We start from the raw sequence: 144,179 nt of genomic DNA, 5'->3' as shown, positions 1-144,179 counted from the left end.
TTGAAAATTAGGCACTCTTATTTAATTACGCATAATTATATTTCAAAAGAACGTTATTGACGTATCAATAAGAAATAAAATTGAACAAACTCCGTTCTCGTGTACGAAGACTTTTGTGGACGACTGCATTATTATTATCTGGTAAAAAATATAAAGCTCGTACCCAACACCGTTAAATCATTGTAAAGAACTTCAACCAGTGCGAAACGTTGCTCGAAATTAATATTAATAATGATTATTTATTTTATTCCCGGTCTGCCAGTGACAGACGCGAAAACAAGTGAACAAGCGTTTTCATCAAAAATCGCGAATGAATCGATGATTCGCCGAGACTCCTGAGAGTAATTAATTCCCGTGAATTACATCGATAAATAATACGTTCAAGTATAAAACAATAACCATTGTCCAGAGTAAATACATTAACGCGCGAAAATTGCCAGGCTTGAATTTCACAAACGACTGTTCGTTTGTTTGTCGCTCGAGCATCGATAGAAGCGTCGCGATAAAACCCGTGCGCGCTTCGCGACGGAAAGCAAATATCTAATTAAATTTTTCCACGACGCGCAGGCCCGCGAATTCACAAGCGGCACACGATAACATAAACAATGGAATTTCTTTCTAGACAGAAACATTAAGGGGGCAGGACGCGTCCGTTTAATATTATTTTAATGAAAGAAAATAATTATCCAAACAAGGAAATATATTCATAAGTGTATTAATTAAAACATTGGGGTCTAAACATTTTTTAAAAATGAAAAGCACACTCGTGAAAACTATGAAAAATTATGATTCGAATGAATGATATATTTATTTCTTTTTTTGCATCAGAGAAGACAACGAAAGAGGTAATTTCGCCTTTCTTTAGATTTTGATTATTTGAATTCTTTTTGAGAACTTCTTAAAAGGTTTCGATAAGGTTTTGTAATTGGTGACAGTGTATTAGAAATTTCAGAACATACGTAAGATAAGTTTATTAAGTATGACTATCCATGAACTGTTCTTGTTAAAAATCTAATCTGATCTTAAGATGAGAATATAAAATTTAAATATCACTTCATTTTTACCCATTGTTAATTAAAACTGGCGACATCGTTTGATCAAAATTCATTCTAATTAACGTTAAATGTCAATATTTATTCCTCTCGTCGATAACAAGTATGTAATAAATTAGTTTCTATGTTGTAGAGAACTTTCAGAAACTGTAAGTGTTGATAGTTTTAATTACCTAATAAACAGATTAAATTAAATTAATTGTTTATCTTGTACAGTTTAATTATTCCTGATTAAAAACTGTGATAGATTTTTTTGTGTAAACTCTGGATAAGTCCAAAAAGATTAAGAATTTTCTTTCAAACTGTGTCGTGAGTTAAAACAGGTTAATAACCACTGATTACGGTGTGTCAGACAATATTACTCATTTTAATCACTTATATGAATAATAAAACTTTATGTTTCAGTTTTATATCCTCATATCGCGTATGAGGTTAAGTTAAACTGCAGCTTCTGGCTTTTCCTCCCCATTGTACAAATTATCCTTTTAAAAAAATATATCTACATTATATCTATCTACATAATAAAAACGTTTAATAACAATAATATTAATAATAACAATATTAGATTTTGAAGAAAATCGGTTCATGAATAATGGTAGTTACCTCTCATAGTTTCTTAATTTTTTTATACAGTCAGTTATAGAAATTTTCATACACCCATCGAATTTTATATGTGTAATTTACACAAAAAAACGAAAAACACATTGTTACAAAATCATTTACTATTTTATAGCAACCCATAATAGCCTCTTATTTTTTTGTTATATTCACGTATTCCCAGAAGAAATTAAGAAAACATCAACATTTAGCTCTCAAAGAAGTCTACATACACTTGTCAAAATTACAAGAAAATCATAAAAAAAGGTATAGTTAATATTATATTAATGTCTCGAGGGTATTCCTTTGGCATTTGTAAAGGTTAATTTATTCTTAGTTAACAAACCTTACAAATTCTACGCAAAACGTATTAAACTTAATTGTAACATTTCTATTTCACGCTATGCATTCGCGTAAACTTCATTACCGCGAGCACAAAATAAGTTCGAATTAAACGCTATAACTCGTAAACCGAACATTATCCTCCAATCCTACTTATTCTATCTAAATGAGCATTATACGAACTATAATTGGGATAGTTTTTCGTTAATATCTACAGAATGTATACATCGCTATAACAAATAATAAGCATTCTTTTTCTAAGTCGAACAAATATTGTAGATATACTTGTATAAAATAAAAATAACCCGCAAAAGTTTTATATAACCTGAAAATGGTATTTGCATCCTTTCCTATAAAAAAATTTAGAGAAAAATTTACAAAAGGAATTAATGACGATCGTATATATTTACAAATGTGCAAAATTTGAAACAAATTTATAGTGTCAGGGGGGAGAGAAGTGATTTCGTAATTTTTGAACAAATCCCTTTGGAACGCGTGACTCGAAAATGCAATTCCACGTTAAACCAATGAATTAATGTAACAAACCTTAGCTCGGTTCAAGTGTGAGAAAATTTGGTGCCCAGTCGAAGAGGGTAGACATAGGATTTGGTGGTGGATGAACTTGTGAGAAAGGAATCGGTTGAGTCGCTTTCTAGTAAGCGAGAACGTGAGTTACCGCTAAAAGCTGTTCACTGTAACCGTCCATGTCGAGGACATTCCATATTCTAATAACTGCTCTCATAAAGCACGACACAAATAGATTAAAACCAAAATCTAGCGAGAAATTAGTGTTTCGTCTCAAGTTGAACATAATTATTCAATATATAATTTAACTTGATTTTTACTTTAGAAGATACAGAAACATTATATTCAACTGTTCCACCTAAACTCTGATTCTCTCTAAGATTTATTTCAAGTAAAAAAAAGTTAAAAAAAAAATGTTACAAATAATGAATATATATCAAAAAAACCAAAAAACTCAAAATTGTATCAAACCTTGAGACGAGGATACAAAACTTGAATTTAAAGTTTCGTTGAAATCCACCGATGTGAGACGGTTGTACATAATTGTGACAATAGGCATGCATAGTAAATATGTACATAGTACGTATGTATGTGTATAGACACACGTAAACCGTACTACAGACGTTGATACATGTTACGATGCTGGTTTTCGTACAAACGCTGGGTTTAAGTTTAGGGTAGGCTAACAGCCAGTCTACACACATTGAAACAAATGACAATTACGTAGGTAATGACTTTCATATGTCACGCAGTCTGTATTGCATTAGTTTCAATTTGCAATTTACGAACTTTGTAAGTAAATAGCATTGTAAATTGTAGTACCACGAATTCAGTATATATCGTCGGTTGAATGACCTACTACTACTACTTTTTTATGACTGCACCTTCTACCATTCCGTCCAACTTCTTTTCATCGTAAAATCTTTATTTGCAAAATTATTGTTTACATTTCTCGACGAGTCCGTCCTCGAATGTTTAGTAAATTTTTATCCGAATACTCGCTTAAATTCATCACCTGTGTCAATGTCTGCTCCTTCTCTGGGCCACGGAAACCCATCAGTGGTTTCGATGCCTGCATCGTATCATGTATCAACGTCTCGAGGAGCCTTAAGAGGTAACCATTAATTTCCATGGATCGATTTCGCTTAAAATTGAATCAGATCTTCAGATGGGAGCATAAAATTTAAATATACAGTTTCATTCGAATCTATTTAGCTGTCTAGCCGCAATCGTGTCGATGTTAAACACACGTGCATATATAAATTTTATGAATATGCACGTCAAGAAATCTTTTTCTAATGGTCAAAATATGAGGGTCGTTAAAACGTATTTTAACATTAAACCAAATTGTCTCCAATATTTTCCTCGTTATAATAATATCCTTCCTTGATATCGCAAGATTTGCAAGATCGATTTTTTAATCTGAAACTATTCAAAATGACCCCTCAAGTTTGTTTCTCGAGGAAACGTATTCAGGGAACGCAATTAGAAAATGATCGAGAATTTCGATATTCCGTCCGGTGTCGAATATTTCTTTCCCTAATTGGGAGAATGGACGCGAGAGAGAACGTACATAACTGTTACGAACTGTTCCTACCGGCTCGAATAAATAATTGGCTGTCGCCAATATTTGTACGCTCGGAAAATTGATCGATGATCGCGATTCGGACGTTTGGTTAATTTGAATCTACAATTAATTGAATTAATTGCTTCCGCGTAGAGAAGAATTGTTTGCCGACGTTCCGATGTCAGCCAGCAAGATGGTATTTGCTGGCCACTCGAAAGTGCACGACGCTTTTGGTACAAAGCCAAAGGAACTTTGCAAAGCAAGACATCCACCATTTCGATGCGCCACCGTATAATTTATCTACGGATGCAGCAGATTTATGTACGTTGCACTGTGCATTACGAAATATGAGCTTACATTGTGCACGCTTCCTGTATCATTTGACCCAAGTGCCAAAAAACTTTCCACTTTCCCTCTGAGCTATGCAATCAGTACTGGGGTATCATCCTTCTGTTTCCTCGAACTTTGGACGAGCATTAAGGGGTTAAATATTATCATAGCGACGTTAAATAATACTCGTGTCGATAATAAAAAGAAGAGAAATATTCAACTTGACGAAAAACAATTACAAAATATACAAGTAACGTTAAATCAGATAGGAACAATGTAAAATCCAGCGTAAAATCTTCGATGTTCATCGATCGTTTACAGGACGAGTTTAAAAGAAATTCTACTGTAATTATATTGAATTTTGCTCGTGGTCGATAAACGTTCGATGTACGGAAAAGGGACTTTTATCGAATGGGGGAAAAATTGTTCCATTTGTAAGATATAAAGAACGTTTGAAATTTGTGTTCCTTTTTATGGCAGCGCAGAGCCTTTTACAGAGTCCCATCAAAAAATTCTCAAGACGTTTGCGCGGTCCTCGATTCTCCGCGTTCTTTTTAATGCCACTTTTCTGCATACGAAACGATTCGAGGGAATTACCGAAGTGAAACTGTCAGACGACTGATCTCCCTAAGGGAACAGAGGGCAACGCGATGGTAATTGCGAGAGATCGTTGTTAAACGGTGCTCCAAGGGTTTCCGTGCATTCCTCGACGACCACAAGTATTACCGTCTCGACCGAATCTGAGCTCCGGGAAGCACGAGCAAAATTTACGCGCGCGCTGCTACGCGAACACCTACACGCGAGTCCAAATGCTAACCCAGACCTATCTCAGACTTAACAGGGACCAAATGTAGCCCTTAACGCAGATCTAACTCAAATCTAATCCAAATCTAACACAAATCTACCACGAGCCTATTCCAGACGGATCGTACAGACACTGAAACACTTTCAAGTGATAATAATATAGAGCTCAATACTTGATAATGCTTGATAATAATGTAGAGCTTAATATGTGATAATAATATAGAGCTCAATACTTGATAATACTTGATAATAATGTAGAGCTTAATATGTGATAATAATATAGAGCTCAATACTTGATAATAATGTAGAGCTTAATATGTGATAATAATATAGAGCTCAATACTTGATAATACTTGATAATAATGTAGAGCTTAATATGTGATAATAATATAGAGCTCAATACTTGATAATACTTGATAATAATGTAGAGCTTAATATGTGATAATAATATAGAGCTCAATACTTGATAATACTTGATAATAATGTAGAGCTTAATATGTGATAATAATATAGAGCTCAATACTTGATAATACTTGATAATAATACAGAGCTCAACGAGACAATATCCGTGGATATCAAATGATTGGAAAAACCATGGAAACAGAGTGTAATCGCCTTGAAGCGATTTATTACACGCAGTGAACAGTTGTGGGCACGCCCCTTGTTTAAATTAATATAAACCGTGGGATCTACTTACGCACGGGACTTAACGCTTTTAATTTTATCGTGGTACTCGTTGAAACAGTATAACACGAGAGCGACACTATGCTTGAAACGGGTCACGCCGCGATTTATTTATTTATTTATTTATTTATTTATTTATTTATTTATTCATTTATTTATAGATCAAACTTTGCGGTATGAACAAAAATACGGAAAAATTGTACAAAACCTTCGCACGGGGCCGACAGTCGCGTAACATTATTTCTAAAAGTTGTGGAGAGCGAAAAAGTTTAGAAATCTACAAAATCTATTAACGTTGCTAATATACATTTTATTAAGACTATTAAATTGGCCAGAAACTGTTCTATGTAATTCTAGTGGCAGTATGAAATGGTGTCTCGGTGAGGACCAAGATGTATTTAAAAAGAACTCAGATAAGATATGAGAGCAGGTGAAGAAATGATTTAAAACATTGATGGCAAAGAGTAAAAGACTTATATCTCGCCTAATTTCACACGGACTGCGACGTATTTCAATTTCATAAAAATTCTTTACCTAGACTACAAAGAGTGATCTTAATGATCGCGAGAAGAAATATCACGGTGATTTCGTTCGTTTAAACTGATCCAAACCAATTGAATCATTGACAAACGAAAGACTCGACAATCTTGGGCTTGAAGAAAAACAATAGTAAATATTACCAGAAGTACGATAATTTTTATTTGGAAACGAATGGGTGCAATGTGTACTCGAGAATTTATCACCGCAATGAGTCCGTTCTCTTTTTCAATAAGAGAAATCAGGCAGCGGTATAAATGAGCTACATTGTGAAACAAACAGCTGGAATTACACTCGAGGAAAATTTCAATTGAAATGCTTTCAGAAGGTACACTTAATTGTACAGTACCCTGTGTCGAAATCGCTGGCGTACTCTTATATCCGAGCTAGCAAAGAGTCTCGATCTACACAACCCAATACCGCCCTTTGTACAGTATCTGAACGACGCTAATTTTCGCAATTACCTCTCCAATTTGCAAAGAAGACGCGGACTGAATATTCCACGGAGGTAACACAGTTTCGTGCGATACCAGGCGCTGGCAAACAATACCCAGGCGACAGGAATTCCGAACTCTCAACGAGCATTGTTTCCCACTACTATATGAAACTAATTACTCAACTGCTAACGAATATAAGTTACACTTTAACAAAGCGATCTTGACGAGCTCGTTAGAGCATCGCGCACGGTTTGAAATTAACGATCGTCTCCGATTGCCCGCAGCTTCACGACTCGTTGTTCGATTATTAACGACCGCCGTATTGTTCGTAAACGTTTCGCAAAACACGAACGATTCGACAGCCGCGTATCGCCGCGGAGCCCTCTTTTCGTGCAGTCGGTCTCTCAAGTCGATGGCACACTTGTCAGAATCGAACGCCTTTCAACCGAATTGAACAGAATCGAATCGAAGGCGAAGCTTCGACCCGGAGAACCTATATCTCCCGTGAAGTGGAACTGATCAATTGTTTGCCCCGACTTTGACTGGTATCCCCAACTTTTAGGAAGAAAATGTGCTTTCTGTGTAGCGTCGCGACAGCATAACGTCACGGTGAGTTCGGTATCTATATGATCCGGTCTGTGATCGTTACGTGCCACTAGCACGGGGAGACATTGTGTGTCAAAGAGTTGGCACGTAGCTAACTTCGACCGAGGGTCGAAACCAAATGCAGGATCGGTAATTGGTCTTTCAATAAGATATAAGAGCTACAGAGCCAAAGGGACCGAAGGAGCCATTAGAGATCACAGCTTTTATCGAATATCATCCGACCACGTCAAAACACATTCGTATTAGCTCTTTCCAAATGACTTCATCGATTGTTCGATCGGTTCAGAGACTCGTCCAAGTCCAGGTTAGGAACCAAGACCCAAAATGGTCAAAGTTGGGATCGAACATAGCCCTATTAAAGCCTCTGTCTTCTACGATACAAATCTCAGTAATTCATATCGAATTGTCTCAAAATTTCTAATATAACATTACTGAGGGATATTCCATATTTGAAAGTGATACTCAAGACAAGAACCCATGAAGAATAAAGAATCTTAAATGTATGTAGTAAAGCTCTAAACTTAAGAGGACCAAAGTAACCTCTAGAGATCAGAGTTTCTATCGAACATCACCTGACCACATCAGAACACATTTGCATTAGCTCCCTTCGATTAACGTCACCTATTGACCAATCGATTCAGAGGTTCGTCTAGGTCCAGGTTAGGAACCAAGACCCAAGATGGTCAAAATTGGGATCGAATTCAACGATTGTCCATCGAATTGATGGGGTTGGTAAAAGGTAGCCCTATTAAAGCCTCTGTCTTCTACGATACAAATCTCAGTAATTCATATCGAATTGTCTCAAACATTGCAATATAACACTACTGAGGGAGATTCCATATTTGAAAGTGATACTCAAGACAAGAACCCGTGAAGAATAAAGAATCTTAAATGTAGGTAGTAGAGCTCTAAACTTAAGAGAACCAAAGTAACCTCTAGAGATCAGAGTTTCTATCGAACATCACCTGACCACATCAGAACACATTTGCATTAGCTCCCTTCGATTAACGTCACCTATTGACCAATCGATTCAGAGGTTCGTCTAGGTCCAGGTTAGGAACCAAGACCCAAGATGGTCAAAATTGGGATCGAATTCAACGATTGTCCATCGAATTGATGGGGTTGGTAAAAGGTAGCCCTATTAAAGCCTCTCTATCTTCTACGATACAAATCTCAGAAATTTATATCAGATTTTCTCAAACTTTTCAATATATTCCATATTTGAAAGTGATACTCAAGACAAGAACCCGTGAAGAATAAAGAATCTTAAATGTAGGTAGTAGAGCTCTAAACTTAAGAGGACCAAAGTAACCTCTAGAGATCAGAGTTTCTATCGAACATCACCTGACCACATCGGAACACATTTGCATTAGCTCCCTTCGATTGACGTCACCGATTGTCCAATCGATTCAGAGGTTCGTCTAGGTCCAGGTTAGGAACCAGGACCCAAGATGGTCAAAGTTGGGATCGGATTCAGCGATCGTCCAACCGATTGATGGGGTTGGCGAAAGATAGCCCGATAATTCAACCGGTTGGAGTTCGAATCGAGCGAATCGGAACGACAACGCGGGCATAGGCCTGCGTCTGACACCTGCAAGGCAAATTAATTCGCGACAGCTGTCTCGGTCGTCAGTCCGATTAAGTGCTGGGTGGAGCCGAGCGGTCGTGTAACAAATTAGCTCCGGGTCGCGTCGACTGGTTCGTACGTCGGTTATGCGCACGGAATAGCGTGGAGAAATCGTGATCGTCGAAAGCCGTGTTTTAGCGCGGAAGGTTAACCTGATCGCTCTCCGATAAGCGAACTCGCCGGTCGTGGGTTCATTATCGCGCGACAACGGGGTCAGATCGCCGCGATTCCTGTCCCCGGAACGACGCTACGATCCATCGACACAGTTTTGATAAAGCGCGCTAGAAATTTTTATAATCGTCGGGAACGGGCGCTATCTGAAACCGTTTGGTTTCACATGGTCGATAATGCGCGCTATGGACCCCGAAGCGAATCCTGACTGTTCACGGACGCAACATTTTGCTTTTCGTTGTCTCGCGATTTCTACGAAACATTTGTCGAGGTGAGAAAAAATTGTGAGTTCGTTCGTAGTCAAACGTGGTCTTTTCCCTGATCGCTTAAACCGTGATATTGTCAGAATTGAAAACGACATTTCTCTACATTTCAGGATAACGATATTTCACATTCTGAATAAGTTTGCAATATGGAGATAGAGATAATTGTACCGAGATACGTGTTATTAAATTAGTCCATGGTAGAGACCAAATTGCATTAAAATCAGTTTCGCTCGTACTTTGTTACGTCGAAGTGCTTTTACTCGGTTAAATTTCTAATTAGATTAGATTATATCAATCCAGATTAGACGTGCCCGGAGAATGAACGAGTCTCGTTACTATAATATGATCGTCGACGACAAGTTTATAATATTCGAATAAAAAGGAAACTAATTTAGGTCGAGCGTTATTAGATTAATCTATAATGCAACAGTACGAATTGCATTAGATGTTCGTTCAGGCTTTGCAACGAGTGTTTATGCCCAGTTAAATGCTAAACTGGATCGGGTCATGTTAATTTGCGTTAAATTAGGTAGCTTCGGTTAAATTGTTTCAGGTTAAGCGTCGTTAAATTAGCCCAGATTGGCTGGAGTGGACTGTGCCAGATCAGATCTTGCTAGGTTAGGTTTGATTAGACTCTTTCGGATTAAGAGAGGTCAGCTGGTGCAGATCGATTAAGTAATCGCGAATCGAAACACACAACCGCGTTCGATGAATCGATTTTCTCGCGAACTTGCTTAAAATGTTATATTTCGAAGAGGCGATCTTCCGATTCCACGTACCGTGGTGTTAACATTGGATATCGTTAATTTAAAAAGCAACGTAGAAAAAGTACAAACACATCGCCGCAGAGAGTATTGTCGAGCACGCGCGAAACAGAATGAAACGTAACAATATTTATTGTACGATGATAAATAGTACGAAGCGCGGAATTATATTCTGAACCGATTCGATGATTGATAATGAACAAACAGAGCGTTAACCTGTTTACACGAATCCTCGATGCGATTTTTACGCCAAAATCGGCTCGTAAAACGTAATAAAACCGTATCGTCGGGTTTGTTCTTTTACGCGGAAGCACCGCGCGGCGCAAGATTACTCCTGGAAATGCTCGCGAGAGTAAATAACACCGTACGATGGATTTATTATATTTCTCCGCGCGAAAGCTAACACATCGTAGAATTATTCCTGGAAAAGGCGCCGCGACGCTCGTCGACGCCCCGACGCATCTCGATTAAAAACCAATACGCGTGAAACATTAATCAAGCCATTAGGAGGATCGTGCACGATCGAGCGTGCCTTGCGCGTCGGTGGCTCTCAATCGCCGCCTAGCGGAACTGTGTGTAAGTGCATAACCTAAAAATCGTTCTTGAAGAAGAAAGAAAAAGAAAAAAGGAAAAAAGAAAAAAAAATGCGCGCACTTCTGCATTCATTGCCAGCAACAAGGGAGATACAATAACGTTTCAACAATGAATTTCCCGGCCGTGTTTGCGCTGATTCCGCGAACGAAAAAATTCTAAACGCGAAACCGTCAATGTAACCATGACCCAGTCGCATTTTCCCGCGTGAAATCAACGGAGCAGAATTTTTTTCAGCGACTGCAGGTTCGTCCTCGCGGATGGCTGTATTTTTCCGGGCGATACGAGGAAATGGAATTTTATTACCAATAGGGGAAAACCATGTTGGCGAATTATTATGAGTCGTGAACTCTTCCAGGACTCGCGATCTTTTTAAAATGGCGGGAAATTATTAATTGACACGTCGGTGGTCACCAGTGACCGATGTTCCGAACTTGAGTTTCTTTAATGCGTTTTCAACGTATAAATATTAATAATTGTAAACTTTCCAGTAACGTTGCTGTCGTTAACCATGCTGTAAAATAACAAGTACCATCGACGAACTATCGAAAATTTTTACTTTTCTAAATTTGTAGGTAATTGCAATTAATAGAAACTTTTGAATTTTTGAACTTTTGAACCTTAATAATTGTAAAATTTTGAGTAAGGTTACTGTCGCTAGTGATACTCTAAAATAACAAATACCTCGGTAAACTATCGAAAATTTCAAATATTTTTACTTTGCGAAATCAATTGACACGTTGAATGTCATGGTGGTCATTGGTCACCAGCGTATCGAAATTACATTATATTAGAGCGTTTTTAAAAATTAAACCTTAATACTTGTAAACTTCTACGTAATGTTATTACAGTCTGAACAAATGTCAAGGACAACCTAAAATAATGTAAAACTGACGTGACAGTCAACGTCTTAAGAAACAATAGACCTTTGTACTGTGCTTTGTACTGTGCACATCTCACAAGAAGTCCTGTGACACGGTACAGGATCTCACAATCTCAATCTCAATACATCTCATTTACTTTGTTCGTCACACGACCCCAATTAGCATAGATTATTGTACCCAATAACACGTTCGAGATGTGCCTTTTGCATTCTGACCATTCAGACACGCATACCTTCCGTAGGACTTCTTGTCAGCCGTGCACAGTACATAAGTCGAATCACTGTACTTTAACTACCGAAAGTGATATGCATTTAACATCGTGGATGAAAAACGTCGAGACGGTTTTCGTCGTGAGAAAAAACCTTTTCCAGCGACATTTCATCCAACGAACCCCCATCCCCCCTCGAATTCCAACGAGGTGGACCGTTTCGAACGGGCTTGCCTCGTGTACGGTGTGTCGTCGAGCATACTTTGACAAAAATCGTCTTAGCAGCCGCGTCGGTGAATCGCGCGAACGAAATAATCTCCGAAACGCCGGGGCGCATTTATTTTCGCGAGAACGGGTCCGGTTAATTAATTAGAAGCGCTATAGGGGTTACTTCGAGGTAATTACCCGCCGGTACAGCGATACGCGGGTTACGCTCGAAGCAACATCAGCCATTAATTTTATGAAAGTGCGGCGGGGCGAGGGCGCGTGCAATAGAAAAAGCAATAAGTTCTGTTCCTCCGGGTATCTCGGGGTCGCGTAGATGAATAAAATGATATTCCGAAATTAGAGAGACCCGATGGAGGGACGTCCCTCCTGTACTTTTTACGAGAACTAAGTAATTGTATCCCTCATTTTTATCTGGGAACGTCGTTTGGTGTTTCTTTTGCACCTTTGGCCGCGGAGGACTGCAAAATATCCTGATAAAACGGCACTCACCGAGATAAGCACCGGTTTGTCCCGTAGAAATTTTCTGGTACGTCGCGTTTCGACGCTCGCGTTCCAACCGGTCGATTGGTCCCTCATTGATGACTCGCATGTGCGCGCGCGCTCGCGCCTTCATCACGACCCTTTGAAATTCGTAGCTTTTGCTACCCTATTCTCTCTCTCTCTCTCTCTCTCTCTCTCTCTCTCTCTCTCTCTCTCTCTCTCTCTCTCTCTCTCTCTTCTCTTTCTCTTTCTCTTTCTCTGTTTCTTATTTATTCCGTTTTTTTTTCTTCTTTCACGAAACGAAGAACGACGCTTTTCGTCGCGCCGCTTCAGCTAGAACGAATTTAAACGTTCGCAGACGAACTGCGTCACGGAATGAATGCGGCCATTCAACGCGCTCCATCGCTGATGGCGTGGTACCGTATGCGTTTGTTTCGAATGCGTAAAATGGACACGCGAAAATCATATTGGGTGCGTGGATGGTAAATGTTTCCGGAAATATAGTCGAATATTTCGAGAGTGCACGCAGCGAACGGAATTTAAACCGGCGTAATTGTATTTTTAAACCACCTTTCATTCCTTTGTTTCGAAATACGAAACGAAGATTCTCGAACAGGTCATCCTACAAAATTGATGTATTTCAATCTCCGTAACCTATGTATATTCCGTTAAACGCTTTCCGTGGCGCCCCCTATGCTTACACGGTGAAACGACAAATTTCTTCGTAGGTTAACCTAGAAAAAATATGTACTTTAATCTCGATAACCTAGTATGATCCATTACTGCAAACGTGCCGCTCTCGAAGCATATACTCTAGAACGAAGACTCTTACATAGGTTAACCTAATAAACGTACGTTTCAATTTTGCAGATCCAAATTCACGATTCCTGTGTCTTTGTATTCCTCTTCTCACCAAAATGCTGATCTACCACGCTAACTTCCTCGCGCAAAATAGCCGAATTTCTCCCGAAATGAAACTCACGCAGACCCATTGTAAACTTTATCTGATGATTCTTTAATTCCCTAGACTACTCACTGTGGTAATAGCACCGCATCAACGTCTCTCATCCCAAAATCCATAACCCGGTTCCATTGGATCTCTAAATTACATGATTGCAAAATAGTCGAAATTCTCCGAAAACTCACACAGACCCATTGTAAACTTCATCTGATGATTCTTTAATTCCCTAGACTACTCACTGTGATAATAGCACCGCATCATCGCAAAATCCATAACCCGGTTCCATTGGATCTCTAAACCACGTGATTGCAAAATAGCCGGATTTCTCCCGAAACAAAACTCACGTAGACGCGTTGCAGACCCCACTTGGTGATTTTTAATTCCCTAGACTGCTCGCTGCGTTGATAGCACCGCACCATCGTCTCCCATCGCAAAATCCATAACCCAGTTCCATTGGATCTTTAAACCGCGTGCCATATTGCGCATAATATCGGAACAGCAACGCGGGGGGTGGTCCGGGCAATGAGGTCTCCATCAATCCGCTCCGCAGTTTGATCGAGTGTCGACGGAGACCTGTCAGCAGGCGGCCAGCATAATATCTCGCGTGTGATAATCGAGTCTCGAATTCGGGTGATCGAGGATTACAGATGATCGGTCCTTCGAATTACGGATACCGGGGTTCCACCCTTCCCGGACCGTACTCCTGCAAGTGGGGGATGATTCCCATCGTCTCTTAACGCTTTGATGGACGGTCTGATCGAAGGAAGTACAATGTACCGCGCCTACCCAAATATCCTCACCGAGCGTCCATTGTCTGGCGCGCGATCGAAAAAGTGGATTTGTTTCGATCGATCTGGCGCGAAGTGTCGCTGAAAAATTCAAGTCATCGCGATGGTAGTTGGTAGAGATTAGGCTGATTGGATCTTCAGACTCAAAGATCGACTATGTATCGTCGTGGACATCAATCAGTATCGCGAACGAATGATGGAAGCAGTTGTGAAAGGGATTCGACAGATGTATTGATAAAAGTAATTATATTACTAATAAAATCATGTATTTTGTTTATTAGGTATATCGATAAGAGTTATTAAAATTATTCTGGTAATATTATACATTTGTTTTACAATTTCTCTTAAACCGAATCTTCTACTTTCTAGTAATACTATATATTTCTTTCATAATTTCACCTAAACCGAACCTATCTACTTTCGCTCGCACTCTCCCACAATCTCCCCCGAAAACTACGCACAACGATCTTTCCCCTCGTCGCATCGCTGCCAACCCTCGATACACAAAATCACTCATTCGTTGCCAACTCATTTTTTTCTACGCTCATTCGCTCGCTCACCGCACCAATAGAAACTACCGTATCAGTATCTCGCTTAGCTCGACTTAACCGAGACTCGATCGGAACCACGGCACAACGAAACGTATAGGGTTGGCTTTGCGAAGGGAAAGTCACTAACCGATGAATATCGAAGGGTTTGGATGGTATGACGGCTACACTGCGTAGCCCGCAGGGATTAACGGAATTCTATGCACGGTATAATCCTGAACGATATGCCTCGCACGATATATATATATAACTTTGGCTACTATCTATCAATTGCGTGCTTATACTTTGAATAATCTTCGAAGCATCGAACACTTTGACGAGCGGTGAAACGGACCGTGGTAAACGATCCGTGCATCGTTTCTAAACGGTGTGTCCACGGTCACCGGTGGCGCACGAGCCTCGACCGAAAGGAGTCCCAAATAGTCGCACGTGTCGTGCAAAGTACCCTTTATACGTGTTCCTTTACAGCGGCAGCTTTCCAGCCAGCTTTCCAGCCAGCCAGCCAGCCAGCCACCCTCCGACCGGCGGCGTGGCTGCCTCTCCAGCAGGTTACCTCATACGCCGTTTGATTAACACCATGGAGAGTGTGGACGGCGCGGTTTCGGCATGCTGCGCGTGACACTACGGGCCTACCATCCATTATTCCGTCCTCTCTTCGCGCCCCGCGAGTCTCACATTCTCTTCACCGGCTTAAACTGATTTTCACCGGTGCACGCCACGCCGGCCCTCTTTCTTCCTTTCAACGTGCCAGCTCCATTTATAATGCCGGTGCTAATCGAGACGGCGGACTCGTCGCTTTAACTGTCGGTTTTCGCGACGCTGTCCTCGGTTTCGTTCGCCCTTTGTCGGGGATTTTCGGCGTACGAAAATCTCGACGAACAGCGGTAATTGATCCGACGAGCTGCGCAAACAAAATCTCGTGTTTACGATTTGCGAACGAAAATTAGAAGGTTGTTTTTCAAGCTTTTCGATAGAGGAAACTGATCGACTTTGGACAACTCCATTTAAGTGACGTTCGACCTATTTTGTTAAGTAGATATTCAAAATGTTGACGAATGATGGTAATTGATTTGACGTGGTGCAAAAACAAAATGTCGTGTTTACGATTTGCGAACGAAAATTAAAACGTTGTTTTTCAAGCTTTTCGATAGAGGAAAATGGTCAACCTTAGACAACTCCCTGTAAGTGACGTTTAATTTATTTTGTTAAGTAGGTATCCAAAATCTTGACGAATGATGGTAACTGATTCGACATAGGACAAAAACAAAATATCGTGTCCACCATTTGCGAATGGAAATTAAAAACTTGTTTTTCAACCCTTTCGATAGAGGAAAGTGACCAATCTTGGACTACTTCCCCTAAGTAACGTCCGATTTATTTTGTTAAGTAGGTATCCAAAATCTTGACGAATGATGGTAATTGATTCGATGTGGTGCAAAAATAAAATGTCGTGTCTACGATTTGCGAATGGAAATTAAAACTTTGTTCTTCAACCATTTCGATAGAGGAAAGTGATCGACCTTAGACAACTCCCTGTAAGTAACGTTCGACCTATTTTGTTAAGTAGGTATCCAAAATCTGGACTTATGATAGTAACTGATTCGACGTAGGACAAAAACAAACTATCGTGTCCACCATTTGCGAATGGAAATTAAAACCTAGTTTTTCAACCCTTTCGATAGAGAAGAGTGACCAATCTTGGACTTCTCTTATGTAACACCTGAATTATTTCGTTAAGTAGGCACTGAAAATTTTGACGAGTGATGGTAACTGATTCGACTTAGTACAAAAACAAAATGTCGTGTCCACGATTTGGGAATGAAAATTAAAACATTGTTTTTCAACCCTTAATTTTGGACTATTTCTCTTATGTGACACCTGATTTATTTCGTTAAGTAGGCATGGAAAATTTTGACGAGTGATGGTAATTAATACGACGTAGCTCAAAAACAAAATTTGTCCACGATTCGCGAATGAAAATTAAAACGCAATTTTTCGAATACTTAACCCTTTCGATAGAGGCAAAGTGATAAAAATCGGATCCCTTCTACTATGTTGGACCCTCCATTTATTCCGTCAAGTAGATGTCGCAATCAAGTGGAATGTGGAATGACCACTTCGGAATAGTGTCATAAAAGAATGGAATCACTGGACCGATCGTTCATTCGTTATTCCCTTATTAACGAGTAGCGCGTTGATTTCTAACTCGTGATTCGTAAAATTATTTATCGAACGACTGAATCCACGTAGAATGTTCCGAATACGACCGAGTTCTGCAAACAGAATTAACGAAAAAAAGTTTTGAATTTTTTTCGCGAATAAATTATTTTATCGCAGGACCAAATTCTGTTTTTATTTTCTCCATAAAAAACAACTTTATTAAATATTCTCGATATGCGAGAAATAGAGGATTCAACTTTGGAATACTTTTTCTGAGTTGCGCCATTTTTGTCACTTTTTCGGTCATTTGAAAATTCAGTGTTAATTTACACAATCATTTTTGTGAAAAATCTTCTGTAATTGAAAAATTAATTTTAACATTGACATGAAGAAAGTTATACAACAGAGAATCAATTCCTTCCAATTTTCTCTACCACTTGGTCTGATCTATAATCCGTCTGACCCTGGTCCGACTATAATCACTCATCCACCCAATGATCCTACCAATGACTATATATAATCGCCCTTAAAATTTCGCAACGATTCGCAACTTTGGTTCGAACACGGCTTAGCTTGTTATCCCCACGGTTGCGGGTTTCAGTTGTCCGATACAACTCCAACGAGAAATCGATAATTTACACGGCGCAAGAAAGTATCGAATGTTCGCGGTGAAACGAAAGAGATACTCTCATCCGAAGAGGCGCGACCAATAGGGGGTATCTGATAATCCAAGGTTGTAATTAATATTCGAGAAGGTTGAAACAGCGGTGTAATTTGATGGAGGCACTCTCTGTTGGGTCGTGTTCGGCGAATTGGGTCGTTTCGAAAGAGGAGAGTCTGAGCTTTGACCGGACTCGAATTTTCGCGAGACCGTAAGCCGTAGGCCGACTCGCTTTCAGAATATTTTCGACCGAAGTACACGCTGAACACTCTTTTTTTGGTCGGGGTTTCATCTCGCGGATTTCGAAACGGGTTTTAAAAGAACGGGTCTACATTTTCAGTAGCTCGACTCGCGATAATTAATTCGACGATGCTTGAGGTCTGTACGAAAATGTGAGGAAAGAGGAGTGGCGATCGGAGACAATAGCTGGCTCTTTCGAACGTTTCGACGAGCTTCGGGCGAAATAACGAAGCTCTATCTTGAATTCTTGACGTCCTTTGACAGATGGCTCACTTACCGCTGGAAAGGAACTTAACCGAGCTAACGATGTTATCATAAATCCGGTCGTTCACCGCTTTGTACGAACGCGCAGTGAAAACTGAATGAACGTCTGTGTGTGAAATTTTAATTAAACCGGAGACAACGACGTGTACTTAACCGGCTACTCGAAAATCATCGCGACTTTTCATCGCGGGGACCGACAAGAAGGAATAATAATCGTTCGACGATACACGGACAAAGATTAATTGTAAAATATTAAATTTCACCATTCCCGTTTCGAAAGTTCGGCGCAAGAAGACCACCGCCGGTGGAAAGGAGACTTCGCGGCTAAGGATTTGAAATCTAATTACCGCGGGCTTTCGCTTGTTTTCACTGGTCTTAGGGCCGTTATTAGATTAAAACATTAGCGTTGGAAAATAGTTTGCGCAGCTAAAGTTTCGGTCCTACTCCCAAGAGGTTGGTAATCGCTTCTCGAACGTTATTAGTGCTAGCTTGGTGTAGATTCGAGAGAAATTCGTACGGACGATTTGCTTCCAGATAGGTCTCGAGGTTCGATGTTTCACGACCAATTATGCTTCCATTCGGTTAGACTTTGTCGAAACACTTTTGTTAAATCGATCCGTGTTAGGCCGGATTGAATTACACTAGTCCTACGTCTCCGTCGCGTGGTTAATTGAGTGTTGTTAAATTCAGTCGAGATAAATTGGCTCTCGCCGAGCCAGATACTTCGTCACTGCACGATTGCTATTATAATTAAAACGTTGCCACGACTTATCCGCCAAGAATAACCACTCGATCCCTCCTTTTGTCCCGAAATACACTCCTGGCCATTCTCTCCTTACGGACGTTTATTTAGCGACGAAGCAAGAGCGCAACTGCATAAACACAATACGAGACTCCAGGACTATTCTAGCAATTGCAATCGCAGGCACCGCGCGATCCTCCAACCAACCCCATTCCAACCCCCCTCCGTTTTGCGCCGTTTCTCCTTTTTCATTATCTCCGGGCTCATCGTTCGTTCGTTTGCCGCCATCTCTTTTCTCCACCGACAATTTATATGTACGAAGCTAATGAAGCGAACTCATCGCCAGACGCCAAAGAAGAAAAAGAACCGGACGGGGCGATCTCGAAAAATAACGAAGTACCTGTGGAGTGCCGCGCAAGAGTAAACGCGTCTTGCCTGTGGCGGGGCTTTTTTGATTTTGATGGATAACACTCCTTTCGCCAACGATCTCTCGAGCCTCCTTCCTTCCTTACTTTTCCTTCCACGCTTTATTTACCGTCTAGCGTAAAGCAAATGTCTCCGATGACAATGATGGACGCGAAATCGTTAAGCCGCTTGGATTTTTAACAGCTCCGTCCGATGGTACTCACCCTATTCGGTAATCTATCTACGAAATCCTTTCGAGGTCGGTATCATTTTTTGGAAAACTCCTCGTCCACGAACGATGTTTCCGGGGCTCTTTTTTTTTGAGAAGTAGGATACGTCGAAACGGAAATATAATTCCTGGAAAGAGATAGATAGAGAGAGAGAGAGTAAAACGAAAATCGGGTTGTTGATTGCAATTACTGCAGGTAGAGTCGATGATTTGATTAGTGTCAAACGCAATTCTACGGTAAACAGGTTTCAAACAATTTCCAACGCGATATAATGCTGATTTCGTTTTAGTTAATTGGATTAAATAACGTGTGTAATTATTTACGATGGCCCCTGTATCGAGGTTGTCGCGCTGGTCAACGCGATTACGGAATATAGTGCAATCGCTCAGTTATGAAGCCAAAACAAATAATAGAATCGGTTGATTAGTTAGGATCTGTTGGGAAGATGTACTTTAGCGGTGAACGTGGTAGTGGAATTGTTAAATACTCGTAGCGGTCGTGCGTGTCTTGTCGATTCACTCTCCGTTGACCGAGCGTGGGTCTGTTACGACCCACGCTCGCAAAAGCCTCGGTCCCTTCGACTCGTGATTAGTAATTCGAGTCAAGAATCCATGTCTATTTCATAGCTGCTAAAACGATCCATGGAATGATAAATTAGCAACGAACGTAGCGCCGGGTCAATATTGACCCACGCGTGGTTGACGAAGGCCGCTAGTAACATCGATCGACGAAGGGTTAATGATAACAATGGGATCAAGTACAACGTGTATTCACGAAACTGCAAGTTCAATTCAATTCATAGGATTCGATTATGACTGATAAAAGATGATGTTTGATTACACTACTTACGAAGAACTCGAATTATACAAGCTGGTTCCGAACTCTGGTACGAGTACTCGTAAAATTCGAGTGTGTACTCTTAACATGTTAAGACTTGACACGTTACATGTACTCTAAACTTAAACTTACATCGTAACGATAAGATCGAAGGTGTAAAACATACCGATATCTACAAAACTTTGGAATAACGATGAACATACAAATTTGAAAATTTAAGTTTCAATAACATTTCCGAACAACCCAATACAAGGGTTTCGTTCAAATATTTTCAATAAAGTATATTCGAACGTACGAACGTGGACAAGTACTCGTCCATGGCACTTACGCTTCGGGCCGATTTCCTTGCAAGTCTCGCGCGATATTGTAGACGAAGGGGTTAATAGTAATTGGGACTTAACGTTTAGCCATTGATCGCCCATGAGCGATTTCGCGCGACTACATGGTAATCCGGTATTATGATCCGCGTTGTCCTGTGACCTGCACGTAGCCACGGTGACTTGACACCACGATTCGTCAATGACCCACGCCGATGAGACACTCTAAGCAACGCGTTTCGACTGGACCGTCACCACCCACACTACATTGGGCTTTTCCAAACACCTAATTCATAGATGATTTACGAGTAACCCACGTTACCGTGTACTGTCGCGCTACCATGATTCATGGCGCCCTTTGTAAGCGAGGCACCCTGATCCACATTAGCCTGCAGTTGCGTATCATTGTGATCCACACAGCCGAACGACCTCGGTACCGTGACCCACCGTTAACCCGGCTGGAACGTGCTAACGAATGTGCTAGAACGAGTCTCGTAGCTCGCGAAGCACGAGAGAAAAGGGTGGGGGTTGGACCAATGGTAGGGGAGCGAGGGAACTCGCTGTGTACGCGCGTCGGAACAGCTGTTTCCGCGCGATACGCTTTCACGCGTGATGCGAAGCATGCGCTATCTATCGGATATTCTTTCGTCGTCGCGAATTTTCACCTTCTGTCGCGTGTCACGTGATACGCGTCTGGTTTTCTGTTCTCTGAACGCACACGAACGCGAAATATCAACCGGAACGTGAAAACTTTCCGTTTGATTCGGACAAGGGTGCCAGTTACTGAACAAGAACGAGCGAGAAGAGAGGTTAGGGGTCGAGGGATGCAAAAATGGAAGAGGGGAGAAAATTAAAGATGGCGTCCGCGTTTTCTACCGAGCTATTGGATTCGTCGATAAGACTATTCACCGGATCTAATATCTTTAACGCCTCTGATACTCTCAACGCGTTTAAACCGATGCAAAATTCGTCTTAGACACGGAGATGTTTGATGAGTAAGTTGAAAGATACGTAGAGTTACGAATAGACAAGGTAGGACCTGGAAGGAATGCAGGTCCTATTAGTCGGAATAGTCTACGTTGGATTGCCGCGAAAACGGGGTCCACAAGCACGGCGTACAGGGTGCGTCACGCGCTGGAGAAGAGTTATATCGTGAATATGGTAAGAGATAGAAAAAGAATGTAGAGAAAAAAGTTGAACGAGACGGTAATGTCTATTTTTTCGAAACTTCATATTTTCCATAAGTGCAACGATGAGACTGAAAAATGCAAGTGTACTCTTTTTTCAAAACGGAGTTGTATGTTTCTTTTCACTCGTGTCAATTCCTCTGAATATCACGAGCAAAGAAAACGTTAGGATACGATCTTCAAAAAATCAATACTTTGTGAAATATCTCACACTTTTTATAAATCGTATAAGATGTGTAAATATTTCGCTTCTGTACAGCAACAAGCACTTTGTACATCGTCCCTTTACGTTTTTCACAATGGAATTAACTTTCTCCCTGTTTCTATTCGACAAATGCAATTTAATTTTTTCGTTCTGTTAAAATTTGCGTATGATACTCTTTACCAATTTTCCTCATTTTTTCCACATTTTCAACGATTATTGTACTCGATCCATTCGACCCTCTTGTCGTCTTCGACGTCTTCGCGAACCTCTTCGAAACGTTCTCATCGCTCGTAAACGCTTCCTCTTTTCGCAACAAAACACGCCGAAAGCCCTCTTCGACATTTTCATCGCGCTGCAATTTATTTTATTTTCAACGCGAAATAACGAAAAACTCTTTGCCCCGTCGTTTCCAAGATTAAAAGATCGTGTAGATCGGAGTACGTCTTACTTATTTGCCTGTCGTAAACAACGGATCCAATGCGATTGAAAATTGGCACGTATATATCATCGACGTGTGTACCGATACCGGAAAAAAGAATGGGTTCGTTCGGATACTAGTAGCGTGGGAAATTCGAAAATTTCGGAAACTTTTCGATCGTAGCTCGTATATCAACTCATGGCGGATCTAGAGAAATCGGTTGGTCGTCCCCCTGGCGTCGATCGCGAGATCGGTACCGTAGTTCCATAGACTGTATCTATGGCGATGTCACCGTTGGCGCATCGGAATCACGAAGATTAACTCCTGAATCGTAAACAGAGAAAGACGAACAATAGAGACGTAGCAACGAGAAATATCAATAACGGATGAAGAATAGACGGCCCAGGTTTCCGCGTTGCTCGGTGAAAACGAACAAAAAGGGGCTCATTGGCACGAACGGAATGCACCAGTTGTATCTCCCCGCGAGAAGGTAGCGATGGCTTTTCAGAATTGGGTGTGTGTTTCCATATTACTGGAAAAGCCCTCCGGGAATGACCGTCCGCGCTACAAAGGCTAATATTATCAGGGATCAAAGAATAAACGAGACCTAGCCGTGCAAATTGCTCGCGGATAAATCAATGAAGCTCCGGCCGGGGTTCTTTCAGTGATTGCGGACAACGGTGTTACTCTGGGGTATACACCCTCGCGCAGAATTATTAGGACACTTATCGAAAGTGAATAAAGAAATGTTATAAATTCGTCGAAGGACTCGAAGGAATATTAAACCCGTTTGATATCTCACTGCGTCACTAAATGTAGGTAACTGTCGCGCGTCGATTTGCTGGGAGGAATTATTGAGGGATTGGGTTGGTTTAACGATGGGCGGAAAATAAGATATTATTTTTATATAAAACGACGGTTGGAATCATTGAAATCTGATGTAAAAAGAGTAATTAAAAGAGGCGGATTAATGATAATAGATAACGCTTACGGAGAGAATTGTATTTTTTTTTTAAACCTTGTGTTTTGTGTTGTCGTCCTGGATAATTTAGATCTTCTTAAACTGAGAATTTGATGAACTTTTACATTAATATTCTTGAACCTGTCGTCTATCGTAAAGGTTACAAGTTTTGTTGTTCAGATTAGTTTAGAATGTATAAGAGAAAAATGGTTTAAAACAGACCGTTTTCATTCGAGTACCGTCGATTCTATAATTTTCTAAATCTAAAAACGATTGGGAACACTTCGAGGAATAATAATAGTCCTCGACCTTTGATTTTCAAACACTGACAGACCCAGAATCCAACGAACGACGCCGACATACCATGCACGCCGTACGCACCACAAATCTAGAACGTCGTTTTGTTTCCTCGTGTTCACGCGCGAACAGTAGAAAATGTTTCTCGAAAGTTAATCGTACGTGTCATTCGTAGAAACAAAATCCTTTTCGATCGGGCATAGAGTATCGTCGCGAAAAATTATCGCACATATTCTTGAAATGAATCGTAAATCGACAAGGATTTTCACTCGTCCATTTTTACGCAAAAGTGTAAAAAACATTTTTCCAAAGGTAATAATATATTTCATTCGTCGGGGTAAAATTCTCTTTGATCGAACGTACAGTATCGTTGCGAAAAATTCCCGAAAATATTTTACCCCTTAAAATTAACCGTGGATCGAATAGTGTTTCAACTCTATTGTGACGAAAAAACGTAAAAATCTTTTTCACAAGTTAATTATACATTTCATTCGCAGAAACAAAATTCTCTTCGATCGGACGTACAGTATCGGTGTAAAAAAATTCCCAAAAATATTTCACCCTCTGAAATTAACCGTGGATCGAAAAATGTCTTCGCCCACTTTCTACGAAAAATACAGGATGTCCTAATTCTTCTATACGTCATACGTACGTCCAAAGTACACACTGTACCCAATCTCGTGGCTAAATAAAAAAATATTACGAACATACTTCGTCGAGAACCCAAAAATTGCAAGGATTCGATGCGGTGAAGATTCGTTAAATGTTGAAACAACCATGTTTCTCCAAATGTCCTCGGATATCCCAACACATAAAAACATACAAACCTACACATTTGCAGACGACACCGCAATAATTTCCATTCGTGACAATTTACAAATCTCTACCTGAAATCTTCAAAATCACATCTCAAAAATGGAAACAGTTAGAAAATTAAAACGAAACCACTCACAAGACTTCTTAGAACCATAACTCTCGTATCATCAAGTCATTGTAGTACTCACTGTTTAAAGAAACGTAAGTCAAACGTAAGACCATCGTACAAACATACCCAAATATTTTATCTGTAAATAGACGCAAATAACAAAGGAAACGTTTAAGAAAACAAAAAAAATATATATATCCTCGGATGTTTCCTCGAAATCTCTCTCCTTTTCTGCGCCGTTAAAAACAGTTTGATCGACGCTTTTAACGCAAACCGTCGTCCCTGGAAGCTCTCCCGAAAGAAACTTGAATCACGGCGGATTAAGATCCTTTTCACCGGTGACAGTGTTTTTGCCGTGGTCTCAAAAGCGCCGAAAAATGCGACGAACTTTATCACCGGGCGCATCTTACGCCCCGAGTCTTCAGACTTAACACGTTCCACGCGGGTTTTTCACGGTCGCGCGCATTTTTCACCCAGTACGTTCATGCATTTAAATTGGCCGGGAGCTTTTATAAATCCCGCGGAGCCGTAACCGGACGCGTATCACCGCGAAAGAACGCGACTCGGTACCGTGGAGGGCGGTATGTCCGTCATCCTGGCCGTCGTCCTCTCCTTCCCGTGGCCCCGATTAAATCGTCCGAAGTGAAATTTTCACGAGCCACGGCCCCCACTCCGCTTCGTTTTCCCCCACCCCGCGTCCCACCGCAACCCCGCGCCACGCCGCGCCGCGTCCCGTCAGTGCCAGTTCGAAAACGGGAGTAGATACCGCGAGAACGTCGTGTGTTTTGCAGTCTATCGGGCAGCTCGATTGGCCGAAGAAGCCTTGGAACACTGCCAGTAGTTTCCCGAGGCCGTGAGCTTTGGCTGACCTCGGCTCGTTCGTCCCGAAGAGATGGATTTTTGCTACCCCGGAGACCTTTGTCCCCGCGAAGTAACTCCGTGTCCGTGGCACGGCGGTGCATTCTTCCACGATGCGCGCGACCTCACGCACACTTAAGTGCACTTCGGATGCACACCCGAACTTCGTGGATTGTTTTTCTTCTTTTTTCTTTTTTTTTTTTTTGCGAAAATAAACGCTGGCTTTTTTTAACTTTTCCACGGTTCCACGGCGACCGTAAATACACCGGTTTATCAGTGTACCATCAGCTCCCGAGTTGATACTTTATTCTACTCGAGATTGGGTCTGACATGTTACCAAGGGCCTTATCTTCTGATCAGGGTCTCTTGCGCGGTGATAGATCATTCACGAATATTTAGTAGTGACTAAGGAGATGTAAAAATTTCAATTAAATACAGGGTGGTCACTGAAAGACCGAGGAGTTTCGGAAAGTCGTAACTTGTTTGTTTTAAAAAAATATGACAATGTTTAATATTTCTTTTTGCAAATTTAGCGGAGATTCAGAAACTTAAGAAACGTGCTTAGTAGTGACTAAGAAGAAGGGAAAATTTCGATGTAAATACAGTGGTCACTGAAAGACTGAAATGTTTGAGAGAGTCGTACCTTGTTGACTTTTAAAGAATTGACAATGTTATATATTTTTGTCGCAAATGTGGCGAAAATTGAGAAACTTTAAACGATTTAGTTAGCGAAAGATTGAGTCAATTTGTCGGTTAACGTTTTCGAGGAGAATGAATCTTCAGATTGAAAATCATTTTTGAGCTGATTTGATCAACTGGTGGACTTTCTTATGGTAACTTTCATAAAACCGCCCCTCTGTTATGTAGTAGCGATTAACAATAAGTAAAAATATCAAGAATCGTATTACATCTATTGTATTACGATAATCACGCTGCAAAATTTTTTACGAAAAGAAAGAAGAAAGGTGACTAAAGTAACTAGGTAATTTTCGAGCTAGGACATTTTTCTAAATGTCAGTTTACGTAATGAAAAAATTTAATAACAATTTTGATCCTTTGGACTTTCACCGTCGCAGAGTTTTTAATTAATTTACCAATTTATTTATATTGTATACAGAATACAATTTTCTATATACAGTATAGATAATTCTGTTAGACGTTCCTACAACATGGTGGATTGTACGTAGCTTTTAACGATTTAAGCTTCGAGAAACTACCTAAATTAAACAAATTGAATATTAACGTGTAAACTTCCTTGCTACTGGTTCGCGATGGATATTAGTGGTTGGATACTTCCGTAGCTCGTAAACTCTGATCAACGAGGTAATAAATGAAAATCTCGGTACCCATGGGCGCAGAACTCGAATCGAGAAGAAGTTGAGAACCCTCGTTACAACTATTGTCGTTTGGAAGTATTGTTTGGCGTATAAACGTTCTCGTATAAGTTACACTGAATAGAATCCTACACCGTGTACACTTTTTCATTAGTTACAAAAGAATTCTTGAACACTCCGTATCCTAGAATGCTATGCATTCGTGGCTATCGAAACAACACATTAAAATACAAACGTTCCTGCAATCTCTTCGATCGTCAAATCAAGGCTGACATTTTTCTTCTATTCGGATTCTTCTGATCCTTTGAAATAGATCTAATCTCTAATCAGTTACACGAATGTGTGTTTGCAGTTGAACGGTCCAAAGTAGTTGGAAGATCACGAAATACCGGATACATTTATCCCATTACCAACATAATCCACTATTACAGAGAGAACGTCCCTGCAACCTTTCTAATCTAACCACAGGTTGAGAATCCTTGTTCCTGAAGATCTGATGCAATCGCGTTAAACTCCAGCAGCAAAAATCACCCAAAAGTAAACATCCTTGCTACTGCTCGAGAGTGGAGTCAAGAGTCCTCCTTGCCTGTGCTCGACGATTCGAATACGACGAGAGAATTAATTATTCCGTGTCAGACAGCTTGCTGGTGGTTATTATTGAGCGAATGCTTTCATACTTCGTGATCTTCGATCGATGAGATCGTAAACGAAAGGTACCAGTGAACACTGGTTGACAAAAAGTGTAGGATGTTGGATAGGGTGTCCTGGCAGGTCGATGATCAGCCATCGAGATCGAATCGAATGCACTTTGCATTCGTGATTTCTTACAGACCTACTGTCAATGATTCGAAATCAAAGGTAATGGTACATCCATTTGTCATGAAGGTGAATACTATTGGGAGAAGATGAAACATTACTCACGAGTTTGAACAAACACAAGGGACAGTGAAAATCGGTCAGTTCTACCTAGTCCCTTCCACTTTTCAGATTCTTAGTTTATTATTGGTTAAATGGAACACGTCTTCTGCTGATTGTCTAACAAAGAAGTCGAACGAAACAAAATGCAATAGAACGAGATCCAAGAGTGAGTAACATTGGCGTAGACATAAACTCGGAATATTAACTATCGTTATACCTGTAACTCAACGTATTTAGAATGCGTGATTAATAAGTTTGAGAAAGTTTAAAGAACTTAAAGGAGTTCACCGTATTTATTTACCGATTTTTTACTGCCTGAGGATCACTTCATCTTCTCTGGTGTCAGTAGTTCGCTTTAAACAACGCTTTGGAAAATCATCCACACTTTTCGTTTCCTTGTATCTATCTACCCAGTTATTAACAGACTGTGGCGACTCGTGCAACTATTTTTCAACACTCACAACTCATTCTTGGCCCTTTTGGATGACTACTTAGGAAAACCGTTTCAAATCATTTTGCGTGCGTAGCACTGGTCTCAAAAAGATCTGTTCTCGAAGAAACGAATTTGAAAAAAATCTTGGCCAAAGCGTATTCAAGAGGAGCGTATACGTTTGAATTATCACGGTTTCCATTTCAGTGGATGTTAAGTTTCGAAGATATCGCCAACAAGTTCTTACGGGACGGACTTCAACTCTATCGAACGTAACCCCGAACCAGAGACATCCCACCGCGCTGAGTGATTTCTGATAGTGCGACACGGAGCTTGAAAAACGAGGCAACACGATTTACGAATTATCCAGAATTACGTTTCGCGCAGTTTCTTCGACTGGTCGGTATACAAGCGGTTCGAAAGTTCTCGAACTGAACGGGTAGCTAATTCAGCCGCACCGGTGACCGCGTGTAAAGTTCGAACGGTACGTATCTCTCGCTACTTCGGCTTGGTCTAAATTAGCGATAGATACTGGCCTCGAAAGTTCTCTGGTTTCCATTTACCGTCGCCGCGCGGAAACTTTGCGAGATGTTCCTCTTGCCGGTTTACGCATCCTATTAGAATCTTACAAGCGAGGGTTGATTAAACGGTGCACGGAGGTCATATTTTAACACGTTGACCGTTAACCGTGAGAGTTCTCCGTGTTTAAGGGGGTTTTGATATTCTTTCAAATTGTAAAAATATTCGTCGATGCAATGCTTCGATTATTTTACAGCATCGTTGAGGATAGTATCGTTGTTTAAAATTTTACAAGCATTGACCATTTGCACTCGATCGCCAATTAATACTGGAGTAGATCACCAAGATAGCTACTTATCTTCGTTCTCACTTATGAGAAAATACATAAAAAGTTATCAAAAAATATTTTTTTACCTAATGAATATTGCACTCTTTAATGCTTGTTTTATTTTCGAAGATATCGAAAATATACCAAAAAGCAAAAAGTACATGTTTTCAAAATATCGATTAGATGTGACACAACAGATTTTAGAAAGTGTACGTATGCCTGAATACACAAAGCATGGAAGGCTGTCTACCAGTGATACACCACCTCGATTACAATCAAAAGAATGGGGCCATTTTCTAAAAAAAATCCTCAAAGATGGTATACAGAAGTAGATTATTAATTGATAAAATGTTACTGTTGTTGTAAATATTCATTCGTATTCTTGTAAAATTATTTGTGTAAGATCCTACCAACGCGCTAAGGTACTGCTTAAAGGCAACCGAAAGTTAAATCGTAGCACAAATGGTTAAAGAGACGTAAGTTCGGAGCGCCGGTCACCAGTGACCACCGTGACGTTCAGAGTGTTAATGGACGCCAAGAAGTTGCCCCGTATTTCACTCCGAGTGAACGTACCGAGAACTCTTAATAAGCACGTGATAAATGACGTCAGCTCGTTTCGTAATAAATTATTCGAGTGCGGGGGAGTGACCAGATTGTGGACGGGGCGCGAGATAGCGCAGGAATTTCAATTTAATCCAATTTAAACGGCATTCGTTGCGGCTGACATTACTACTTGTCAGCTAATTTAACAGGGACGCGTGTTTTTCGCTGATAATTTGCAAGAATTTTTTGTCTCGAGATAATTAACGATATGGAATCTCGAAAGGGCGAAGACGATAACGAAAAACGATGAAATTCTTCCAACGAGTGTCGATATCGTACTGTATCGATCACAGATCGGTGCAAATCTCAGTGAAGTGTGGAAGGTGGGATTACCAAAGGCAACTACACTCATTTCTTAAGTATACTCAATTTTTTTCGACAATATACTTAAGTTATTTTGCTGCTGCACGCACTAATGTCTCGAACTCTGATCTCTGCTCAACTTCTCGCAGCTCTGGACAATGCATTCTTAAAAGTAATAGGAAAAGATAACAACAGACGTAGGATAGCAAAAGATAGAAAATTTTGATACGTAAAGTTTGTATAATGACAAAAATTGACCATATCGGATCACAATTTTCATCTTTTGAAAACATAAAATAGTAGAATGCCGAAGAAGTGAAAGTATAGGAGATAGTAAAACAACTAAAGTCTATTCTGATATATTCCAGATGTTCGTGGTAACTCTGGAAACAACGAACAAAGAACATGATGGCAACGTCAAAATGCCTCATCAGATTAGGTACTGACCGTCCACGACAAGAAGGCATACGAGTATTCACGCCCTCGCTCTAGTTCACTGCCCATCAGTTCCCCCACCATCGCGCACATTGTCGCTATTGGCCGCTGTGAGCCAATAGCGACGATGCTTTGTGATGCTGAGGAATTGGTAGTCTGTGAACTAAGGTGGGGATGGAAATACTCGTTAGCCTTCTTCTCATGGACGAATAGTAGATTTCTCGTTTTACTTTACATTCTAACGTATTCTTCAATTTTATTGTACATTTTACAATATATTATGTACATATATGTGCATATATTATGTACATTTATTTGTACATTTGAAAGTTCATCCTTAATGAAACAGAGATTGTGATAATCTAAACATCTACAATCACCTTGCGTAAGTATTGGTTCATATTCTCTCTAATTCGTTTATATTGTCGAAAAACGAAATTTTCCAAAATAAATACTACGTACATAACACAATTAAAATCTGAAAATGGAAAACGGAAAATTGCATCATCCTGTTACCTTGACCGTTTTAATTTCTTCGTGCAAACTCAATAGTAAATTTATCGTTCGCAAGGAAGCACGAACTAAAGGGAAAACGTACTTTTGAAATTAAAAATTTCAGTAGACCTGTATGTCGATGTCATACTATGAAATCGTGAACTAAAGTGAGGACGTGAATACAATAACGTGGTTTAATAAAAGAATTTGTTTTCGTAGACTGAATATTTACAGAAAAGCTATGAACGTTTTTAATAATAATATAGAACGTTTTCTACGCCCTGTATGTTCATTGAAATTTGTAAGGGTGTACAACATCGAGGTTAGATCGACTTTCATCGAATCTTCGAGGCAAATTGTCAAAACTGACTCGAGTTCATCGCGACGCTCGACGCGGGAGGATCGAGTTCTCGGTGCACGTGTCGCGCTCGCGCTCTCGCAAATAATTTGACGCGTAGCGCGGCGAAGATAGGTGAGTGTACCCAACGACGAAATTTCGGTTAACTGCGCCAGTCGCCGAAAGTAGTGTCGACGGACAAAACGCCATAATTAGAGTAGTAATTGCCACAGAGGAAGGAGTGGGAACGAGAGAGTGGGAGAAACGAAATCAGGCAGGGTAGCGGGGCAATCATGGTAATTACTCGTGAGCATGTTCATTACAGCGGCGCTGTACGTTGCTGAAGGAGCGGCTAGGAGCGGCTAGATTTCGTCCCGCCTCATTGCATCCTGTATCCTATTTTACCTTTGTTCTCGCCTGGTAAAACGAAGATCGAGAATGTACAACGTCGTCACCGGGGACAAGAATACCGTTGGCACGCGTGTATGCGTAATTTAGCTTGAATAGCGGGATGCCGGAGTGTGCGAGAGTAATTACACAGTGCAACAGCCCGTTAAATTCTCGGGACGATTATACAACGCGTCCTGCAACGGGTGACACAACCGAGATGTTGGTGATTCTCGAGAACGAAAAAAAAACAAATCGAAAACGTGAAATAAAATTTCTTCGTACGAGGCTTCGTTTACGTGAAAATAGGCTTCGAAATTGTTCGGGGCGCGTGCGTTTTGCCAAAACTCGATTCAATGGACCCTACTTGTGCCCGTCCATTGCGTTCGCAATGGCCGAAAATAACGATGCACCAATTAAAAATATCAGTCGATTGTAATTGCAGTGATCCACGAATCGAAATATGCGAAGCGCGCGAGCGACTCGTGTATCTTCGAACTCCATTTTCTCGGAAACAACGTACCGTAGGGAAAACAGTTATTCCCTGTATTCGGAGAAAAAGAAAACAAATCGAAAACGTGAAGTAAAATTTCTTCGTAGAACGCTTCATTTTCGAGAAAATCGACTTCGAGATTGTTCGGGGCACGTGCTCTTTGCCAAAACTCGATTCAATGGACCGTACTTTCAAACGTCTATTACATTTGCAATGCGCGAAAATAATAACGTGCACTGGCCAGACATACTGTTTCAGCGTAATTATAAAGATCCACGATCCGAAATTTGCGAAACGCGCGAGCGACCCGTGTATCTTTCAACCCCATTTTCTTAGAAACAACACACCGTAGGGAAAACAGTTATTCCACATGTTTTATTTATATTTCCGCGTACAATCGATCGGTTCACGGTTGTACTATCCGTTGCGGGACACCATGTACATAAATTCTATACACGAACCGACCTTCTCATTTCGTTCGATATGACGGTACGAGGGTCGAAGAGAAGTAGGTGATCCGGGATCTCCCATCGGCGAGGCACGTCATGACACTGCCACCTCGTGAGAGTTTACATCGGAATCACGTAGCCGACGAGATGGATGGAGAATTCAATAATACACGCAGCCTGTTCCGCGTTTAAACATCGCAGTGATGCTGGCTACGTAGCCAACCTGGTAGAAATAAATGCTCCTCCGATCGAGGATAGCATAAAAGAACCGCCCCTGGATACCAACCACTCGCCGAACAGTTTCACCGATTCGAGCAAACGAGTTACTCCGGGTCGGAATGAAAAGTCTCGAAGAAATACAAAAGGTAATTCCCCGTTAATAATCCAGAAACATCCTGGCCTGCCCCCTCCGCCGCCCCTCCACCACCCCCGGGGGGCCTTCAGTAGACTCTTGCACAAACTTACCCCGGTGGTAGTAATTTCCCGGGTGGAAGTCGAAACAGAGGTTCTCGCGTTGCTGAAAGTACCGTCGTTATTATCTCGGGCCGTGTAACGCCCCGCTCACGGGGAACGAGGAGATACGTCATAATAGACGATGTTAGTTTTTAATTACACATTAAACATTTGCACAGCCGCGGGGATTCGTGTCGCTCCCACGGACGCTCCCGACGCGACGGAGTTCGTGCTCTCGAAACGGCGTCCCTTGTCCGCACTTCGATTCGTCGCAATTTTCTCCCTTGTTTACATCCTCTAGACGGTTTTCACGTTTCTCAGAATTCCTTTTCTTTTCTTTTTTTTTTTCTTCTTTTTTTTTCTCCTCTTCCTCTTCCTGCGTTATCTTCTCTCGTTCGTTCTCTGTGCGCCAAGTCCGTTCCGCTGTTGATATTCGCTTTCGCGCGGCGCGCTCCCATCGAAAGCAGCCCTACGGTTCAGTGAACCGTGGACTCGATGAAACTACGCTTTGAACATCAGACAGAGGATGATACCGGGAGATTCTTTGCATTCGTGACGCGGATTGTTGACACGTTCGATGGAATGCGAGTCATCGGTGGATCGTGACGATGTGTCGGCTACGAGTTGCACTCTGCTGACTTAGGGACAGAGTGGGGGTCACTGGTGAGTTCGGGTACAGTTGAGACGAAACTGTTAACACGTTGGCCGCCATTTTGTCGTGTTTGAGGACGTTTACGCGGGATTTGTTCGGATTGTAGCGTAGAAAGTAGTAATACTCAGTATCTGATCGGTGTATTTGTTATTTTCAAAGATAATTAACTACGGTAAGGTTACTTTAGAGTTTACAACTATCAGTTTTTATTCTTTGCAAGCACTTTAGAGAAACATTGTAAGTTTAAAGCGCCCGTGTTATTCGATGTTAAATTACTTATCTGGCGACTGTTTGGAGCATCGACACGCGTTCAGGATTAATTATTTTATAGCGTACGTGTGTTCTTGATGCATGTGCAATGAAAATTTGTAATTTACTAGTGACACCATTCGGACTGCCTTTGACTACAAGTACCTAGCTCCTCTCATAGTCTTGCGAGTTATCAATGGTCTATAGTATTTCTTAAACCACGTGTAAACGTTTATTCTTAATATTTTCTTCTTTATTTTCTTTTGCGTATTTTTTCTACCGAAGAAAGTTGTGTTTAATTTATACAAATCTATTTAACGTCATCGCTACGCCAAATGAATTATTACCATATCGGATCGACCGAAACAATTAAACTAAACTTTGCAGTAACACAGAACGTCGCGTAACCGACACGGATGCACGGTATTGCGTTAGAATCATAAACATCAGATACGGTCCTCCATTGCTATGGGCTTCATGAGTCATCGACAAGTTATACCGTGTCGTCAGCCAATATGGAACACACTATTTCGTTGGTTATGATCCACGAGATACACGACTCGTTGGTCACAATGACCACGCTGCGATAAAGCACGAATCGTTCGTCTTCGGTCAAGTTTGGTCGGTTAACGGTACCAACTTGACGAATTAAAACTCCCAGACTCGTTTGGAAAAGTTTCTTTTCGCGCGATGAGAATATAGTCGTCACGTTCTTTCATTAAAAATGTTACCAGAAGTTTCCCGGTATCGTTTTCGTCCGCTTGCTTAACGATGACAGGAAACGTTGAGAAACCGCGACGATGATGGGACCGAATCCGTCACGGTAACTTTTATTAGAAAAGTTTGCCACGTCACGTCGAATTATGCAAACAATGATCCCATCTTCGACGGAAGGCTTTTCAGACGGAATCCTCGGGATGACCGTTCGAATACTTCGCTAAGAGGTTAAGTATCGATACTTTGACGTATGGAAATAGTTCCCAACTTCTCCGGCATCGTTTTATTATGGCGTGAAACGGAAGCCAGATAGGATAAATAGCGTGGTATCTCTTATTCGGGTAGTTTCACTGCTTTTACTACTTGGCCCATTTACTACTTTAGACGGAAGAGTTTGTCGGAAAGTACGTAATACAAATTCTCATGATATTCTTGCGCTAAATATAGACAGTGTGTACCCGATCAGAATTATAGATTCAACGCGAGACAACGTGGAATAGATATCGTTAAATATTTATGTGAATGCCCATAAGTCTGAAGACTTGGACGTGCTTAATATGGCGGCTCTTTGTACTTCCTCTACTCGCCACCAGAGCGCCATCGATCTCTGTCTCGCATATCCTGATGATCGATTTTTATATATAAATTTGCCCTGATCAAATAAATTGAAGCAATTTCGATGCTGGAAGAATTTAAAGTGAATGTAATATAGAAAGAGTATTTCTTAACCATAATTTAACTTGCGACAACCATCGATCATTCGTCATCACCTCGTTGAAGTTTACTTATGAATATTCATCAAATTCAGTGATTACTTCCGTGTTACGATATTTCAAACGACTTAGAAACGAAACGTAATACATATGAGCCAATATCCTCAAAGAGGTGTATCGTTAAATGTATCTCACAATTATATCTGTTCGCTATTTTAAACCTAACCTCGAATCGACTTGCAACAACCGTCGATCATCAAGTTCAGTCACTTCTTCCACGTTACGATATTTCAAACGACTTAAACGCGAAACGTAACGTTTCTATAGTAACCTCTCGGAGGTTAACTACCTCGTCCCGTATGCACGTCTTTATTACCTAACCTTCTTACATCCAGAAGTGCATCTCGACAATTATATCCATCTGCGTTAAGTTTCCTTTACCGTATGAAGGTAATTGCATCGTAAAACCTGATTCCTCATCAACCCGTCTACGTTTCGACAAAGCTCGAGCACGATCCCGATTAGCCGGGGATCCCCCAAAGGTCGCGGGCAAATCGTTTCAGACGCGTCCCCCGTAACGACGCAATTACAGCGAGTCCGCACTCGTCGAGCGCGATTAAATTTTGCACGCGCATCGATCGCTGTTCGCGCAACAAGTTCTCACCGTGGGGAATCGATCGTAGAGCGAGCTAGCGGGTCCGTCGTCGATACCGCTCATCGATTGGGAAGTGCGTGGTCGGATCCACGGTCGCGTATAAATCCAAGCTTAAACGACGCTCCCCGCCATTTATAAAGCGGTACCTCTGTCGCCTCGAAGTGCCTGCGCGTCGATTAATGGAATTCCTCGGCGACGTGCCGAGCGTTCGTGCGAATAAATTCACGAAGGGCCGTTCGAGACCCCGGGGGGAAATGTAGAGAGAACCCTTCCCTCGTCGTCGTGGCCGAAGCCGGTCGTTAATGGGTCTTCGACGGAAATTGATTCCGCGGAGGAGGATGGATTCGACGTTTAGCGACGTTCAATCGCTGACCGAGAATCCTCGATACAGTAATACCCGTTTTCGAGAAACTACCCAGACCGTTCGAAAATCGGATAGCGAGTTTTTATCTCGAGCCCCAATAAGGAACCATCGCGCTACGTAAATACGAAACTCGAGGTGTTGATTTCGTTAGAGCGGTATAGAAAATTGTCGATCTCGAGATTGGGAATTACTTCGCGATACCACTTCTCGGGATTGGTTCGCTACGCGACGAGAGGATTTAAGAGGGTTGCGATGTTCGATGCACCTGGGTCTCTTGGGACCCACGCGGACTTTTGCATTGCTCAATTATACGGTTAGTACAGGTGTCCGTAGGAACGAAGAAAAGTACTATGAAACAATGGGATTTTTATTCGAAATGTTTATTCGAAACTACTTAAATTAAAAAATTTGTAATATTAAAAGTAAACTTTGACTTTCAATTAATCGATAGAATACCGTTTTATTGATCAACCGCTCTTGTGCTGTGAACGACCTACACACTTTACACAATTCTTCGGAGAAGCAACCGTAAACTCCAAAGACTGACATCTTTCGCAAAGTTAATACTTCAAAAGTGGACGAGTGCTATTGGTTTATCCTTTCTCTGGGGTTGGTTGTTTTGTCGAGGATTCGGATATATTGTTATGAATTCGGTAAACCTTTCGCCAAACTACCAGAACAAACAGAAAACATTTCCCAAAGTAAACACCTATAGGTTCGAAAAATCTTTAGTAGCTTAGGCGGAAGCAATTTGTTGCTACCTTGTAAATTGATCGTCTGGAATAGTTTTCTGACAAACAACCCAGTCTACATTTTCTTCCGCAAAAAATAAATTTACATATGGTGATCCGTATCTGACCTTCGAAATACTTTAAATATTCTATTCTATAAGATTTCATTCTATCAAAAAAAGAAATTAATAAATTCAAAATTAAACGTTTCCAATTTAAGGGTTGCAGATGGCCAATTTCATAGCACAACGAATACGGGAACGAGATTTTTACGAAGTTTATCGACACCCCTGTTATTATCACTCCCTCTGCTCAGTCTGGATAGATAAATAAATTTCTTAGACTCTTACCAGTGATTCGTTTGTCGGATATATTACCAAAATTGATTCGTGAAGTAGTTGAACCACGAAGACCCCTCCATGTATCTCGTGATCATTTGGGGATCTTAAATAGGGAAATTTTACACTCCAGGGTAGAACGTATCAAACGAAATTAGAAGATTGGTCGATCTACACGGGTAACCAGCAAGTGGCACCAACTAGGGGAGAGCGAGAACTCGATGAAAGGTTATGTTCGTCTCGAGCATAAATATTTAAAAACTCGCTGTCGTTTTTTTTTACGATTTTAATATTCACCGTAGCCAAAGAACTATTACCTCTCTCTCGAAAGATAGAATATAATAATAATTGTTGGTTATGATTTACAAAACATTATGATTTATTACGATAAACGATACACGACTTCACTGGTTAACGACCGCTTTACAAGAGGGAATCCCCGCTTACGAAAGTTTGATTTGGTCGGTGAGGAATGTTAATATACAATTTTAATGAACTAAATATAACCGCAATAACTATATATTCACCGCTTCAATGCCCACAGCGATGAAACGGTGAAACTCGGCTGCTATTGAACTTAACCTATAATTTTTAGAACAGAGAGAGAGAGAAAAAGAAAATGTTGTGTTGGAATGAATGCAACAATAATCCTAAGAGTAGCAGATGTCAATAGCGAATGGTCGATGTCAGTTTTAAGGACTGTCTCCATATTGGCGCGGAAGGGTCAACAGTTTGGCTATTTATACTTTTAGGTTTATTCTATTCAGTTCCAAGTCGAGAGTCACGAAGACCACACCATACTGTCGTCATTCACGTCAAGGCATATTACTGTATACTTGTTTGTTCGGACTTTGTATTCTCATATGTACAAAAACTATACTACTGGACACGCGAGATCCCTGCATATTGTAATAAACTACATATTATAATCCGAACTTCACAACATGTTGAATAGAATCGTGGGCGCGATGCTTCTAAATGAAATATCGCGAATGAACAATCTTCCTAAATGAAACTCACCTTAAAGCGTCCAAATGTACACAAGCTAAAGCATACATTGTGAATCCGGCTGAGAGGAGGCTGTGGATAGGAGTTAAGCGACCAACCAGCAAAAAGAGCAAAGGGCGAAGACTCGAAGCTGAGCGAAGCCAAATTTCTTGCTCAGTTCTCACAAAGTCGGCCGCCGGCATCAAAGGGAGCGGAATTCCTGTCGCAATTAGCGACGCCCGACGTGCACCGATAAAGTCAATTAACCAATCGAGTTAATGAAATACCCGCTGACGATTAGCCCTCGTTTCCTTGCGCAGCGAGCACCGCGCCGGGCGATAAAGGGATATACGTGACTCAAATCCTCCATCGTCTCGACGTTATTTCTTCGTTTCCACGGAATTAAAATGTTCCTTGCACGCCCCATCCGTGCGCTCGTACATGGATTATGAAGTCCCGTATCTCTCGTTCTAATGAACAATTCGTACGTCTATCGCCGAAGTAGGATCTAGACGAGAGTAATCGAGCTACCCGGCGAGTTTTAATTTTTCTAACCGAGAGGATCTCCCCATTAATTAACGAGTTTTAATTTTTTATAACACAAAGAATCTCCCTTAATTAACGTTGCGGTATCTCTTTGAACAGAATTACAAATTACTTGGAGGAGACTTCAAGGTTTTCGAATTCACGCAAATATCGGCCCGATATCTTCCCAATTAACGAACCCGAGGACAAGGAAATTTCGTTCGCACCGGAACTACTGGTTGAACTAGAAATTTCTACGAGAACTCTCCGCGGTCGGGGTAGTCATGCGTGTTAAAAAAGTATTCGTGTAATTATGGAGCGGAATTTGTGTCCAGTGTGCCCGTTGAAAATATAATTGCTTTTGGGATTTCAGGACCATCGAAACGAAATACTCTCTTGTATTAGCCGAATCCGACCGACGAAACTTTTGGCGTACTTTCGTGGGAAGTTTCTTAAAGGAATGACGAGATATTAATCAGTTTACGTTTCAATCAATTTTACTTGTAAAATTGATTTAAAAGAAAATTTTCGAGTGTAACGAAGAAAGTTGTTTCGTAGAGATCGTACGGCGTTTTGAAAATAAACTGTAATAATTTTCATAGTTTTTACAAATTGTCGTAAATATTTTGAAAAACTTTGTCAATCTTCCACTATGTTCACCACGAAAGTACGCCAAAAGTTTCGCTACCACAACTGTTCGTGTTCTAGGTTAGTTATGTCGTCATATGTGGTGCGACATCTTTAGGTGCTATTTATAACGTCGCACGAATAAAACTATAAGTTTCCATTTAATATGCGAGCTTTATTCGAGATCAATTCTTCGTGTCCATACAAATCAAAAAGTTCTTTGCCACTTTTCAATACGAAGTTTCGTTTCCGAGATACAAGCGGTTAAAGTTCACCGATGTAATTCTCGGTACGCGCCATTTATATCCCAATCAGCTGGTCGCGCGCCTGCGCACACACGCCTTCAGAATTCACGCGCGGAAAGAACTTTAATTGCTTCTATCTCGATAACGAAACCTCGGATCGCGAAACGGAAAATGACTTTTTTATTCGTATTCGCACGAGGAATCGATTCTGATGGAAAATTTTACATTTTTATCAGTATACACTGTATATACGCTCGGTATATATGTATGCTCGGTGTACACTGTACATATGAAAGTGTTCTCTCGCACGGTTTGAACCGTTCCTCTGTGGAGGAATACATTTATTCGTATCTTGAACGCCATCCAAACCCTGTATACAAACAATTACCAAATCCACCAACAATTACCACGTCTGTAATTGAAGCCGATTGGAACAAAGTTGGTCGACGAATATAAACCAGATCGTATCGGTTGTGTCCCATCGAGATCGTCTCGATTTTCCAACAGGAATCGAGTGTCCCAGGGCATTGTTCCGATCGAGACGATCTTCCACTGACAACGGCGGGACAACCGTTGCGGTGGGGATCTCTGTGAAACGAGGAACGGCGCGTAGAAGCCACGGAAAAGCCGGGGCATGTCGCAATGTTGATCGAAAGACGGTGAGTGCAGTGCCCTCGGGCGCGTCATCGAGTCTGCGACAGGGACGGGCACTCTCCGCGACGTTGCATCGTGTTGTCTCGGGCGAAGAGATATTCATAGAAGATGGGGCTTCAGGGAACTTACGAGCTATTCGTGGTTTACCATAAAGGTCGACAGACGGAAGGAAAATCAGCGCTGATGGAGGAAGCGTCGCTTTATTTCTGACGCGCGAAAACAGAGAGCCACGAGCGCGGGACGGGCTGGTTTCACCTGCAGCTGTCGCGTTCATCTCGAGTGGAGATAATTTTAGGAGAATCGAACTCGGGGATAGTTCGACCCCTCGAGTCAACGACACCCACCAACGAAATTTTGCCAACGTTTGCCGAGTTCAACCGCATCGACAAGCTCGGTTTCGTCCGGTCCTTCAAGTGCGAAGCTCTGGGAAAAGTACAAGGTTCATTTTGCATCATCGTGCAGAGTTCAACTCTCTGGAAACAGGATATCCAGTTATACACGTTCTCGTCTCTACCTATTTTTATACCCAGTTATCTCTGTTCTCCATGAGACTATTTTCTGTAAAATTCCGAAGGTCATACTTCCGTAGAATAAACCCAACTTGATTATTTAAACACTACGATAACGAGGCACCAACACCACCCAGGAACGTGCACTCTCTCGAGTTTCTTGAAACAAAGTTGAAAGTCGTTACCATCGCGAGAGGTTAAACACAGTCGAGCTCGCGCGGGTCTTGTTTCTCGCTTGCGCCGATGTTTTGAATCTCCATGGCGGTCGAGTCGCTGACGAACGTTGCGCCACAATAAACTTTCTTACGACCCGTTATCAGGGACTTGCGCGTTCACCGATGCAAGTTCCGCGCTTGTAGAACGTTGTCGCGTCAGGCGGCCACGAATCCGACCCGTTATCCGTAGAACAGTTGCGAGGCAGGCCGAGTTAGAGCAGGCACTTGACACTGCGTCAGAGGACTGAAAAGCGGGCATTTATATAACGAGGCAACTTTATGAAAAGCTAACTGCGAGCTGCGTCGCGAGAGCTCGTCGCCAGGGCTCCTTCAGCTCAGCTCGCAGGACCGGCTGAGAATGCCGCGACTTCTTCTAGCCTCCTTAGTAATCAACTCCTCCGGCTAAACAGTCTTCCTCTTTATTATTTAGGAGCGGGGGCGAGGAGAACGCTACTCGTTCGTTCTTCTCGAGGGTAATTAAGATTTCACTTATAGAGGAGTCGTGTGCTCGTTGAAAATCATTGAACGATTCGAGTACAGTGTCTAGTGTTTCTTTGAATGTTAAAGTATGGAGAAAATATTAACCGTCCTTTTGAGACCTTTCGAAGGAAACTCGAGACTCTTTTGAACGAGCTCGACGATCGTTCGCCACGTTTGTCAAACGAATATCCTAGTGCCCGCTTTCGAGCGACAAAATCGGAACCGTTCGAGATACTCGAAAGCGGGGTGGCGAGTTTTATCTCGAACCGAGACCATTATAGATCGCGCGTGTTGTATGGACGTGAACCGTGATGGGGATAATCATGTTACAGTTTCGATTATCCCGCTTTAACCGGTCACATTTTCTTAACACGAAAACGATTAACCGATAGAAAAATTACCAGCGCATTTTGTGATGTTTCAGTAGATATACTTCTTGTCGTATATTGTCATGTATAACATTGTGTTGTGTTTTGTTTGTCATTATTTACCTACATAGTGCTTCTCTCGTTGATCTTGTTTTCTATTGTATTATACTTTCGAGTGCCAAGTTTCGTGTAATCGTTTAGAAAAAATTGTCACGCGAAGTGTTGTCACTCTACGGCCGACACTGTTTTCAATTAACTGTAAGCCCCCTTTAGTTCTGTAATCCACTGGCTGCAGTAATTCCTCGTAACCAACAATTACATTATTTTGAATACTTCGATACAATGACGTAATAAATTATTACCACATCAGTGCCTGATTGGAGATATAGTAGTAATTACTGGTATCGTATCAAATCAGCGATATTATTATCTTGCAACCGCCAACAATATAATTTGCATTTGCAGCTACGTCCCCTGTTAATTTTATTCACGATCATGCGCTTCGAATCGTTCCCTTGAATTTCAAACATCTACGATAATTATTCCGCAACAGTTCCCGGAATAATTATTCCGTTTTCATATTTCGCGTTGTCTTCGACTTATGGACGTGTGTTTTAATAATCGTTACGATTCCGTTTCATTTACTCGGCCGAGCGGAACGAAATTTCAACATAATTGGGACACGCTGAGATTCGACGCCGGGGAGCTAGGACGAGGGCGCAATCTCTACCCTTTGAATCCTTCCCGAAATTCCTTAGCAACAGAAATATCACGAGGTCAGAGGTTATTCTGACGCGGTATTAAACGAGGAATCCCGAGATCGCGAAACTGAACGAGGAAAATTCAAATCCTCGCACTGTGTTGTCACATAACGTATCGTTTGACGAGGACAAGTTGCTAAATGCTTACATTTACTCGGTTCTATGAATCATCACACGAATAATAATAGTCGATAATGAGAATAGAAGACGAAATAAATACTAGGTTGTTTAATAAGTTTTGTCGTTTCTTCCATTGTAAAAATACACTACGACACTTCAACGTTTGAACAACTGTAAATATACGAACGAGTCGACAGATCTACGCGAAACTTCGCACGTGTTCATCAAACGGTAGTTCCATCTTTGGAAAAATAAAACGACGAACCTGATAGTTGAATTTCTTATCGAACGATCAAATTTATTGAGCAAAAGTATCTCGAATCTTGGGAAAAGTTGTACACAGAATAGCAATATATAATTTTCAATAATAGAGACGGACAAGTGGAGAATAAGAGAACCAAATCTTTACTAAAGTTTATTTTTTTTAATTACGCGAAAAGGCTTTGTGTAAACAAAACCACGTGACTGCGAGAAAATTTCATTTGTCAGTTATAATTTACTAGTATCGCAAATCCAAAGCAGGAGTAAAAAAATTTTCCGGAAATGTTCAAGTCTTCGAAGAAAATTTACTATCCTATAAAATAGTAACTTTATAAATTTTAATTCATCTCTCGTTGATTTTGTTTTCTATTGTATTATACTTTCGAGTGCCAAATTTCGTGATATGGTTTAGAAAAAATTGTCACGCAAAGTGTTGCTCTATTTCTCGTCGATTAACGAACTCTATTTCGTTTTATTTATATTTAAGGATATTTTATTTCGTCTGTTTTATTGTAGCTACATGGTTTCGTTTAGACGAAGTCTTTCTTTAAGGGGAACGCTACATCGTAACCTAAATCTCCGGAAGAATGCAATTGTCAGCATGATACGTCCTCCTTGAAACAATTTTTTTTAATCGGGAACGCTTCTTCTCAACAATCGAAGTTCCGAAAGCTTCTCTCGCGGTATAATTTTCTTTACTCTGGAATTTTTTTAATCTAATATCCTCTTTACGGTGTACCGCTCGCGCTGAAATTTTGTTACGCTGAAATCTCTTTACGTTATAATTTTGTTAACTTCCTGGTATTCGAAATATTTGTTAAATTTCCAATCTCCAGTTTCGCGTTCCGATTAACGTAAAAATAACGTTAATGCACGAACGAGAGAATTTCGTTGCACGAGCGGAGTACGAACGTACGAAAAATAAGGTCAGAATATTTCAATCGGCCACAATTTCGAAAATATCCCCGTTTATCGATATTAGAATAATTCACAATTGTAATATTCCGACCATTTCCATAATTCGTCTTCCATTCCCGCGATTTGATATCGTACCGTAACCTCTTTGATTCCCCGCGGCCGCTCGTTTTCCATTTATTTCCACATTCCCGGTAATTTCCGTGGAATCGTTAATTAACCCCGTGATTAAAAATCGTCCGTATTCCGCGAAAAAGGGATCTAATAAATTTCCGCAAACGAACGGTGCCCCCCATCCTCCGGCCGGCTAATTAAAACCGAGAAATCGACGTATCCGTTGGATCGATCTAGCACCCTGGTCGAAGGTATCGGGATCGAAACCAAACAGTGGCTGCGAGAGTGAATATAATACACGGGTGTATAATCGGAAACGGTTAGACGGAACGTCGCTCAGAAGTCACGAGTGCGTCGAGAGACTGTCAAAAGGGAAGTCACAATAAAGTCAAAAGAGACGTCACAATAAAATCCGGATGAAGGGAGATCCAGACTGATACCAACGGTCGTCTGGAAAAAAGAAAAGAAGAAGGGACGGCTCACGCCCACCCCTAGTTTGAAAAGAGACCGGAAGCGAGGTCACATCCGACTTTTTGTTGCCTGCCAGCGACGGTAATACTCGTTAATACCTGACCTCCGTGTTTCAACGTATCAAGCGCGATTCCGTGACGTTCCGAGGCCCGCTTTTGATGTCTCGCCCCTGATGATAAGCATAAAGGGGGACGAATGTGCACGTGCACCGTGTCGCATTTGGGTCGAGGCGCCCGAAGCGACAGCCCAGCGAGGAAAGGCTCGTTCCTTGCCCTCCTCGTTAGCGCCGCCGTGTTATTAAAGATTCATTATTCCGTATGCCGACATTGACCGCCCGAATCGGTGGGGAGTAAGCTTCGTTATTTACGCGGGCAACTTTGATCGCTTTTAGAGCCACCCGAACTCGACGAGAAAATTAAGCACACGTTCCTGGATGCGTGCGGAACACTTGGGTGGTCTCGAGAGCTTCTTGATCGTCATTAGGAGCGCTCGTCTTCCAGTCAGCTTGCTTTCTCTGGGTTTCACGATTTTCAATTCTGTTCGCCCCATTGTCGAATCGTAATTCGAAAAGCTCGCGAATGGTTTCCAGGGATCGAGGGACAGATAGATAACTTCGGTAATTGTTTAACACTAGATTTATCAATCTATTGGAATATTTGCAAGTTTGTTTATTTCATCGTCGAATCGCCATACAAAAAGCGTACCAACTGTTTTGAGGGATCGAAAGACAGTTAGATAACTTTGGTAATTATTTAACACTAGATTTATCAATCTATTGGAATATTTGCAAGTTTGTTCATTTCATCGTCGAATCACGATACAAAAAGCATACCAACTGTTTTGTGGAATCGAGAGACGGGTAGATATCTTCGGTAATTATTTAACACTAGATTTATCAATCTATTGGAATATTTGCAAGTTTGTTCATTTCATCGTCGAATCACGATACAAAAAGCATACCAACTGTTTTGTGGGATCGAAAGACAGTTAGATAACTTCGGTAATTATTTAACACTAGATTGAACAATCTATTGAAATATTTGCTATTTTATTCGTTCCATCGTCAAATCGCGATACAAAAAGCGTACCAACTGTTTTGTGGGATCGAAAGACAGTTAGATAACTTCGGTAATTATTTAACACTAGATTGAACAATCTATTGAAATATTTGCTATTTTGTTCGTTCCATCGTCAAATCGCCATACAAAAAGCGTACCAACTGTTTTGAGGGATCGAAAGACAGATAGATAACTTTGGTAATTATTTAACACTAAATTTATCAATCTATTGGAATATTTGCAAGTTTGTTCATTTCATCGTCGAATCACGATACAAAAAGCATACCAACTGTTTTGTGGGATCGAGAGACGGGTAGATATCTTCGGTAATTATTTAACGTTAGATTTACCAACAGAGTGACTGGTTGTAACAGTTTTGATAAAAAAAATTTGCTTGAAATTACATAGCATATTTTCTGAAGAGATTACGACTCTTTTTATTCTATACGCGCGATCAATTTTATAAATTTCTCTTTTTTCTGAGATACATACGAGATGCACGGTGCGTTTTAAAAGTTTCAGAGCTGATTTTTTTTGGAGAGTATTATTTAAACTTTCATTCGTGCAATCACACGCGTTTCGAAGTATTTGTTAATGTAACATCGTAATACCGAATTGTCATGGATCCAAACGATTGGTTCCTGTACTATTTTCTGTTTCTTTAGTTAAAATCTCGCTCAGAGGGCTGTAGTATCGATTTCATCCAAGTTAAGTATCTTTGGTAGTATCACTATAAACAATTATTCGGATTAATGTAACGCGCGATGATAATAATATTTCGACATCCGATTTCTACAAAATAATTCATAACCTTTACAAACGTGCCATTTGGTGCATAAATCTAGAAGATGAAACCTAAAAAATGATAAAGTTGTTTTCTTGAAAATTTTCCATTAACCCAGTCCTAAAACTTCGTAGACACACCATGTAAACACCAGATCAATCTGGTACAGTTTAGCGTTAAAAGCTAGAAATGAACAACTATTGCCTATTAACGATTTAATCCTGAATATTTATACCTAATTCGATTCATCGTTGAAGCATTAAAATATAGAGAATAATCGACAAATTAGACGTACAGTAGAACTCCATTTACGCGAGTCCAACGTGAGATCATAAATGAAGTAGTTCATATAAACGTAACTAACTTCTCGTTCGTATAACCGAAGTTCTTGTTCAGAGAAATGAATTCGATCGTACATTTAGTTCGTTCTTCAAATAGCAGCAATATTTCAATTTTTACGTAAATTCTTTCCATTGAATGCCACTTCAATTTCGTACTTCATTATTTTAAATTTGTTTCGCTTAACTTTAGATATCGTCGATTTTCCAATACCGAACACTCTCTACAGAGAAACTACCCTCGTAGCACTTTTCAATCTCTTTAAGATTTCGATCTTTCTTTATAACACCAAGCACGTTTCTCTCGCGTTTTAAAGTACCGTTAGACGTCGTGTTCTCGAAATGCAATTAAATACAATTTTTAGATTGTAATCGAAAGATTGCACTACGTGACCGAGATGTATCAGCAACGCATAAATATGTCTCGTTTTCATTTTCGTTCGTATAATCACCAGATACATACAATCACAGTAAATACTTCAAACGTAATAATAAAACTTCGATAATAGTTCGTTAAATCGAACCTAGACGAAAGTTTCGTTTCGATCGATGAACTTCTTCTCTAATCTTTCGAAAAATGTTCCGTACATCCGAGCAACCGTCGGTCTAACATTTTTCAAATGAATTTCTAGATCGAGCAAACCGGAAAACAAGGTCCTCGTATGCTCGAAATTAGAGCTCTCGAACAAAGGGGTTACAAGTGACACAGGCCACCGTTTCACAAAGCCCTACGGCCACAAACGACACGATTGGCGATCGTACGTCGTGGCATGAGCAAGATACGAGGGAAAGGGGACCGATGCTCTGTGAGTAAATACGAGTAACGGTTACCTAACCCAACCAAGAGATATGGGGGACACTTATGAAACAAAGTAACGTTGCATTAAGTCCCCTCCGGCATCGCGGCTCCCTTTGTCCGGGTTAGGGCGAACCCTCCGTTCCCTTTCGTCTGTTCATCAACCACTCCCGCATTATCTCGCGAGGGAACGACTCCCGTAGATCGTTTGCGAATCGTACGTATGATAAGTGACAACAAAGCCTCCGGAGGAGGTTAAAAGCGTCGAGGATCAAAAAGAGCTTTACCTCGTGGAAAAGTGAGTTGCGTTACGATTTCATCGGGTTACAGCTTCGTGTTACGAGTCTGCACCTATTGTTCGCATTTACAGAGCGTCGGAGAAAATAGTTCGAGACTCACGATAGGTACAACAAGACCAGGGACCAGATAAGGCATGTGCACGTGATAGGGCCAGAGATGACTCGGGAATGTTCAGGTTCTTACGTATTGAGACGGTCCATAAGTTCCCGCGTTTTTATTGCAATTTAAATTTCCATGTAACAATTGTGCGGCAATTACGTTTCATAGGTCACTCGATAACTTTTCTTTTCATCTTTTGTTCGATTGTTCACCTAGCTGCTCTGTATCGGTCATTTTTATGTTATTAAGTATTTAGTAACATGAAATACTTTGAGTATTTTAGAATCAGTTTCTTCGAGAGAATTATTAACCAAAACGCGTTGGCGTTGAGAATTAATAGGGATATGATCTTAAAAGTTGCAGTTACACTTGTTTGTATGTATAGTGTACGGTGGTGGAAGACATCAGTTACAAAACGATTAATTTTTCACGTACTGTGGAGCGTCGAGTTAACAAAAAATTGCATCGCTTCATGAATTTAATCGTGGTTCCAAAACTGTTGGGGCAGCCTGTAATATTTGTGGAATGTACGGAGAAGATTGTATCGCTGACCGAACAGCACAAAAATGCTTTTCTCGATTCAAAGAGGAGCAATTTTTCAAAGTTTCAATGAACGACGAACCACATTGTGGTCCACCATCGGAGTTGGGTGAGGAGAATCTGGAAACTTTCTTGTGTATTGATTCACAATCATCTTGGGAAGAAGTTGTTAATAATTCGGGAAGAATTGTCATAATGTAGCAACGATCGTTAATATCTAAGAATCGTTTTCATTCGAGTGACAACTTTCCAAGCGACAGTAGTAGGGACATCGAACTTCGTTGTACATTTTCGACTGATTAGTGATCGAATCATCGAATTCAACATACAAAAATATGTTCACGAACAAAAGAGACGTTAAGTAACGATATACTACAATCTGGAACAATTTTTAGGTTATACCACTTCTAAAATAATTAAACGAAGTTACATGGTAAGCTTAAAGAGGCAACAATTGGGAGATCTGCCCTATTGGTCCTTTAACACTTTGAATTTTTTGCGATTTGCTCGAATACCTCGGGAATACTCTCATGTACTGACTGCTACGGATAATATCGACACGGGAGTGGTAAAAACCGTCGATAATTGAATAAACCGCCCCTGAACCTCGAGAGGGTCGACCAATAGCTGTAGTCGCGACACAAGTCACGTGACTGATCGCGCACACGCAAGGATGAACAATGATCTCGTTGGATCGACCACGGAGAACATCTTTCGACGAAACGTTGAATAATCCCCGAGATCCATTTTTTTTTTTCTTTTTCTTTTTAACGCTTAATGAGCACATTTCACGACGCTGGCGAGAAGAAGCTACCGTTATACATATTTTAGTTACATCGAAATACGCGTAACGTCTCTCGCGAAGAAAATCATACTAATTGCAGCAGCGAGAGGAATTAAGCGAGCGAAAGAAATTCAATTAAAAAGCTGAGAAATCATATTGCTCCCTCGCTCGCATTTATCCTTCGACGAGAGTTAGAAGACGGCTGGAGAAAAAATTCTCTTTCATTTCCAACCCCCTCCCCCCTCCCCCCTCCCCACGATTTCTTCTCCTCGTGGAACTAGCTATTTCTCGAAACTTGGAAACGCTGCAAAGACGATCTCCCCATTAAGCTATCGCCAGTTTATTGGAATCAAATTAAGCGGGGCTCCTTTAAAAGGAACGATGGCCGAGAGGTCTTTTTACCGAGTCGAAGAAACGTTCGTTCCACTTGCATGAGAACATTGGTTCTTTTCTCGGCGTTAGTTTATCCGTCCATCGTTGTTCGATCAGCTCCATTGTGCGACGCGTCGAGACGAAATTCGACCGAACGAGGTAAATACAATGTTGTCGCGATAAACGTGAAACCGAGGTCCACGATAAATGCGAAAAGTTTATCCTCCCTGCAGGGGGGACCTCTTTGAAACCAGTCGAGCGATTAATGCGACACTTCACGATGCTCGTCAGTTGGCTACAATGTAATACTAGCCGATAAGATAAATGCTTTTACTGGTAAAGTAATATTCAAGCAAAGACGAACTTTTTTTATTATCGTTCTTTTCTTTATTACCGTTACGTTTGTCAGATCTTTCTGATCGAAATGAGACCAAACACGATAGAATTTGAGTCGCGTTTATTTATTTATTAAACGACAAATGACGAGAGAAATCAGGTTTTATCGATTTCGATCCAAGTTGGATGATGTTGGATGACTACGATAAGTGTGAATAGAAGATTTACGTAACAACCTTCTGTTAAGGTTTCGTACCTTGTTTTCTACTCTATTTTCCGTCTTGTACCGTTTTATTATGTACTGAATCGTAGATCGGCTTTTATTAATAATATTACTAATTTTTTGTAAATTTCCATTTTGATAATGATTAATAATTAATTTTCGCAGCTCAGCCGAGGTTTCTGTCCCTTTTCGGTTTATTTTACTCAACCGTTTACTTTTAAACAAAAGAACAGCTACCGATTTGCCTTTTGTTCTTTGTAAAATGTAAAGGGAATTCTTGATATAACAAAAAAGATCCCTAGAATATATTTTACTGTCCGTATATTAACTGTACGAATACGACTGAGGGGTAGTTTCTCTAATTAGATACATTTTTTTGTTTTCTGTAGTTTTAATAAACGAAATACGAAATTAGTTTGTAAATAGAAATAACCTAATCTAATAACGAATGTTTGATAAGAATAAATGAGTAGTATTACTAAGAAATATAATTCTTTTCATTTGTACCAAACACTCATACAGTGTACGAACAAGAGCAGGAACAATTGTAACAAGTAAAAAATATTGACTCAATATTACTCTCTAAGTGATCAAATATCGTCCAAAATGATGTCGTGTTTGGTCTCGTTTTAATCGAGAAAATTTTACAAATGCATCCATCAAGGTATCACGAAAAAACAACGAACAATTAGAAAAATATGATTACATTAACGTTCTGAGTGATCGAATGGCCTTTAAACTTCAGCGGCTACCTCGAAGCTCGTATCTTTTTCCTCTTTCGCTCTCTATCCTTCTCTATGGCCGTCGGTCTCGACGAAATGCCGACAGAGGTGTAGAGTTTCACGGATGGTCCTTTATAAATGTGAATCTCGGTTCCAAGGTTTTCACCGTGGTCGTGAGAACACCGTATTGAAAAATTCCACGAAAGAACAACACACGTTTTTCCGTACGAAACGACGTTAAACGCGCCGAGAGGAAAAGCGAACCGTCAAAACGGTGAACGGTGGCTTCTCGGGGCGCGGTGTTTGCCGACTCATCGATACGTTGGCTTTTGCATGATCAAATATCGTAATGAAGTGGCGAAAGCAGCCAGCGAGCGAACGGGCCCCGGATAAGCGAATCAGAACCGACGCGGTGTTATGGTCGCGCGCCCCACTCGCGATCTCACGGATCGTGCGCGCAAGATTGTCGCAATTTCACTGCACAGAGGGAGGAGGCGCGAATCGTATGACGTTCGCGCGCGTTCGATCGGAAGGAACGCTGTCGTTCCTCGGGGTTTACGTGCGCGTGTAATCGAATAACGGAGCTGATGATGTTGGCGGAGGGAAATTGAAGACCAGAGGACCGGAGTTTGGGTAAATAGCGATAGTTTCGCGAGAAGAAATAGCAGCGTTATCGCGTGTCAGCTAGCGACGGTGAAATATTGGAGCTCGAGAGGAGTTACGAAACATTTTCAACAGTCGAACGATCCTTCAACCGGACCGATACGACTGGGGAGCTTTACTTTATTTTCTCGAAAATTTGCACAACGACCGAGTCTCTTATTTGTACAGGGTGATTCGGAAATACGTTTCTGTACTTCCGAGAGTGAATCTGCATACTAAGATTGGGGAAAAGTGTCCCGCGTCGTTGTGTGTACACTATCGGTCGAGAGTTTGGGTACATGTATTAATGTGTGAATACTTTTTAATTTCTATGAGAGTAAATTATAATTGTTGGAATATTTTTTATGGAAATTTTATATATTTCTGCATGCCAAGATTGGTAAAAAGTGTTCTACATCGTGTGTACACTACTGGACAAAGGTTTGGGTACATGTATTAATATGTGAATACTTTTTAATTTTTAAAAATTATAAAAGTAAATTATAATCGTTGAAATATCTTCTATGGAAATGTTATATATTTCTCTGTACCCTACTGGTCAAAAGTTTGAGTACATATATTAGTATGCGAATACTTTTTAATTTTTAAAAATTATAAGAGTAAATTATAATCGTTGAAATATCTTCTATGGAAATGTTATATATTTCTCTGTACCCTACTGGCCAAAAGTTTGAGTACATATATTAGTATGTGAATACTTTTTAATTTTTTAAAATTATAAGAGTAAATTATAATCGTTGAAATATCTTCTGTGGGAATATTATATATTATTAAACGTTTATTAAATAATATATTATTTTACGTAATTTGGGCATTCTCGAAACTAATTTTTGCAGTTTCTCTGTTTGTATGTTTTTCCAAACAAATAAACAAGTGTGGAAGTGAATATTTACGTCGTAGACTTGTGATACTTAATGATTAATATTTATGTCATAATTTGGGCATTCTCGAAACTAATGTTTGCAGTTTCTCTGTTTGCATGTTTTTCCAAATAAATAAACAAGTGTGAATATGAATATTTACGTCGTTGAGATGTGATATCATAAATGATATTGGATATCAAATGGGTTTATTTTTTGGGGAGAAGCTATGAATCTTCCTCCTGGCAATAGTAAAATCATACAAACAATCTGTAAGGATTAAGATACGGTGAAATATTTAACCTTGCAATTCAGATTTAAATGCGGAATATATCAAATGCAGTTAGTGTACCCAAACTTTTGGCCGGTACTGTGTATAAATGGTGGCGTAAAAATTGCAGCAGTCAATAAAAATTCAGTTTGGAAAATATGAGGATTTATTGGAAGTAAAAGTCATGCTAAATTGTCTCATTGCGATAGAGTTTTCTGTAATGTAAATTAAAGTTTAAATACTCCATAATACAAACGATTACTATTCGTGTAGAAATTAAGCTAAAAAGATTGAGAATTTCAAGATGGTGCAATTTTTATAACCACTTCTGTGCAGTAGTTTTCAAGTTATGGTCGATCGAAAAAAATGTTCAACGGATGCCAATAATGTACTGTGCGGAGCTGAGAAGTTGACCTCTGAAAGAAATTGAAAATCAATTCGGAGTCTGTAGGTAACAATAAATAAAAATTGCTCGACGCTCCCCACGATCTTTTATAACATGGTACCGTATTGATTATCCAACTCCAAAAAATTATTTTTCTTTTCACCCACTTTACGATGTAAAAAAAGCTACACGAACGAATACAATACTGAATTCAGAATCAGAGCGATTGTTTTCTACGGACCGATGCGACTGGAAAGCAACATGCCCGTGAGTTTAATTTTCATCCGAGTTAACCCTCGCCAAATGACACTGTGCTATCCTTTACGACACTAACATCCCTCTACATTTACCACAATCGACTCTCGCTTCTGTTTTTCCTGCAATTATAATTCTTATCTTTAGTCTCACTCTAATAAATCTTCCTCTAACTCTTTAGTCTAATAAATTTATCTATACCGAATATAGAAAATGATATTATACTTTATAGTTATTATCGTTTATAAGTGTTTAATCAATTAAAAACTCAAACGATGAAAATTATAATTCGACACGTTCAACTTCTATTATTATATAAACTTCGGTTCTAAAATTTTTCTAAAATTCTCAAAAATTATTCTACTATCAAATCACCTTTCTTTACTTTATAAGAAATTTAACCGCGTGATTATACATAATACTCTAATAAATCTTCCTCTAACTCTTTAGTCTAATAAATCTATCTACACCGAATATAGAAAATGATATACTTTATAGTTATTATCGTTTATAAATGTTTAATCAATTAAAAACTCAAACGATGAAAATTATAATCCGACACATTAAATTTCTATTATTATATAAACTTCGCTTCTAACATTTTTCTAAAATTCTCAAAAATTATTCTACTATCAAATCACCTTTCTTTACTTTACAAAAAATTTAACCGTGTAATTATAGATAATACGATAAATATACGATTCTCGAAACTTCGACTTCTCCTTTAAACAACAGAAAACAGTTTTATCAAACGTTGCAAAAGGTTCGTCACCGCACGACGAGGACCACTAAAAAATAATTTTCAACTAACAAACCCCCCCGGACACCTATTATAAGAACGATCGAGTGAAGAACGCATCTCCACGATTCCTTCACCATCATCGGTGCACTTAAAGGCCTCGACGGCAGGGATCATCGGCCCGCGATGTAACGAGCTGGTCATCACGAGTAGCTAATTATTTCCGATCTCGATTTTATCCTGATTTCCATGGCGAGCCGGCTGCGAGGGTAATTAACGGGTTTCCTGGCCCCTCGTCGTATACCACGCGCTTCTATTAACGATGTATCGTTACGTATGGTTCGCAAGCTCGCGTTCGCGTTATTACCGCTCACAATCTTCCCATTCAGCGAGGAGGACGAAGACGAAGGCGCCGCGGATGGAAAAAGAGGAGCCTCGTTTTGTACTTGCAGCGAGGATCGTGCCGCCGCCAATCTCCGGCGCCGCAAAAACTTAATGCTCGCGAGCTTCCCTCTTCCGTTACAGTTTTTACGACTAGATCGTCCACCCTCGTCGTTTCCCAGCGTCATCTGTACGCGTAACGGAGAGAAACGATTCCACCAATCGATGGAACACCTTTGTACCGGATAGTGTTTAATCGAAAAATACGGGAATATTTGTCGAGGCGCTAGAACCAACGGCCATTTGCATTTTTACCGCCTTCGGTGGTTTTTCTTCGGTTTTTGTCCACGACGCGTGTGACGGAGACGTTTCAATGCACGCCGGCGTTCCCTGCGGTTTTTCCACCGCGGACATTTAAACCGTTTGATGTATTTATGGTCAGAAACCTTTGGGAACGGGGAAGTGTATTTCGTTGGGACTTAAATTCACTCGAGATTTTCTTGTTTTCGCGTTGGCTTTTCTGTTCAAATTCGAATTTATTTCTGACATTTCTTACCTTACCCTTGTTTTTCGGGGGAATTCGTCCAATTCTAACTGAACATTCTTCTCCGTTTGTTCGTTGCGATATTCGATGATTTTGTCTTACGAATTATTTTCATCTCGTGCTTTTTGCGAGTTTTCTGTTTCGTTTTCGTGTCGCGTAGAGCGTCTCGGGTGTTTTACGAGCAAACTGCGAGGGCTTGATTCATATGAAAAAAATTTTACGAAAATTTTATACAAAGTTTGGCAATAAACGCTCTGTTAGCGAGTTATAAAGAAATATTTTACGCGCGATATATTTAATAGCGCATTTTTCATCGCAGCCCACAAAGGGTTAATTGTATTTATTTTGTTTGCGCGGTTACATGTTTTTTATTACCCGGTAATAATTCTTTATTGTTAATTAATGTAATAAAAAATTATTATTCAATATCTTTGATTCGTTGTTTCAAAGTATTGTCCTCGTGCTCGGTATAAACTCGATATCGGCAAAATGGTTTTTCACGCGTACAATATTTGTTCGTAACTCTGTAACAAAGCGTGTATTGTTAAACTTTGTGTGGCGTTTCTCTCTTGCGTTTGCCTACGCAAGTTATCGCTGCTTGTCGAGTAAAATCCGTGACACCCTATACAGGACTTCCTAACCGTGAAGGAGTGAAAAATATTTTTCATTTCGCTGGAATTCGAAACCTCGATCGTTTCAATGGAAAGCAATTACCTCGCTTACTGGACTGTGGAAATTTGTCGATTACAGTGTCACACTTTTTGGTACAGCCTCATTAACACATACAGTGGATCGAAGAAGTATTCGTACACTAAATTACAAGGAAATTCCCCTAACTTACAAATCTAATTTTAATGAAAATTTGTGTCCACGTAACGCATAACGGGCCGTATATAACATAATTCTTATATCGACAAAAAATGTTCTCCAGAGAATAAAATCAAGACTCGAAAATTCAATATATCATCATTTTTCTTGATACAACCTTTTTGGGAAAACTTTTTCATAGTTGAACGTTAAAACACTACAAACTGAACATTTTTTCGTTAGAAAATTTGTATTGTATCTCAAACGAGTACAAAGTTACAAAGAAAATAAAAGTCGTTGCAAGCTTTTCAATCGTCCGAAATCGACTGAAATTGGTTTTTACAGTGCCACTTTCTCTTCGATTTTTTAAATACAACTTCGTAGTCGTGCGAAATAGAGCAAAACATTTCATACGAAAAATGTTCAGCTGTCAATACTCTATCGTTCTGATGCAAAAAAGTCCCAAGAAAAACTACATTGAAGAAATTAAAAAAAAAAATCTCTGACACTTGGTTTCACCTTTTAAAAGAAATTTTCTGCGAAGAAAGAAATGTTCTATATGTGCACTGTTATGCCCTACATTGACTTTTGTTAAAATCAATCTTATAAATAAGAATTTCTTTACAATACACCGTACGAATACTTTTTGGAGCCACTACAGTTCAAAGCTGAGTTTGCTGCACGATCAAACTTCGTACTGCACTTTGGTAATCGAGAGAAATTTTCCAGAGCTGTGTAAAATTTGACGATCTTACAGAAAACAAAACAACTTAAATCGTTTCAATCTTCCGAGCTACTTCGCTCGAACCAAGTTACGGAATAAAGGGAGTGCTCGTAATTTTGCAAGGAGAGAAGACGAAGAACGCCAAAGATAGGACGGGCAGTAACGCGCGGAGAAATGATATCTCGAAAGACATTAATCACGGTGAAAATATTGGTCAAGGAGCCGTTAAGATGCGGCTTTGTCTTTTTACGAAAAAAGAACGAAATTTGATAAACGATCCAACTTGAAGTACCGCTGCGGAGAACGTTACACGCGGAGATATTCCGTAATACATTACGTAATTACATAACAATTAAACACGATTCCCCATGCAAATGGCACCGTGGAACATTTCGTTCGTTGCACGAACGGTACACGACGTGCCTTGGGGAACGATTTTACATACGAAACCAATATATTATTTACAATAAGTGAGACTGGAAAATAGAAGAACCGTCTCTGTATAAACGTTCGGTATTTCATCATCTTTCTTTGCATCCTTGTAATTGTGACTTCACGACGACTCTTCTAACCTCAAAATTTTACATTTATTTTTCTCCCTCGGGACGAATGAACGGGAACTCGACGAGCATCGTTTATAGGTAAATGCAGTCATTAACATTTCCGTTTATTTGGTTTTAATGTCGCGTACTGTTCAATTTTATTTACGATATGAACCCAATTATCGTGTTCGAACGCCATTTTAAAAGTTAAATGTATACAGGAAAATATTAGTTTCACGATGAATGTATCTTAATACTTTTATTCACAGAATTCATTTCCCTGTTGAATTTTATCCTAAATGAAATTCAACAATCCATTTTTAAAAATCGAATCAATCTAAAAAATTTATTTACGTCTATATCTACGAAAAGATTGCCACTATACGCTCTTGTTACACAATTCTCACAGATGGCATCTCCTATTATTTAAAATAACCAAAAAATAAGGTGTTTCGTTTTTAGTGAAATAGTCTGTAGTATACCAAGCTCGTGACAAAGACTAAATCTGTAAGTGCAGCAGTATCTAGCGTGTAACAAGACTTGCAATGAAATAATGCAGAGAAACAACCCTCTCTAAGCTCAAAATCAGATTGCACGGATCCTCGAACAGAGGGATGTCTAAAGCGAGTCGATCGGCTACGACTGCTGTGTAAATTTCGATTCTGTCGAGCAGCCTTTATCCCTGGATATAAATTATCGTCCGCCATTGGACGTGATACTGTTTTATGGGCCCGAGTTCGCGCACATGGCGCATGCCAGGGAATTATTTTAATGCGCGAAATACAGCGCACCAGAGAGTGCCTGCCAGTGTCATTTTAAGGGTATCAACTCGCGCGATCTGGGTATTGGGAAAACCCAAGTTGAAACGCGTAATCGAATACTGGGTGGTCCATTGGAAACTGAACACCGAAATGAATATTTTTCCCTCAAATGGTTCAAAAACGACAACTCTTGGCCCACGAAAAGTTATCGACCCTGGATATTAAAATAACGGATACAGAAATAACGTTCGTATGCAAAAATTGGATACTTCGAATCGTTTACTGGGATGAAAATTTCCATTTTTCAGTTCTTCGAATTAATAATAACGTCGAACCACGAAACGATAGGAACGAAAAGTAATTTCGAAATTTTGGAAAACTTGGATCTTGCAAACAACCAATGTGTGCAAAGTTTCAACGTTGTACCTCCACTGGGAAAATAATAAAAGGTAAAGAACAAAAATAAAAATTTCTATTTAATTTCTTCTATTGCGTTGCACGAGAAATTTTGAAAAAAAATTTGAAACGTTTCAATCGCGTGGCAATGTATCAGGGAACTGTTTCAGATTTTTTAACTGAAAATCGAAGCGTTATTATTGCAGGAATGAACAGTGGAATAGACTTCGTGATTTTCTGAAATTGGCAGAAAAAGACCTCGAAGTTTTATTAACTGATTTGTATTAATTATCTCGAACAATTTCATATTTAGCGGAACTAATCGATGAAAACACCGACATTGATTTTCGTTGTTTTATACAGACCAATAGCATTATTAAATTCGACGTAAAATCTCGTTATATCAGCAGCAAAACCTGTAGATGTTATATTGATTATATGTGCACCAAATTCAATAGGTTATTTCGAAATTAATCGCTATTGTTGCGAACGTGAGAATGGTAACCGTACCGCCGGGTGCTATTCACACGTAGCAGCAATAATTTATTACTTATCGAACGCTCGGTATTTTTCAAAGATTGCGAGACCTGCAGAAATACTTAATAAAATATTCAATATCAAATGACACCGGTAATGAACGAAAATAATAACGAAGATTAAGTACATTATACACAATACCTGGCGTAATCCATCCACGATTGTTAAAAGCAAGAGATTTGGAAACTAACTTTATACATTAATTTAGCGCAGAGCATGTGGAACGATACCGTAATCGACAGGATTGTTCAACAAGAGAAAGAGACGCTTGAAAATTATTTTTACGTATATTTAAAATACAAATATTTTGAAAATATTCTTAAAATCTTTGTGAATAAATATTGATCGTTGTTGTATGGTTAGGAATTGAAAAATATGTAACGAATATTTAAAAAAAATGTCCTCTGGGATAGCTCGAATCTATGTTCGAAAGTTTTCATCGGCTCAACAACTGGACACTACTATTCCACGATATGTACTTCAGAATGTCACGCGCAGGTCATAGTTTTCATTGATTGTATTTATTTAGTTTCTTTAATTAACATGTTGTTTTTCCAAATATAAATACATCGACGATCGCACGAAAAAAAACTCGTTTGGTAAATATTGTACGAAAGTTCGACGTATAAGTTAGTCTAACGAGTAAAAAGTGATGAAAAAGTGAGATTTTAATTTTTTTTAATTACTGTTCGCCAAAATGAAAAAATCTGAAAGAAATTGAGAACAATTTCAACAGCAATATGTACTTGCTGTAAAAATGCAATCATGGTTTCCCGTCTGCTTTGATGCAAAACCGGTATTTTTCAGCATTTTTAAGTCTTCTTTATTATTTACAATACGGACGTTGAATTATAAAATCGAAAAAAAGTTCCCGTTTATCTTGGCTTTACAAATTAAACGAGTTTGGCTCTTTTCCAATCTTTTCGGGCAATGGAATAGAACAGTTGAGCCAAAATCTAATTTCGTTTTTTTTTTTTTTACCTTTTTATTATTTCCTAAGTGGAGACACAACGTTGAAATTGGTACGAATTAGATTTTTTTTTAATCGAACGACCCATTGCAAAGTAAAATTCGATTTAAGGCTACGTTTTACGTTTATTTAGGTGTACCTTTTTAAAACAAATTGAAATTCCTCCGGTTTCGTTCTTCGAAGAGAGACGAAGTTGATTTATTGCTTCAAGGAGGGATATTTATCATGATCGGATTAAAAACCGTTCGTAAGAAGTTGTCTCTTTAATCTGGTTTGAATTTTTCACCGCCACGGTGCAAAAGTAAGCCGAAGAAAAGTGCCACCCTTCACGTCGTTCGATTTTTAGTACTAGTCAAGAGCGACCTAGGAGGAATTGCTATCTTGACCCGATTCAATTCTTTTTTCTATCCCCGTCGGAAGCACTTCCAGAGAAATTCGATTCTTGATCTTATTCGCAATTTTTTTACTACCGGAGGTCGAATCTAACCCTAAAAATAAATCTGTCTCAATCTCGTTTCAATTTATCCCCTTCTATCTTCGACGAGGAAATGAATTGAAATAAACATTCTCCGATATTTTCGATCGAAGAATAAATATTTCAATTGTTTTCAATAAATTTTTGTCGTTCGATTAAATATTCCTTTCTACTTACACAAAATGTTCTCTTTTACTTAAAAACGTTCAGTTACTTATTTTCGATGAAAACTCAAACGATACAGTTGTAGCTTTATTAACGTTGAATCAACTCTTGAAAAACTATCGAGTGCCTGTTGTTGATACGGAAATACACGATACGTTATTATTACTTTTACTAAGAGATTTCTTTCTCGCTACGTATTTATTCGACATGGTTCTATTTGCAACGAATCAGAACACGTGTCTTTGACGGATCGTAAGATTATATAAGTGAATCGATAATATCCTTTCCTTCTTCCTTCGTGCTAGAAACGACAGAGTAAAAATGTTTCCTTTATTTCACCGTAAACGTTACAGTTTTTAAGAAGACAACCTTATTCCCATGTAAAATCTATCTCCACCAGTATACCGGAAATGCAGACGGGAATTTCTCTGGAGAGGATGTTACTCTGCTCATAAATTCTGTACAAAATTGGTTTGCTTGTTCTGTAGCTGAGGGACAGAACGTCAGCGAAATAAAAATTGCACACGTTAGCATACGCATTCATCACACGTGACATTTTGGTTAACTGCGAGGCGTCCGCCATTTGAGAAAAAAACGTAGACAATTCGTTCGATAATCCACGGAAGATATTTTTACGCTTAAACAATTCGTCTCAATTTTTTGAAAAAATTTTTCCTCGGGCTCGAAATTCCTGCCAAACGGACAAATTATTTACGATAAGTTATTACAAATTTATATCGACGAATACGATCGACAATAAACTTTACACAATGTGCGTTACAAAACGATTATCACGGTCGACCAACAACAAAGAATATGTCGGTACGTTTCGTGAAAATATTGTGCGGTGAATTTTTTTTTTTTTTTTTTTAATTATTTTCCTTTTTAAATCGAACAATATCTCGCGAGAATATTCGATCAAATTGTTAACTTCATTGAACATTGTTATTTCGTGAATGATAAAAACGTCAACAGAAGGTGACCGTTTATGAATTTATTAATATTAATTTTCTTGGAAATTTTTAATTTTCTTAAGTCGGTAGGAGACGTGTAGCGTTAATAATTTATTTATTGACATTGCGCTGGTAGCTAGATTTGAGTACAGACTAAATATATCTCTTGTTTTATGACATAGTAAACGAAAAAAGACAAAAAAAACGAAACAACCGTGTAAAGAAAAATATAACTAGCAAGTAACAGAGTTTTGAGTTTGTACACGAAAAATAAGAAATTAAATATTTTATTTTGAAAGTGTAACGAAATGTCTGGCGTTCGTCGTGTGTTATTATTTTCGTCTCGAGTTTACCGATCGCGAAATAAATTATTCGACACCACGTGGCAAAGGTTAATCTATTCCACCACGTGTCAGCGCATAATCTCTACAACCACGGGTCGAACAATTTCGAAAAATGATTGGCCCCACAAACGATACAAACATTTTCAAATTTAAAGATGGAGCGCGTTCAGAAATTGTAACAATATCTGATTAATTTGACCTGGATTAATCCCGAAACTCATTTCGTTTGGTAAACTTCTACGAAAGTTTTGATTAACAATGTTTCCCTGCAATTCTCTGCGTCGTTTCGACTAATAATTCGTTCGTAGCTTTACCGATGGGAATCGCGCTGCTACCATACTGCATTCAAATTATTTTCCAAAATAAATAAAACGTTCGATGGTAGACGAAATTGTACGAACTACTTTCAGACATAAATATTACAGCGAGTTAAAGTTCAGAAGATGTTTCGCTCTTAGTTACTCGCAGTCGCATTAATTATATTTCCATAATATTTCAAGTCAAAGTTTCACTCGACGACCAAAATATTTCGAATTAATTCTCGCGATACTAAAGGAGCGTTTTCCCTCGAAAATAAAAGTAACTAATAATAACAAAGTGAAACTTGACGTCAATGGGGGCAAAAATGTATCTAACCCAGACTCGAGTTAATGAAATGTAATTATAAATTTTCACAAATAAAAATATTTTTAGAGCCTTTGATGTTTCATGCGATACGCTTCGGGCGTCTATTCAAGTAACAATTTTTTTTTTTGAACAAAGAAATAATTTTTCCTTTTAAATAACATTTTCGTTAAACGTTTGATAAAGAAAATATTTTTAAACGGGACGTGTAGAAGATATAAGTAAACGTCGAGGAAAGAGTAAGAATGATAATTGGATGTTCAGTGGATTTTGTGTAAAGACTCGAGTTAATGAAATGTAATTATAAATTTTTACAAATAAAAATATTTTTAGAGCCTTTGATGTTTCATGCGATACGCTTCGGACGTCTATTCAAGTAACAATTTTTTTTTTTGAACAAAGAAATAATTTTTCCTTTTAAATAACATTTTCGTTAAACGTTTGATAAATAAAATATTTTTAAACGGGACGTGTAGAAGATATAAGTAAACGTCGAGGAAAGAGTAAGAATGATAATTGGATGTTCAGTGGATTTTGTGTAACGGTCGCTTGATCATCTTAAGCAGGAAAGAAACATGGCTGTTGAAAATTGCAACGATTCAATTCTACGCGAAAGTCTTTCGTAACGTGCGAAATGAACGTCTCTGGAAATTCTAAGCGTCGGAGCGCTGCAAAATAAACAGACTGGAAGCGGCAGACATTATTCTCGCAGTCGTGAACGTTTCAATTAGCCAACATTGGGAGATTTCCTCGTTATAAATTAACAAATTAATCGATAACAGGAGGCACGCCGACAGCCTTTCTCTCTTCGCGCGGTAATTTAAAACTGCGTTTAATTAAGTTAACAGCATGATTCACGGTGAGCGGGGTGATCCACCTTTAATTCCATCTCTGCCTCCGGGAAACGATGAATAGAACGCGAATCGTGTCTGTGCATCCTTGACGTTCGTCGATTGGATTGTTCAAAAACACGCACGGAACTATTCTTCTTTTTTTTGCTTTTTTCTTTATCGGTAAATACAAGAATAATTACTTTCTCGCGTGTTGTTTATCGATGAAAAATAGAAACACGTCGTAAAAATTGTTACCGTGCGGAAAAACAAGATCGAACGCAACTTTTTCTTTGCTAAATTACATTAATATTTAAACAATATTTCGTTTTTACGATTAGTCGAAGAACGAACACACTTCGATGCGAGTAGAAAATATTGGGTTGTTTTTTTTTTGGTGAAAATGAAACACGGTTTTTTAGAGTGTACAAACATTTTATTCAATTATATATACTCCATTTTGGAAAACGGAATGACTTTCCGAACAAACCAATAATTACCATGGAACGCGAAGGAAAAATTAGCAGATTTAATTCGCATCGAATCTATTATTATTTCAATACACTGAACTAGTTTATTTCGATGTGATTAGAAAGATAAGTATAAAATTGATCACGAGATAAGATTTCGTCAAAAACTCGAGGACAAATTGTAAATACAGATTGACGATAACAGACTAAAAGACAGTCAGTAGTATACTCCAGCAGGTGGTAGTTATAGCATTCACCGTTGGAGGGCTACGAGGCACATCGCTTCCTCGCAGGTTTATCTACTACCGTCTCCTATATATACGCCCACGTCTTTATATCTTTTTAATCAGAGAAAAATTTGATACTTTAATGTTTACTTAATATGTTTAAAGTAAAAGAACGTAGATTAATAATAGTTCCCTTTACAAAGTAGCTAAACATAAACTTTTTTTTAGGGCGAAAAGTGCCTGGAAAATTTTCCAAAAATCCTGATAGCGAATAAAATTAGAATGGGGATTAAATCTTAAAGCCTAATTGATGTTTCAGGAGAAAAACCCCTAAACTATATCGTGGATTAATCTGTGTTCTATTCACAAATTAACTAAAAATAAACTTTTTTTAGGACGAAAAGTGCCTGGAAAATTTTCCAAAAATCCTGATAGCGAATAAAATTAATATGAGGGTTAATCTTAAATCCTAATTGATGTTTCAGGAGAAAAACCCCTAAACTATATCGTGAATTAATGTGTCCCATTCACAAATTAACTAAAAATTGAAAACACTTAAACTTTCTTTCGATCAAAGAAATATCACTCAAAAAGTATCTAGAAAATTTTCCAAAATTCGTAATACCGAATAAAATTAGTATTTGGTTAATCCTAGATACTAATTGATGTCTCAGGAGGGAAAACCACGTACACAGGTTGTCGAACATCTCCATGATTTTTCCATTTACCGTGAAAATTCGCCGGTATAATTTAAATTGTCTGTTTCATCGAATATGGTAACTGAAAACGCGCGACGCGATCGTTATTGTATTCCCAACGACAATCGCCGAATGGTAACGCCCTGGTGTCGAAAGTATCGCACAAATCTGCCCCAGCTCCTTGACTATTACTGGTCACGATAAAGGGACTGAATTCTCGTGGCAGCATTCGATACGTCGAGCGCTGCAATCATCCGCCACATTGTGTGTTATTTCATAGAAACTCGTTGGCGGTACGTGCACCACCTCCCGGTGCCCGAATCAAGCCTTCTCACGAAACGCGTTAAAGGCGGAATCGTAGCGTGATCGGTCCATTAATCGCGGTGAACGATCGCGAGTGAGAAAACCAGCCGTGCTGTTGCAACGACGCAATATCATTAGAAACTGTTGGTCTCCCGCTTATTATTGGATTTCGCAGCGAGCCGCGGGATTCGCGAGCCCCGTATTGTGAACGCCTGGGTCAAAAGATCGTTGAGTTCCATTCTGGACGCGAAATCGTTATCGTGTGATCAATGGGACCCTTGATAGGGATTGGCGATAAAAACAGATCTGTAAATTAATGATTCCTGAGATACAAAAGATTCCGTATACAGTGGAGATTCGTGGAACTAGGCCGTTCTGTATAGCACTTTTTCTAAGTGGAGATAGAGAAAAATTGTTGCACGGTTTAACGAGGTCCGTCTTCCAATGGTCGGATTCGTTTTCAAAGATATTTACTTGAAAGGGAACTATCTACGTATTTCGATACTCGGCTTAGAAAAGGGATAAAATAGAATTATATCTGAATAGATCGATCGTATTGTACTTACGGACTGGGAGTCTATGGTTACAGACTCGTGATCGATAATGCCTTCCAAGAAGAACAGAAAAGACGTGGCAGCATCAATTGACTGCTCAAGGCCACTTAGCGGTTGTACCCACCGCACCGTTAGGCTGCTTCCCCTTCCAGTTTACCTCTCATTTCCCGTGCGACGTGCAAGCTCACCGACTTCGCAAACAGGTATCGACGGAGTATTATTGAAGATTCCTTCGAGGCCATTTCGTTTCTACTAATGAGGAACACCGACGTAAAAATACAACAAGAAAATCTCCTTATAGATGTAAATCGAGAATCAGAAATCTCAGACACTATTGTAAGAGAAGAGAACCATGGAAACTCGAAGGAACTCCCAAGGGGTAAAATCGCTTTGGAGGGAAAAGTTCAAGGGCGTTCTCAAGCCACGAAATTGCATCGAAGGAACACAATCGAGCTAGGGATTCTCGCAAATTTCACCGAAAGAGCAATACCCACGAAAGCATTGTAACGCGGATGCACGCATTTCGATCCAGAAACGAACGTTGGAACGTTCAACGGATCTTTCGTTCGTATCGGAATTGTCTCGAATAAAAAACGCACCGTACCAAAATGGCGAGCGAAAAAAGAAGAAGAAGAAGAAAGAAAAAAAAAGAAAGCGAACGAAGAAAACGAAAATCCCCGCGCTGCTGGCTAATTATGAAATAACGTGTAGACAATGAGAAACTCCGCGCAGGAGTTCCCTTGCTATTTTGTCTGGAAAAACCGTGGTCGTGTTTTTTAAACTAATTAATGCCACGACTCTACCCCGTCCGCTCTCATCGCTACACTTTGCCTTTATTTCCCGGAGAAAATTCGAAATGACGATTTTCCGAAGCTTTCGCGCGAAATGCGAGCAACAATCGAGATTGCAGACATACACAGTGGCGCAGTCGATAAATTTTTGGTCTCTGGAGCTGGTACGAACGGTCGAGGAGAAGTTCTGTTATAAATTGTCCCGTTTTATTGTCCCGGGAGGAGCGCCACGGTCGCAACGAGCCATTAATCGTAAAATTTCGGCGCTGTCGTTGCTTATGAAAATATTTTCACGCTGCGGTATTTGTACGTAGTCGTATTAAATTAACGGATTTAATTTCATTTCAATGCTGGGAAGCGACAGTCGTTTCTTTCGGTGATTTTACGGGTGCACATCGCCCGAACGTGTCCGTACGATGGAGCAGAGACTGTTCAAGAATCATCAATCGGTGTCTTATTCCAGTACCATGTCGAATGCCCTGATTCGAGTACTTTGTGTACTTATCGTGTGAATACCTTGTAGAGGCAGTACCTGTGTTTCTGCAAAGTAGTCGTTGTCATCGAACAATTTTTATATTCGTGTATCAATGATAGTCTGGAGCCAGTGAATTCTGGACCTTAACCTATAACGAACAGTTCTGTATCCTTGTCCTGACTTATAGCAAATACACCTAGATTCTTGTCATATTTCATGTCATCGGAAAATTTTTATATTCGCGTATAAATGATAGTCTAAAGTCAGCGAATTCTGGACCTTAACCTATAACGAACAATCCTGGACCCTAACCTATAACAAACAATTGTGTATCTTTGCCCTAACTTATAGCAAACACACCTAGATTCTTATTATAACTTATATCGAACAGTTCGATACTTTTTATTTTAACCTATGTGAAACAATTTATTAATCTGATTAAATTCTTGGCTATTTTTATAACTTGTGTCGAACGCTCAGTTCTTACCTTGACTTATATCGAATACTCCTTGATCCTTACTGTGACTTATTTGAAACAGTTCGGGACTCTTGTACTAACCTATAACGAATAATTCTGGATCCTTGCCCTGACTTATAGCGAACACACCTAGATTCTTATTATAACTTATATCGAACAGTTCGATACTTTTTGTTCTAACCTATGCGAAACAATTTATTAATGTGATTAAATTCTTGGCTATTTTTATAACTTGTGTAGAACGCTCAGTTCTTATCTTGACTTATATCGAATACTTCTTGATCCTTGCTGTGACTTATTTGAAACAGTTCTGGCCCCTTGTCCTAACCTATAGCGAACACACCTAGATTCTTATTGTAACTTATATCGAACAGTTCGATACTTTTTGTTCTAACCTATGCGAAACAATTTATTAATTTGATAAAATTCTTGACTATTTTTATAACCTGTGTCGAACGCTCAGTTCTTACCCTAACTTATATCGAATACTCCTTAATCCTTGCTGTGTCTTATTTGAAACAGTTCTGGCCCCTTGTCCTAACCTATAGCGAACACACCTAGATTCTTATTGTAACTTATATCGAACAGTTCGATACTTTTTGTTCTAACCTATGCGAAACAATTTATTAATTTGATAAAATTCTTGACTATTTTTATAACCTGTGTCTAACGCTCAGTTCTTACCCTAACTTATATCGAATACTCCTTAATCCTTGCTGTGTCTTATTTGAAACAGTTCTGGCCCCTTGTCCTAACCTACACCGAATGCAACCTTCAACGTAGGCAGACTGCTCCTTTTCCTTCAAGACGAAGACTTACCCTATAACTACTTTTATTATCAGTTACCCGTCAGTCAACATCCATGACTGCATTAACGACAGCCTAAGGCCAGCGACTTCCTCGTCTAAGCCGTTCAAAGACGGGGGTCACGGAACGTATTGAATCGTCTGTCATAACCATTCGCAACTTCTATACCGTGAATAGATATGCGCTCGCGCTCGCGCGATGAAAGAGAGCTTTGAAAGAGGCTCGGCTAACTTAACGTTCACGAAGAAAGCCATGCACCGTGAGATGAGGCGAACGGGGGTCGACAGGGGGTGCCTTCGAGATCCACTGTAAATATGTGCGACAAACGTTTCTCTTACAGGTAAAAGATACCTTTGACGCGCAGAGGGAAAGTACAGAACGGAAATTTTCGCGAAGGAAAAGGCATGGGAGGACGTGGAGTTGATTGCGCGCGAAAGACGCGACGTTCTGTCGAGAACAGCCTTCAATGACGCGACTACTTCGTTATTTTCGAAATCACTAGATTCCCTGTAATCTCTGTAATCGAAGCTGTTCGTCTACCGTCGAAAGAGCTTGAATCTTCGATCATGAATTTACCGATTCGAGGTGATTCCTTGGTAGATTTCACGTGTGTCCGATTAACGATTAATTATAGACCTCGCCCTACCCAAACTCGTGCGAGAGGATCGCAGCTGCGTGTCCGAGTGATTTATGCGGAAGGGATTTCCGAAATGTGTGCGACATCCGTCAAATTGGTAGGAAATTATAAGTTAGGTAGATCTTTCCCCATCTTTGCAAGGATATTACAATCTTTGATCCATCTTGGGGTATTATCGGGTACTAGGTGTTAGAGTAATATTGAATTTGACCCTGTTCCTTTTCACTTTTTAAATCTCGATACGGAACCAAATTGAACGTTAAGGAAACCGAATCTCGACTCCTTAACGGACAATGAAACGATCTTAAGCTACGTCAAACACTTTCAGACTCTTGGCCTAACTTATACCCAACACTTCCAAACCCTGAACCTCGAGTTCTGAACGTTGAGAGTACGCGGCCATTTTCTCTTTAAGACGAAGACTTACCCTGTAACAATTTTTATTTTCCGCGCTTCAACTTCGTACTTCGGGATGCGCGGTCTAGTAAAAGGCAACGGAGAAATGGCCACAGTTTTTACGAGGAAGCTCTCTCGGGTCTGCGTGTTTCCGGTCGTCTGGAGTTTTTTTTTTATTCGTTCGAATCTGCGAACAAAAAGGGCTGTTCGAAGAATCGTTGATAAAAGTACCAAATGGTACTTACCGAATTGGAGCGGGTGTACTGTGCGTGGTTCGAAAGTTGACACGCGGAAGAAATGTTGGTACGATTGGCCATAGTGAATTAGCCACGCCTATAGACACACGTGTTTTTAATCACGGTATGTTATTAATCAAAATGGTTTCAGCTACTACCAATCGATATGCACACCTACGCACATATATTTTTAACACTAGAACAATCGACAGATTCAAGTATATCTCACATTAAGATATACCTTGTATACCATTATTTCAAGAGAATCAAAAGAAAATAAGAAATTTATAAAATTGATCATATGTATTGAATAAAAGAAGTCATAATGTCTTTGGAAAACATGCTACAGAATTTCTTTATAAAAGCAGTCATTTTGACTAATTCGTAGACCTAGTGTTCATCGCGGTACACTATTGGTAGAAACGGTTCTCATTTGCTAACCAATCGGGTCGTTTGACAAAGAAAGGGAATGAGACTAACGTAGCTAGAATCGTAAACTAAATTCCATGTATAAGGATTAGATGAAAGTAGCATAGGCAAAATGGAAGAATTAATAAGTGTTCCATTATAGTTGCACTATACTTAGTTATACCGTTATAACTCGACCTGGTATATCAATACAATAGGTACACCCGTTACTTCTTCCACTTTGCTCGTGTTATATTTCCCTACTCCTCACATATGGTGTTTAGTTTATTTACTCTTCCTATTGTATTTTTGGTCGTTGGGAAAGTAATTTCGTTTTCCAAAATGGAGAATATACAATTTAATAAAATGTTACTCTAAAAAAATCGCATTTCATTTTCACCAAAAAAAAAAACGAAATGATTTTCCGAACAACCTAATAATTAGGTATATCGTTATAAGTTATACCTGGAATACCAGCACCATAAGTACACCCGTTATTTCTCCCACTCGAGTCGTACTACCTTCTCCCATTCCTTATATACGGGATTCAACTTATTTTTCTGGCTGCACCGAACAGGACGCAACGAAACGAAATAGTGCGAAGCGAGTAGTGCGATGGTGGGGGTTACCGAAGAGTGAAAGGTGGGGGGTAGGCGGAGCCAACAAGGTATTCCTCTTACCTCCGTGCTGTCCCGTTAATCATCTCTCCAGTGGCGCACAGTACACGTTGCTTCGATGACGGAAATAATACTTGCCAGGTTCGAAAATTTCGCGAACGAGCCAAAGGGTACCTCGTCCGCGCTATTTACTCAATTTTAGATCGGTACAGATGGCACGGCTTAGCAATGGCTCGCGAACGCTACGATCGCGTTGAACGGTCAGGGTGCTCGAATTAATCCTTTCACGGTGCATTCTACGCCGTAACGTTGGATATCCGAAAAAAATGGCGTGCCCGGCCGGTAATCGGCGCCAATACGCAGAGAGTTGGAAATTCCGTGGGTCGTTGTTCGCGTTTTCAACCTCTCTCTTTTCTCGAACTTCGTTGATACGAACGGCCGCACGTTTGGGACAAAAAAAAAGAAAAAAAAGAAAAAGAAAGAAAGACAACAAAACTCGTAAATTCTACCACGCTCGATGGAACTCGGAAAAAATTGTCCCCGAAAATGGTGCGACAGCTGGCAGGGGACGACGATCGTTGGCGATGCTTTTTCCCCGGGGCCATTTTGTTCGAACTGTTGCGCGACGATGGATTCCGTCAGGGTACGTTGTTGCTCGTCCTCTTCGATCCTTGACGAACAATCGTTTCGAGAAGTTTCGCTAACACAATCTTCTCGTTCTCGTCCAGAGACCCGACTCACGGAGAGTTACAATCTTTCGTTCCAGGGTACTTTCGCGTCCCACCCACCGAACATAAATAACAATTTTAGGGTCGCGCCGCGTTTTAAAGGAGGTTTACTGCAAGCACGGACGTACGCGAGGTCTCCCGATGTTTCGGTGGCGAATAACGCCCGCGGTTCTCCGAGACACGATTTTACGAGTGCGTCGCTCTTCTTTCGCAACTTCGTTGAAAAGCTCGAGAATAGGGAGAAGTGGAAACGACAGTCCGCGCGGAATTGTTCCGACCGCGAAGAAACACCGTCGGCAGGGCCGGTCTCCCGGGTGCTATAATTTATTTCCTTTACAATTCCGTCAGTACAATGCGCGAGTTAAAATATCGCCGGACCTTTGTAGCCGCGGCGCATCCCCGCCGCTTCTTTCTGTCTCCGGCGCGGCAGAGGTCGCGCGTGTGCGTCGCGCACCAACCTAACCTCGCTCGCATCGCGACTCTGCGCTGTTCAAACGTGCAGCGGAGCTGGATATATAGCGAAGCTCGTAAATTAACCGTGCCGCTGAGAACGGTGAACGAAAGCGAACAAAGAGATACAAACGACGTACGTAAGAACGATACGTAGGGATCTTCCGTTTTTCATCGTGACCGATCCGTGCCGCGGCCGGTAGCCGGAAATGAAAAAATCTCGCATCGAGAGTTACCCAGAAGGAACTACACCGACGCGAAGAATTTAACGAGATTTTTATTAACGAACGAATATTTAACACGTGAGGCTCGTTCGCGTAACCGTGAATACGTGGAGAAATTAATTGCTAAGAGGAACGACCTCAATGGCGCCGCAGCACCGTGCTCGACCCCGCGAACACGTTGCTGTCCCGGGTTCGCATCCTCGGCTACTGCGAAATGAATTTTTCCACGACTCGACATTTTCATAGCGATACGGTGGAAAAAATTATTCGAGTTGAGAAAACACATTTACACGTGCCTGCGAAAAAAGCTCCTCCTCTCCTAGGTTTCAACGCGAGAGGAGGAGAGCCCTGTTCGCGCCATGTTCAATTCACGGGTCTGAAAGTTCTTGAAAAAAAAAAAAAAAAAGACATCGTCCGGACGCGCCGGTGAGAACGTGCTCCCTGCGAATTAATCCCGCCCACCCTCCCCCCACCCCACACCCCTTGACTCCTCCCCGCCTCGCCCCGCGGTTACGAAGAACGTATAATGAAGCATTTGTTACGCGCCCGAGTTGCGAAAGAACGAGATCCACGGTTCCCTTTACTACACACCATCCCGTAGCTCGTTGTAACCGAATGATTAATCTTGCGCACGCTTCCATGGCCGTGTCTCGAACTCTACGGGCAAAAAACGCGGGACAAAGGACGACGTCGCGGATAGGATAAGTGGGAATGGCGCTCGAGTGCTCGCGAAACGCATTCAATCGTGCGTAAAAACCAGACGATCAGAAAGTTTACGGAGATTCCGTGACGGCGGTGCCGCGCGTTTTAAAGCGTGCCCTTGGGCGTCGTTCCCGTGTAACTTTGTACCGCCTTTCAAGGGAAACCGGAGAGCCCAAAAGGTACGACCGTGGGATAAAAGAGAAGCATACTGCGGGCAAAACTCGACCAAACTTCCCGTAAGTCACTCTGTCTGGCCTATTAATGCCGAGGATGGTGCAGCGACGTGTCTGCTACCTTACTCTCGGACGTCTGGAACTATTGTTTCTGTTTTAAAGTTCAGATTATAATGTGTAGTTTATCGTAATATGCAGGGATCTCGCGTGTCGAGTTGTATAGTTTTTGTACATATGAGAATACAAAGTCCGAACAAATAAGTATACAGTGATATGTCTTGAGATTAACGACGACAGTGTCGTGTGGTCTTTGTGACTCTCGACTTGGAACTGAATAGAAAAAACCTAAAAGTAAAATAGCCAAATCGTTGACCGCGTAGAGGACGACTCTTTCGTGCTAATATGGAGACAGTCCTTAAAACTGACATCGACTATTTGTTATCGACATCTGACACTCTTAGGATCATTGTTGAATTCATTCCAACAGTTTCGAACCTACTGGTAATATCACGGTACATTCACTGATACAAAGGAGGATCATAAACGAGCGACAGAACCGAGTGTCCATCAACGAGACAGGAATTTATGCAGAGGTGTTTCGCAGAAATCGTGTTCGTAATTCTGGGGAGTGGGGGTGAATCTACAGAGCGAGATAAATAAAAAAAGATGCGAACGTCTATCCTACACAGTTTACTTGTCGAGTTATGGACGATTAAAGAAAATGTTCAGTGTTCAGTGACCTTAAGATTGAGTTTTGTATTCGTTCGAAAATACCAGGTGTCTCACGAATAGACTTTCAAATTCATTTCTCATCCTTTCTCGCGGATCGAATACAGATGGGAGATTGAAAGATAATTCTGAATTGAAGGTAATTTTTCGAAAATTTTAACAATCGTATAAATGGTCGAAGTTTGAAGAAGAAGCAATCATTTTTATCCAAAGAAACAACTTTAAACTTTCATAAAAAATTATACAATTTGTATATTAAAAAAATCTTAAGCTACATTGTAGAATACTCTTTGTAGAATATCTCTATAAAATTTGAAGAAAATCGGACGTAGATAGTTCCGAAGATTTCGTAACGACCAGATTGAAGAATGTATTTTCCAGAGAAAAGGTGAAACAAGTTTCAAGATATCTCTCTTCTTTGACAGAGAAGAATTTTTCAAATTTTACCTTCAGTAAGCAATCAGCCGGTAGATTTACTTCCAGAATCGTAGGCATCTATTTCTAAAACACCTTGTACGACCCCGATACGTGCTCCTCCACACGAGAATGCGAACAGGTGATCGTTCCACTCGTTCCTCCCGTCTCGTGTCACGACTAAGTGAGCAATGAATTCGGAAGATTCGCAGTTCGAGCGATGGAACTCGGCAGAGTACGCAACCTGCTCCTCGCTGTTGTCGACTCGAGTGTACTGAACGCGAGGCATTCGGGTTTGAAATCTTTGAGCGAAGAAAAGGAGTCCAGACGCTTGGAATAGTTAAGAGTTCCGAGTATGCACCGTGAGCCAAGAACGATATGGTTTCCAGGTCGGATGCCACGTTGCTAATAAGCTAACACTGATAAAAACCCACGAAGGATCAAACGGTAACAGTTGGGCCAAGATTCCTTACATTTCGTAGCAACCAGACGCGCGGTCACGTCCACCGAGAAACTTCGGGGCAGAAGCATCCTAACGAACTCGATTTCTTCTCAATTCCGTTTTACAACCACTTAACGCCGGCACGTGAATCTAGCACGGAATTCGTTACGCCCGGTAACGAGGGGGACCCTCTCACCGAAACGAAAAAGGACTAGACGAAAGAACGAGATGTCTTCGATCAACGCAACTGGCTCACTTCACCGACTTCTTCCTGGATAGCGCGAGACCGAAGCGAAACGAGAGACCTTTCCTTTCTCCCCTTTACGTCTGAACGTCGAATTCCGGGTTCGTGCTGATGGAAGATAGAAGAAAGAGGAAGGACGCGCGGTATCCGTCTGCGACGATTACGGTTCGTGACACGAGTACCGGAATACTAATCAGGCACTGGAATTAAATTTCTTTTTCACGACGTCGATCGCCAGGTTACAGGATGCTTCTCCGCTCAGACTCGCGGACAAATTGGAGTTGGGTGGGTCAAGCAACGCGCGACATTATCGATTGTGACGACACAAATTGGTTAATCCTGTGGACGCCGAGCCTGTGGAACGATGTGCTACGAAGAGGAAACGTCTTTACGAATTTTCGTTTTAATTCGATTCCATGAAATTCGACCATCGAAATAGAACTGTTTCATTCGTCGAATCCTTCGGTTGGGGCTTTTGTATTTTGTTTCGAATTGTGTTCAAAGTATCGAAGTTCTTTCGGTCGGATCTTGTTCAAAGATAACTTGTCCCGTGTATTGTAATAATTGATACACGTTGCGTTAATTTCGCGCGACGGATGAACCTCCTGGTATGAAATTACACGCGATGTACAACAACAAGAATTTATTGAAACACTAATACCATTCAATGCACGGTCCCTGGGAACCGGTGCTCCAAAGGTACAATGATTCTCTAAAGCGCTTATGGAACACGAACTAATACTTGTAAGTTACTAATACTTGTAAACTTTGCATTACTCTCATTGGTGATACTGTAAAATAGTAAACCGACAAATTGGCGAATGTTTGAATATTTTACATTACGGTTCGAACAAATATCTGGGACATCTTGAAGTATAGAAAACTGACGTGACGTTTAACAGTAGAACTATCGACAGATTTCGGAATATTAAGGTATACTTTATATGTATCTCAAAAAAGAGAAAAACAATCGACGAGGAAAAAGAGGAGTTTATAAAACTGATCTTCAGAAAACTATGAAGCTGGAACCAGTCATTTTGATTGGATGGTAAATCTAGGGTTAAAGTGTTGAGTAAAATTTGTGAAGAGAGAAACGTGAAGCTGACTGTCGAAGAAAGGTGAAGGATAAATGGATGTCAAGGAACTGTCGAGTTGATCTCTGGAGATCTTTTAAGGTGGTTATCAAGGAATCGTCAAGAATGATATCAGTAAGTCTATTAAAGTTGATCGTTGGTGAGGATCTGTAGAAAGTAGGTTGTGGAGGAGCTGTTAAGAGAGATCTTCGAAGGTCTGTCAAAGTAGGTGGTTGTCAAGAAACTGTTAAGGAAGATCTCTGACAGTTGTGTGTCTTCGTTTACTAGACTAGTAGCTTCTAATTGGTGACTGAATCAAAGCCAAGAAGAACAAAATTACAGGATTAAATATTCACAGAGGATCAGGGTGATTCAATGGCGTCTCCGAATTTACAACCGTCGCACAGTGTAAGGACTGTTGAATGCACAGGACCTGTATCCTCGCGCAGAATTCATCCTATGATGTTTCAAGTGTTGCCAAGTGCGTTTGCACATTTCTCGTTGCAATTTTGAAAAACTATCGTAAACCAAAAGACAACAGTATAGTGGATTGTTGGTGGACTTGTCGACAGGATTCTGTCTCGGTGCGAGGTATAGAAATTTGATAACGATCGACCACCATCGAGAATCGACAGGTTGTGGCCCTCTGGTGGCGATCGTCTCACTCTCCCAGACAGAGGGGATGCAGGATCATGGGCGTAATCTCTGCATAGAAGAGGGAGATAAACGTGAAATAACGGGCGCAGGCTGTTGTTACGCGATATAATGCGGCCAGAGAGGCACGGAATAGGGGAGCTGCAGTTTCGTTGGCTCTAAATGCAAACGGCGCGGGCCAAGCGTGACGGGCGGGTAATCCGATGCGCCCGGAGAATGTCGTTTCGCACATTATTTTTCTCTGTCTCCGGGAAATTTCGAACTGGCTGCGCCAGGGAGAGAAATCTCGCCAGCAACCAGTGCGACGAAGCGAATTCACTGCGCTCTCGCTACTTCCATTTTCAAGGAACTCGGCTACATGAGTTGCCCGTTGAAATAACTGACCACTCTGTATGAACTCCGTGGAATCAGTTCTCGAAGGATTAATAATATTAATTGCGCAATGTGTATCTTCGTGATGCCTCAAAGATATAAAATGGAACATTTTTTTAGGAAGATTCAAATTCTCCAAGTCCTTCAGAGATTACGGTAACAAATTTCAAGTGACAATGCTAAGAGTTTTGGAGGTTAGGTGCAACATGAAACGAATTCACTGTGTTGTTGTTACTTCCATTTTCAAGGAACTCGGCTACATGAGTTGCCCGTTAAAATAACTGACCACTCTGTATGAACTCCGTGGAATCAGTTCTCGAAGGATTAATAATATTAATTGCGCAATGTGTATCTTCGTGATGCGTCAAAGATATAAAATGGAACATTTTTTTAGGAAGATTCAAATTCTCCAAGTCCTTCAGAGATTACGGTAACAAATTTCAAGTGACAATGCTAAGAGTTTTGGAGGTTGGGTGCACACGCATTGCAGGAGACAAATTATTTCGTAACATTGGAAATGGTCCAGGTAGTATTATTTCATTTATAGACGGCGTCTCTACGACGCTGCCCTCTTGTGTGTATTTCTGTATTCAATTTGAGGTCGCCATCTTGCTTTTACACACCTTGTGATATTCTTGTCGAGTAATATTCTAATAGGGATATTTATTTAAAGGTTTGGTCTCGGATCGGTGACCCCGTATCTCCCAGAACAATGGAAATATGATTTCTAAAGGCTTCCTCATCCCGAAAGAAACGTTCAAGGTCCAAAGAAATGTTCTAACCTCAAAAAAAGTTCGCAGAAACGGTAAATACTATTTCCTCTTGTCGTTACTTTCAACCTTATCTTTCAAAGCAGCCGTTAAATTTATGGTTTCCCGTTCTCGCCGACGGTTTCGTGAATTTTGAACGGTACTCGTCCACCGTGTAAGAATGCGCTCGATAATGATAACGCGAAGTTATCGCGAGCAACGGTGCAGGAGGAGATGAAAACGGAGATGGAAGCCTTGAAACGGAGATTGTTTCACCGCTAGGCAAAGCATCGCGTGTACAGACGCCGTAGAAAGTTTCGTTGACTTCTCAGGGTGAAAGCACTCTGTTCTATCGTGCACGGCGATTTCATTTTCTAAAGATTTCCCCCGGCTACAAAGTTCCGGAAACCGGGCTCCCGAATAGCACCCGTTCTCTCTTGCAACGTTTCAGCGGTTTCTCGACGGCGAAACACGCAAAAGCATGGCAACCGGTTTTAACAAAAAAAAAAAAAAAAAAAAAGAAAAAAAGACACACATCTACCACTGCCCTTTCAACCTATTCGATCACGAAGGAAACGAATCGCAACAAGTGGGCGGATGAGATTAATCCCCCGACTCTAGGTTAGGTCTGTGTCAGATTTAGGTTAGGTCCGGATTTTTAGACCCGGAACTCAAGAACGCATCGCACCGCGACGACACGTAAATAATATTACAATTTTTGTATACTCGGATCGGAGAGAGGGATTTTCAGTTTTCGATGGAAATTGGATCGATAGCGAACGAAGTAGCAGCAATTATACCACTCGAAGTGAAAAATTACATGGAATAATGATTCACCGGCGCACAAAGGTTTTCTAACGAAGCCACTCGAGCGATAAACTCACCCCTCTGCTCCACTCCTCGCCATTCACCAGATCGTACAATGGAACTCGCGAATCAGAGACGATAGAATCAATCAAATCCCATTGGTCATCAATCCTCCGTCGGTGCACCGGCAATTGCGCCCAGAAATTCCGATTGCGCGGGATTAATTTCTTTTCCGGTCCCGTTAATCAGCGCTAGAACTCACAGAAACCCGTGGAGCTTAATATTCACGGGACATCGAGCCCAGTAATTATTTTTCTAATTTGTTTTCGGGTTGGAGGGGGCTGCCATGACGACGATCATTAGCGTCGTTAATTTCGTGCGCGCGTCCTCCCACCCCCGATCCGCAAGAAAGGCGTGTTTCCGTGTGAATCGCGCGTTGCAAACGCCCGCTATGGTGGCAGCGTGCGCGTCCCGAGGAAAATAGGATGATTCGACGGAGCCACTTCAACCGCCCGGATATTTCGAAGCGGTGGTTGTTCAAGGGGTGGTTTCCGCGTGGTTGTTTTGCAACACGCTACACCCTGGCCCCAGCCATTCCGAGCAATTCCGTGCCCCCACCCCTCCCCCTCTGTGTAGCTGGGACACGGAACGGGGTCGACAATTTCTTGCAAAAACAACTCCCGTGGATTAAGACCGAAACACAGTGTTTTTCAAACATTTACGACGATCCGTGTAAACATTTTCATTTGGGAACCCAACCCGGAGACGTCGAGTGACGTCAGTTGTTCGTTTTGACCTAACCTTGAGTCAAAATTGGGCGCGCAGTGCCCCAAAAAGAAATCATAGATGTATACGTTTCCTCGACACTGTTTCCATCGATCGTACCTTTCGTTGGTTTCGGATTTGCACGACACCGATTTCGTCCAGGAACAGTTCTTATCGGCAACTGTTTTACCGACGATGGTATCGACTCTCGTTGTACCGCGCGTGGGTCTTTTCGGACCCGGAGGGAATTTTCTATCGCTCAATTGTATCGTTAATAGGAGTTTTGTTAGAAATTAAGAAATGTACGATAAAATAATGGAATTTTTATTCCGTTTAAACCTAGACGCGATGGCTTAAATTAGTGGTATTGCGAGGGTAAATTAATAACGAAGGTTAACACAAATATAGCTCTTTCGCATTCTTCTTGATCCCGATGTGTAATTCCGGTTTGAAATTATTTAAAATTGGCTAATTTTTGCTTGTCCTATTTCTAAATTCGTCGATTCAATCACTCGTCTCTTCTTTCTCTGCTTTAACGTTGAAATTATCGACAGATTCGGTATACCGTGATGTATCTTGTATGTATTTTTAAAAAACCGATGGATTAAGAAGAAGAGTAATATAGAAAATTGACGATATATGTAGAATAAAAAAAATAATAATACCTTGATAAATCACGCGACGGAATTTTTTATACAAATACTCGAAACCAGTGAATTTGACTAGTTGATGAATCTGGTAGTAATTGAACTCGTAGAATCAAATGTACGTTTGGCTCAATTTAATCCTTTATTTGATATATAATAACAAAGCTCTTTACTTTTTATTGGGTCAATTTTTAATCACTTACAGTGAATAAAGCAACGGTAACGGTAGAAATTTCATATTTTTCAAGAGAAAATTTTACTCTCCGAAACAGAAAGAGAAATAAAATAAAAATTGTTCGCCACACGAATCGAAATTCGGTAAAATTTAAGCAAATTCCATAGAAATCGGAACTATTGGGTCATCGAAATTTTCCGGCAAGAGTTTGCCAAATATTCGTCTCCGATTAAAAATACTTTTCACGGTCTTTCCCACGTAGCGAGGAAAAAAGGCGATTAACCGAGCAAGAGCGAATTAACCCAATTATTAAACGTTCAACGTCGATCCTGAGAAGTTTACGAGACAGTTCTTAAAGACTTTGTAAATTGTCCGAAAGAAAGTTTACGGTTCGAAAAACTTTGTAAACTGTCCAAGTGTTACTGGTACCAAAGAACACGTAAATTCAACATCAAAAACTTTCGGAATGGGTCGTATAAAAAAAGGTCGGTTCGACCGAGGATAGTTTGCATAATTTTGAAGACAGGAAGAAATTTTTCATGTAGACGTTGTCGTCCACTGCATTTTTAATTTTCTCACTCTCCTGATCCATCCGACGTTTTGTGCAAAAAATTTCATAAAAGTGGCACCGTGGAGAAATAACATTTTGCAACTGAAAGCCGTGGCTACAGAGGTCGAGGTAAAAATTTGCAAAGCGCAAAGCACAACGAATAGAGTTTTCAATATGGAACGTACTCTGGAGAAAAAAACGTATCGGGAGAATTTTAATTTATTTCCCGCTGGTTTCTCCATCGGCGAAACAGCTCGATCGCGATTCGACGATAAATCGCAGACCGATTTTGTTCCGCGATTGCTGAACAATCATGGAGGATTTTACGTAATTTTTATCGGAGTAATGCCACGAGCTTTTTGGGAAGAACTGTGACAAGGGGGGCATATCGTTTTGATCCGCAAACGAAATACGTTCGTAGTTCAATTAACGAAAAAAGTTCGACACACCCGAGCGCGTACGCCAGAAAGTTATTGTTTGAAAAATGTATATATATATATATAGAGCATCCTTGGATCGAACTGTGTATGTTACTTGTACCGCTGGTGATTAAATTGGCCCGTGACAGGTGCAAATATTTTATAAAATTTTATTTCCGGTACGAGTAAAAATTGCGAAAGCAAAGTCTGAGTATGGAAGGTATATTCGATTTAATACGCTACAGTCGATGTTGGCCCATTTCTATTCTAACAGAAGATTTACTAACTAGTCGAAATGACTGGTTCCATTGCTTTTATAGAAAAATTTACTCTAAATGGTATATTTTCCGAAGTCATATCGTGTCTTAGAAATTCCTCTTTGTCCACACTCACCGGTTTCTTTTTAGATACACTTGAGGTATACTTTAATATACCGAACTAGTATTATTAGGTTGTTCGGAAAGTTATTTCGTTTCTTTTTAGTGAAAATGAAACACGATGTTTTTAGACTTTTTTAATAAACATTTTATTAAATTACATATTCCCCATTTTGGAAAACAAAATGACTTTCCGAACAACTCAATGAAAGAATGAAATTATTCGAAAAGAATCATGTCTTGGCACTCATCCTACTGTATGTCTCGTTCAAATAAAGTACAAAAAATGTCGATTACGTGCACATTTCGTCGAATCGATAAATCGTTTAAATCGTTTCGATGGAATATTATTCTTGCATTATATATCGTGTGTATGGTATATATCGGAATTAATTAGACGGTGACGTATCGCGAATAGGTTAGTCGAGATTAGATACTTTGGAACGATTTCGCTGTTCTGTCGTGCGATTGGTTGTGCATCTGCGCATTACGTCATATCGTTACGGTAACGCCATCTGGCGTTTCAAACGCGTGACAATTGAACCCATGAGAGGGAGTAACGCGAACCGAGTCGTTTGTCCTTCGCGCGGTACGAATCCGTGTCATCGGGTGTACCGATCGTGTCGATTAAATAATCCCCGTGTCCCGATTCCCTGGCACGTATGCGTGTCGCGTATACGATTTTCTTTTCCAACGAGTACCAAAAATAATCGTTTTCCATTGTTTAATTTCATACGTACACCAACTGTGAATAGATCTACATACGTCCACGTAAATAAACGGATTGTATCGATAAATCTATCGAGAAACTTTATTCGTAAATATAAAGAACAAAGTTAAAAGGTACAATCGCACACAATTTTCTTATGTATAAAATTATATCAATTATTATTAACTTCATTCCGGAACCTTGTAACGGAGCATCGTAAATTTACGAATTCTTCAAAAGGGATCTGCAAATCACATGGAATATTAACAGTCTAGACGTGCAACTTGTTATTGTAATTTTTCACGGTGAATGGACAAATATCCCATCCATATCGGAGTGTTAAAAAATGGGACACTTCTTAACCCACCAGGCTTCAAAGATTCGAACGAAAGGTTTTTAGAGGCGATACGATTGTAAAAATTGTCTAAGCTCCCCCTCCGTAGAAAGGTACGTACTTTCTCGGGTCTTTATTATTCTATCGCGAAATTTGTTTCAGGGAGAAGCATGCAACTCCGGAGAAAACTATTTCAAATCCCAAGCGAGACGCCCCGAGCCCGGTCGCGCGAAAGACGTGAGTACGCTATTTTGTTTCTCGAATCGAATCTCTCAGTCGTTTTCACGGACAAACGGAAAGCAATTTCGTTGCTGGCGGGGTTTTAGACGCGTCGCGTAGGAAATATAAAATTGATCGAACCGCGGTGGAACGGGTATGCGCTTTTCGACACGCGTTTAATTTTCAATTCGCAATTTCCATCTGGCGAGCGTGCGCGCGAGCTCGCGCCACGCGAGCTTGTTAGCACGAAACGATTCTGCGTTTGTCAGCGGCCCGCTACCACAGTGCGCGAGTTTTTGCGACGTCACGATATTCGAATCAAATTCGCCCTCAAAATTTGCCGGGCCATGGAAAGAGTAATAACAAGCGTTATACGAATACGTTTCAGCGAGTGCAATTAGTTGGAGAAGCAAATTTACAACGTGTCTGGGTTACGCGTTTTGAAATTCGCGCGCTTGTTTCGACCTTGCGACACGTGCGTCGTCGGGATTGGCTCGGAGGAGATCGAATCGGAGGCCGCTTCGCGCCTCGATCTGTTAATCGATTCGAATCGGGAACTCGACTCATGGGCCGACCTAACCTCGAAATTCGTTGATTTTCTTCAACGTTGTGGAAGATACGAATAACGATACAACTTGTTACATGGTATTATATTTCATTTTTATAAATTTACAATTATTTTGCATATATTATTTTATATACTAATATATTTCTGTAGAAATGCACTATAAAGGAATTGTAATAAAATCACACTTGTAATTTTTGGTACCAACGAATTTAATTTCTTCGAGCAACGATGCAAAATGAAAATTACAAATAGTCTCGATGTTTTCTCATTCGAGAGATTGACGAAAAGTTCCAAAGTTCCCCCTCCACTCAGCTTGGCCCCGCCTCTATTTTCAAACACACTCGCGATACTCGTATTAGAGCTGATCCGAATATTTGGATAATGAGATCACGAAGCATTCGTAATATGAATTTTTTCTTCAAATTTAACTTTCAAGAACCTAACCTCGAAATTGGTTAAGTTTCTTCGACGATTCTCTTGTATTGGATACGAATAACGATATAGCTTGTCGTTACTTTGTGTAAACGATGCGAAATAAAAATTATAAAGGGTATTGGACACTTTCACGTTCGAGAGATTAATGAGAGGTCCCCATTTGCGCAGTCTAACCCCGTCTCTACCTCCAAACACGCTTGTCTCGCCCGAGTTTGTGCGAAAACGTCATGAAAAATTTTGGGAAAAGATTGGTGGTCTGTAAAAAAATTCAAGACGGCCATTTGGAAGATATCTTGTTCCATTGTTAACTCCCAAGTTTGTACTTTTAAATAAACAAGAAATATCAAGATTACTTAAACCGTTTGAGTTTTATTCACAAAACAAATCGACCGGTGATGTTCGGGACACGCTTTACATCATTACAGGTAATTTTTCAAAGTAAAACTTACGTTCTCGTATAAAATGAACAATTTATCATCGACACATAATGTAAATAATTGTCTAGATCCGGATCACTTTCAGAATTCAATTTCGTCCACCTAGATTCTTAAAATATCACACTATTCGCACGCAGGACAAAAGACCCCTTATTCCAAGTTTCCTTTCGGAAAATTCCAACACCGCGCAATTGAAACACGTGATAACTCTCCACGTTGAAAAACAACATGGACGACCACGTACCGATGGTTTTCTTCTCCCGCGTAAATTCGTTCCGATCGGCGACGATATCAACTTACAGTGTTCCCCAAGGGAGAGAGAAACAATCCGCGACAGTCCACGCGGAAATCTCTATGTAGGGCACTTTAACATCCGCCGCGCGGATGATAAACCATCGCCGTGAGTTCTGGCCGGTGGTTGCCGGCATTATTAGCCCGCCACGGCTCGTTGTTGTCCCGCGTATCGTTAAACCGAGTGATACGGGTGTCCCCGAGCCGCGAGTTATACAGGATTCCTCCATTTTGTGACGTCGCGCGAATCAATTCGATCCGCGGCGAAGAGGGTTCTAGAAATTCGTTTCTTCGTTGCCGAAATAATGGAACGTAGCCGTACGGCCCGTTTTAATTGCGAATCGTCGTAGCACGGGGGTTTAGAGTGCGGTGGTTACGTAATTATCGAGTCTGAGAGGTTTCGAATAATTTCACCGCGTCGAAGTAAGTAGTTTTTCCTGCGCCCGGAACACGGGGAGCCCCGTCGAGACGATGTTCGCGTAATTGCGAATCAAGTGGGGCAATTAAAGACGCGGAGCGTAGTCGGAGGGGTAGTCGGCTGTGTAATTACCGAACTTGGGACAACCGAGGGTGTTTGCACGATAGAGGGTAGCATCGAGGTTGGTAGTCGCGAAAATGCTTCGATCTATTGTGAGTCGCCATTGTCGCGTCGGACAGGAGCGACGACAGGGATACGAGGAGGCGAAGAACGCGGTAACTGCAGCAAGGATGACTCTTTCCCGGTAATGTTACACCGCGGTGTGTTGTAGCAGAAGTCGGCGTGGTGTGTCTCGGCGTGCTTCGAAGATTACTACAGCGGGTTGGAATGTTAAATTTTCAAACGGTGTCACCGGTAGCTGCGGGGCTTATCCGACACGATCGCTCGTCACGTCGGGGAAAGTACACGGTGCTTACATTCCCGAGGACACGAGAGGCGCACCGAGGCGAAGCTGCAAAGCTCGTAGGAGATACCTGCCGGCTGTAATGAATTGTATGGATCAGCCATAAAAGTCCCAGGATCCCGGATGTCCTTATTATCCTATGCAGGATCGTGATACTGAATTCCCCCTTGTTCACGTTGCACCGAAGCTACGCGCGACCAGCTTAATTTTCGGGCCAAGGATAAATTAATATTCAGCGAAGCATAGGAAATCCGGCGCGCGTTCGAAATACTGAAAAGCTCCACGGACTGCAGCTCACCGTCCCTGTACAAATTCCACGGTAACTGCGCGATACGCGAACGAATTTGATGCCCGACGCGATTATACCGTCCCGTTAAAATTGCGAAATTCGGTAACCGTTACCTACGTCCACTTCGTTGGGTCGTTGTTTCCCCCTAACCGTGCAACATTCGTTGACCTTTTCCCGTCGAGCGTGCCTCACACGCGACCCAAACTTCCGGCGAGATTTCGCGGCTACGGTAGCGCACGATTCACTGGCAGCAATTTTTATTCTCCTTCGTCAGAAATATCGCGCAAGTTGTCCCACCGAGTTTGTTTACTTCCAGCATTTTATTCCGTGGCTGGAAAATCTTTTCCACGGGGATTGTGTCTTTCTGGGCGTTTCTGGGGCGAGAGTAAATTTCTTCGTGTTTTTGGTGAGTCATTGTCAACGATCCGGCTCCGTGGATGAAAGTCCTTGGAATCGGTTGCTCGGGATTGCTCTGTCGAGAAAAATTCCCCGAGACTCGGAAAATCCTCGACGCTCCGCGTCTCGATCTTTTCGGATCCGGAGAGACTTTTTCGTTGCGCAATTATCTCGTCGGTAACGCTTCTTTTGGGAGTGAAGAAAACTTGGATAAAGTTAGAGAATTTTTCCTCGAAATATCCGTACCGGTGATGTCAAGTTACGGGTCACTTTTGACCCCGTGTCTCCGCTCGGTAGCGCGAGGGTTAAGATTGCCTCGTCGAGTCAGGTTGTTCAAGATTGACCGGTTGAAACTTACTTGCGAGCGTAGTACAGGTAAGGTTATCTTTAAGATAACGAGGGGTACCGAGTTACGAAGGACCATTATCGAGGGGAGAAAGGGTCGTCTTACCCGACCATGTGCACAATAAAGAAAAAGATGTTCCTTGTTTAGGATCGGAGTATCACGAGAACCCGTTTCGTTCCAATGAAACCCATAACTATTTATCTGTATGAAAAGGTCTACGCGAGGACAATTTAGTTAAGACTTTTTCGAGTTTTGTTAAACCTGTCACTGTCCTCTAGCTCGATGAATCGAGATTGGGTTGTTAGGATAGATATGTCAGAACTAATTGATTAAAATTCACCAAAGGTGACTCGTCGAGGCTGATCAACCCTCGCCGCGTCACACCTGGGTCTCTTCAGACCCAGAGAGACTTTTTCATTGTTCAATTCTCCCATCGGTACAACGTCTCTTCGAAATTAAGAAAAGTAAAATAAAAGGACAGAATCGTTGTTCAAAATATCTGTACCGGTGATGTTAAGTTATGGGTCACTTTTGACCCATGGGTGGTCTCTCCACGAGATTGCAAGGGTTAAGATTCTCTCGTCGAGTCAGGTTGCTCGATATTGACCAGTTAAAAGGAAAGTAAAGTTAGGATAGAGATATCGAGTTACGAAGGACCTTTATCGAGGGAAGGAAGACTCGCGCGATAAAGAAGAAGACGTTACTTGTTTAGGATCGGCATATTACGAGAGCCCGTTTCGTTCGAATGGAAGCCATACTTGCCTCTACGAAAAGGTAGAGCGGTACTCGCCCTTAGGAAAAGGTCCACTAACCGGACCTTCCAACACCAGCGATGGCGTCGTCCAGCAAGTACTCCCTGGCGATAGGAAAAAGCTACCTTTACCGTGTAGCTGGTCCTATTCCTCTCCCATTCAACTCGTCCATTTCCACGTGCGCCACTGTATGTATAATACATAGCTGGGAGCCGTACACGTCGCCACAGATTGCGGGTCATTCCATTCTTAGCTCGCAGCCACTCCGCCGGCAGAACGGAACGTGGAACTCCCCCTTTCTGCGGCATTATCAAGACTTTTCCCATAAAGTACACAACCGAATCGCGTAGAAACGTCGTCCCGCGCGTGCTTTTCAACCACAAAGTCGTTGCACAACGTCTACGGACGTCGTCGTCGTCGTTCCCTCCCCCCGTTACGTCGAGCGTCCCAAAAATATCCGAATTCACGAGTTTCCGGTCGTGAGACGGCTTCAGGCTCAATAGCGTAACGAGACTTCGCGAAATCGTCTTGCGTATCGCGCGCAAGTTTCGAACCAAACGAGCTCGGAACGATTGTGTCGCGTTCCAGACCCGAACTTCTCCCGTAGACGTTCCACCAGTCGTGGTGTTACCGCGACACGAATGCAAACTGTTTAGTCGTTTGCGTATCGATGTCGTAGCTCGGTGGTTGCTTCGAGACACGGTTCTTCCGAATCCTTTGTAAGAGTTGTTTCTCGAACTCGACGCTAGAGATTCGATGCTCGTCCGGGTGGTAGGTGGGGATTGGAATCACCAGGATTCTGTTGGGATTAACGGAGGCCGACTCCTCGCGACACGTTGCACACCATTTTGAGTGAAACTCGATCGACAGGCGGGGAATCGAAAATTAACCGAATCGTGTTCGACTGTTTAACCGGACGAGCCTCGCGAGACTTCCGAGGTACTTCCACGGCAGTGTATATACAGGATGATTGGCTTAAATTGAACGTTCAAGTTGTTTCTGTTGTTACGAAAGGTTGTTATGAAAAGGTCTACACTAGGACAATTTAGTTAAGATATGTTCAAGTTTTGTTAAACCTGGATGGATCGAGATCGGGTTGTTAGGATAGATATGTCAGAATTAATTGGTTAAAATTGACCAAAGGTGACTCGTCGAGAAAGTGTTATTTGAACGGTTTCGAAGTGTGCATCTCTCGGTAACAAAGAATCGTTCTATCTAGGTCAATTTGAATGTTTCTTTTTTCAAAGTCATCGATATTTTTCCACATTAATATTTATTTTTTATTGTTCGATGTTGTTGTTCGTATCGAAAGGAATTCAACGGTCTACAATATCATGACTTCGAGATGAGCTTGATATAGCTTCTATAGTTCTTTACTCAACTGTAAAGTACCATTAACATCGGTGCGTTTCGTTCGTCGATGTAAATTAATAGAAATTATTTATTAATACAAAAATCACCAAACAAATGAAGCATGCCACGCGCAACCGTGTATCCATCACGAGATACTTTGCGAAAATTTTAACCTCAATTGCAAAACCTAACCTCGAAGGACCCTCGCAAGCCATCGGGTCCCTTTCGTTTCTAAGGCATTCTACGTTTCTCTTCAACGTTCCAATAAAGAGAAAACAATAACGGGGAAAACGGATACCAAAATCCATAAATATCGCGGGGACGTCGTCGTCGTAACCCGTAACCGCGTTTCCAAAATTTTCGCATGTTAATACAGATCTCGGGCATCCTAAAGCGGCGTAATGCAGAACTGCATCTGCATAACGCGCGGAACACAATGGTGCAATAGCGGGCTGCAGAGCGTAAGGTCGGGCGTCGGTAATGAAATCGCGCGTTGCTCGGCCGTAATGACGACCCCGGGGCGTCGCGACGCTTACCGTTTTCGCGATAACGATGTAGGGAAACGAAGCGAGCCCGCGGCCGCTTAAAATGCACGAAAACCGGGCCGTAATGAAATTTTCGCTCTTTCGAATGCCACGAGTGCGCGCGAGCACCAACGGAGTATCTCGAGAACACGTCGATCGCGATCAAACCGACGAAGATGAAATCGTTCGAGATGGAACGTCGTAAGGAAAAGGGTATTCTTGTTTCTGTTTTTCTTTTTTAAACTCGTATCGAATCGAATAATATTCTGTGGTTTGTCCAACGAGTAATATCAAATAATAGTACAGTAGTAGTATCAAATAATATTCTGTGGTTCGTCCAATAATTTACGTGGAACACTTTTTTCTAGACTTGATTGTTATTTTTTTGTAATTTAAATCATTTGATTTACGATTGAATTACTTGCATAAGCAATGGAATATATAATAAAGAAACTATTTGTTCGAATAATCACTTCTTTAAGAAATATAATATAATAACGGAATAAGTTAGAGGAAATAATTTTTTGTTATTAAAAATTTATTTTGAACGATTGTTTAAATTAATATTATTACCAGGTCCGCCACCATCGGCTGAATAATGTTCCATTTGTTTGAAAATGATCGAACCGTTCGAATAAACCGAGTAACTTGAAAGAAGACATGCAGTGTAAATTGTGAAAGTTCTTTCAAAGCGTTCGGTTTGTTCTGATCAGAAAAAAAATCTTTTATAAACGAGGGAGAGTTGTTCCTGGAATTCAAGAATAGACCAATAGCTATAGACGATTTATTTTTATTTTTATAAATTTTATAAGTTTTTCTAAAGTTTTAAATATCGTTGATTTTCCAATATCGAACACTTTAGATGGAAAAGTTTCTATGTTGCTAATTTTCAATCTTTTAACGATTTCAATTTTTTACAAAATATCCAGCACGTTTCTCTTATGTTTTGAATTATTGTTAGAGGGCATGTTCTCGAAATACAATTATTATCGATATAATTGAAAAATTGTGACTAAGATGTATCACACAACCTAATTTGATTTCGATGACGATAACAGAGCATAAATATTTATATTCTATTTTCGTTTTCATTCCTAGTAGATATTCATACAACTAGAGTAACGCTTAATTCGGTTAATAGGATTCCGGCGAGAGTTCACTAAATTGGACAATGGCGAAAATTTAGTTGCAATAAATGTACAATGGCTCCAAAAAGTATATGTATAAATGACTGCACATAGAGCATAATAATTCATATATAGAGAATTTTTCTTGTTCACTGGAAATTTTTTTAAGAAAGTGAAATCAACACTTGAATGTTTTTTTTATTTCTTTAATCCAACTTTTCTTGGGACTTTTTTTCACTAGAATGATAGAGTATTAATAGCTAAACATTTTTCATACGAAAAGTTTTGCTCTTAAATTTTCAATTTTCTTGATTTTATTTTCTCGAGAACATTTCTTGTCGATAAAAAAATCATCATATGCAGCCCAGTATACTTTACACATGCGCAAACTTTCATTAAAATCAGACTTCTAAGTTAGAAGAATTTTCTTCTAATGTAGTGTACGAATACTTTTTCGATTCACTATAAATCTACTGTACTACTTCCAACCCAAAGGATTTCGCGTAAATAACATCGCGTAACCTTGCCTCGGTGAGCTCATAAAATTCTCGCGTAGTCACGTGTTTTTGTTTACACGAGGTCCTTCTCCAAGCTAAATTCAATAATAATTAGATCAACTTATCGCGACTATTATCGAAAAATATATAATTTTGTATTTAACAATTCCAGTCTTATTTAACTCTAAATCTGTTTCGAATTCTACCATTTGTTCGGATTCTATTTTCACGAATGTTAATTCCTCGTTTAATGTCACCGATATTTCTTTCGGTCATTTCCCAGTGCTTATCAACGATCTCCTACGACACACGCGACTCGTATAAAATTTCATCTTTGTGCTCTAGAAATTTCTTTATTGCCAGACGGCGCCTTTGAAATTGGTAGACGTCGCGGTGCCTAAAGTGTCGTCCGACAACGGCATAAATTTCGAACTGTTTTCGCGGAGAATTTGGCCGCGTCGCGATAACTTTGAACTTTGTTACGCCGGTCACGCCGATCGTTGGACTTCCTCATTACGATTCTGCCCGCGTCAGCAATTGCAGTAAGTTGCAGCGGGTGTATATCGCGATACTTTATTGCTGTTTGGCCTCCGTGCTCGTGGCGCGCCAGAATTTTTACTGTCCATTGGCGTCGCGAACGCTACGTCCCCATTAGCGGTGGGAAAATTGAACATCGGTCGATTCGTTTTACGAGAAATCGAAGGACATTCATCGAGAAATTGAAAATCGATTAGCAAGTCAAAGCAGAGCAAGCGAAAAGCTAGCGAAAAAAAAAACAGAAAAAAAAATCAAATTTCGTACCTTCGACAGGAAAATATCAACCGATTATTTCCATTAACGGGTCACTCTCCGGGTACTGCCCAGGGAATTACATTATTTATAACTAAAGCGGTTGGTAACGTTTTTTTTTCCTTTTTTTTCTGCCTTCTACATAAAAGTAGCCCACGATTACCGGGAAGCTTACAAATTCTTCTTCGTCCAATTTTGCTCGAGTCCCTTCCACGGTCGGGGAGCTTAAGTGCCATTAAATCGAGTTTCAAACGCCCGAGGCTCCTTCAGTCTTTAAATAATATCCAGGGACTGAGAAGTAGAAATTATTTTTCCAGCCCGATCTTATTCAACTGGACTTCTTGTGCGTGGAGTAGCACGCAAAGGAATAAAAGAAAATTAATATCTCGTCGACGAAAAATATCAAAATTGCCTTTACCGAAACTTTACTTTCATTTTTCGTTGCCATTCGTCTCGTGTCTACTTTGTACCTTTCTCTTACACAAAACTCCACCATTTTCGAAGCGAAAGATTCTCTGACTCTAACTTTCAGGATGATCTTTCCCTATATCTTCCGATATCTCGCTCGAAAAATTCCATTTGAATTTTCCCGAGCGACAATTTCGAAATAAATCGAGTAACAGGATGAATACATAATACAGGGGACCTCCGTAAGGAACGCGATATGGGAACAAGAGATGGTGACTAATGGAGGGCAACGAAGGTATCCCAAGCGCTTGGGTGTTGCTCTTTTAATGGCACCTCGAGCTGCGGACGTTTACGGCGCTATTTTATGCATTTCTATGGGGGCTTGCATTCTCGAAAATCTTAAGCAAACTCGACCGTATTGACCAGATTTTCAAAGCTCCTCGCTGCAGCTACGGTATAGCGTCTAGCACCACGGATTCTGGGTACGGCCATTGTCGGTGGAAAACGTTGAAGCACAATGGAATACCGACGATAACGTTGCTATCGTACACGGAGTATCAGTTTGTCCGCGGATCGGTGAAAATGGCGCTGGCAAACTTCGCGATGCTCGTGTCACGTTTATCTACGAGCTGCTGAAGCATCTGTGACTCTCCAAAGCGGCGCTGCTAGAAAGAAAAATTACGTCGAGCGTGCAGGGGGAACAGAAAGCATTCCGAACACGTTCGACGATTTTCCGCGAGCGTAGACAGTAGCCAATTTCTGTCTATAAATGGGGATGCGCTACGGTGTTGTTTGACAAAATATTGTTCGAAAGACGAAGTTCGTAACGGCTGACAAGTTGACGCGGGGGATAACTCGACTACTGTTATTCGATAATATACTGTAAGAAAATATGATGGTTATCTGCTACCCGAGAGGGTTCAGAACCCCTGCTTTTAATATTGGTTTCGATTTTTTGCACATTGGTAGTCAATCTTCTTTGGAAACATCGTTTCGAGTTACTCGGATAATCCTTCTTCCGGATTTATAGGTTATGTAGGACCTAACCTAACGTGGTATAATTTTCTGAAAAATGTATACTGTCTTCTTGGAGCAATTTTGAGATTCAACAAACTCTTCGACTTCGAGGACGTCTAACTCGTAGAAAGAAATATGTATCGGTTAACCAGAACCTAACCTAAGTTGATACTCTCAGAAATAAGAAGCGACGTCTTCTCGGAGCAATTTTAAAATTTAACTATTCGAATTTCTTCTACGTCGAATGACTTTAAGATCGTCGAATTCGCGAAGAGAAATACGAAGATTATCTAGGAGAAATGTTCAACGAGGTTTTTGGGTCTAGAATTCTGAAAAATAGATTTAAACATTTTTTTCTTTTCTAGAAGATTCTAGAAAGACACATATATATATTAAGACACATATATATATTATATATATAAAGACACACATATTCATATATACATATACATACACATACATACATACGACCACCAGAGATGATTTTTGTCGTGTCATCTTTAGATTACAATTACTGTAATCTATTTCGGTATTGAAAATTCAACAAGGACCAACTCGTTTGGTATACTACTCTGAAAGAACGTGTACGAAGTATCGACGAATAATTTGGCCACGTTGATCTTCCGGTGAGATGATCGACGATGACAAATGCTCGCCAACGCAAAGACTTTCGGCCAGGACCCTTGCCACTGGCCTTGACATCAATTTTACGACTGCTTGGATAGATTGCTGCGGAAGAGATCGATTCAGCCAACTCGAAACAATTTGTTCAACGTCGAATAGGCTTCCTGATCAGTCGACTCTAAGCAGACAGGCGTGGCAACAATTCGTCAAGTACCGACGACCGTGTAACACGCATCAGTGGGCGTAATTGTGTTTGCTCCTTGAGAGAACCGGCGCGAGTGGATGGAACAACCGGAGCAAGTTGACGTTCGGCATACAGTAACGCTCGTTATATTTTCACGACCATTTTTCTTTCTGCGATTCTCGTACGTCGGAATTTTTCGAGCCAATTGAAATTCCCAAAGGTAAACGCGAAGACTTCGTCTTCGTGTCCGTATCGATCGGTGCGTTTAGCCAATGGACTCGAAAACGTCCCTTAATTCCGCGGAACCGGTACGAAAATATTTTTCGAGCATAATCGTCGCAGAACTTTCGCGAAGATTCAATTTCCCTCCCGTCTTTCGTTTCCACGTAAATTTCAATGTTTCGCGAATAAACCTCCATCGTCGCGTAAAACCACCGTTTTAAGATTCGTTCGAACGATATCTCCGCCGAAAATATAGGTTTCGAAATTTTCAAACGAATTCCAATCCCACGGTTCTCCCGTGGAACGGTATCTATCACCCCCGCGAGAAAATGGAGTAATCAATTCCCACGAAACATTAATGTTTCCCCTTAAGGGGATATTACCCGTGTCAACGTAACCTCTGTCGTTTTTGCGTTTACCGTGGACAGACGTACCGCGGTAAATAATAATATTTAAACGTCGAATGGCCGGCCGAAGTTTCAGTTTCCGTTTCGTTGGAAAGAATCGATAATTGCTCGGAGCCTTTCGCAAATACTCGCGGAAACCAATTCACCGAATAAACTTATCGAGCGGGAGCTGAATCCGGGAATGTTCAAAGTGCATACTTAATTTACGCCCTCGTTTAAACCACGGATGTTAATTTTTCCAAAATGTCGAGTCTCGTTCGATTCACGCGCGCCCACGAGCCACGACGAACGTTAATGTTGGAATGAATGCAACAACGATCTTAAGGGTGGCAGATGTCGATGTCAGTTTTAAGAACTGTCTCCGTATTGGCGCGGAAGGGTCGTCCGCCACGCGGTCAACGGTTTGACCGTTTTTCCTTTTGGTTTTTCTTTTTAGTCGAGTTCCAGAGTCGGAAAGACCACACGACACTGTCGTCGTTCACATCAAAACGTATCACTGTATACATTTGTTCCAACTTTATATTCTTATATATACAATAACTGTACCACTAGATACGCGAGATCCCTGCATATTATAATAAACTAGATATTATAATCTGAACTTACAACTCTTTCGAAAATATCGTCTCGGGTCACCACGGGGATCCAATCGTCTTTCGATTCGATCGCGTCGCAATGGTGTTCGCGTGCACACCGTGTAAACGGGCACAGAGAACGTCGCGTAACGCGGTTCGTTATCGATCGCGAGGCACGCGGTTTTATTTCGGTTTTCGTACACCGAGAACAGCATCCGATGGTTTCGCCTGGGCGAAGGCGCAGCATTGGCCGCGATTACCCGCGATATAGGGGGCTACAGGATGGAAAGGGCGGGCGGTCTAATGTCTCGGTTTTCTGCGTTTCATTACGAGCATCGGAAAACGTCTTTCTGCCCGAGGGCATCATTACCAACTCTACGAACAATGCGGTTCTCGGGGCCGTTTTTCGTTCGTGCGTGCGAGAATCGGGGCTCGAGAGCTAATTGCGGAACGGCTGCCGCGATGGCAGAAACCAAGAAACGAAACAAAATGGCCGACCCGCGTGTCTCGCGTTTCGTTAACGTGGCCAGACACGAACCCAGCCATTCTCCGTCGAACCGTGCAACAGGAAACCTTTTATCCATCGATTCATTGTGCCGGGTACGTCGTGAACAGACCGGTGTGTTTCAATCGGGACACCCTGTACATCGAGCCCGATTTCATCCCCAGTGGAGAGTCCATTGTTCGTTATTGAAAAGTTACAGCGCCGAGAATAGCTAGCGAGGTGTGCGCCGAATGTTTTGCTCGCTCAAGGCCGGCCAGGGGATACCCCCACTACGGCGTTCTCCCTTCGCTACGCTCGAAACTGTTTACTTCGAGTCTTTTGGTAATCTACCTAAAAATCGTCCAATTCTTCCTGATTTTTTCCCGAAGAAATCGTAAAACTTTTCTGTACGGTATTTTCATATGTTCGTACACGTTTACGCTAGATTCGTGATTCTTTTTTTTTATAAATAAAAATAATCAACGTTACAGAAATTGTACAATTTTGAACGAACCGTGTTTTGAAAAATTAGTTCCTGTCGTTCCCAATACCGAAACGAAGAAACCAAACGAGAACATCCTTCCGCGCAGATACTTTCGTAGTTGTGTACTTTGGTTTTAATTAAAGAAAGTATTTGATTTTACTTCGAGAATATATAAGAAAAAGAAATCAATTGTTTGCAGAAGGATTGTCAGAATACGTCCCTAACGTCGACGCGAAAGAGATCGAGACGAAAGACCTTGAACGGTCAAAACATTTGGCTTCGACCTGGTGAATTCGTAAACATAGAGAACAGTTTTATTGTGAGATAGATTCTGGACAACGAACGATGAAACGGATGTTCTTGCAATCCATACTGTCTGATGTCTCTCAGTTCATTTTTTATAAATTGTCCTTGTTCTAGCGATGCATTCTGTCTGATGTCTCTCAGTTCATTTTTGATAAATTGTCCTTCTTCTTGCGATCCATACTGTCTGATGTCTCTCAGTTCGTTTTTTATAAATTGACCTTGAGATTTGAACAGCATCTCTCGAAACAACGTTACGTGCAACGTAATTATAATATTCGGAAATCTCGCGGGATTCCGTGTTGAATGCGACGGTATTATTAAGATATCGAAAAGCTCTGCGACAGTGAAGAAGACGGAGAGGAGTGAGGGGTCAAGTCCAATAAATTTTCAATGCTCCGGCTGGGGTTCTTTGGCTGGTGGATGGAGCTGGTAAACCGAAGAATCGAAGGAGCCTCGGCACTGATTACCATCGTATTAGGTTTACGATCAGACCCTTTTTCCATTCCTTGAAAAATTCCCTACCTCGGGGCAGCTCGTAATGAAACTTCTACCCCGCCTGGGGCTCTACACGGACATATTTTGTTCAGCAATAAGCTACTGGGTTTTTCTAGCCGCGGTGCACAGCTACCAATGACACTGTAACGACAAAATTGAAAGTTCCAAGGCGCATCGTTGATCTCTATCAATCCTTTCGCGTCGCGGTGATCTATAAATATCTCAACGGTTGACCGAGTGCGTTGAACGCCCATGGGCGTTCACCGAATATACTCGATGCGCGTAATCGGGTGATTCCCGCACACTGCGTGCCAAATCTCGAACATCTCGGCAGTGAAAGAGTTAGAGAAATTCTCCCCGGCATGAAAAAACAGTCACGTGTGTCCGTGACGAATAAATTTTGCGCGACAATCGGACAGAAAGTCGCTTTAAACGAAACGGTGTATGTTTACAAGAATTTACCGTGAAAATTGTTAAAAATTTTCGTTCGCCGATCGTGTTGTAAAAATTGACAAGCGATGAGACTCTCGACAACCGGTCGGTTCTCGTCGTTCGTTTCCCCTTTCGCATGTCCGAACAACTATTAAAAACATTTATCACGTTTCGCTTGCTGCTTTCGCAGTTACACGGGGCGACGATCGCTTGTCGCGCAATAGACACGCGCCCGTGTCAACACGGAAGGGAGCGTGAATATCCGTTTGTTCCGCTTGTAACGTTCAAATTTTTTCTCAAATATCCCCGAAAATCCGTGTTCCATGGAAAACAACGTACACCTGCTGCACTTCACTGTTTACTCCTGTGTTTCAAACTGTGGTCCGCGGACCTCTGGGGTCCGCGAGCTCTGAAATGAAATACAGAAACGTATACGGTGGAAGCGTAAAAATGCTTCTACCAGCAAGTGCTGCTAATATTCAATATCGAACAAGTATTTTTTTTTTCTTTTTTTTTTAATTCTTTATTAATTCCATTCGATTCCAAATATAAAAACTACGCTCTTGGAACTACCCCATTCGAGTCCCGATCGTCCACTTTACGAAATTTAAGTTCGTGCAATCTTCATTTCGCTTCTTTTAAACGAAACGGGGAATAGTAAATTTGATTGGTCTCTCCTATTGCAACGAAATAATTCTTCCTATTTATCTTTACGTTCAGCTATAAACTACTTTACGCACTGCTTTGCTAAGTAATATATAAGCTGGAAAAGATCGAATTAGGTAAATTAAATTAACTAGTGATAACTAAGCATTAGCTGAAAAGTAATTTAATTCTATTTCGAGGATGTCGCGAACAGCTTTTTAATAGACTATATCGACCAAAGATTAATTAACCGATTTAACTATTCCAGAGGTATTGCCAACAATTTTTTTATTTACACACGGAATCTTCAAAGTTTAACAAACACTGGTTCTCTCAATACCAGTAAGTAATGTTTACAATTGCGAACTCTCTGTCACCTATTAAGTTTTTTTTTCTTTTTTTTCTTTTTGTTTTTTTACCGTAAACGGTGCAAACAATTTCTAAAATCTGAAAAAAAAAACTCGGGACACGTTATATTATACCGCGAATGCTCGACAGGGCAGTTTCCAGCTAAATTTTCTCGAAATTTGCTCCTACCTTTGTCCGTTTTTGGTACAAAGCTCCGCGCACAATGCCAACAGGAAGTAAATTCGCATCGCGCATTACATTGCGCGTCGTCATAAAATTCCCCCACTTTTCCGGCGCGCTTTTTGCGCGCGACAAAGCCGCTTGAAATTCGCGAGCCTCCTGGTAACCTTGTCAAATAAATCCGTTTGCTTGCAAAATGGTATCAAATGGCACGCGAATGGGGAAACGTTAGCTGGCCGAACGCGCTCGCCTGGAATGAATTCCAGCGTTGGTGGTGCACGATGCTTTTCGAATGGTGTCTAATCTACATGATGGATCGTAGTCTCTACCACACCTGTGCACTGTCTTGTAAACCATTTTGGACTTAAACGACCGAGTACGTTGGAGAGACTGACGTGTCTCGTTGACAATCAACGACGACCAATCGTCACGTTCAAACAATTTTTACTCGCGTCTCTCACGGCACGGTTCCAGTTGTCTTCGCTTATACACAATAATATTGGATTGTTCGGAAAGTTGTTTGTTTTTTGGTTAAAACGAAACACGATTCTTTTAGAGTGTATAAACATTTTATTAAGTTATATATTCCCCATTTTGAAAAACGAAACGACTTTCCGAACAACCTAACAGATTAAAAAAATCTACCTAACTTAAACTACCTATCTACTAGATCCATAATTTGTCCTTGCACAAACATATCGAACAAGAATTCGATTGTACGAATTGAAAAATCATTTTATCATACGTTTCTTAATTTCCAAAGAATGTTACGCCAGCGGTATTTTAGTTGTACCAATCGTAATTGAGGAAAAAGTTCCTTCGGGTCCGAAATGACCCACGCGTGGTAGGACAAGGGTCGTTTACGCCGTAGTGTAAGACAATTTTCGAGGAGTTATCGATCGAATTAGGTAAATTAAAATAACTAGTGATAACTAAACATTAAATAAAAAGTAATTCAATTCGATTCTAGGGGAGCCTCCAACAATGTCCGAAGAAAATATATCGAGGAAAAAATAATTTAATTCACCTTTTCGATCGTACGTTTCTTATCGTTTTCACTTTCCAGCGCTCAGTAATCCGAATTTCCGTAAGAAACATTCACGTCCGGATAACCGGTTAAGCGCAGCGTCGTTTCTCGCGATCAAATCGTGGAACGTTCCAGCTTCGAGCAGCCCGGGATCCGACTGTTCGTAAATTTCAAGGAAACGCGAATCGAAACGAAAACGTTTACCGGTCGCAGTCGGTGTCCAATTATGTCCCGGGCGAAGGAATACTTTCGTTCGCCGATTGGAAACGCGATTTCGATTCGACTCGGTTCGATTCGGTTTGAGGAACCGTGCAGCCACCGGTTCTGCGGTCTCTGCGGATTAGATGTCTCTGGGCGAGCACTTTGCTTCCGTTCGGATCTCAGGTGGCAATAACGTTCCAAGCGGAAACGTGCGCAGTCCGCTGGCATTCTGGAACGCGACACCGCGTGCATTTGCCAGCGCGTAAGAGATTCGATTGAAAGCATCGTCGCTGAGCTCGAAAGACGAGGGTATAGACAGAGAGCAGAGGGAAAGGGAGAGAGAGAGGAAAAAAAAAAGGGAACGTACACCCTTGAGCCGATACGTCGACGCTAGGCGGTGCTAAAACGGATAAGCGGGATGCTGGGTCACGTATCTCGCCAACTACTCGGTGTGCACTTTCGGCCGCGTGTCAGAAACCGAATGACACGTGTGCGTGTCGTTCCTGAATCGCGTTTCCTCGTGGAGGACGTTAGGCGTGTCCCGGCGCGGGAAACGGGCAGAGCGTTACGAAATTGTGAATACGGGATGGGTCTCGATTTTCTTTACCGCCGTCATATTGAATATCGGGAGACGTAGATGGCGCCCGAGTCGCTGCAACTGTTGGGAATAACCTCGTAACGACGAGACACGTCGCGTCTGGTGGCATCGTATCGCATATTACGTTTGCCGAATATTTACCGAAATTGTTACAACCGTCTACGGGGGAACTTGAAAGTTGGGTTTTTCTTTCTTTTTTTTTTTTGTTATATTCAGCAACGTTGTTTCAAATTTCCATGCAACGACGACGCGAGAACTGGTGCTTCGGAGTTACGTTTCAGTCGTTAATTATAAAGTTGGATAGCGTTGTCACGGTAAGATATGAAAAATAATTGGAATTTCGCGAGAGAGACGCTGCTTCGTCTATCGGTCTTTCTCAGGTTATTTGTTTATTTATTAAACGTTATACTGGTTTTCTGTACGAATTAACCAACTCTTCGTGGAAGTGGGTTTTCCTTTTTCAATTGTTTCGGGTGGAACGTATAAGAAAGGCTCTCTTATTACGTACGACTTTTTACGTTCATCGCTGTTGATAATTTCTTACAGTTCTGACGGCGCGGAAACAAATTATTACGCAAGTTTTAGTCGTTCCGTGTACATTTGTAACGGTCTCTTCCTCTTTCTCCGTTCCTTCCTTTTCGTTGTTCGTTATCGTTACCACGGAAACTTATTCTCGCGAAACTTGGTTCACCCGTTGGTCCAACAATTTAGTTGAAAATTGCGAGGGAAAATTAATAACATCGAAACGGTACGTCGATATTTTCTACGTGAGAAGACAGTAATAATAAATACTCGGCTCCCGTTGAACCAACGATAGCGGTAATAGCAACGATAATGGAAGAAAATAACAGCCGCTGATACCGAATTAACAACGAAAACGATAACATCGAAGCCAGCAACGATAACAGAATAGAGTACATATCTCGTAACGACGACGTCGCTAATGGAACCTCGAGAAAACGTTTAACGATAATTGTTGAAATAAACCTTAACACGATTTCCTCTACCCAACACCTTCATCGACGCAAATACTTTACCTCGATGCGTGTACTCTTCTGCGATATAATTAACAGTGATGAACAATTTCACGCAGTCGTGTACAAATTAGCATAAAAACATTTTTAGTCGATTCTGATCGGATGGCGTCGTTGTATCCATCCTCGAATGTATATACCAACGATAATGAAACTTACAGCAATAAGAAAATAAAATACCTAATAAGGATAACAACAATTATCGTAGTAACGAAGCAAATAATTCCCGACGATAATAGCAACGATAAAGGGACGAAAAACATCTAAGTAGAAAATAATATTTGATAATACCGATTCCAGTAATGCTAATAACGCAAAACAACCATAATGATTATAGTAATGGCGCCACGAAGAAAATAGCATGGAAATAATGTATCTGAAATCGATATGTTTAGCCACGATATTAGAACGGACTGTTACCTGAAATTGCAGATACTAATGAGTTCTTTAAGTATCTAATATGTGTAATGAAACTCGAGGGTCACCTTATGGGATCAAAGAGACTCGTCGATTATTTATTATCGGTACTGATGCGAACGAAGGACAGAAAATGTACTTTACACAAATAAACATATCCATCACACGATTAATATTCTTTCCAGTCAAGAGGTGATCCTCGATCGCCACTTAATTCGGTGTACTTTCTCCAATTGGGAAAACCATCGTGGTTTGGAATTGAAATTAAAATTCAATTACTACTTTCTTGTAAGATGTAAACATATGTGTATGAAATGTTGAAGTGAAATGTTGAAATGAAAATGTTCCGTTTTAAATGAATTAAACGATTTGAATGATTGCATCAAGGTGCTAGTTTCTGGTAGCAGAAATCTTCGAGCGCAAAGGGTTAATAACGCAAACGATAAATTAAGTAAAGAGAAATGTATTATAGATTTTTCGTTTATCGCACGATTAACAAGGAAGACAACTAACAAAGTAAAGGGAAATGTATAATACTAGACACTTTTTAATTATCACACGATTAACAAGAAAGGCAACTAACGAAGTAAAGAGAAACGTATAATACTACAGACTTTTTAATTATCACACGATTAACAAGGTAGGCGACTGACAAAGTAAAGAGAAATGTACTACTGACATTACACGTTTCTTCTAATCGCTCTATAATCCCTAATCGTTGTCTAATATCACACTCTCACATTGAACTCTCAATTGAAACTCTCAAGTATTCGTCTAACGATGAATCATGCTTTCGAACACATGCACACGTGCTCAACACTCAGTACATTGCACACACATTCGATTCAAATCCATGGAAACTGTTTCTTTCTAACAAGTATCGTCAAATTAGCCATATCAAATGTTGTTAATAATTTTCTCCTGGACAATGACTCTTACTACAGGGTATGGTAGCCTTTAATACTTGTTATTGAATAAATCACACCTCTGACCAAGGGTTAGAGAGAAAAAAGTATTGTCAATGTCTTCTTTTCCAAGATAAGATTAAAGATACTGAAAAGTAATATTACTTTCTATTTTTCCTTCTTTGAAAGTAACGTTGATCAATATTTAAAACAAATTAAATAACCTTTCCTCGAAGAAACGAAAACTTAGTTCAATCAGTTCTTTTCATTGGAAGGGTGGTCAAATAATAATACACAATGGACAATGACTCTTACTACAGGGTATGGTAGCCTTTAATACTTGTTATTGAATAAATCACACCTCTGATCAAGAGTTAGAGAGAGAAAAAACTATTGTCAATATCTTCTTTTCCAAGATAAATTTAAAGGTACTGGAAAGTAATATTATTTTCTATTTTTCCTTCTTTAAAAGTAACGTTGATTAATATTTAGAACAAATTAAATAACCTATCCTCAAAGAAACAAAAACTTAGTTCCAATCAGTTGCTCCCATTAGAAAAGTAATCGAATATAAACACACATTGTACAAGTATACCAAAAACTCGAAAGATCTTCCGATCAATCGCGAATAACAATGGGCCATTTTACAAGCGTACAAGTCTAAGTTCCAAAATATCAAAAAGTCTGTCCGGTCGAGAAAGTTCTGGAAGTGCTTCGCCAAGATAAAAAAAAAAATGTACTTCGACCAGGCTCGTGTTCGCCTAACAGCAAACAACCACCGTTAACAGAAACGACACCAAGGGAAATTGCTAAGCTCTCGCAAGGTACGATCCAACGCCCTCGATGTTCCTAGGCGGGAAGTTCGCGACGGGACGCATCATTTACAGCGTTCCCTCTAATTTCAGATTGTATTTCAGGCAGGTTAATTCCCCTAACCTCACCCCCTACGGTAACTGCAGAGAATCCGGCGTCTGCGTAAGCTCCGTGCCGATCCGAAACCATGGATGCGCCGGGCGTTAACGTCCTTACCGCGAAGAAACTTGTAAATGTAATTTATACGAGCGGTGAGTTTCGCGCCTCACGGATTAACTTCTCCGTTTACTCCTTCGCGAGGATCGTGGCAAAGGAGTCTGGCAGACGCGACTAATCGTGTCTACACCGAGGAGACATTCAGCTACGCGGTTGGCTGTGATTTATCGGCGTGAATCGCGTTCGAATTTCTCTCGGTGTCCCCTTCTTGGATCGATACCACACAGGAATATCGTTAGCGAGGACTTCGTGGGTTGTCGGTTTGCGGTCTTCTGCTTGTCTCTTTGAGTGTCTAGCTCTGGTAAGATGTTGGTCGAACGTAACGGGCGCCATGGCTACGTTCGATTCACTTTACGCCGGGTGAGGTCCGAGAGACTGGACAACGTACGAATCAATGATTGGGTAGATTCACTTCTTGGATCGACGAGACCGGGACATTCGTTAACGGAGACTTTGGGGGTCGTCGGTTTACTAGACTTCTGTTTATTCCTTTAACCCCTTGCTCCGCGATTTAAGTTTCTCTTGGTTGATAGAAGAAACCACATTGAAAAGTTTCTCGTTGAAAAACCTGAGAAGTTCCGCAACGATGGAATCTTCAAGTTGCGTGAAAGATGGAGAAAAGTTGGAACAGAATGACAACTATGTGATTCAATATATATATTGAAATTTAAATGTGTCGTCTTTGAATTTTTCTTAAATATTGACACGAACTTTCCGGGACAACCCAACACGTCGAAGCTACATTCGATACTCGGCTAGATACTTGGATCTAACTTTCGATGGTAGAGACTTCGTCAAGATTCTATTTACTAGTTTGGCGCTACTGTCTTCGAATACTTGGTTCCGGAATGAGGATCACAGAACATGCGTGAGTTAACCGTATTACTTCCAAAGCAGACAGTTCCGTCGACAATGAAGGTGCACCACATGTTCTAAGTTGTGATTCCTCAGGTGGCCTCCGGATCTAATAAGGGGAGACATAACCGGATGGAGAGGCAGTAGAGTCATAGATAATGCAACTCGGGAAATATGAGTTCCCCAAGGACAATTGTTCCGGTTTATAACAGGACTCCGAGTAGTCCTTTCGCCTCTTAAGACGGAAACTCGACGATACTTCAACAATTAACGTTGCGATTTAAAAACCGAAGTTGCAATTTTTAGAACACTCTTCGTTGCAATTTAAAAACCGAAAGTCAACCAATCTGGATCGTTCTGGGTACAATTGTTAAAATATTATCGAGTTTTCATCCTTCAGATGCAACAATCGAAACCATTTCGACGCGGAGTCCATCGTGCGAGGAAATCGAAGGTTTCTGCATATCCTTGAGACCTCCAAGGATTAACACGTTCAGCAGTGGGACGTAATTTTATCATTATCCGAGCTTCAATCTTAATTCGAGTATTATAAGTTTGAGCAAAGTTACCGATATCTAAACCACGGAAGTTATACTTGCCGAACCGGTCCGCCCAGTTCCAAAGTTCTGCTGTGTGGCACTAACCGCAACTCGTGACTCGGTAAACTGGATATAATTAATGGAAAAATTTAGCGGGATGATTTGTAGGTAAAAGTTATCTACGTGTCGCGACGTATTGTGTTCTACCGAGGTAACAGAAGCTACAGGCCAATAACGTTGGACTTCAGCTTTCGGACGCATCGTTAAAATTTATGTATTATCGAACCGCATCGTTGAAATTGGTAGACGTGTCGCGGAAAATTGCAGTGGAATTTTTAATCACGTGCCACAACGAACGTTTTCCTCGAGTCTTGAATATCGATACTCGGGAAGCGGTTCCTCCGATTTGTTTTCGTTGCTTTGGCGTATACGGGACGAACACGTGGAAAACATTGAGTGTCCATGGAGATTGCGCGTAAGTGAACCGAAAGAGAGAAAATGGAAAGAGTAAGCCACGGTAAAAGCGCATCCCGAGAACAGCTTTGGTCTCGTACCCTTTGTCACCCCGTTCCACCACTCGAGGCGCTTATCTTTCGATAATCTCGCCAGCGGAGCAAACCTTGAAAGGGACCACGGTGGATGTTAAATATTCAAGTCTCATATGCAGTATCTCTTCCGTAGATATATTTTGCGATACTCGAATAGATATTACACCTTGTTCGCGAGCTGCTTGCCTCTAGAAACAACGGGTAAACTAGTTTCGTCTTTGAAACGCAGAGCGTGAATATTGTAACGAACACCAACGATATAACTATATCGAGTATCATCCTCGACGAACAACCGAAGTCGAAAGAAATTACAAACACGTTCGTTCGCCGAACTGTGAGAATAGTTGCGATGATATAATAGTTCACTGGTAGAAACGTTTCTTGTGCAGGTATCACGGCATCGAAGTCTCCGAGTTTTTAGAGTTTATTATTCGTGCACGAAAAGAAGGCATAGTTGTTTGTATCGCTCGATGGCCAAAAGTTTCGCTTCGTCGGTGACGAAGATCGACAGCGGTGATACTAATTTCGAGTGAAAATGAATTCGTAGTAAGGTGCATTGGCGTAGGCTTCCAATAAATCGTCAAGTATTCTTAAACAGAATAATTCGTTTACGACTGAGATACTACCGTTCATTCAATAAGTTGTTCGTAATGGAAAAATGAATAGAATTTAATCTGCGTAATAATCATTAATATTTTGAAAATTATTTATAGCAAAAGAATTAATTTGTATTTATTAAAAATGATACAAATCCGCTTGTACTTATTTCGATGAAGAAAAACTCTACATAATTACAATTTACACAAAAGAAAGTCACATTTCACATGTTTATTAAAATAAGTATAACTTTCATGACATGTAATGTAAGAGAATGTAAATGTTACGTTTGTTTTAATTTTAATATAACTCGTTTTTGTGTGAATTGTAATTATATAGAATTTATCCAGATGGAAATGAGTATAACCAGATTCATATTATTTTTAATAAATACAAATTAGTTCTTTTCGCTATAAATAATTTTCAAAATATTAATGATTATTACGCGTATTAAATTCTATTCATTTGTTCATTACGAGCAATTTATCGAATCGGTAACAGTAATTAAATAGGAACGAAATCGTTCTGTCTCTTAATAGTTAACATTTAATGAGAATTCTACGCCAATGACGCAGTATTCTCTCTCACTCGGTCTCTCTACGCTCGCTATTTACCTTCGTCGCAGTTTTCGACCAATGGCGACTCTAGCTTGCGATCGTACGAGCGGCAATGAATTAGGAGCGAGGATGTAAACACACTGTGCCTTCTTTTCGCAAACGAATGTTACATATACTCTCATTGACCCCTACGTGACGTAATCTCGAAGCGTGGATTAATTTCCTCGCGCGAATTAATTTCTTCCACTCGTTGGGATCTAGACTCGAGTAACGAGCTGACGAATCGAGCAACTTCGAAAACAAAAAGCTCCGAATCGAGCAAAATTGGAGCGACGTATTCAATCTCCTTTGGTCCAACATTCGATGTAACAATTATCGAGTTACTCGTCCGTAGGATCGATTAATTTTATAAAAATTCTCGAGGCGAGCACCGATCCACTCAATCAACCAACTTCGTCGAATTTACGTAGCAGATCGCTCATCCGCTCGATCAACCGAATTCACGAAATATCGCGGCCGGCTCAGCAGCTCGTTTCGACGAAAATTAAAGCTCGATACAGCGCTTACTACGAATGAAATCGATCTCGCGCCTCGGCGCGTACTTTTATCTCGTGAAATTTGCGACTTTGACGATTCGACTCGGTAATGGGGGAGCCACATCCCCCCTAGCTATCCCCCAAACCCCACCGTCCCCCCTTGGAGCAATGCAATCGATAGCGAAGCGCCCCATTCTTTCCGCCCCTTCATTATCGACGATTCCACAAAGGATCGGACGCGTCATTAACATCGAAACAAGACAAGTTTCATGAATAAATTCCACGTCAACGAGCCCCCATCCCACCCCCACCCCCGTCCCCAACCCCTTGCCCGTTCCTTCGCGCGTCGTTCGCGCTGCAAGCGTCTTCCGCGAGGCCACGTGAGCGTGTTCGCTGCCATTTTTTACAACCGTCGTTTCTGCTCGCCGTGAAAGGTTAAAGAGAGACGTAACGGAGGCGATCACGCGCGGAAAATTTCGCGAGGAGTTTCTTGCCCCTTAGAGCGCGTGTTATCCTTTCAGTCTTGTTCGCGTCTCGAGAATCTCCCGCCCTTCAAGGAGAAAAGTCGTTCTTGATGGTGCTTATGAATTTTTGAGGCGAAAACGTTTTTCCGTGAGTGACGGGACCGGAATATTTTTGCCCGATCGCGGAACCGACGCGGGATAAATGGCCGGGATTTTATCATTCCGGACTTCTTGTTCGGGCAATTTGCGAGTTTCTTGCACAGAGCCTTTAAATCTTCTAGCTGTCGCAATTCCGTTGACCGATGTGTGAATAACCGGCGATAAAAATTCCCTGTCGACTGGTTTGAAACAACAGCGGATCGAAAGGAATCTTAAGCGTTCGTGGGTATTTTAAGGTTAGGTTCGAAAGCTGCGAGCGCTGAACGTCGCGCAGGTTATTTATATTTTATTTCCATTCTAGCGCGGCATATTCCGGCGCGATAAAATCGTGAAATAAATAATCCATAGGTAAGAATTATTTGTACGAGAGAAACTTTGTATTTTGAAATCGTATATGATATGGATGGAAGTTTAATAGATGGTTTGATGGTATTCGATGTCACGTAGTATGGCCGTAAATAATTTTCGAAAAGCCTTTTTTTTCCAGAGAAATTTCTTTGGTGGTATTCTGTGGGGCATTAAATATCAAAATTTTGTATTAAACTTTTATTTCGTATCTTATGTAGATTAATAGATATATAAATAGTTTTATAGACATTTACGATAATGTGTAAATTTAGATTTTTAAGGTAATATTTTTAGCTCTAGAATGGCTTCTTTGTCGAAATAAAAATTGATCCATTAATAAAGACACTTGAACCACGTTTGTGCAAACTTTCCAATTTTGTTGAATTTTCGTCTAAACATTTGTTTGCACGCCCTTTCAACTGTAAAGTGAGGGTAAGTATGTGTTACAAAGTGTGTATATAATACGAGTGTGAAACTCAGCTAGTTTGTGACGAAACGAAGAGAATTCGAAAAATAAAATAACATTTGTTACGATAATGTTTCGTCCTTTAGCGATACGTCGATAAAACATCATTTTTGCGGGAGTTTCCGATAACATCGGATAATTCGTCCATTTGCATTCTCACGACGCCATTGACGCTTTCTTGTTCTCTTTAGCCGTATTTTTCTTAGTGTTGGTGTCTCTGCAAGCGACGCAACACGATATCGTAACCTTCTCGCTAGTCTGGGTTATTTCCACGGGAAAACGAAGATATTTTTGCGATTTTGCTCCGAGAATTGAACTTGATCAATGTTATGCACTGTATTTTCACTCTCATTCGCATTTTAGTACCGACGGCGTTTCCATACTTTTCTTCCGAAGTCGTTTTACCCGAAGAGGATCCACTGTTTCTGTGAAATTCTCCACGGTAGAAGAATTCACGAAAAATCGGAAACATTCCCGAGGATCTACTTCGGAAATCGAACGTTGGTCCAGCCTCGTCGTAAAGAACAGTCGAAGAAAAGTAGTTTACCTATTTCTTCGCGATGATATTTTTCCAAGTAAATTGACAGTTTTTTCTTGGAGAAGGCGTGTCTACGACTCTCACGGTCCGAAGATTTCCCCCGAAAATCGCTGGAGAAGCAAAGACATTTTCGGACATCGAATTTGGACACCTTGCGAAAAGGAATATTTCTCATTTACGCTCTACTGTTCTTTTTATGGACGTGTCTTCGTACTCCAAATCGCCATTTTGCAGGAATTCTTAACCTCAAAACGTTATTCAATCATGGATACGCTAGAATATGCTTCCAAGAAATTAGACATATTTCGTCGAGATTTTTAACATAGCCAGCGTCGCGATCAATATTGTATCATATCTTTAACAGATCAACTGATCTTTCTAACATTAGTGGTTATTAAAATCTTATATTTCCATATATTATTATTATCATCATCATTATCATTATTATTATTAATATTATTATTATTACTATTATTATCATCATCATCAATATTATTATTGTTATTGTTGTAGTTATTCTTGTTATTATTACTACTACTACTACTATTAGTATTATTACTATTATTATTGCTTTATTATTATTATTATTATTATTTTATCAATTAAAATAGGGTTTTTCTCTCATTGCTTTTTAAAAATGCACAAACGAAAACGATCTGTACACCGACGAGTTGTAAAAAAGAGAATTTGCATCTACTTTAATGAAACCCTCGTGTCAAAGAACACGAAACATTTCGCGTTACGAGTGTAATCGTGGTTTCTACGCAACATCGATATACTTTTCGTGTCGCCGCCATACTCGAGTATACACGATTATGTATTTTTGTATCGATTTCGTACGAAGACGGTAAAAATAACGAAAATTGTTGAATTATGATCCACGGTGACGTTTCGTAAAATCCACTTGTCACGTATGAAAATTTACGTGATTATGGTACGAATAATCCAACAGGCAATAAATCATTGGATGACAGAAGAATTATGTAATTTTGATGCAAATGGGGGGAGGAGAGGGGGATAAAAAGAATAAAAATACCGACACCGAACGAACGAACGTTTCGCGCGTACACATTTTGACGTATTTCATGAGACATTTGCTTCACGCCCCGCAATTTACTACTAACAGTGGTTCAGGCATTTTCCGCGCGTTCATTCAATTTATCAGATCAGCCACGAATGTGTTCGATTCATTTATTAAATTCTTCGTGAGTGGCGTTCGACGCATTGGCACGAAACTCCCCAGTTGGACGTTACGCGACACGCGTAGACACGAATTTCAACCGGTAATTTCATTAATCCTTATAAAATTAACGTCCTCGCCACGTTGGTGTGGAATTTCATCGACCGTATTTTTTGAGGGAAAATTGGAAAGATCCCTCGAGTGAAACGCGCGTAAACTCCGGTGTAACGTACCAATCCTAACTAAATATTTTCTTCCCAACTTAACCTTTCCTTACGTCATCCGAACTCCAGGGCTCTTAAAGCTTTTAAGAATTTCAAGACTTTCGAGGCTGGCAAGTCTTTTCAGATTTCTACTATATTTTTGTTCCTGTCCGTCCAACGCTCTACAAATATTTATTTAGTGATGTTATTGAGATGTAACGGAATACGAATATGTATTTAATACATAAATAACAACGAAGTAAAATACCGCGTATATCAATATTTAATTGTCACTTGTCGGCTCATTGTGTACTTTCGAATCGTGCCAAAGACATTTTAAGATTAGAGTGATTTATTTACTTTTGAATAATTTAATTTTTTAATTTTTTACAATTTGGAGTGAAATGGTCAGCCAAATACCAGAAGAGAAAACAAAGCTAGCCGAACCACCACGTGTAACTCATTGTTTCAATGGTATAACAAAGAAGCGTTTTTTGATCGCTTGATCACTGGAGATGAAAAATGGGTTCTCTGTGATAATCCGAAACGCAAAAGGTAGTGGCTCTCTCCAAATGAAACCCCACGAAGTACTGCTAAGGCCAGTTTACACCCCAAAAAGGCGCTTTTGTGTGTTTGGTAGAGTATTCGTGGAATCGTTCATTTTGAAGTGCTGAAACCTGGTCAAACTGTGAATGCAAACCTTTATTCTAAAGAATTGGATCGAGTGAATCAATCTTTAATTAAAAGGTGTCCAGTGGTTGTTAACAGAAATTGCGTTATTCTGCAACACGATAATGCAAGTTCGCACTGGGCAAGACGAACCTTGCAAACAATTAATGAATTGGAATTGGAGGTTACCGACTCACTCACTATACTTACCCGATATCACACCATCGGATTTCCACTCATTTCGATCGCTACAACACTTTCTAAGTGACAAAAAATTTGACAATTTAAATGATATTCAAAATACCATCTTCGAATATTTTGCGCAAAGATCAATTAATTTTTATCGACCCGACGTTGAAAATTTGCATACTGGATGGCGAAAGGTTGTCGATAACAAGGGTGATTACATAATGGATGAAAAGTAAAAACTTGTTAAAAATTTATTTATTTGAATTTAATGTAAGAAAACGACGTTATTTAATGTAAGCCAATATCTTAAACTTTGCGATCCATTCTTTTTTCCAAAAGGAACTGTTACTGTTCGTTATATTATTATTCCGGTCCCCCTTGATGTAAACGTTACCTACGCCACTGTGTAGAGGCAAAGTTCGTCGCGGCTGAACAGAGAAAGAACAGAGGTCGTAGTTTAACTTTGATAATCGGATGAGAACCTGTGTCTGCTGCGTGGCACGGTCGTTGATACTTTCAGTGTCTACTGAGCGTTTGTTTGGAGCGAGATAGCTGACCTGCACCCTGCTGGAGAGAGATGAACCGTATCTTGGAATGTAACCATTAGAAACTCGAGACGGTTCTTCCAGCCAGCGGACCGCAAGGGGATGGACACGCGACTTTGTTCTTTCTATAGTAGATGCATTCAGTCAGCGGAACAACGAATCAGGTTTCCAATGCGGTAAACATTTTGTACTTTATACAAACACTAGATTCAACAATCGGACGAAATAACTGGTTCCAACTGCTTTGACAAAGAAACTTACTTTAAGTTCTATAGCATAGTTTCTAAAGATATTATGACTTCTTTTTTCTTTTATACGTGTGATCAGTTTCATAAATTCCTCTTTTACCAATTCATTTTTCTGTAGCGAGGTATACCTTAATGTATCGGAGTCTGTAGATAATTATAGCGTTAACATTTCTTAACACTAGAACTTCCGATTATGATTTATTATTTGTTTCAGACTACATATCTACGTATCTTCGAAGTTAAATGGGGAAAGGGCAAATTAATTTAGAAGTATTTAGAACTACTTTGGTAGTTGCATACATGGATATTGTAGGCAAAGACATTGTTAATAATTAAATAATTTTTAAAAAAAAGTTTGAAACAAGTCAAATTGACCTCTTTGATAGTTATAGTGTTAATTTCTTACACTCATTTTATTTCATTACGTATTATATAATTACTTTTAAAGCAACCACTTAATAAATTCTCCATATTTAAAAATATTTATCATAAGTGTTTAATAGTCTTATTTACAAGCTAATATCTTAAACTTTGCGATCCATTCTTTTTCCAAAAGAAACTGTTAATATTCATTATATTATTATTATCATATTTATATTTTATTCATTCCTTTAATATTATACCAGCTATGTTGGTTCACGTTCGCTAATTACAGTCTTTTTTTTATTTCAATTTTAATTCTTTCGTGACTTTCTAAATTTTCAAACTATACGGGACTAAGAATTTTTTATACGCGTTTAAAAAACATATACAAAAATAAACTATTTACAACACGAAGGTTGTGCGATTAAACATCACTGCGATATTATCGCGATGAAAATTTGGACTAACATGTTGAAAAGCTGCGACCTCGCCTATTTTTACGATTTTGAATTACGTTATAAAGGTGCATATTTTGAACAACTTTTTCTTTTGAAAAAAATTACCAGTTAGCTTTAGTTTCTGAAATATTTGCACAAAACTATTGCTCCTACGCCAATGAACTCTGCCTACACGTGATATTCGCAACCGCGTTTGCGCGAGTTTGAAAGCGTCGCTGCTCGTTTACTGTTTCACTGTAAACACGTCACTGTACCTAAGATTTTTTCGAGTTCCAGCATCGCATTGAAACCCGAGTCTCGACTCGGTTCGAATTTCAAGCTGTCCGAATATTCGAGCCCTACCTCTGACCTCGTGAACTCGACTCATCCCTTGTATTTGTTTCTTCCAGCCCCATTTTTCACGACACGTTTACTTTCAGCATTTATTTTCGTCACGTTCAAAGAACTCCACTTCCCCTTGTAATCATATTAAGAATATCTAAACCAGCCACGTCAAGAGAAGTACCCCAACTCTCTTTACAAATTAGGTGACGGTGGATATATGTAGATGGTTAGGGTGATCGGTTAGGGTGCGCAAAGTCAAAGGTGAAAGAAATTAAACAGACCGGTCGAAGGCCTCGATGGAAAAACGGGAGAGGAATACAGTGAAAAATGTCCGCCCGAACGACCAAACGAAACCCCTGAATTCTAATTATAAAAGCGTCGATAATAACATTATGCTTGCCGGATTTCCAATAGCGCCGCGCTAGTTTGGATTAACGACACCATGGAAACGATAACGAGCGTACTCGAGGGAAACGGTTAATTAAAAATAATATCCCCCGCGTCTGCTGCACGGACGTTCGTTGGCCGGTTGCATAAGTGTACCACTCGTTTCCTGGTGTCTCTCTCGAAACCCTTTTCGTGGGACGAGAAGGGCTCACTTTTGATTTATGAAATGGGAATGCTTGGTATAAGTACGATCCGTTCGGTAAGACGAATTACGAAGTCCGAAATACGATTATACTATTTCTAGATTTGTCACCGAACTCCTTTGAAATTACTCAAGACTTCGAAGTTCGTCCGGTCTCGTCAGTAACGTTCTAAATTATTCGAAGCTTTCATCACATTTTGAACCTCACGCTGCTGCAATTTAAACTCAGGGAACGGAGAAATTCACGACGTTTCAAGGAGTCTCGGGTCGCGCTCAGCAACAGTGCAATTAGACCTCGAAAGCGGCAAGCCAGCAGATAAATTTGCAACCTTTCACCGTGTCAAGGCTATTTCCGTTGTTTCGTGCATTCCCTGCGTTCCTGTCTGTACTCCTTTTACCTGGAAACGCGACGAAATGGCTTGTTAATTCTCCGAAATAGCACCGACCGATGTTCTTTTGTCGCTGTTAGAGTACGTTCAGACGAGGTTAGTCTCTTTTTCCTCCCATTACAAATTGAAACGAAAAACGAAGATCCACTGCGCAGCGAAACAGAAATTAGTTTCCAGATGTAACTTGATATTCCTCGCACGTGAAAAATTCGACACCATTTTGCTCGTTTCTCGGTGATGGCGAATATTGAGCAGTTCTCTGCGAACCAGTCCCTGCGAAAGCACTGTTTCTCTTTCTGACATTTTGCGCTCATTTTTTTTTGCCTTTTCTTTCTCAATTACTTTCTCCGTTTAAATTTCAATGTTTGCAACGAACGTTGTAACTCGACCGTACTCGAGGATCACTTCTTAAAACTCGCTCGAGAAAATCAAGTTTTATGTTCTTGAAAAATCCCCTCGAATCTAACCTAAATTATCCAGATATCGTAATTTGGACACATAATTTGTATACGGTACTTTCAAAATATGAAACGAATCGAAACGTGCGCATTCCTCGTGCGAAGAGAAATCGAGAAATTCATTAACGCTTTGCAATTTGAGGCTTAGTTGTCGAGATTGATGGATTCAAATTTTCGCTCAATTAACTTCAAGGTACGCGTCTCGTGCGTGAATGCGCGCATGCGCGGTCGTGCGGTCAGCTGACCGGGAATGTAAAATGGCGCGTGCGAAGACTAGCATCGGTAAATTCTAACTGTCTATATCTGGAAAACGAAGCCTCAGAATTCAAAATTGTAAAGGACTTTTCGATCTCTTTCGTTTTCAAACGCCTTATACAACTGTTAACCACACTTTACAAATCCTCGAGTCTGCTTCTCAGGCTCCATTTCACTAAATTCAACTTCTCCGTCTCCCTTCACTTTTTTTCTTCATTTCCATTAACTCGATCGCAATACACATTGTTATTTTTATACCTCGATAGTTCGCGTAGACCGTATTTGATCGTCCAACGTTTAATAAATAAACACGTAAATAACGAAGACACGATTAATCGAATCCTCGAGGTTTATCGATCGTCTTCTTCGGCTGAATTTTAAATCGAGGATAACTTTACCTCGGAGATCGTACGATCGTTTCGAAGGAAATGGATCGGAATAAGAGCCGCGAGGAGGCTGCGACAAGGTATACGACTGTTTGATCAGCAATACGTAAGAGTTTCGAGCTAAGCGAAATCGTCCGTTTCCCAGGCTATCCACTTTTACCCCCGTAGGGGCTCGATGTGCAACAAAAATGCCGTAAAACCCCGTGATCGTCGCTATTTGGCGTTCGCTACCCGACGATAAATATTTCCCTCGATTGTTCCAACGAGCGAGGAAAAGGCCGTTGCATCTTGTTTACGGCGAACTTGGTCTAATTTATATGGAAACTTTGGTACGAAACTTTTAAAGCGCCGTCCGTTATGATCCAGGACCCAGGACGAACTTTCCAAGCAGCAACTAATTTATATAGCTAGTTACGTACACGCTTCCAGCTTGTTTAACAAGTGCTGCCGGGTCGAATCGCGAGACCTAGACGCTCCTACGATCTTAATTTCCATGTTCTTGGAATTTTTACATCTTCATTGTTGCACCAGGTTGAAAAGTTTGGATTCGTGCGCCAGGCAAAAAAAAAAAAAAGAAAGAAAAAAGGTGTACCGTGGCACGATCGAAACAGAAGGTGATTTTACTTGCAAAAACGAACGGAGAACGTGGAATAACGTTTCTTTCGTAGGAAGCTTCGTTCCCGAGGAAATTGTGTGTTATTGAAATAGTATCCATCGATGTCTCTCGTTACACTGTACGGAGAAGTTGTAATTCGTAAACAAAAGTATTATTGTACACAAACCACGAACGAAACAAATATTCGCGTATCGAGACTCGTTGTATTTAGAAGCGTCCGCGTGGACAAATTTTATTCAAATTCGATATTCTCGGAAAGGAAATCTCTCGTAAGATTTAAATCGTACTTTACATTTCTCGCTTTATTTCCACCCTTTGGAATCTGACATTGCGCGCGTATTGGAAAATTATAATAAATTCCCAAATGAAATATTATATATATTTTGCGAGGGATGTGCTCGCGGTGAAAATTTATTCCATCGTATTCTCGCACGATGCGGCCCAAATGGAGACACGAACGTAGGCAACATCGTTTCCCAGATTGCTCTTTTCCAAAAGAATCGAACGTACGTTACTTTTCTTTTTGTCAGAATCCGCGTCTCCCTTTGGCATATTTTGGCGCGCAAACCCAGAAAGCCGCATGCAGATCGAGCCATGTCGGTCCATCTGCCTGCTAGGTGCATTACGATTCGACGATCGTTCGGTGAATTTTAATAAAATTCTCCGTTCGAACTTAGCCAACCAGACGCGGTTGCACCTCGCTGGGATTTAATAAAAAGAGAACTTTTCTTTTCCTCCATTGCCGCGCTTCGATCAGATTCGATCTCTTCGCAACGCTTTCTGATTTGAAAATTATCCGCGAGGATAAGATCCAAGTTCGTGACACCGAATCGTCCAAGACGTACCGAAAAGTGATTCGATGATCGGGAAGGAAGGTCGCGCGCGAGCTGATCAACAGAGTCCGAGCAACTCGACGTTACCAATGAGGATCAAGATTAGGATTTAAGGGTATTAAATCCGAAGACACTTGGTCCGTTCGAGTGTCGGAGCAGCCGTTCGGCAAACAAAAGGATTTGGTTCAAGTTCCAGTTCTATAATCCATCGGTTTTCGTTCTCCCTGGGAGGAACCGGGCTCTCCTCACGGTTCGTCACGTATTCTGAAGTAGAAATCGTCGGCTGTCTCGCAGGAATAAACAACGGGGCGCCGATTAAAACCATGGGGAATCGATTAAACTGTCCACGGAGGATAAACGAGCAACGGAATTGCATCCGCGCGAGAAGCATAGAGAGCTGCCCGGGCACGAGGAAGACTTAAAACGGGTTAGGCGTGGATGCGCGCCACCGAATCGATATTCAGTCATTCTTTTATTCGCATCCGGCCGTCGCTACACGCGTTCACTATCTCCCTCTATCGATGTTTCTCCTTCAGCGGCCCTCTCGCCATGGTTCTTCAGCGGCCCTTCCTATCTCCCAGACGATATTTCTTTGAAAGTGCTGAGCTGCCCCGGCTCTTTGTACTACGCCATACTTTAACCCGTCCGCGGGGATTCTTTATCCCCCTCCCCTACGCCCCTCTGACCCCTCCGCGTCTCGCCGTGAAGACAGAACGAAGTGCAAGACGAAGAAAAAGCAACTCTGAAACGAACTCGACCCCTTGGCGTCGACGGACGACTAACCAGGACGAAGTCGGATTCCGTTTGTAATAAACGTGACGGTCCTCCGTGATGCTGCGAACAAGGGCCAGCCATTTTATAGGGTTCTACGTATTTTTCGCCTGGATTGCATCGGTAATAGGAGAACTGTAACGAAGAAGAAAGGATTCGGTGGATGTGCTGAGGAAGGTAGGTAAAGGGAATGACTGATGAGGCTAGTTACACTAAATCTAAGGATTTTTAATAAGTGTTGGTCTTTTGCGATGCTACGATGGAGGGCAAGTAGTTGTTTAGGATTTTGTTAAGTTCTAAGACATTCTATTTGTATTTAATAAACGAGACAATTCTACGTGATGCTGTGGAGGAGGATAAGCCATTTTATAGGGTTTTACATATTTTTCGCCTGGATTGCATCGGTAATAGAAGAACTGTAACGAAGAAGAAAGGGTTTGTTAAATATGTTGAGGAAGGTAGATAAGGAGAATGACTGATGAGGTTAGTTAAAAATCTAAGGATTTTTAATAAGTGTTGGTCTTCTGCGATGCTACGATGCAGGGCAAGTAGTTATTTAGGATTTGGTTAGGTTTTCGTTAAATTCTAAGTTGTTCCATTTGTATTTAATAAACGTGACAATCCTAGGTGATGTTGTGGAGAAGGGTGAGCCATTTTATAGGGTTCTACGTATTTTTCGCCTGGATTGCATCGGTAATAGGAGAACTGTAACGAAGAAAAAAAGATTCGGTGGATGTGCTGAGGAAGGTAGATAAAAGGAATGACTGATCAGGCTAGTTACACTAAATCTAAGGATTTTTAATAAGTGTTGGTCTTTTGCGATGCTACGATGGAGGATAAGTAGTTGTTTAGGATTTGGTTAGGTTTTTGTTAAATTCTAAGTCATTCCATTTGTATTTAATAAACATGATAACATTCCGTGATGCTGTGAATAAAAACGAGTCATTTTGTAGGCTTCTACGTATTTTTCTCCTGGATTGAATCCTCTTTAATAGAAGAACTATAACGAAGAAGAAAGGGTTTGATGGATAAGTCGATGAAGGTAGGTAAGAGGAGTGATTGATAAAGCTACTTATAATAAATCCAAGGATTTCTGATCAATACTACAGTCTCTTGAGATACTATGACGAAGGACAAGTAATTTTTCAGGATCTTACCAGGTTTGTGTTTGATCTAAACAATACCTAGTGTCTGCAGAGTCTGATTATATTTTGCACGGGTCTCTGATAAGTTCGAGTACCTCGTAAAGGATAGTCGTCAAATGTGATTGAACTAAATCCTCGAAAAAATTGTTCGACTGTTCGAAATGTCTGGGTCAGGAAATTGCCCTTTGGCTTTCGGTAACGCCACCCCATACCGACGGACAACCGACGTTCAAAGGAGATATATAGCTGGAATCTATTACAGTATCCTTTAAACTTCTGAGAATTTATCAGAGAACGAGAGTCATTCGACCGTTTCCTCGGTCGAATAACCACCGTTTACCCCGGAAAGTCTGAACCTAGCCGCGAATCGACGTAGTTTGACGCTTCTGCTGATTTTTAGAGGCGCGGTACACGTCGTCTGCGTACATCGTGGTTTGATCGATTGCGGTTGTCGCGTCGTTCGCCGCAAATCGATCAGTATTACTCGCTCGGAGTCTTCGAGGCTGTGGTGTGAAAGGGAGCAACGATAGACACGAAGGTGTAAAAACTGCAAATAGATCGAAGGGAAAGAAATAATCAGTGGAAGATACTTCGCGAGATTCACAGAGACGTGATCGTTAGATGTCATGGAGGGTAATAGACATCTGTAGCTACTCCTGACTCGGTAGTACCTTCTGACCAGTATGTCTTTTTGATATTAGCTTTAGTAGATTCGATGATCTTGGGAACATTATCCTCAACTGGTAGATTCGAGTATTAAAACTAGGGATGTTTAGTGATAGGAAGATTCCCAAAGATGAACAGTTAGGAATGAAGTTGTAAAAACTGCAGTAGACAATCGACCAAACCATGATCTAAGGAAAGAAATAATCAGTAGAGAATACTTCGTGAGATTCACAAAGACGTGATCGTTAGATGTCATGGAGGGTAATAGACATCTGTAGCTACTCTGACTCGGTAGTACCTTCTGAAATAGTAACTTATGTCCTTCTGACATTAGCTTTAGTAGATTCGATGACCTTGGGAACATTATCCTCGACTCGTAGATTAGACATATTAAAACTAGACATGGCTAGAGATAGCAAGATTCCCAAAGATGAACAGTTAAGAACGAAGGTGTCAAAATTGCAATAGACAATCGATTAAACCATAATGTAAGGAAAGAAATAATTAGCTGAAGATACTTCGCGAGATTCACAGAGACGTGGTCGTTAGATGTCATCGAGCATAACAGACATATATGTCTACTTCTGACTCGGCAGCACCGGTGACATTAGCTTTAACAGATCCGAGAATCTTGAGAACATTCACCTCGACTGGTAGATTGGAGTATTAAAGCTAGACAAGCCTAGCGTTGGCAAGATTCCCAAAGACGAATAGTTGTGAATGAAAGTGTAAAAACTGCAAATAGATCAAAAGAAAGAAATTATCAGCTGAAGATACTTCGCGAGATTCACAGACACATGATTGGTAGATGTCATGGAGCATAACAGACATATATGTCTACTTCTGACTCGGCAGTACCGGTGACATTAGCTTTAGCAGATCCTAGGATCTTGGGAACATTCACCTCGACTGGTAGATTGGAGTATTAAAGCTAGACACGCCTAGCGTCGGCAAGATTCTCAAAGACGAACAATTAAACTGGACATCGTTCCTACCAAAAATCCTCTTTCGTGCTCCCGGGTACCTAGTTTCGCTGAACCAGTTTCCAACAATCGACCGTGTCACGGTTCTCATCTCGGAGTAGAAATCCAACCGGTCGTCAAAGAGAGGAACGTATCCGAGCGATCGTGGGAAAGAGGGGAGACGAAGTAACTCTCGAATCGGGCGAACTTTAAATCGTCGGGCCGCCAAGTGTGTTTCCTGCCCGACCCTCCGCCGTCCCCGTTCTTACCCTTAAGTTACTGCACGTACGACGAGGGTAGTAAATTCTCGAGAGCTATCGCACGAAAGCACGGCGAAACTATTCCACGTAAGGAGGCAGCGGGTACGGTAAGGGACGTTCGATGGAACGCTCGTTCGAAGATCAGCGATTTCCGGAAACGAGACCGAAAGGAGGTTACGTATGTGCCAATACTCGCGGAATCCGGCGGACCGGTCGTTTCCACCCTCGCCTCGTCCATCCCTAGACTTTTCGTTGATCGACCGCTCCCACTTTCCACCGGAATATCTGGCATTTGTTTCCGCTGTGGCCGACCTACCCTCCCCGGAACTTACGCTCCTGGCTTGATGAACGTATTCAATATTCAACCCCGTTGGAACGTCGCTAGGACCGTTTCAAGAGGGCACGCTTCTTCCGGATGATCCCCGTCGCCCGGAAAGGGCTGTTTGCGGGAGGAAACGTTCAACGAATTCTGATCATCCGCGGTGCTTGGTCCTAACTTTCAAAATCTCTGCGAACGAAATCGATTCGATTCTACCGAACATTGGACGATGTTCGTCAGTGTTGGGAGAAACAATCGATCGGTTCGTTCACGGTGTCCATCGCCTCGAGTATTTATCAATTTCCACTGAGCTCTGTTCGCACGATCGAGCAGTCTCGAACCGGACTACAACGTCCTGTAACATATTTTATTAAACCCCCTTACACTTTCCACGAAACTCGACGCATACATCCAACCGCCCTGTGTCATCACGCACGGTGATACACCGGAGAGACAAAAGGAAGCAGCTAGGGGGGAAAAAAAAAGACATACAGAAAGTACGAAGGACCTGCAAATAATTCATGGCATGTCCGCCATGCTGAAAACTGCTCCGCATCCCCTCCCCAAGCCGGCATCGGTGCCTGAAATATTCAAATCACGTTTGCACTCGTCCTGGCTCCCCTGAATCGAGGTATTCCGAGCGGATGTTGCGTCCTCTGACGGAAGAAGCACCCGGGACGCCTCTCGTCTCGGCCAATTTGAGCAACAGCATTCCCCACGGCCGGTTCATACTGTTCGACAGCTGCTGTCGGAATCAAAAAGATACTTTAATCCGGGAGTCGACGCCTCGGATCGACGATTAATGGGTACCCGGCTGGAACAGAAGGATTCCTGATCACAGGGAATCGGTTTGCCCGACCGGACGGGATTAAAACGGACAGGATCGATCCGTTTACGTTGAAATACACGGCGAAAAGAAACGCAACGTTCGTCGCGGAGCGAAAACAACGGCGATGCCACGTTCAGATGCATTAACACGATACTTTGAATCCAAGGTATCGTGGCTTTCGGATCGGACGTAGGAACGATTCACCGTGGCTCGGAGTGGAAGGTTTATAGATACGAATCAGGTTTATAAGCTTAAGCGACCCAGAGATCCTTGGAACGAACGATACACACTTAACTAGGGTCGAGAAGGTTTACAAGTATCGGAGCGATTAAACGTAGCCTCGCGGTTAAGTGACATTTTGACCTAGAACATTGTTTCGCAATGTTACCTCGACCCCAAGACGACTCGGTGGCAACATTAGTTTTCAATTCCACGAGTTTATTTCGATGACCATAGTCTACGGTACGCTACGGCGAAGTCTGAAGTCCTCTAACTCTTTAACTCTGCACTCTGCGTAATTAATCCTCCTGCTCTGTAGCTCCGGCCTTTTCGATCATGCATGCGCACGTACACTCATTTCTATCTTATTGCGCCTGAAACTCCGGCTGCACTCTGTGAACTCGCCCCTACTTAAGTGCACGTGCACTCTGGGAACTCTGTCAGTCTTTCGCTCAATCGGCCCGGCTCGCAAATAGTACTCATACTCGCGTAGACTTTGAAACGAATTCCAAACGTTGGCCGGCTCCACGCTACAAACAACGCTACAAACAAAATGCTTTTTTAATTAACCGCAAACATAGAAGTTGACTCTTTCAATTTTTACCGGATTACGAAGAAAATATCCGACCGGGGTTTTAGTAGCAACCGGGACAGAACACAATCCGTTATTTATCTTAAAGCTGTCCCTTATTTTTTCATCGTTTCGGTTCATCGCTATTCGATCAACTTTCAAAGTTGCACACAGTCGCGTCGTTTGTCCATAACTGTACTTAATTATACCGTTAAGTACCCCTCGAAGGTATCGTCGACAGATTGGTCTTTCGTCTCTCCCGAGTTCTTGTCTCGAGAGTGCTCGTACCAACGAGACCGTTAAGATGCCTTGCGTCTTCATCGTCCAAAACAAATTCGATCGCGAAACGTTGAAACCCGGCTCAGCTACGAACTATCGCGGTTCTCTGGGCGGCAACTTCTATCTCTAATCTGTTCGAACAGATTAGATACCTTCTTCGTAAGCTTAATGTTTCAAATAGCTGCCTGGAATCTTCACTTTGGGGCTCAATACGGTCCTTCGAACAGGCAGCCTGGAAACTCGATAGATACTCAATGTAGATATCAGAAGTTTCTTTTCGAAAGTGCCTCGGGATCCAGTGCAACGATATCACTGTAGCACGGAATCCGTCTGTAAGAAAAACTCGAACGGAACCGATCGCAGCTTGGAATCCAAAGCGAATTCCTGTCCCCGTTAGCCGTCGCGAAGGGCGAAATTGGGAGGTGGTAATCTGAGCCGGCACACCTCGAATTCACTTGAACCTCCAGTTTCAGAGATTCTTCGGAGTCACTACCAAGAAAGATCCTCGAAGTGAAAACGTTTGAAAGAGGATAGGCGCCGCGGAAATTGGAAGCTTCTGTGGGGCTGCCGATCCAGGCTTTGCCCTCCTCCTACGAGAACAAGGTAAACCGGTTAAAAGGCGATGCACCGAGAAGCAATATCCGCGAGAAGTCGATCTCAACGAGAGCCTGGCCTAGGGATCTCTTCCCTTCCCTGGAAATTCGGCTCGGTCAGAAACGTCGAAGTGAAAAAATGCTGCCTCGATCAAATAGGGGAAATGAAACAGTCGTAACCCCGACTGTTTGGACAACGCGTTGATCCGCGAGACTCGGAGTGAATCTTCACTTACCTCGTCGATTCCCCTAAACTGGAAACAGTAATTTCCACTTTGGTATATATATAATACTATTGGATATTGCTGATTCGAACGAGGATTGGCCGTATACTGTTCTAAAGCTCTTGGTTGTTCCGTTCGAGGGATCTGGAAAGAAGACAAGAAGACAACGTCTTCGTTGCTCGAAAGAAGATTTGAATCTCGTTCGAAGCGATCCGATGTTCCGGTGTCTCGGATGAATCAGGATTCCGTTAAGTGGCCGAGACCAATGTTGGTTAACTTCGAGTGGAATAAAGAACACTCAGTGGTATTGAGCGGAAGAGACGAACAATTGTTCGTGAAAGGTCTCGGCAAGGGGTAAAGCGTACCGCGTACGCTAGCTGTGGTTTTACGATACCGCTCTATCTGCATATCACGTGGTGGTTCCGGTTGGGGTCGCGTATTCCGGGAATTATGTGCAGTTTACGAGCAGCTCGCAATGCAATAGGCGGCACGTGCCGTAAAAACCTTGTTGAGTCGTTCAATTCCAGTACGTACGACCTCCATCTGGAAAATTAATACACGTCCATCGCGAGCAACCGAGAGCACGTCGAAATTATTTTCTATAGTTTTGTGCAACGACTCGCTGGACTCGATCTCGTTTCTTCGGTGCACGAATCACTCGACGCCTATGTTTCGTACAATGATACTTTTACCGCGTCGTGGGTATTGCATCTGGTCAGTAGTGTACCTGGTCAGCGTTCGACCATCTTCGTGCACATGCTTTGGAAATAAAGTTTTTTCAAAAACTGTTTTTTCTTTGTAGAAATGTCTTCCCTGGTTGGTTCGTCTTCGTCACGTTCGATTCAATGGGCGCGTTGACGTTCGTTTTGTTTCCTTCGGGCTCATTCGGGACGTTGATCGTGGCCGACAAAACGAATACGACTTAAAAGTACTCTTTTGTTTCAGGGTACCGTTCGAGTAGTTTCGTTTCCCGCTGTCAGACGCACGCCAGTGAAAACAGAATAAATCGAACGGTTTCGAAATTGAAATGTGAAATTCAATTGTGAATTTTCCATACTCGCTACCGAGAACGTGGGCTATATCTTTTCTACGTGTACGGAACAAGGGACAATTTTCAATATCGGATACGAGTAATAGATTCATCCTCTCCTCGTAACTACTCGTATTTCTGTATCCACGAGATCGCTGAACCAACCCCGTTTTTAACTGGAAAAAATACTCGAAAGCTGGGATATCTCCGTGTTCCTTGACTGATAAGTCTGTTAGACGACCGAAGACGAACTTCCTCATCTCTTCGTTCTTTTTACATCCCCGGTCTGGGTTTCAATCTTTCCAGCCACTGTACTAACAATCGCTGTTCGAATTCAGAAAACGCCCAATAGGGTGGAAAAGGAACTGCCTCGCAGTCAGACGATGGAGAAACGTTTAAGAAACGATAGCTCCGGGGGATTCAAGCGTCACTCGTCAGCCAGTCGTACGAAGATTAATGTTTAAATTGAAAACGCTTTCCGAATCCCAAGTGATATCCAACCTTAATCGGTCACCCACACCATTTCCACGAAATACCCCGAGAGTTACAGTGGAACGTTCGACCGATGGTAAACAGAAAATCATCCGAGCAAGGTTTACCCTGGTGTGGTCCTATTCTACACCGGCGTGTACGGCACCGTGTGTATGTGTGTACATATGTCGATTCGACGCGTGACAGGTCGTGCATCCGGTGACGGGCATTCATCGAGGCTCCGTTGGAAATTTTCAATCGGACCGGTGCATTGTGCCGACCCTCGATCTTACGGCGCATTATTCGGAATTTCGACGAACTGTGGCGAGCAGATTAAACCGTGCACTGGGACAAGAATCGAGTGGATGCGGAAGCGTTCGAATGGACTGAAAGTATTAGAAAACAATGGACCGCCGTTACTGTTCTTATTATCTATTTTATTCGTGGATCGAATCGAACGAGTGTAACTGGATAGGATAGGTGCTAACCGATCGTCCTATTTTTACTCGTTTCGTGTAACTGCGATTCCACGTAGGTTCATCCCCGCAGCTGACCCTAAATTGACATTTCCCACACGGAACCCGCGGTTCGTGGTTCCACGCTTTCCCAATCGTGGACCCACTCTCGATACAACTTATTTCTCGCGTGGTATCGTTGCACAATCGATGAAAAAACGTTCCCCGGAGTTACCTACGGCGTTATTCCTTTCTCTGGGTATTCCTGCGGTGAAATCCTCAGTTTTACACGGGGGAACGCTTCTGGATCCAACTACGCGACCCCCGACCTAGCACCGATAGAAAAATGGCAGCTTCCGTGAAGTTACGTTGGCTACGTACCCTTTAACGTCTTGTCTACAGTTACAGGAACAAACTGCGATGCATAAAGGAGCAACAGTCACGGCAGTTTCGTAAGACCCAGCAACGGCAAGTTCGCCGTGAAAACTCCAGTGTTCCCTTTGTACTGACTTTTTCTCCGTTACGGATACAACCGGTGATCGTGGAACGAGGTCGGCACTACAGGGGATAGTATAACAAAGTTGGACCGCTTTGTGGGCCACTCGCGCAGCACGCAAAAACGCGGTCGTCTTTTCGCGAGAGGGACTTTTATAGGATTACAACCACAGCACCGTCCGCCTTTCTCCAGAAACTTATACACTCGCCACCGGAAAACCCACGCACCCACGATATAATGTCTCCAACGCTGAGAATTCCTGATGCTGTTACGACCACCGAGAATTGAGATAACGTGTTCACCTTGATAAATATCCAGTAACGATTACTCAATTTCTTTTTCTACGGTATGTTTATGTGCAAAATATCGGTTAAGATTACGCTCATTCTGATATAAGTGTGACGATTGATAAGTGTGTCTCCAACGCCGAGAATTCTTGATGCTATTACGACCACCGAGATAGAGATCACTTGCTCACCCTGATAAATATCCAGTAACAATTACTCCATTTTTTCTTATACAATGTGTCTCTCTGAAAAATATCGTCAAGATTACGCTCATTCTGATACAAGTGTGACGATTTTGTCAATAATTCGATCCTGTTTATAATGTCTCCAAGACCGAGAATTCCTGTTGCTGTTACGACCACCGAGAATTGAGATCACTTGCTCACCCTGATAAATATCCAGTAACGATTACCCAATTTTTTCTTCGACAATATGTCTCTCTGAAAAATATCGGTCAAGATTACGCTCATTCTGATGTAAGCGTGTCGATTTTTCCAATAATTTGAACCTGTCTAAGATAGTTTCCGACGATCGACGAAAAAGTGTCTCCGATAACAGGAGTTCTTAATATTGTTGCAATCACCCTGAATAGAGTTACCATATCAGTTCTAATAAACGTCTTCTGTATATTACTCAATCCGTTTTCCACGAAACGTCATAATTGTTCTGGGTTTGATTATTAAAATGTATCAAGATTTTTACAGTCGAAATAGTTCCGTTGCCTTTCAGAAGAAAAGTTCCAAATCTGTTTCAGAAGATTTCTACCGCGGTTTAAATCGTTTGATCACGAGTCAGTGATTATCGTTATTTTACAACTCCGTATAAACTTAACTAAGAGATTACCGAGCCTGACCGCTGCATAAACGTCGAAATAAGCGGTTACCGTTTTTCAGCAGCTGGAAGTTTAAATGGTTCCCTCCGCTTTCTACATTTCGACCGCATGAAGCTCCACAGAACACGGGTAGGCCATTTAGCGCACTAAGTGGTTAGGGGTTAGTACCGTGTCGAAAACGCGGTACATGGCGTACAGATCGTGGAAAAGTGGTCCCACGTATGGTCCCTATTTCCATTTTACGGCTGTTAACGGTGTCCTTAGCACAGATCCGTGAACACGGACACACGTAAATTTTACGAACCATCGAAAAGTTCATTTTCGAGTATCGATAACGAGAGAGACTTCGAGCGGCCAGTTCTTTCCCTTTTTTTTTTTTTTTAATTTCTGCTCGGGTGTCCCATTGAACGGACATTTATAACGCAAGCATAAATTAAACTACGCGGTTAGCTCACGGTTTGGACTCAGTGGCTGGTAAGTTGCCTAACTGGTAGCTTAAGAACTAAACTTGTTGGCTGGTGCATTAAGGTCTAAACCTCCTGGCTGGCAGCTTAAGGTCTAAAGTTACCAATTAGTAAGTTTGCAGCTACAATTATCTTACACTTGCTACCTCCTGAAGCTGACTTTGGACATATGCTTGTGTAATGGGACACCACAAGGCAATGTGTCGACAGTAGCACTTGTCCTCAATTAGGATCCCGGTGCAAGTGGTCGGGGCAAAAGACACAATTTCTGTTCAATCTGCATCAGTGATATTATCACGTATAACGACCAGTTGCTACCGAACGAGACTTCCGGGTATATGTGCTTTTGGAAGAGTGCTCCTTTCACCGGCTACCTTCATCAGGGATAATTGGTTACCGTTGAAAGGTGCTATACACCGGAATATATATACTTCTCTTCCCATCTCGAGAGGTTTACCGATAGCTGCAGGTATATCGTGCAGCGATCGTTGGTTTGCAGGTTGCACCTATCATCCATACGATGGTGCAGCAGATGCAGCGAAATGAGGCTCGAGTCCATGGTCTATGCAGTCGGCATACATAATTCCGCGATTGTTATTGCAGGAAATCGCTGTATTCAGAATGTGTCTCTCACGGAAACCCGTGTGTCCTGGCTGCGCTGCACGCCGGAAGATCGCTATTTATGCGACACATTAACAGCAACGGTCTGTCCGTAACGGGTAACTCATCCTCGAAAAGCAGAAATTATTTCGCCGCAGCTGTTGAAGTAAGGGAACCCCCATTTACGAGGTGGACTGATTAACGAACGAGAAGAGACGCAAGATCGTTAACCTAACCTCTACGAAGTTTCTGAAACCGCGGAGACCCAAATTTCAATGGCTTTGATTATAAGCAAGACCTCCGAGCGGTTGCAAATGATATTAAAAATTATATTAAATAATATTCGAACAAGTTACTTTGTAAAAAATATATAGTAAATTATGACGAAATTATGTACTATTTGTAATCTTGTTTCGTATCGAATCTACTAGGTGGATTCGTTAAGATACTTTTTGGCAGGATGTGTTATAAACAACACTTTTGTTATGAAACACGATTAATGATCAAATCATTTTGATAATGTGAAGATAATGAGTAATAAAGGAATGTAATTATTAATGACACAGGAGATCGTAATGTTTTACACTTCAGTGTAATGCAATATTTGAAAGGATTTCCTAGAAAATTTGTCAATTTTTAAACATATATTAAATATTTTAAAACATAAATAAAACAGAGTACATTAATTTAATATTTGTTTAATTCCTATAAAGTAGATAATACCCATAGAAGTACCAGTCTTGGCTTAAAAGAGTCGAAATTCGATCAATCACTTTGATAGATAGAAAAATTATCGTGAAGAACACTTGTAAATTGATAATCAATATGTGTATACTTGCCAACGTGTGTCGAATCTCAACGAAAAGTTCCTTCCCGACGAAAAGAATGTTTCAACGAATTGATATTTTAAGCCATTATTTATTCTAGAACATTATTAATTACTATTGAAATTCTGATCCATAATTATGATAAATAAACAAGATATTACGAAATTCGTAAAGGCGTACAAATTCAGTGAATGTTTGTTCCCCCATTCAATTGTTATTAACATTTACGTACGTTCCAAATGTTATTATAACAATACACATACCAACACCAATCTTTTACTTGAATTTTCGATGAATATTAATTTCTGTAAATTAATTAATGATCCATATTTTATAAATAAGATATCTATTGCAATTTGTATCGTAATCTATGGTGTAAAGTTATTAATCTAAACAAATCTGATCGATTTTCATCCAGCGCTGAATACTTAAGGTCTTTCTCAGTTGACAGCTAGACATACATCTATATACGAAGTGCAATTATTTCAAGTTGATCGTCGTTGGATAACTGATAGAGAAATCTGTTTCTCGAAAGTAAGATTCGATAATTGTTTCGATAAATAACACTACAAATTGGAAATCGACGACACGGTGTGACACCGTACGAAATGCAAACTGTGCGTATCAAGACCAGACGTTCGATCATTTGTATGCACACGCGGAAAGAAATAATGTCACCGAATCACGAGAAGAAGAAGAAGAAAGAAGAGAAAACAAGCAATGCGTGGACTGAATCGTGCGTTTCCGGTATATCAAAGCCGGACGCCACACAGACGGGAACTCATTAGGAATCATCGACAACGACGCCGCGGGTGACTATTTAACTGATCCTCTTGATAGGATGTTTCCTTGCAAAATTATTAGCAACGGATCGAGCCGGCGCGCGCTCAGCGGAAATGCGTGTTAAGATCACGGGGCGGCACTCCCGTTCTCTCTTCCGGCTTTATTGACGATCCACTCTGCATCGAACGAGTAATGTTTAATTATCAATGGGTGTGATACAACACCACGGTTAAACGATCGGTCGTTCCACGCTTAAAATCGGCCGAAATCGATTCTGAAATGATCAAAGAACCATTTCCCGCCACTTTGATAATTTGATGTCGCAACGCGTACCCGTTATTACCATTATTCCAAGACGGGGTCAATTATGATCACTGTACAACGTGACAAACTGGAACATTCCACGCTACTCACCCCGTAAAGATTCGCAGTTTCTGAAGACGTCAAGGAACAGATAAGGACTGACGTTATCATTAAGCTAACAAGAAGATTATTAAATCGCAGTCGCGTTGCGCTGGCGCTCGTCGGCCTCGTTATAATTAAAAGACGGAGGACCAAGGCGTCGTAATGACAGTTCCTCAAATCTTCTTAATATTTTCGCTTCGATGACGATAACGAAGGTAGATAAGAAAGAAGTAAAAAAAGATATCGTGAAAGAAGTCGACAGTACTTTTATTACGGATTGGGGAGGGTTGGGGGGGGGGTCATTATCGTCTGGATTGCTGCATCGATCGCAATAATTGACGGAATGCAAGACGTTTCGAAAACCTTTCCTGTTCAGGATATATATATATATATATATATATATATATATATATATATATATATATATATATATATATATATATACATATATATCATAGATCGTTCGCGAATTAATACCGTTCCTAACGACAATTTTAATTTAAAACGTTGAATTATAATGAACAGATTTACAAATATTGCTCGAACCTTTCCAAATCAGTCACCACGTTCCACCGATAGGATAATTATCGTTTTGATAGTTTAAAAATAACGAGTAACAAAAGAATGTAATTATTAATGACAAAGGAGACATTGTGATTTACACTTCAGAGACTATAATTAATGCAATATTTGAAAGTATTTCTTAGAAAATTTGTTAAGTTTGTAGTGGCCTTTATCGCTATGTATTAATACAGAACACTTTTATATTAACTTAAATAATCATCGTTTTCACGATGATGTACATTCTATATTAGATATAGATTGCAACATCTACACTGGATACTAGAAGTTGTAATACCCAGGTGACAATGCTTATACAAGATATTAAAAGCTGCAACAACCAAGTTGTAACACTTATACTAGATACTAAAACACTTACGCTAGATTCGATATACCTATACTACATATCTATATTAGATATAGGTTATAACACCAAACGTTGCACTCTCTGACACGAATTTTTACATTCAATAACCGATGGGTCATCATTGCAAACCATATTCTTTAAATAAGAATTCGAAAACCAAATTGCTGTATCACTCCCAGTTTCCAAAAAATTCGAGTTTTCGTAAAAACCCAGAATTTGCGACAATAATGAGGCATTACACGAAAAGTAGAAACGTTAGAAAGTTCTAATTGGCCTTCAAAAATAGAGGAGAGTTTCTCGAATATAGCGGTATATAATTTATTAATTTCTTTTTAAGTTTAAGTCAAAGTCACATCGGTGAGACTTAAATCGGTGACATTAAGTCAAAGTCATATCGTCAAAGTTTAAAACAGTGGCGATGTGAGTAGTTTCTCCGCATTATTTTTACGAAAAGTTTCTCATCTAGCAGGAAACCTCTACCCACGATCGGATTCTGTAGACATTTCCGAAGAAGAAACTGTCCGGAAGAAGTGTCAGAACGACTTACATTTCGTGCAAGCCGAGAAAATATTCATCGGTAACGCGTGTCCAGTGTTTTGCCGCCATGTGGCTCGTTGCTCACTTCTCTCGATTCAACAGGGCCGTAGCTACGCGTAATCAACACCGATGAAAATATTCAATGCAGCATCTACTTTATGTAAATGTTTGACTTTTTTTTTTTAAAGAAGTTTTTAAAAAAGTTCTAAAAGTGAACATTTCAATGTTCTATTCTTTTTCGTATATTTCTGTAGACACCAATCATCTATGATGTACTTCTTGATCAATTTTAATTAACATATATTTTTTTTATTCAGTTTCTTTTCCTTTTTCTTACTTTTTGCTGTCAATGCTAAATGTTAAATTATACAACAATTTCTAGTGTAATTTCTGTTGATTAAAATTGATCAAGAAGTACATCATAGTTCGGTGATTGGTAACCAGAGAAGTATACGAGAAGAAAGGACAGAACAGTGAAATATTAAAAAAAAGTCCAATATTATTTATATAAAATGGATGGTCCATTCAACTCCTTCATTGATGTTGGCTAATCGTAGCTGCGGCCCTGTCGAATCGAACGAAGCGAGCAGCGAACCACATGGCGGCAAAATGCTGTACACGCGTTACCGACGAATATTTTCTCGACCTGCTCGAAATGTAAATCGTTCAGACACTTCTGCCGGCCAGAAATGTCTACAGAATCCAAACATGTTTGGAAACTCCCTGTTAAATGACAAACTTTTCGTAAAAATACTTAAAAATAATGCAGAGTACCTACACATCGCCACTTTGTCAAACTTTGACGATAATTTGTAGCTATTTAAGACCAAAAACAATCAATGAATCATATACCACCATATTTAACAGACTCTCCTTTAATTTTAAGTATCGATTAAAACTTTCTAACATTTTCACTTGCCGCCTAATACCTCATTATCGTAAAAAATCCTGAATCTTTTAAAACTCTCGTTTTTCGAAAACTGGAGGTGATGTGGCAATTCGATTTCCGGATTCTTGTTCGAGAAATGCTCACCCATTGGTTATTGAAAAGTAGAGAATAAGTATCAGTTTGTAAGACAGTAACGTTAATCGAATGATCACCGAGAAGAAACTCTTCGCTCATACGCATTTTGCCCACGTTCTGTTGTTTCAGCGGGATCGTCCACCCTCATCAGGATCAGTTGCAGTGACGAATGCCGTGGCACGATGACGCGTGCACTGGAACGATGGAGAAGACTGTCTCGGGCCGCGACGCAACACGCACTCAGGCTGATCATACAGATTCTACTGATACAGAATTTCGCTACCGCCCAAATAGCCAAGTGTCCACCCCCCGAGACCATTCCGGGCTGTCCTTGTTACAATATTGAGGATGGTTTCTTCCTAGAATGCGCCGGCGCCACGGAGGAGACCCTTAGGACCACTCTGAACGGTGTTCTGAGTGCAGGCGGTGAGTAGACCAGCCTGAACGTAATGAAAACGCCTAGCTGTCGACGTGCAAGGATAATGCAAGTTTCGTCGTGAAAAAGTTTTTCGATACGGTGTCGCGGCGTCCAATTTTCATTTATTAACGTAACGACCGCGCGGGCTTCACGGGACACACGGTAATAACGGTGAAATTGTTATTATAATCACGATAACGGCCGCGTGTTTGCGTGAACGCGAATGATGGAAAATTAATTAACATTTAATGGGTCACTTTAAAGCGCGCACGGATAAACGTTTCTCGTTCTTAACGAGATAGCGCGTACTGTCGATCAGGGAAGCACACCGGTTCGCGTTCCGTGCAAATTGAACGTACTCGATTAAACTCCGAACGGAATAGCATATTAAAAGGGTAACAATTGGTGATCTTCGTTAGCGGTGAAACGGCTTCGTAAATAATACCTAAACTTCATCGAGGCGTTGCGAAACTTCCCGAATCAGGTACGTGACGTTTGGACGTGGACGAGTACAGACCTCCTCGAAGAATTCATTATCTTTTACGTCGCCTATAAAATCCACGGTGAACATCGGGGGGCCGGCCAACGCAGCGAAATCTAAGCTTCGCGTTATCGCGGCTTAATGAAATTAATGGCCGTGCCCTTTACGACCGTTTCCAGGAGCTGGTACAATGGTGCAGTCGTTGAGCGTTTACGAGCTGGACAAAACCGTCGAAGAATTGAAATACGGCTGCTTCCCGCCCGGCTCTCAGATCAGACACCTACAAATATCCCACTCGTCGCTGCGTGAAATTAGCGAAGGGGCCTTCACGAATCTGAGGGACAGTTTGGAGTCGTTGGCCCTTGTGTCCAGTCGTTTGTCCCAGGTGCCGCAGAAATCGTTGGCCGATTTACGAAAGTTGGCCGCGTTGGACCTCGAGGCCAATTTGATACAGGACCTGTCCTCGTACTGCTTTTACGGATTGAAGTTGATGAAGCTGACACTGAAGGGGAATCAAATATCGAAGATCTCCGAGTACGCGTTCGCGGGCTTGGAGGACAGCCTCAGTGATCTGGACCTGGCCGAGAACAAGCTGAAACTCTTCCCGATGGCACCTCTGAGAAGACTCGAGACCCTGGCATCCCTCAGACTCGCTTGGAACGAGATATCGGAGCTACCGGACGACGGTTACAGCCTGCTGAGATCGTTGTTGATCCTCGATTTGAGCAGCAACAACTTCGAGAAATTGGCCGAGGATTGCTTCAGGCCCTGTCCAATTTTGCACACCCTCTCGCTTTATTACAACTCGATAGAGACCGTACACAAGGACGCATTCGTTTCGCTGAAAGATCTGGAATCGATCGATCTCAGCCAGAACAAGATCGTCTTCCTTGATATAGCCACGTTCAAGGGTAACGAAAGATTGCGCACCATCGAGCTGAGCCACAATCACATTCATTACATCGGTGGGGTATTTGCGAGACTGCCCGAACTGAGGGAACTCTATCTAGCGGAGAACAATATTCTAGAGATACCTGGTGAAGCGTTTATCGGTAGCGTGAACCTGGCGGTTGTTTACCTTCAGCAAAACGCCATCAGGAGAATCGATGGGAAGGGTCTGACCAGTCTCACGCAATTGGCCCAATTGTATCTCAGCAACAACTATATCGAGAAGGTGCCGCGTGAGTTTCTCGAGCACTGCGAGAATCTCTCCTCCCTATCCCTCGACGGGAACAAGATCCGTGAACTTCAACCGGGCACATTCTTGAAACTGCGTCAACTGAGGGAGCTACGGTTGCAAGACAATCACATCACCGAGGTGAAACGCGGTGTTTTTTCACCACTTCCGTCGCTGTTGGAGCTTCATTTGCAGAACAACGCGATCACCGATATGAAGACTGGCGCGCTGAGGACCTTGAACAGCCTGCAACACGTCAATTTGCAGGGCAATCAGTTGACTGTTTTGGGCGACGTGTTCCAGTTGTCCGCCTCCGAGTCGTCTTCCGGCGGTAGTTCGTTGGTGTCCATTCAACTGGACAGCAACGGGCTCGCGGTGTTGCACAACGATTCTCTGCGCGGACAGGCTTCGGTCAGGATCATGTGGCTAGGTCACAACAAGCTGACGCACCTGCAAGCGCCCCTGTTCAGGGATTTGCTTCTGGTGGAGAGGCTCTATTTGACAAACAACTCTATATCCAGGATCGAGGACGGCGCGTTTCAACCGATGCAGGCTCTGAAGTTTCTCGAGTTGAGCATGAACAGGCTCAATCACATCACCGCGAGGACATTCTCGGAATTACACGAACTCGAGGAACTCTACCTACAGAGCAACGGCTTGAGACGATTGGACCCTTACGCTCTGACGGCCCTTAAGAAACTGAAAGTGCTGGATCTGGCGAACAATCATCTGACCAATTTGCACGACGCTATGTTCCAAGAGGGTCTACCGATCAGGACGCTCAACTTGAAGAACTGTTCCATCGTGAGCGTCGAGAGCAGCGCTTTCCGCGGACTGAGCAACTTATCCAATCTCAATCTGGACGACAATCTTCTCGCAGCGTCCGCCTTATTGAATCTGCATATCCCCGGGCTTAGCACACTCTCCGCGTCCGGTAACAACTTCAGCCAAATCTCCGAGCACAACCTGAACGGGCTACCGTCTCTTCAAGAGCTGTTGCTGGACGAAGCACATATTTCTCAGCTGCCGGAGATCATTTTCGTGCTGAATCGAAACTTGGCACGCCTGCATCTCAATAGGAACTACCTCCGTAGCCTACCTCCGGGTATTTTCGACAGGCTGTTGTCTCTTTGGGAAATTCGATTGGACCATAACCGATTTCAGGACATACCGTATTCTGCACTGGCCAGTGCTCTCAATCTAGAGATCCTCACGCTCTCCCACAACGAGATAGCAAATGTGGACATAGCCAGCTTCGCCAGTTTGAAATACCTGAAAGAGTTAGATCTCAGCCACAATCGAATCGAAACGATGTCTGGCTTTGCCATGGCTAACCTATCGCGTTTGATCTCCGTGGACCTCAGTCATAATCACCTGAACGCTCTTCCCGCCAATTTCTTCGCTCATTCATCGATGTTGCACAAAGTGGACCTGTCCGAGAACAAGTTCAGACAGATCCCAGCCGTGGCGTTGTCTGGCCAAAATCTTCCTGCGTTACGTTGGTTGAACCTGACCAGAAATCCATTGAACAGGATCCACGAACTTCCGTTGGAAGCTATGTACCCTGTCCTTCAGGAAGTCCACATTTCCGGTACCAATTTGAGCATAGTCACATCGCAGGACTTCGAAGCATTTCCAGCTTTGTTGCACCTGTTTTTGGGCCAAAACGGTATCCTGAGGATCTCGCCAGGAGCTTTCAGAAGCTTGCCCAATCTCTTGACGTTGCATCTTGGAATGAACAGCTTGAACATTCTGCCAAAGGAGAGGCTGCAGGGTATGGAGCACCTGAGGAATCTAAATTTGACCCACAATCTATTGAAAGAGTTGGAAGAATTTCCCGAAGACCTGAAATCGCTTCAGATACTGGATCTTTCGTACAATCAGATCGGGATCGTCGAGAAGGTGACGTTCAAGAATTTAGTTAGCCTGGTGGAATTGCATCTCTACGGGAATTGGATTAACGCCATCTCCAGCGAGGCGTTTAGACCCTTGAAAAAGCTTCGAGTGTTAGATCTTAGCAGAAATTACTTGGAAAATCTGCCGCTAAACGCGTTTCGACCCCTGGAGACACAAATACGGAGCTTACGCGCTGAAGGTAACGTAATCAGTACGGGGTGTTTGTTTCTTAGCTTATTTATACACTACCGTGAATTGCCTTCGATGTTTCATCCGTGCAAACGCTTGCTAGTTAAATTTATTTTAACACTTGAACTACCAAAGTGTTCAATTTGTCTCGTTACAAACTTCCGTTTAATTACTCGATTATTAACGCTGTCTTTGTCTACAATATTCACGAACAATTATCAAAATGGACAACTAACGATGTAAAACGTTTCAAATTTCCGTTTAAAATTACTCGATTATTGACGACCACGACCTTTGTCTACAAGATTCGCGAACAAGTATCAAAATAGACAATTAATGGTACTCGTAAATCAATTTGTCCTTTTCCTCGTCTAACTTCGAAGATACGCATCCGGTTTGATAGAAATGTTAATACGTTCAGCGTCGGTAGTTATAGCGTTAAAGCGATGAATGTACACAGAAAATGACACGCGTCTAAAATTTCAAGTCAACCTATTTTTAAACACCGGTGAAAGCAAGATGTACGGCAAAGAGAAAAAGCAGAGGTTCTGATTAATACAGTATCAATGTTTCGTTTGCTCGTGAGACTTTTATTCAACGGGCACACGAGATAGAGGGAATAACAGTGTATGTATTGAAGCTATCGATCCAAATGGAGTTACTGCCGCTGGAAATCCAATCATATCGCTGGTCACGTACAATCGTCTCGAATCGATACTCAACATCGGGACAATCAAACACGCTTTGCCATTCTGTCTCATCCTCGCCTCTCAAGTCTACAAACTAGTCCCTTACGGAAGTATAATGTCCGCCAGATGCTACCTTTAATCCCCTCTAAAAGATTTCCAAATTTAATGGGAAACACTGCGAACGCGTCTCGGTGTCCACGTGCCACTACGTATCAATGTTTCAATAGTTTCCTATCCTATCTGGGAATATTCGAGTGTATAGCTTGCTCTCGCTTCTGTAAACGTGTTTGAGATGCTGTTGGCTGACTATGAAAATCGTTTCGGATAACTTCCAGACAGATGTATCGAACGTCGAGGTATTTTGACCGTGCGTTTTATCATTGAAAGTATATTAATCGTTACGATGAATAAACTTATCGTCAAATATATTATCATTGAAAGTATATTAATCGATACATTGAATAAAGTTAACGTCAAATATATTATCATTGAAAATATATTAATCGATACGTCGTATAAACTTATCGTCAAATATACTATCATTGAAAGTATACTAATCGATACGTCGAATAAAGTTAACCTCAAATATATTATCATTGAAAGTATATTAATCGATACGTCGAATAAAGTTAACCTCAAATATATTATCATTGAAAGTATAATATATTAATCGATACGTCGAATAAAGTTAACGTCAAATATATTATCATTGAAATATATAATATTAATCGATACGACGAATAAATTTTGCACAGTTAGCTAATTTTATTGTAGTCTCGATTGCTTCTATTTTCGTAATTGATAACGAAATAACGTTCGATAACGAAAGAGATGGACGTCCAAATACTCGATTAACTTTGCAGTAGGTTTCTTAGCATCGGCCATATCGCCATTGCTTTAACGTCGCTAGAGATACAATATTCTCACCCAGGACATCGATTACATCAACAGAGAATAACCGCAACGCGTTCTAACCCGATCATTCCGTCGACGTTCGCAGAGAATCCGTTACACTGCGGCTGCGAGTCGCAAGAACTCTGGGAATGGTTGAGGGACCATCAGAAACTGGTTAGCGGAGTGGGTGGTGGCCGCGGTCGCGGAAGAAACGGTGTTGGGGTCGGAGACATTGAGGGTGGTCTGCTGAGATGCGAGCAACCGCCAGAGTTACGGGGTCTGGTTTTCCTCGATCTCGACCCTCATGCTTTCTGCTCTGCTCCACTGGTCTTGAAACTCGCGATTCAGGATATCCAGCCTTTCTCCGTCCTCGTGTCTTGGCAGAGCAGAAACCATTCCGGTCTTCATGGATACCAAGTGGCTTACCATGCTCTGGACAATGTCGACGAGGTGAGTGAGTCCTTATACGAAACTACCTCTATCGTTCTTTCGTGCTATCATTGGCAAATTTTTCTATCCCATATCCAACTTGAATCTAGAGTCTAAGATGATTTACGTAGAATCCAAAGTACCTTCTGACCTAGATCGATACACACGATGAAAGCATTCCCATAGTATTAGAAAATACCAACTGATCAGACAACGTATAATGACACCAACAGAGTGCCCTGATAACGTTCTGACCTAGATCGATACACACTATCAAAGTGTTTCCATAGTATTAGAAAATACCAACTGATCAGACAACGTACAATAACACCAACAGAGTGCCTCGATGATGCACATTGTCACCGTTCTCCGGTATATCTGTCATCATTCTCTGATCTCCGTTTACATTCCAGGTACGAGGCAAGCTCCTCGATCCAAAAGCACGTTCGGTGAGGCTGACGAAGCTGGCATCGGACACCCGGTACCTGATTTGCGTCCTCGGTCTAGGTAGTTGGGGCACACCAATCCCGGAGGACATCGGTTCTTGGCAATGGAACGCTTCCCACGACGACGTGATCGAGGGCTCTGCACTTCCCGTGATGGTCAACTCACCCACGAGTCTATGCACGGAGGTCAGAACCCTGGATGCACCGGACTCGATAGTAGGGGACGGAACGATGAGCGACAGAGGAGGTTTGGCCAGCATCTTGACCAGGAGGCTGGGCCTGATTGTTGGCAGTTGCATGGGTTTCGTCGTGTTCGTGGTCCTGATCTCGGTGCTGGGCTACATGAAGATGAAGAAACAGAGGTCCACCGAGAAGAGGGATCAACCTCTGTCCTCGAATCCACAGGCCTACATGACGTACAGGCACTACTCGCTGCAGAGCGGCGACAGAGCGGACAACGCTTGTCCCAGTTTTATCAGCAACATCGGCACCACGCCGCTGAACTCGTAGCACAAACCTAAGGAGTCTCGCAAAGAGACCGATCATCGTGGTATCGAGATGAAAAGCACTCCTAGCTGCGTGGGTATCTTCGGTTAACCGTGATCCCTGGAACCAGGAGCCAGTCGAGTGGAATGTACCGAAGAATGTCGGCAAACTCTACTGTAACGTGTTACCAGTTTTCGTTTCGTTCGTTTATCTGGATACACTTTCAGGGATACGGGTGTTCAGTTTTGCCGGTGGACTATTTTCACTCGTACTAGGTGGCTAGGACGAACTATTCGAAGGATGAATATTCTGACTGGGATTTTCATTTAAGAAAAGTGCCAAAAAAACTGATACACGTAGATCTCGGCCAGGACTCAGCGAGCTAGTTTCGTTTGCCGTGTCGTTCAAACGAGAGATTTTTAAGTGTCAGTGAAATTACGAAGCAACCAATCGCGTGCCAAAAGTACGAAGACTTGATTCGTAGAGTCTGCAGTCCCTACGGTTTCGAAGGGAACCGGAACGAAGGGACTCGACGGTATTGCTCAGTCGACCGATTATCCGCGGACCTTAATTTCTAACGTACCGCGCGATCGTTCTCTGTTGTCGAACAGACCCTCCGACCATTCACAAGAACCGAACAACGACGTAAATGACCCCTTTTTGGATCAATTCGAATCTACTCCTACGAAGACTGATTTTTTAATGCCGTTCCCCCTCATTGTTTCGACGCTCATATTGGATGTACGATAACGTCACACACGCATACACATACACACACGTACACGAAAAAATTTTTTTTTTGTAAATAATAGCGTATGAAAACTGTCGTGACTTAACGATGTTCGTATCGACGCTCGTATATTCCGAGAGGAAACTCGTCCTCCTATAGTGCTGCGCAAGCAATATTACACTTATTCGTATCGATAGTCCCAAACGATCCAGCACTAAACTTAATTAAGAAGCAGTCTTCTAGAAGACTTGACGTTTCTTTGGTTTTTTTTTTCCCTCATGTTCTCTCTCTCTGTCTCTCTCTCTCTCTTTCTCTCTCTTTCTCCTTCAATCTCTGTCTTTCTCTTCCTGTCTCTTTCTGTAAGCGACCACGACCGGAAGATTCGGAAGCTGCGGTCTCGTCTCTGTACCAGAGACCGTCGTCACCGATCAACCGGGTACCAGAACTTCTCGAATCGCGACTGATTAACGCGTGACTCCTGCCAAGAAAAGTGAATAGAGAACCGGTTTCGAGTTGCCAAATGTTACACGGTGACGTTGCGGAAGATGGATTTATTGTATATAGATAGAGGATATGTATACACATAGCATTCTTTATTATAGCCTAGGATTTCGGTTAATAAAAATACACCAAAGCTACGAACCGATTGTATCCTTTGTCGTTCCCAAAAGTTTCACGTCTCGTTTCGAAGCTGCGAGAAACCAAAGTCAGGATGTTTCTCGGGATCACGATCATCGACGACGATCGGATAAAGAACGGTAAGTGAAAATTCTAGTTACTTTTCGCTCGATAGCACACCATGGAAGATTCAAAGCTTGCACGTTCCCTGATAATATTTCATCCATCGAACCTAACTTGACGAGACACCCGATACCGAGGTTTGATTTGCATTAACGGTACGATCACATTGCAAACAGTCCGATACAATTCAGGTAGACGATATTCGATGCTCTGGAATGTCCAAAAGGTCAGTTGTACCATTTAATGGTAGAATTCCACCGAAACACGATTGCATCGCGATTGCAAAGTGTCACTATCGAGCAACACCTGATCGAGGAGTTAGATCTTGTATTGATTAATCGATCACCGAGAACAAGTAGCGACGATGGTTGTGCATTGATGAGTGCAGATGCATCTACGTGTTACGGTGACAGTAGATATCTGACACTCGAAGATGATCGTTAGGAATTTTCGGAATATTCGCCCTCCAGGTCGCGGAACGTAACACCAATTCGACCGATATTCAAACCGGATGGAACTTCCGAGGGCGTATCGTCGACGATCCATTAAGTCACATCCCATACGACTAATTAATTAATTATAATGGCGATTCGGTCCAAGCAGCTTAGAGCGAGCTTGTGGTTCGCTTAGGTTCCGTAATTAACTCCGGGTCAGCCCGAGTATATCCCAGAGCGTCAATCAGTTCCGATCTGGCACGTCGAAACCAAAACAAACCGCTTCAGGGATATATCGAATAGCTCGCTCCAATAATGCTCGCCTGAATGAGCTCCACCCCCGTAACGATTCTATGCCGAATAATCCAAACCCTATTCGATTAGACGGTCCGAGAAAAAAGTAAAAATCGAACACCTATTCCGGTTCGATAGCAAGTTTCACAAAGTGAAAGTTTTCACAGGTGTAGCAAATTTCGAAATACAGGGAAAGCAAGATACTTTGTACAGGGTGTATCGAATTTGATAGTTTTTCAAATATTTTTGCTAATTTGTAAAAGAAATCTTCTTGGAACGAAAATTGGTTAGTTTTCGGTCGGTTAACGAGTTTAAATATTAAAAATCTATAAGAACGTACTTTTTTTTTTTTAAATCACCATGACGTGAGTTGTAACTACAATGTCGGAAATATAGGTCAACTTTTAATTAGATTTTTGGTAGACACTTGACTATAACAGTTTTCAAAAAAATTTTTTTTTTTTAATTCGTCCCAATGTTGATAATAACTTTGGAAAATTATAAATATGTAGTATTGTTTAAGAAGGTCGAGACGATTTTGACTTCTTATCGAACACACTTTATGGACATTTTAAATATCCAAGTGCGCGACCGACGAAAGTTGACTACGTCACGTTTAAATATTTAATTAGGTAGATCGACGGAAATGCTCGAAAAATGTTGGTCAAACTTAAAGGATACACCGCTCGGGAGGAACCAAAATTTTTATAATATCGTACGAAGACCAAGTCAGTGTTATCAGTCGCAGAAATTTAATTAGCCCCGAGGGATTGCTAACGAATATTGTTTTGCGTTCACTGTCTCTCGAGGTAAATTCTCTCGAATTCCATTTTCAATTAACAACGGTTAGTGCCGTGAATAATGGAGCGACGAGTTGACACATTCTAATTGGATTTTTTAGAAAGGCGCGCCCGAGGCATTGTTGAATTGAATTAACCCAGGCTGCTTCGTCGAAGAACCGTACGGCCGGCTACCGTGCAAGTATATGGGATTAGCATGAAAGCAGCCGTGATTCAAAGTTCGCGAGAAAAGATCCTGGCAAAACTTATACATTAATAGGGACCTGGGACTCAGCTTGCAATTACGAAGCGTAATTAACTCCGAGAGTTTACCTAGCTGCCATATGCCAGGGAGCTCCACTTCGCAAAACTGTCGTAAACATAAATAGTAACGTCTGGTAAACCGTTTTCAGAAAAATGAATCAGCAGACTCGAGTCAATCAACACGACCGATAACGTTATATTTGTGTACTTTGCTCTTGACTCTTTAATTCGAGGAGTTAACTTGTTGTTAAACATCCAATAATATTTGCGTCGGTACAAATTCTGTCATATTCGTTTAAATCGTTTACGAATGCATTATCGATTGTAAAATATTATCAAAAACCACTGTACAGGGTAAATTTTCCAGTGACGAGTCATTTTTGATTAAATAAATGTTACGAAACGAACTTGCGACCACCTTGAGACGTAATTTTATTGGAAAATTTAATTGTGAATATTTGTGTACAATTTTTTTCTAAATACAGAAAGAAAATATTTTATTCAAATTCTTATTACGAATAAAAAATCAAAATACTCAATAATGTTACAAATTGTTTATTTTCAATTCCTAACATATTATCGGTTTCTAACGTTATCGATGACACGTAGCACCTAATTGTGGAAAAATCACATTTTTTCTAAATATAGAAAGAAAATATTTTATTCAAATTCTTATTACGAATAAAAAATCAGAATACTCAATAATGTTACACATTTTTTATTTTCAATTCTTAACATATTATCGGTTTCTAACGTTATCGATGACACGTAACACCTGATTGTGGAAAAATCACATTTTTTCTAATTTTGTTGACACTTTTGGTACTTTCATTCTACAACCATCTAAGGTACATGAAATTTATACGAATCCAAAGACAAAAGAGGATCTCTTCGGACTAGATCGGGGGATCTTTGTCCAACATTGAGTTGTAAATCATGTTTTGCGTTATGCAAGTTTCCGAACACTGCTATCGATCTTCGCGCCGCCTCTCATTATATCATTCCATCTGGTACCTATTGTTAAATCCCGCAAAGTACAAGGTGCTACAAGGGACGTTCGGATTCTAAGTACGGCTATTAATAAGAAGCAACCCGCTGCGAAGGCCAGGTCAGAACAGTAAGCACAACTACCAGTGGTTTGTACCTGTGTTAAAATAAATTGGACTCCTGCGGAGGAGTAAACTGTATTACACCGTGAATGGAAAGAATTTGTTTCGGGAAAGAATTAAGAAATATCCGATCGGATAAATTCAAGTTTAAGAAATTGTTCGTTGTTTCATCGATCGTGATAAATTCTTTGGGTACCAAGTATTAAATGGCTCTTACAGTCTACTTCAATCTTAAAA

General features: G+C 41.1%; 1 protein-coding gene across 1 annotated transcript; it reads left to right on the top strand.

The window, feature by feature from the left end:
- The first annotated feature begins 77,432 nt into the window (after positions 1-77,432).
- LOC143149005 (uncharacterized) lies at positions 77,433-140,955 on the top strand. The gene is made up of 6 exons (XM_076315953.1): positions 77,433-77,544; positions 82,434-82,508; positions 132,616-132,912; positions 133,565-136,657; positions 138,337-138,680; positions 139,073-140,955. Exons 1-6 carry the CDS (start codon positions 77,460-77,462, stop codon positions 139,613-139,615), a joined length of 4,437 nt encoding a protein of 1,478 aa, XP_076172068.1. The 5' UTR covers positions 77,433-77,459; the 3' UTR covers positions 139,616-140,955.
- Positions 140,956-144,179: the final 3,224 nt, after the last annotated feature.

Source organism: Ptiloglossa arizonensis, chromosome 1 (assembly GCF_051014685.1).
Source record: "Ptiloglossa arizonensis isolate GNS036 chromosome 1, iyPtiAriz1_principal, whole genome shotgun sequence".
In the NCBI taxonomy this organism is placed as follows: Eukaryota; Metazoa; Arthropoda; class Insecta; order Hymenoptera; family Colletidae; genus Ptiloglossa; species Ptiloglossa arizonensis.
The sequence above is the reverse complement of the archived record's forward strand: the minus strand, read 5'-3'. Positions and strand labels throughout refer to the sequence as shown.

Excerpts from the sequence above, each read along its gene's own strand:
- LOC143149005 (XM_076315953.1), top strand. The coding sequence starts at position 77,460 with ATGATTTCTAAAGGCTTCCTCATCCCGAAAGAAACGTTCAAGGTCCAA. Across the intron at positions 82,509-132,615 it reads AGCCCGGTCGCGCGAAAGAC|CGGGATCGTCCACCCTCATC; the intron begins GTGAGTACGCTA and ends CTGTTGTTTCAG. Across the intron at positions 138,681-139,072 it reads CTCTGGACAATGTCGACGAG|GTACGAGGCAAGCTCCTCGA; the intron begins GTGAGTGAGTCC and ends TTTACATTCCAG.